Raw genomic sequence first — 139,123 nt, forward strand, 5'->3', positions numbered from 1 at the left:
CACAATTTAAATGTGGCGTGACACCAAATTCAGATAACATTTTTGACAGTTTCAACAGCACAAACCTAAACATTTGCGTCAGATTTGCCCAAAAAGCAGTTCAACAAGCACAGTAAACATTACTCTCCCCAACAAGACTTTCAAAATATTGTATTCATTATACTTTGGTAGCCATTTCTGTGATATTTCTCTTTGTTCAATCATAAATTAATTCAACATCTTAAGCTTATTTAGACAACAAACTGAAAAAATGCTTTTGGGCATATTGATGCAAATATTTGTGTAATTTAAACAAAAAACCACATGACATTTGATGCTTACAAGTCTAATATAAATGTGGTGTGAAATCAGATTTAAATGTGTTTGTGTGAATGCTCAGATTTCATGTAAGTTTATTAATTAATGTCCATAAGATGTTGCAATTATGACTAAACGAGGAGAAATATCGCAGATAATGGCTGCCACAGTACACCAGTAAACATTTATCTCCCCCACAAAGACTGTCTAAATATCATCTCGCAATTGAGTGTGGGAACGAGTAAAATTGTCAAATATTCAGCCCAGCTGCTCTATTCAGCTGCAGGTGAGGAAGGACCCTAGAGGTCAAGGTCCGGGGGGTGGGGGGGGGCGGTTGTATGGTCAGACGTCTCACTACACCCTGAAACAGATTTGATTAGCAAATAGGGGAACACACAGGATGTAAATGTGCATTTTACTGCAGACCTGGCAACCCTATGGAAGTCTTTGCTGTCTGGATCTATACAGCTTCTCTTTCTCTTCCCGTGCATCTCTGCTGTCATTGTTTCTTGTTCATCGGACTATAAGAAAATGTCTCTGCTTTGTAAAAAAACCTTTGCAGAATACATAGAGAAGAGTTTTTATAAAGCAGTGTTAAACAGGGGAACAAAGCCCAGTATGAGCCCCCCTTTATCAAGAGAGTGGTGTCATTGGGGACTGGACAATCTTCTCCACTGGTTCTGCCTGGTGTCTGTCTCTCATTCATCTGCTGGTCATGGTTATTTACAGCCCGCAGAAAACCTGATTGATACAAACAGTGATCCGGTGGCATGTATTTTAATGTCTTCTCGAAAAAACAGCTTGCGCTTACCATCATAATACAATTAGAATGCAGAATTATTACTGAAGTATTACTGAAGTTAAATTCTGTAAAATATAATATTATTAAACATACTAAGTTTTATTACATATTAGTAAAGATCAATTTTATTAAAATATTATTAAACCGTTTTATATTTACACACACAGACATATATATATATATATATAGAGAGAGAGAGAGTATGTGTGTGTATGTATATGTATGTATATATATATATATATATATATATATATATATATATATATATATATATATATATATATATATATATATATATATATAGTGTGTGTGATGTTATACAATATTTAACATATTAAAATATTATCAAATTTATTTGTATAGTTTTTATTTTTATCCATTTTTATTGATTAAATATAATATTATTAAAAATACTAAGTTTCATTACATATTTGTAAAGATCTATTTTATTCAAATATTATTAAACAGTATATATATAGTGTGTGTGTGTGTGTGTGTGTGTGTGTGTGTGTGTGTATATAATCGACGTGTGACAACACCGGTAATACCGGTATCACCATGGTTGGGGGTCGTTTGAGTTTTCCCTCTTTTTTAAATAGCCCGTAAGTGGCGTGCACGTTTTACTTTCACTTTTAAATTTGTGGCAATTCGGCATCAAGCAGTTGTTTGTTTTTAGTTTGTTTGAGTTTTCCCTCTTTCCCTCACTCCTTTGCTTAAATAGCTAATAAAAGCACCGTGCCCATTTTACTTTCACTTTTAAATTAGTGTGAAATTCGGCATCAATTGCTTGAATTCAATTCAAGCAACAATAAAATACAACTTAGAACATAGAACTTTTATTAACAAAATGAATAAAAATACACCATGCTAGCCTATATGCCTAATATAAAATAACAAATAACTTACACAAAGTTTAAATAGGTATACACAACTAAAAATAAGTAAAGAATCTTTCTCTGTTATGGCTCCTAAATTTTGGAACTCACTGCCCTTGTGTTTCCGGTCAATAACCACACTACATGAATTTAAGTCCAAACTCAAAATGTATCTGTTTAACCAATATTATCGGTCTTTACCTGTTTCTTCTTAAAATGTTATGGTTTAATGCTATACCGGATTGTTTGCTGTATTTGACTATCTGTATTATTACTATGGTTTGCAACTGCAAACGCATGTCCTGGACGTGGCAAATGTCTACTGTCCATCTATGTATGTACTGATTGCTTATATCCTAAATCCTAAAAGAAAGCCCTCAACTTCTCTCAATGATGCATAATTTCATTCTAAACAAGCATGCAAAATTTAAGAGAGATTGGGCAAAAAATAACACTAATAGTTATAAAGCTTAAAACACAGTGTTGTATGAGAAATTCCAATTTATAACCACTTGGCAACGGAAGACCACTAATAGGCTTATTAAACACTAAAACAGTACTGTTAATAGGTTTTCTTATGCAGATATTATAAAATCACTGTTATAACATTTAAAATCACTTTTAATTAAAGTTTAACATTTTGTTCATACAGATGTCAGTTTTTATAATTTTGCCATGTTATGATCACAGAGAAACCTGAAAATGACATATAAACTCAGAAGACTTGCAATAAGTTTTGTGTCACCTATCACTTGTTTCAAATATCTATATCTGCAACAAAATGTGTATGCGTGTATGTCTCTGTGTGTGTAAATATGCTTATAGAGTATTAATATACTAGTTTAATCATTTAATTTCAGTGTGTCTGAATGTGCGTTGTGTGTCTGTGAGCCTATTCTCCATTTTGGATGTTTAACTGTCAGCCATACATCCAGGTGTGACAAGAGCACCTTAAGTGCTTGAACCCCGGTAATTGCTGCTTGCAGCTATATTTATTATTATTATTATTATTATTAGCAAAACACCTTGCTGTAAAATAATGGAAAAAAAAATTAATAAATAAATACACATTTTGTATAAAATAAAAATGTGCAAATACGGTGGAACCAAATAAATGAGAAACGAATGTTTAAAAAAAACTTCCATTATCACTTAGATTAATGGCAGAAGTCAACAGGCTTTTCAAAATTCAAAATATTTTTAAAACAGGCGTTTTTACATTTAGTTTTGAAACTCTTCTGGCATCGTCTTGTCCGTCTCACCTCACTCTTCTTGTCAGTCAGCTCGACTCACTCTCCTCACGTGATAAATGAAATCTGATCGGTGATGTTCGGTGCTGCGTTCAGTTTTAATTGTAGTGTCTTCTAACTGAACTAAATGATTTTTATTACTATAAAAAAAATCTAAATGACGGTGAGGGACGGTGCCGTGGTGGGCAAGTAACGTAACCGGTGTTGCGGTTTAACACCGGTATCAATGCCAACACCGTCTATCACAGCAAGCCTAATATGTGTATATATATATATATATATATATATTGTGCGTAATGTTATACAATAATTAACATATAAAAATATTTAAATAATATAATTTATTTTTATACTTTTTATTTTTACCCATTTTTATAATTATTGTAATTATTTTTAATAAAAAATTAAATAACAGAAATATGATTGTTTAAATAAAATGATAAAAAATACAAACAGTTAAGGTTTAACGTGCTTAAAAATAAACATGCTAAATAATATCATATTTTAATAAAGTATTATTTTTTATGATAAGTAATTCTCTGATTCTTCTGGTATTAAGATGTAAAACTTTAATTTTTATTCATATATATTTATATTATTGATAAATCTGGAATATGGCATGCTAAAACAAAAATGATACTTTATTAAAATGTTATTTAACATTTAAAAATATTAGATATTTTATTACATTTTTTGTTATTTTACTGTTTACTAGTTTACTGTTTACTATTTACTGTTTTCAAAATATTTAAAAAAACTGTATAATAATATTTTAATAATTATAATAAAATTGATTTCTTTTTAATGATAGATATTTAAAATATTTACATTTTTAGTTTTGATTGTAACATGCCACATTAAGACATCAATAATAAATAATAACAAACATAATATTCATATTGTCTAGTGGCTAGTTCATGTGCTCTTGACACATTAATCTTTGGTGCTCATGTGGATGATGCAAGTTCAAGTCTGGCTAACTACATTTCTTGTCATCACTTCTTTTCCTCTCTCTTGACAGTATGTATCATTAGGCAAAAAATCCAAAACTAAATGAAAACGAATGCAGGTCATTTCAGATGCATGATACCAGGCTCCTCCTCTTCCCTGCAGAATGATGCAACTTTAACCAGTTATCAAGCTATGTTAACCTTTCTCATTCAATGCACTGGACATTTGCCAGTCTGAGCGTGTTTAGTGAGCATATGCTTCCCTCATTCCATACAGGGCCTCCTTCTGCGCCAGCTTTATTTCAAACGCCGCTCCTCATACGAGCTCGATTCATGACTGAGTGATGCAGAGTTAGTGTGCAGCCAACAGCTTGCCTCAAATAATAGGACCCATGAGCTGCAGCAGAAGTCCAGGGGGGTTAACCAGCGCTCTTCCCCTCACCCCTCACAGTCCTGGACAAATCTTAATGGGACATCAGACAGGACTGTCTGAATCGAGGACCAGACACCCCCTCCACAAAATCCCTGCCTGGGTCATAGGCGCATTCCCTGTGTATGGAGGGGCGTCCCAGACAAGCGATTCCTGCCCCCACCCAAATGCTGGGTACATCAGACCGTCTCCTGATGGCTTTGGTGCGACGTGTCCTCCCAACCGGTCCCATACACATACTAGCTTAGTGTCAAGCTAGCAGTTTGCTTACAGTCTGAGAATTCAAATCTATCACATTCATGCCTCTCGTCCGTTTCAGATACTAGCTAATGAACCCTTTATCTCTGTAGTATAAGATGAAAGCCATGGACATTTTTCTTTTTCTTTTCTTTTTTTCTTTTTTTAATTCAATGCCATAGTATTGTAAAATTGTTGTTTTTAAACTGTTTTGTGATGCCTTTTTTGTTGTACTTTATTTCTTTGTCTTTGTATAGCAATTATATAGATAGAACAGATATATATCAATTTATTCTTTATTTGAAGAGTTAATTTGCAAAAACGGATAACTCCGTTTTGAAAAATGTTAAAATATCATGTTTTCCAATTATCATCAATCAAACTGCAGTTGGGTTGTTTTGATTAAATAATGATAACTAAAAAAAAGAACTGCTAACTAACACAATAAACACAATAAAAACAAAACACAATAAAAAAACATGATTTATGAAAATTAAGTTATCTGTTTTTGCAAAAAAACACTTAATTTGTATTTTTTAATACAAAAATATAGTGGTGTTTATCTATATTTCTTTTATACATTTTATTTTATTTATACAAAAATATTTTGGCATATGTAGAGCTATATGAAATCGAAATAAAATATGTATATTAATAAATAAATATAGTGTATGTAGTGTGTATATATAATATAATAATAATAACTAATATATCATTTATATAATAAATATATAAATAAGTAGTATATACCACAACAATAAAATATACAACCTGCATGAGTCTTTGCTGCTTTTATTGGCAATATTTTTATTATTATTATTATTTATTATCTTGATAGTTTTGTCTGGTTTGAAATATGTCTTTCAATATTTCATCAGAAATATGATTACCGCAGGTATATTTGTATTCTGTACATATTGCATTTATGACATATTTGAGAAGGCTATATATATATATGTGTGTGTGTATGTGTGTATATGTTTAAACACACACACACACACACAGATTCAAATAAAATAAAATGATGACAGCCATAGTTGATTTCCATAACGCCATATCCGGCCGCCATGACTTTGTACCATGACCAAGCAGACTAGATGTTGCGCACTGATGATTAAGCAGGGTCAATCGTTGAGCTGTCTGCACCTCAATCCCCAGAGGTGATATTAAGCACCCTATACTGGAACCAACAAGCCCCCCACCCCCACAGCCCTGGGGTCAATCCCAGTGCCCAGACAGTCCTTCCCCTGACCCCTGTCTGGCTCTAGGCTCAGGGTCAAACATCACGGCTGATAAAGTCTGTTTCCCCACCCCTTCAACCTGCGTGCTGGTAAACACACTCGTGCTGTGGCGTGGCGGTGGGAGAGCAGCACACACACAGCGTCATCCCCGCACACGTGACGCTGAGCATCCCAGCATCTGATCGCTGTCAATCAATTCTCAAGCCCCTCCCCTCTCATCCGAGTCTGCGCTCAAGCCACACCTCGTTCAGACGCTGTATGGTGAACAGCTTGGCGATTTGCAAAAAGATGGCGATATGCTAAAAAAAAAAAATGATATAATAGTGAGGTACATTGTGTTTCTTAAATGTAATGAGTGAAACTGGTACTAATTCTGTCATTTTTGTCTTGTGTCTCCTCAGGTTTTGGACTAAATTTTGATGCCAGGATCACCACAGACCATCGAGAGGAGATTTTTTTTCCTTTAATTACTGTACATAACTGTTTTTCAGTAAGACTGTGTTGTTTTTGTTGAACCTCTTTTTTTGTCATCAAGTAAGTATTTTTGGACAATAAAGGTAAGTTCATTTTTTTTTAAAGACTTTTGAAATGTACAGGACAAAGGACCAGTTATTATAGATAGATATTTATATATAGATATACAGATATATATTCATATAGTTGGATATTCAGATATATAGATATTCATATAGATAGATAGATATTTATGTATAGATATTCAGATATATAGATGGATAGATATTCAGACAGATGGACATTCTTAAAGATAGATATTCAGATATACAGTATAGATACTCAGATGGTTAGATCTTTAGATAAAGACAGATGGATAGATATTTATATATAGATATACAGATAGATATTCATATAGATGGATAGATGTACAGAAGATGTTCATATAAATGGATAAATAATCAGATAGATGAGTTTATTTGCAAAAACAGATCAAAAATCTTGTTTTTTAATTACGTTATCATGTTTTTATTGTGTTTTATTGTGATAGTTAGCTGTATTTATTTAGTCAATTTTTACTTAATCAAAATAACCCAACTGCAGTTTGATTGAGATTAATTGGAAGGCACAATGAAACACATGATTTTTGAAAATTGAGTTATCTGTTTTTGCAAATGAACTCTTCATATTCAAATAGATGTATAGATATAGTCAGATTGATAGATATTTACATTGATAGATGTATTATAGATACTTACATTTGCTATGCTGTAAAATATTTCCTGCCTAACTGCCTTAAATTTAAGATATTAATGTTTAAATAAATCCTGCAAAAACTTGTCTTATCTGTGTGATTATTTTGTCTTTTCTTGGATCTCTTGACATTTGTTCATGAATAAGGTACAATTGGATGTCCTTTGAGTAGTGTTTCAAAGCATTAGAGACACAAATCCCATATTGATTTGTTGTAAGAATAATATTATAATATGTTTGATGAACTATTAACATAACATAATTGTCCAATAATGAAACGTAGCTCTTTTTAAATAGCTTAAACGCCCTGTGGTGATTTTGACCTGAACCCACCTAAAAGGTCACAATCTTTTTGATTGCATTTAAGAATTAAAATCTTACAATTTTGACATACTGTTGAATTGCTATTAAAAAAAAGAAATATATTTTTATATTGTATATATATTATTATATAAAGAAAATATTTTAAATTATTGATTTTAATTTTATTTCCCAGGAGTGTAATACAACCCTGTTACTGAATGATTGTGGTGTGACACCCAAAATTGTGAAATAACATGATTATTTCATATGGTGAATATCAAAAATTCTACATTTTCTACATTTGTTTACACTGTTACTCATTTTGGCACTTTTAAAGTTAAATTACCTTTATTTATATTTTTTATTTATTTATTTGCATTTTTAAATTTGTATTACTGCTTGAAAATGATCAAAAGATGTTTAAAAAACGATTTTGTAACAGGGTTGCAAAACTTGCAAACCTCATATAAAATTAATAGAAAGTAAACCACCTCATATAATATTTACTTTGACCTGACCAAGTTAACAATCAGCATTTTCGTAAGGTCACATGCCATCTATACCTCAAAAAAACAAAAAAAACAGTTGATTTTTAGGGGTTTCATTTGGAAACTTATTCGTCAAAAGAGCCTTTTGTCAGCTTTTCTCAACCTGAGTCAGAAACAGTGAGCTTTCGCTCAGCCAGAAAGTGTTCATTACCTGAGGAATCCAGTTCACTCAAACACACACACACACACACACACATCAGTCCTGCTTCCTATTGTTTTCCTTTAACTGTCAGCTCAAGCGCTGGTCCAGTGCGCTCCAGTGCACCTACTGAAATCTGCCCCTCGGTCACCCAGCCACACTGACCCGGGATCATGGCCAAGCCACCCTGGCCGTGACTCAGCCGCCGGGAGGCCAGACTTTGGCCTGAAAGAAAGCGAGAAGGAGAGATTATCCTATTCTGGGCCGGTCCGGCAGAGGGTACGGTGGTATTGACCAGGAGGGGCCACCCATGGAGCATCCATTGAGCCATGAGATGGCCTGATATACATGCTTACTGAGCATGGCAGATTCCCTTACTCTCAATGGGATAAACCCACACCGAACAAGCCTCTTTCGGAGAGATTAGGGTGGTAGCTCTTGTCCCCCTTGGTCACCCCTCCCTCGGCCATCCTCTGCCCAGAGACAGAGCTCAAACAGTCTTGACGAGCAGCTCCGGTAAAACAGTTCTTGGTGGTCTGCCAAGACGTTCATTGTCTTTGTCGGGAGAGGTGAGGAGGGAGTTTGGCTGTGAAGTCCTGCATCCTTTGGCTGTTGCGTCGTATTACATTTAGGCTTCTAAATGTTAAAAAATATAAATACGAAATTGTTTAGTCACCAAAATCTGTGTTAAAACAATAATCAATACAATCACTAAGGTATAACGATAGGAATTAAAAAAATGTAAGGTTTTGGTGTATTAAATTATTTGACAGATTTTGAGTTGAAAATGTCCTTTTAAATTTGTTGTAAATTGCCATTTCACTATGTTATGAATTTAGAAGTTGAAATAGTCGTCAGCAATTTCTCTAACAACTTTTCCAATAAGATTTTTAATTCACTAGATGTTGATATTTAATTAAACTATTTGTAATTATTACCATTCAATAAAATACAGCATTTTAGTTTTACTGTTTAGTTTAATAATAATAATAATTTCTTAATTTGTATTTATTAACATTTTAAAACTATTATAAAATGTTGATTTTTAAATATTCTTTTATTGACACATTCTTAATAAAACAACCCTTCACAAGATGAGAAAGACAAAAACACTTACACAAAACTCCTTTTACGTTTTTTGTTGTGAATTTTGCTGCTTCTTTCATCTTTGTGGTGGTTAAATAATGTTTATTCCTCTGAACAAACTGATCTGAAAAAGTATTTATATATTTAAAAAACATTTTTTATATACAAGAGTGTTTGAAATGTAGTCTGATGATTGTTTTCTACTAAGGAGATCAAAATAACTGAGGCAATGACAAATAAAAGGGTTTAAAAACAAATGAAAGAGTGATTGTCGATTCTGAGATAGTTGCATATAACTATCATATGGCCCATAAATCAAAACAAGTGATAAAATATGAATAATTACAGAAAATAACTCAAGCATAAAGGCCGAAAACATCAAATAATAAAAGTCATTATTTAAATCTAAAATAATTGTGATGATCTTAGGCTAGGCTATATATTTTGTGCACGTTTTGCCATTTTACTTTACTTTAAAATATAAAAACAGAAGCATTACATGAACACAAAAGCTAAGATTCCACAATTCATTTTCCTAATACATTTCGAGGCTAAATACTGTTGCATCTTGAGAAATGCCTCAGTTGTTCTCTCAAAACAAATAAATAAAGCAAGCAAAATCATGACCTTAAAAAAAAATGTCATCCCCACCAGATAGCATTATTGAAATTTCAGAACTAAGAAGCCCTTTGACTTGTCTGAAACAGCCTTGAGAGTGAAGGAGAGGGCGGGGGCGGGTCAGCAGGGGAGTGTGTTTGCGTGTGTCTGCGCGCCGGGACGGGGGAGGTTACTCTGTGAACTTGAAGAGCAGTTTGTCATGCTAACCATGCTGGAGCTATTGAATTCACACACAGGGAGCAGAACTTTCACAGGACCTCGTCTTTTTTAATGCAAAACCAGTCAGACCCCGCGCCCCCGGGGTTCATATACATACATGTCTCCGTATAGCCCTCTTCTCAATGCACTTGGGGACACATATTTATGTCAAACTCTACCTGGCTAGTTATAATATGTTTGGATACGCTTTAGTAACTCGTTTTAGTATTTACAAGTGGAGTAGCAGCACTATTGCTAGTTAATGTATAAATTAATTTCCTTTAAATAAGAAAAGGCCGCGTCATATATCGCGATTATTTGTTATTATTCATTATATATCGCGATTATTAAGTGTTTCACATCATTGACCAATCAGAAGTCAGGACCGACAAGAATGTGTTTTATGTTTTAGCTCCTAAATTATAACGATTTAATTATGTAGCCTACTATTGTTTAATCTATTTAATATGAAAGCCTGCAGTTGAACTTGAAAATATCAGATATTTTGGTATTTAAATGCCATGATTACATTTTAGGTTCAGGGAACGTTTTTATTAGCAGCAGTAATTTATAAGTAAACCCCTATTCTTGTTTTTAGCTTTTATTCCAGCCAGTATATTTGTGAATTTATTCTTTCTGTTGCTTGTTAATACATCAAATGGCGTGTTTGAATCAAACAGAGGTGCATTTTTCTGGAGTCTTGTAGTCTGTAATGCTGAAATTGTAGAGGAAGGGTCACTCTATTAGGAGCTTCAATTATGTGTCATTTATTGTTAAATCATAAGGGGGAGTCTAATAAGAGAATGCAGACCACCAACATTTGGAACAATGGTACGGAGAGCGCATCTGATTGGCTGAGAGGAAAGCCAGGCTGCACTCTATATTCTATTGGAAGAACCAATCACGGTTCATGCTTTGACCCTAAACGCTTTTACTGCACCACCCGCTAAGTAGCAAAATGCTCTTTCATATCAAATTAACAAGACTGTCGAAACGCGGGAAAGGCGAAAACAGGGGTAGATGAAGGTTAGCGGCTAAGTGTGAAATTAATTTTGAGATTCAGAAGAAGTGAAATGAGATTTTTCCCGCTGAAAATGACATTTGTTTTGTGTATGTTTTTGATTTTTCGTTTTTTTTTTTCCTGCCTTTTTTTTACAAGGCTATTCATGCCTTTCCATAATGTCGTGCGGGGCATTTTAATGTGGCGACAATTTATGGAAGGTTCTAGTGAGTGGATGCTTGTGGAGCTGCCAAAACTGCCATAATGGGCCGTCGCTCACAGTGCCGCATTTGTTTTAACCAGGAAGCCGTAAAGTGTGTTTTTTGACCGTTTTCTCTCTTTGTGCTTTCCTGAAGCTCAGCGTGACTTCTAAACGTCTCTCAGATTTTCCTTATTCAAACCTTCTGTAAATTATTCATGCGTCATTTAAATACATGCAAATCAGATTTCACCCCTCCCCGGTTCCCGGTCTGTGTTCTGTGGAAACGGCGGGACTGGCAAGAAAACAAGCAGCTTGGAAGTTCAGGACAGAAGTTTCTCATCTCCAGCTTCCACCCACTGAGCTGATTAATTAACAGGCCTCGGGAGAAGGTGATGTGGCACTATCACTCACAACTGAGGGGCACGAATAATTCAAGATAAACTTTACGATTCAACACACAATCTCACGATATCTGGAGGTGGCAGAATGTTAAAGAATAATAATAAATATTTTGGAGATTTTTTTTATTCTCTTTTTATAAATTTTGCTTTAATAAAATGATATTAATATTTTTAGGAAAACAATTAAAAAATATATATATTATTTTGATCTGATAAAAAAAAATTATAATCACATATTTAATATAAATTTAGATATTATTGTATACCCAATTTATATTTATAAGTAAATAAATGTATTTATATTTATTTATTTTTTGTTTGTGTAGTCAGCCTTGAAATCAAAAATCATCCTGATTTTATTTAGCCTAACATACATTGACCCTACAACAAACTTGAATGTTGAATACCAAACTCTATTATATAAACACACCGCTGGAATTTGTTACAATGTATTTCAGTTAAAAGGCACATACATTGTTCTGTCAAGGTCAAGTTCAGGCCAGAATAAAATCAGGGTTTTGACAACCCTTTAAATTACTTTATTATACTGCCACCTAGTGGCAATGGCTAAACTGATCATATAATGTTTCCTGTGAGTAGTAGAGTAGAGTAGGAATGAAAACGAGGCTTTGAGGGACAATGCGTCCAATGGATTGTACTGTTGTTTAACAACACACATCGAATATTCTGTCTGAAAACAGACTTTCAGAAGACAAGAACTCTATAAACTATTTTGAAAGTTGTGAGTTGTGAAAATTACGTGATCTAGGACTTTTATACTGTACGCCCTACGTGAAAAAAATACTATAGTAATTTATAGTAAATAATATTGTTTTTGAAGTCAAGTCAAGTCACCTTTATTTATATAGCACTTTTAACAATCTAAATTGTGTCAAAGCAACTGCACAATATCAAAAAAGGAAAATAGTGTGTCAATAATGTAAAATTAAAAGATTAAAAAAAGATTTTCAGTTAAAGGCATTTCATTATTGAATTCAGTGATGTCATCATCCACCTCAGTTCAGTTTAAATAGTGTCTTTGCAATCAGGTCGACGATATCGCAGGAAATGAAGTGTCCCCAACTAAGCAAGCCAGAGGCGACAGCGGCAAGGAACCAAAACTCCATCGGTGACAGAATGGAGAAAAAAAACCTTGGTAGAAACCAGGATCAGTCAGGAAGCCAGTTCTCCTCTGGCCAAACGAACCAGCAGTTCAATTCCAACTGCAGCAAAGTCAGATTGTAAGGGCTCAACTGGTTCCAGTGGTCTTTCCCGGTGGCTGTCTAAGTGGCGGGGTCCTCAGTGGGGATCTCTGGCGCTCATCTCGGTGTCCTGGTCTCCGCTGACGTTCAGGGCTGTAGAGGTCGTCTCTGGGTGCTGATCCACCATCTGATCTGGATACGGACTGGATCTGGTGACTGCAGTAACCATCTGGGCTGGATACGGACTGGATCGGGTGGCTACAGTGACTGGGGATATTTCAGAGTTTTGAGAACGCAGCAGATGTGGAGGACTATAATGTGATAAGAGCTCGCTCAAGTACTGAAGAGCTAAGCCATTCAGGGCTTTATAAGTAATTAACAAGATTTTAAAATCTATACGATGTTTGATGGGGAGCCAATGCAGTGTTGACAGAACCGGGCTAATATGGTTGTACTTCCTGGTTCTAATAAGGACTCTAGCTGCTGCATTTTGGACCAACTGTAATTTGTTGATCAAGCGTGCAGAACAACCACCCAATAAAGCATTACAATAGTCTAACCTTGAGGTCATAAACGCATGAATTAGTATTTCTGCATTTGACGTTGAGAGCATAGGTCGCAATTTAGATATGTTTTTGAGATGGAAAAATGCAGTTTTACAGATGCTAGAAACATGGCTTTCAAATGAAAGATTGCTATCAAACAGCACACCTAGGTTCCTAACTGAGAACGCAGCCGTCAAGTGTTAGATAGTGTTCTAGGTTATTACATGTGGGGTTTTTAGATCTGATAATTAACACCTCTGTTTTTTCAGAATTTAGCTGTAAGAAGTTACTCATCATTGTGATCAATATGATAGCTCTTCATTCACTGCTACGAACTGATGGAGTTCAGATAAGTATGCTAATGCACTTCCACTAATGCCAACAAAGTGTTCTAGTCTATTTAAAAGAATGTTGTGGTCAATAGTGTCGAACGCAGCACTAAGATCCAGTAGAACTAATAAAGAGATACAACCACGATCAGATGATAGAAGCAGGTCATTTGTAACTCTAATGAGAGCAGTCTCAGTACTATGATATGGTCTAAATCCTGACTGGAATTCCTCACAAATACTATTTTTCTCTAAGAAGGAATATAATTACGAGGATACTACCTTTTCTAGTATCTTTGACAGAAAAGGGAGATTTGAGATCGGTCTGTAATTAACTAAATCTTTGGGGTCAAGTTGTGTTTTTTGAACCATACTATAGTAAAGTGTATTATACTGTATATATTATAGTATTTACAACACTTTGTTAATGAATGCTACAGCATACTGTAGTATTAACTAGTGAACTGATAAACTGTAATAAATACTGTAGTATACTTTAGTTTTTACTACTGTAAACTGTAATGTATTGTAATATAATATATCCTATAGTTGTAGAAAAATGTACAGTATTGGGTAAAGTAATTTGTTAGGCTAGCCTATATTACTATAGTTGTTACCACTATAGAATTACCACAAAAAATTAATTCAAGTACACTGTGAAAAAAAAAAAGTTGAGCCAACTTAAAATTTTAATGCCACCAGCTTCAGCAGATTTTTGAGTTCTCTCAACTTGTTTTTGTAGGAGATTCTCAACTTTTTGTTGTATAAACTTAAAACAAGTTGAGAAAACTAAAAAATCTGCTGAAGCTGGTTGCTTTAAAATTTTAAGTTGGCTCAACTTTTTTTTTTTTACAGTGTACTTTACTATAGTATGGTTCAAAAACACTATAGTATTTACTATACATTACTATAGTATTTTTGACTGTAGTCTGTCCCTCACAGCCTCGTTTTCATCCGTGTTAAATTCACTATGGCGTCTAACCTGATTAAGGTTATTAGGCTACTTAACTGTTATATAGTAAGATCTAAGATTTAGTTATAAATTAGATGAACATTTTTACAACTATAATAATTTATTACAGTCTTTGCTGATCAATGTAAGGATAACTTAACCTTTGCTTCCCCCTAGTGGTGTGTAAGAAGAATAAAGTCTTTGATGTGTCTTCAATTTCCCCCTCTACAATTTATGACCAATTAAAGCACATACTATAAATAACTAAAGTAGGAATGGTGGTTGCACATTTTGCTTGTTTCCAATGGCATAATATATCTTACATTACACATTCCCCCCAAAAAAATCTGTTTTTAATTATTAGTAATAATTATTATGAACAGAAATACTGTATTATTTATTTGATTCATATTACAGTAATATAAATGATTGTAAAATAAATATATTTAATTATTTATTACTTCATTGTTTATTAATTGACTTGTTTGACGATTTGTTTCGTTTTATTAAAAGAGTCGTTTAGGCTAATATGTAAATCAAGCATTTAGGCATCCTTTAATAACTACCATCCCATTAAAACCGAACCTTTCAATTGACGTTTAAGATTATTATTATTATTATTAATGGTTTTACCTTTCACTTGAAAACTGCAATTAAGATTTTAACTAATCTCATCTCTCGTGTTACTTATGAAATTGCATGTTTAATCATAGTTACATTTTAATTTGATCTATATAGGCCTATTTATTTCTTAGAATACAGCAACGTTTGTATATTAATCAATATAAAGTGTTGCATATAGTATTGACTTTTCGTGTTTATTAACTGAATTATTGTTAATTAATTTTCTGAAATGTTATTTATATATCTTGCAATGCAACATATAATATATCCATTTATTGACATTAATATATTATAAAAATATGAGGTGTCATACCTCAAAACAACCAACAGATGCCACCAGATATCTAAACAAGCTATTCAAACCTGCTAGATTGACTGCATCATTGATCCTGGTTTGATTTTTATTATAACAATATTACATAATCTTATGTAGGCTGGGGAAATACATTAATTAAACGAGGAAAAATCATTTTGGATGTTGTCCTATTAAACCACATGTAAAAACAGTCTAAGACTTAGTTGAATTCCAAACCACAGCTGAAAGAATGACATGAAAGAGCTTGTAAAAACCCTTCTAAAATTTTCAAATGTATTTTTATACCCTATTTGTACATTTATACGTTTCTATCTTTTAAGTACCTAATACGCATTAAGTTTGCTCCCTATTTCCGTTTGCCGGTGTTCTGCTTCCGGTCTGTCTAAAATCATTTTTGACACATGCACACAGCGAACTTGACGTGTGAGAGTTTAACATGAGCTCAGGATCGACATGTGCTGTATCGGGTTGCCACAACAACTCAAAAAAACGGAAGAGTTTTCAAGAAAGTATCTGTGTAGAACATCAGAAACTCAGGAATGAATGTCCGTGCCCTGCGCCCTATGCCTTACACTGTATGCCGTCGAAAGAGGAGAGGAAACAGGCTTGGCTTGCGGCTTTGAAATTAAAAAATCCTCCGAAGAGAGTTTACGTGTGCTCGTTTCATTTCGTCGATAAAAAGCCCACAGAGCTGCATCCGGATCCCGAGCTCTACCTGGGTCATGACCGCACACTTCAAGGCAGACGGAAACAACTTCAGGAAGCTGACGGACTTGGTATGTTTCTAGAATCCTTTCTACATGACTTATGATGCAAAACATTATTTATAAGACATGAGAGCAACGAGTTGCGTAGTCGACTTGGTTTCTGTTACTTTTCTCAGCGCTGTTCAGGATGGACCAATCACAGTCGTTTGTGATTACAGAAAAAGTTATTAAAATGATTTTCTTGACATTTTTGCAGAAGGCTTACAATATCACTTCAGTTACTGTGTTTAAAAGATGATACTATTTAGTATACACATGTTCCCTATAAGAAGAAAGTTTGATTAAATTTGAATGAAGCGCAATGGAGATTTTATAATTGTGAGCCATAGAGCGCCCCCTGGTGGAATTTAAATTTTGTCCCGCAGTTTTGAAAGCGACATCAATAAAACAAGATAATAATATTTGGCAATTTATAAGATGAAGTCGGGTAAAAATGACCAGTTTATATTGGAGCGTTCTAGAATTTTTGAATTTTTAAATCACTGTACATTACTTTAAAACTTTTCTCACAGCTGTGCTGAAAATGTTGCAGCAGAATTGAGTTTGGTAAGTTGGGTCGAGATGCAAAACGTAAAATGAGTGTCTTGCCATGGTAATTGGTCATTTTAAATGACAATATGTATATTCATACGAAATATTTTATATTTATATATTATTATTTTTTTATAATATTATTATAATATTATAAAAAATATTATCATTTATATGTTTACTATTAAAATGTTGTTGTATGCATTTGTCAATTTGATTTAATTTCTGTATTTTCTTAAATGTGTGTGTATAGAGTATTTACAGAGTGTTAACTTTTAGTTTTAGTTACTTTTTCTTATTTGTAAGTCGCTTTGGATAAAAGCGTCTGCTAAATGACTAAAAGTAAAAGTAAATCAAATATTTTCAAAATGAGTTTTTTTTGGATAATGTAAAATGAATGTAAATTTTCTGCAAATGTTTTTTTTTTTTTTTACTTAAACTTTAAATTAAAATCCATAAAACGAAATTATGGTACAATTGACATTTAAGAGGTATTTTATTAAATGAATGATTTTTATGTGTGTGTGTGTGTGTGTGTGTGTTTTTTAAATAAAAATTTGTATGTAATAATTTATTTAAATATTTCTGCATTTTTCAATTATTTAATTAGTAATTTGGCACTCTTTAATTGAACTAATCCAATTATTTTAATCGCTCTCTTTGATTTTACAATTTTTTAGTCATTAACGTTTTTTTTGTTTTGTAATTTAATAGCCCATGAAATAAATTAACATTTTGTGTTGTCTGACCATTTTATCACAAAAAATAATATTGACTATGGTAACTAATGTATTTAGTCAGAAACTATGGTTACCATAGTAAATATTTGTGAAAAGAAAGCGTTAGGAGGATGCTGTTCATCAAGTGAATCTCCTCTTGATGTGGGCCAGTGCGCCAGTGCGCATGCGCGGTTCGGTGACTCGGGTCCATGTGAAGGCAGCGAGGATCTTTATTTGGCCACCGGAGCGGCAGCGGGCAGGGCAGATAGACAGAGAGGGATCCCCGCGATAGTTTTACACCAAAAATACTAGGGTAAATAACAACAACTAGACGCTTGGAGGGCCCTCAGAAGACCACTAAGCGTTTCATCTTCTCAGTAAGTTCCTACAAAGAGAGATTGAGTGATAACTGGACGTTTTCAGAGTGTTTTGACTTCACATTAGCTTTGCTAGCAACTGGACTGTTGAGTTAAACAGGATTTACAAACTTAACCATCCGTTTCATCAAATAAATTTGACAGATTCCATCTAACTCTTTCGATACCGATACAATGCGATGTAATAATTAACTTTAGAGAAGAAACTTGTCAATTGTTTTCAGTTTGAGGGGAAAAAAACTAGTCATTTAGCTCGCCTGCTAATTGGAGTTGATGAGTTAGTGAGCATTAGCTGATGTTAGCCGGGTAAGCTAACTAGTTTTGCTTCCTCAGCACTAAACTCACCAGGCTTTATTTATTTAAGAGTTGGTTTGTTGCCACTGAGCTTTACTAAGCTCAAACTCCTTTTTAAACACAAGAAGTTTGGAAATGTTGGATTTTATCTTTAGATCATCTGACAGGTAGTGTGTTTTATCATCATTGGATTGTATTGGAGTAATGCATAGAAATGTAAACAGTTTCAGGGTTGTGGGTAGTTAAATTGACCCATTTCGTCTTATATTCACCCAAATTCGTGGACACATTTATTTTAACCCTTGAACAGTCCAGTGAAACAAAATTATTTTTTTAAGTTTTATAAATTATGAAAATGTATTTTATACCTGCTCACAATTGTAACTAGTAGGAAACCAGAGTTGAAATTGCTCAGTTGGTCAGTAAGACCCAAGAAAGTTGAAAACAATAAAGCAAAACAAAACAAGTTTTAAGGCAATTTTACTTTCACTTTATTTCATTACATTTAACAATTTTACATTTTAATGTGAATCAATCAATCTTCAAAATGCATCTCTGGGTTTCCCCACTGATTACAGTTGTATGTGTTTACATCATAATAGTGTAATAATAGACGCTTTAAATATTATATGCACCAATTATGGTGGTGGTATCTTTATGACATGTTTTACATTCTTCCTTTTATGGACCTTTGACACGGACATAATTTTTCAGAGAGGACAAACTGGTCATGTGATATTTACACCAGCCATGTAAAAGTGTTGATCTGAAACCAAGACAGTCTGAACTTTCATTTACAGTGAACCCTGGATTTAGACATTTCAATGGGTTTAAAAGGGTTAACGATAAAGAGTTATTCTGCTAATTGTGGTCATAGGTTCCATCCCAGTAACAGTTAAAAATCTGGCATGGTTCTGTTACATTTGTGACTAGTAACATATAAGTCGTCAGTTCAGAGGTTGAGACCAAGAGCAGAGTTCAACGTTTCTCTAGTTTAGGCTAGTTGCCCTGCAGTTAATGCATATAATTGATCCAAAGTGACCGTAAAGACATTTATGATGTTACAAAGGATTTCTATTTCAAATAAATGCTATTTAACAAAGAATCCAGAAGATTTCCTCAAAAACGTTTCTTGAGCAGCAAATCAGCATATTAGAATGATTTCTGAAGGATCACGTAACACGAAAATTCAGATTTGCATCAGAAGAATAAATTGCAGTTTAAAAATATTAAAACGGTTGTTTTAAATTGTAACGATGTTTCACAATATTACTGTATTTTTGATCAAATGAATGCAGCCTTGAGCATAAACAACCACTTCAGTTGCACGAGTAACAAGTATGTTGTGTCGATTACCCAAGTAAGTGCGTAATTGTTTTGTAATTATGTTCTGTTCTGGTTCGTATTGCTCTAATGTTTGAACCCATTGAACGTCCACAAAGATGAATTTAGCATCTGTGTTGCTTATGAAATGCAAGGCGTTTCAATTCTGAGACTTTGGACTTAGTGTAAAATTGTAACTGACCGTCCACTGTTTGTCAGCTTTGATGATGCATGGTATCAGAAGCCTGCTGAAATACTTGAGCCGTTTCTCATGGTGGAGCAGAGGTGTAGTTCAAGGATGGTCTGCATGGGTGTGGTGGTGGTGGCTTAAGTTGTTTTGTCTGAAGGATGACTTTAGTGGCTTTTTGTAAATATATTGGGTGGGACCAACTTGGTGTCACGAGAAACCACCAAGTATAATCATAGTACATAATAAAACGCTTGCAAATGCTTGGATTTTGGTCCTACAAGCAAGAATATCCCAATATGTCATGTCAGTATGTGCCGGGTGTTGTCGAATCCTGGCGTACCATGTTGAGTGTCTATTAGGCAACCAGCTAAGCCACTTGGCACCTCTCAAGTGAGTCGTAACGGGCTTGTCTCTCCGAATCTCATGCCATGCCAAGGACAAGCCTGAAGACCAGCTGTGTTCTCCATAAGAGATTTGTTGAACAATAATAGTTTTGTAGCTAAGTATATTTAGCAGAAATGAGGGATAGGATTTTTAGAGATCTGTTCATCTGCACCTGAGAAACACACCAGAGCTGCTGTATTTGAGATGGTGGCCGGTGGTAAACAGGAAGGGCTGGAGACTGACACATGGCCACTGCAATCTAGCGAGATCTTTTTACTGTTCGATCTCAACTTCCTGATAACGTCAGATGAGGAAAGTCAGGGGAAGAATGCTGGAGACATATGGCTAGGCGTGTAAAATGAAGGGCACAGTGTTGGTTTTTTATTATTTTTTAAAAATTATTTTGAAAGACGCTTCTGTATTGGCTATAGACCAAAAGTACATGCCATTGTATTAGAGTACGAGCGTTTCACTTTCAGCTGACTGTCATTATCAGTAAGGTGTGGTTTTGTGTAGGGGTATCCTGCCAGATAATAAAATACTTATTGGTTTTCCTGGCTTCATAACTTAAAATGCTCCTATTATGGGTTATGAAAAGTTCATATTTTGGTTTTGGGAGTCCCTAACAACAGGCTGACATGCATGCAAGGTCAAAAAACACTTTCATTGTCTCATAATATGCATTTATTTTTTACCTTATTTGCTCAACGACTCCCAAACGATTCGTTCAACAATTAATTTTTCCAAACCCCTCCTTTGCGTGACGCTAATCTGTGGTGATTGGTCTCATTTTCATTTGATCTTGCCTGTAATGCCTCATAAAGCAGCGTTTGTGAACACAGTGCTGCTTTGTGTACAGCGTGACTGTGGAAAACGCTATATTTACCACTCCAAAAGCCTCACCTAGTGGCAAAAAATGACACTAAAAATGACTCGTTTCAATGATTCAGAGTTGACACTTTCTTTTGAGAGACAGTAACTTTATACACAGTGCACTTTCAGATTTAAAACTTTGAAGGATGTTTTCATTCACTTAGAGCTGCTGTTACACACTGCATGAAAGGTAACTTTCAAAAATGCATAAAAGGGGCACTTTAAATACTTATGAAATAGTAAATAGATCTGAATAGATTGTTTTGGTAATGTAGAAATTTAAAGTTTTGAATAGGCATAGTTTTGGATATGTAATATAATATTTAAATAATCTTATAAGTCCATATTTTGTTGTTGGGTTAGTGTGATTTATGCATTTTTAATCATTATTTGGAATAATTTATAATCATAATTTCCTGAAGCTCAATGTCTAAGCTTAATTTGTAGAATTTTTAACAATGTATTGGCTAAACATCTTCATTATGTTGCATTGTATATTATATTAAGCTCTAATTGTAATGTAATATACAATATACTGTTGTGTAATTCAAGGTGATGTGTAATTATTTCCATGTTATGGTGGGGGTTACTGACCAGTGACAGCGGTTTGGTCATGCAGAAATTAGGTTACCTTTAAAAAGAAAAGTTGAAAAAATCAATTTCTAAAACATCCTTCATTTAGTAGATTTAAAGGAATGGTTTACTCAAAAATTGTCAAATGTCAAATTGTCGTCTAAACCTGCATGAGTTTCTTTCTTCTGTTGAAAACAAAGATATTTAAAGAATGTTGGTTACCAAATAGTTAATTGTAGCCATTGACTTAGTATGAAAAAAAAAAGTTTTGTATGAACTATTCTTTAAATAGCAAAGACTAGTTAAAATTTTGTAACATTTAAACAATTTTTAAAACAAACTTTAATTCCCGACATGTAAGTGTAAATAGAAATATGAAGAAATTAAGTTTTTTCTCATTCTGTTCATGTAGTTTTATTATAGGCAAGATAAGTAGTAGTACGTGTGATACTAGTAAAACACTGGGACTATAAAATAAGGCCCCTCAATTTAAGTTCTTGAAGTTTAATTTGTAATTATGATAGGAGAAAAATGAAGTTATCTTGCGTAATAAACTGCATATTTATGCTTCAGTATCGTTGTTTTTTTTTACCATTACATTGAGTTATGTAGGAAGGTGGCTTGTGACGAACCAAGAAGCTAATTCTGTGCTTTTCTAGAGTTCCAGCAGTATTTTCCGCTGTGTGTCAAAGCTGGACTTTGCTGACGCGGCAACTCTGAAACTCTGTGTGCCGTAGTGACACGAATACACCGTTAAGGTATTCATCCAGGAGCAAAGACTTATGGGTCCTCGCACATCTCGGACACATTGGGGCTTATTTGTTTTTCCTGTATGTGCATTTTGCTCCAGTATAGAAGAAATATCTCTAACGATTGTGGTCCTAGATATGGCTCGGGTCTGTCTTTCAAAGTAAGTCTGGGTCTTATCGTCCGCCTTGTGCAAATATTAAATCTGACTGCTTGGAAAACTAATAGCACACCTCTCTTCAACAAGCCACGTGATTTGTGGTGCTGTACAATGATCGCCACAAATTAGTAAATTAATATGCTGTTGCGAAGTACAGAATCATGTCTGAGCGAATACGCTTCAGTATTTGATTAAAATGGCATGCAGAATCAGACAGATCCACTTGTTTCCCCCATTAGTTCTTGTAGATCTGGCTCTCGGGCCGACAGACCAGAGAGATTAACTGCAGAATCCGGCTGCCATTCAAAATAAGTGCTTCAATCTAAATTAAGTCCTCAGCCGATTAGTTAAGTTTGACAACGGGATTATGAAGGTGAACTGTCCGTATGCATTTGTTCATGCATACTGAATTTGTATCGATTGAATACCTCTTATAGACCTTAGATTGTTTGAATGGCTCTTGTTGGGTAGTTAAATGGTCAGGCATGTGATCTTTACAGCTTTTCCTAGAAGGTTTTACTATGTTTTAGCAAGCTAATTAAACCACGCAAAAATAATTAGGCTGCTTTGCATTCATTCAATGAAATCAAAATTAAAACTATTTACTTTGTTAGTGCACATTCCTAGTCTTGTGATAAACAATCCATGCAAGTTATAAAAAAAACTGTTTTGGTAATCTTTGCTTCCATTCTGAAATTGCATTTCTTATCTGATAATGTCAATTTTACAGTTTGGGCGGAGAATCATTAACCACTCCCCTCCAACCGATAGTTTACAGCGAGCGACCCTGTCCTCTATTTAATATTCCATTTCAGTTGGAAATACGTCACAACACCGAAGTAAAGTAGGTAGCGACTTTTGGTTCACATGGACTTTAAAGACGCAACTTTTTAAGGGGGATTTTTAGCATGCTAATTAAGGGGGCGTTTACACGACAATGCTTTCTATTAAAAACAGAAAACATTTTATGCGTTTTGGCTGTGCATTTACAAGACAATGGTGTTTTGGGTGCCTGAAAATGCACAATTTTGAAAACGTATTTGAAAGTGCAAGTTTTTAAAAAAATTGTCTCTGTAAACTGCAAAATAAAAAAAAAAAATGTAATGCTAATGCATATTACATATTTAGTCTATAGGTATGTGCACGGCCGCGTAGTGTTTCTATACAAAGTGGCATCACCAAATAACTGGCCTGGCTTGCAGAATACACCGTTTTAAGTCATTTGCGTTAGGCTTGCTGCGATAGACGTGTTGGCGGTGATACCGGTGTTATGCGGCAACACCGGTTACGTCACCTCACCGTCATTTTGAATTTTTTTTAATAGTAATAAAATTTATTTAGTTCAGTTTACAGAACATACACAACAATTAAAACTGAACGCGGCTGCTCAATGCAGCACCGAACGAACGACAGTCGCGCATCACAGATCAGATTTGATTTATCACCTGAGGAGAGTGAGTTGAGCTGACTGACAAGAAGAGTGAGATGAGACAGACAAGACGATGGCAGAAGTTTTTTTCTTTTTTTTTTAACATTCGTTTAATTTATTTGGTTCCACGGTATTTGCTGTTTTTTATTTTATTGAAACTGTAATTTTTTTTCCCATTATTTTACATCAAGGTGTATGCAGCCCGTGCCTCTGTTAATAAACTAATAAACGTTCTACGTTTATAATTAGGCTATTTGTTCCTCAGTCTTTACTGATTTTCAGTTTTGTATAGGGCTACCTATTTAAAATTTGTAAGTTATTTATTTTATATTAGGCATATAGCATAGTATGCCTAACGTGGGCGATTAAATTCGATTAACAAATCGAATTTTATTCGATTTGTTAATAAAAGTTATAGGCTATATTCAACAACAAAATACAACATAGGACATATTGATGCCGAATTGCTGCCAATTTAAAAGTGAAAGTAAAATGTGCACGGAGCTTTTACAAGCTATTTATAACCGAAGGAAAACTTAAACGACCCCCCCCCACCATGGTGATAATGAATCTGTGTGAATGGGGATAGTTTTGTGTTGTCGTCTTTATGCAAATATTTTCAAAACACAAAAAAGCTTAAATTTTTTTGTTGTCATGTAAACACCCTATTGGTGTGTGCACACAAAAAGCTAATTGAATTATTTGTGTGAGTAAATTGCATGCATGCAAAACCGCAAATTTTCATTTATCGTCTCAATCACGTCTTCTGCGCAAGTTACAGAAATTTCAACTAGAATGGAAAATTCGCATGACACGTTGTCACAAAAGAGAGAAACGTGACTTCTGAAATGGTTTTAGCATGCTAATTGACCCACAGCCCTAAAAATAAAAAAATACAAGTTGACCTCACTAATCAACAAGTTGTATGTGGTGACTGTCTCTAGTAATTACTGTAAAAGAAACGCTCTTTGGTGTTGCCCCAGAGCTGGTTATTCTTATCTACCAATTTGACTATAACTAATCTGAAAGCCAGTGTAGTATGTGTGTGCGTCAGTGTACATTTGCACTCTAGTCTGTTTGAGATCACAGTGGAGGATGGGTAGATGCGCGTGTATGCGTGCGTGCGTGTGTGTGTGTGTATGTGTGTGTGTGTGGAGAGGGGGTGGCTGCTCGCGACTGTTCTTACAGCACAAGTTATTCTTTGTGCCCACGTGAAAAGCAATCGGCTGTACTTTCTGTATCGTCCTGTTGCTAGGGGGCACACCAGGTGGATCTTCTGGCAGATTCAGGGTTAACGACGTCCATTTTGTTAGGTAACACCCTCGTGGCCTGATCTGTCTGTTGTGTTAAAATGGCAGGGCTTAACCCTTGAGATGCAGGACTGGAGCCTGCAGGGGCACCTTTGACTCAACCCTCTTGGCAGCTACTTCGTCATTGTTGGATGACAAGACGTGCTAGTTGTGAAAGATCCAGAGGAACATCTGTAGCACGTTAGACTCTGCAAACTTACCTGGAACTTTGTTTTTCAGTGCTTATCATCTGATTGGTTTCAGAAATGTGTTGGTGACGCAATCAGGAAGTCCTTCTGGACTGGACAAGCTCGGTTAAAATGACTCTACTGTCCTTCTCAGGAAACACTTAGACAACAGTCCAATGCAGTTTGACCTGTGTCTCGGTTCTCATCTCTGTTTGAGGTGACTTGTGTGAAATTAGTGGTTTTTGCTGACCTGAGTTATTGATATTACTTATACTTGGAGTTAAGGGCTTTTCAAAACCCCTACCTCAAAGTGTTAAACTTTGAATTATAACTCGTCCAGCAGAAAGTCATATACTTGGGTTCTTTTTTTACTTGGGCCTGTAAGTAACCACTTCGCAATGCATTGCAGCCGCTAGCATCATGGCGGTGATTTTGACACGTATAGGCACCAGATGTTAAGGGTTAGCAACAAATGGATTTGAATTTTTTGTTTTGTTTTTTTGCAAAGTTTGCAATAAACTGAGTAAACATTTAAGTCAATTCATTCAATTCAATTTGATGTTCAATTAAAAGTAATTTCATTAGGATTCAATAATGCTTTAAAGGATTCAATCAGGCTTTTTCTTGCTCAGTTGCTCGGCAACTTTTGACAACATTTTTAATGTCCCCCCAAACATTAAAAAGTACATTTTATAGAATTTATTAAACTTAAATTTCTAATTTTGTTGCCTATTTACAAAAAAATCCCATTTTAAATTTTTATATTATTATTATTCTAACAAAAATGTAAAATTTTATATGCATTTATATATTTTATATGTACGTCTATAATAAATAAATACACACACAATTTATAATTAAATTAAATTATAACTTAATAATTAAAATTTAAATGTTATACATGCACGCACATTTTTAATTGTTTTTTCTTTTAAAATGAAAATATGAATTTAATTAAATCTTTTCTTTAATGTAGAATTGTTTTACATTTTAAACTATATATTTTATAAATGTTGTTTGTTTTTACATATTTTTGTTAATTAAATTATTTTTTTCTTTACAAAGAAAATATATTTTTGGTTTAAATATAATTTTATATTTTTTCATTTGTAAAAAAAACAGTCCCATTTTAAATTTATAATTTTTTATTTATAAAAATTGTATCACACATTCCTGTTCAAACAAAATTTCCAATAATAGCTCAAAATTGTGGTTATTGTATTTAGACTGAAAACTTTAAACCATACATTTATACACAATTTTTCTTGAAATGAATAGCATACATTGGAAAAACATTACTGATTGGTTAATAATTTGCAACCCATTCTTATTGGTGCTATTACAATTCATTATTGCCATTTCTTCTCTTCAAATCTCATTTGTTGATCTGCTACATAATGTTACCTAACGGACAAGTTTAAAAAAAGTCCATAAGCAGAACTTGAAAATCAGATGTTCAGGTTTGCACTCAGTCAAGTGACTATCCCGTCTGTCCCGGGCCAGCGGGTCGTCCTTATTGTTGAGCAGCTGAATGTACTGATCCAGTTTGGGTTGTATTGCCACCATGCTGTGTTGTTGTACAGCTCTAGCGATGCCTCCTATTGTCTTGCTCAATCTGAGCCCTAAGGGCAGTCATTACATCAGACGACTCTTCTTCATCAGGCCCTGTGAGGATAGTCACCGCACTCCCAGCTCGCCACGGCGTGGCATGAACAGACATGTTTTTCACACAGCTGAGACAATCCAATACACCGCGTCTGTTAGCGCTTTAACGCATGCAGACGTCACCGAGATTTGAGTATTTTCGTAGTGGAATTGTTAGTAAACAAACAAATGTGCGACCTCTATGTTGCATGTGGTTTAAATGACATCACAATCTTAATCTGATTAGCAAAACCCAAACGCTGATGTAAATAATCCTCTGCAATATGTTTGTTATTCAAATATTAATCTTCTTGTTTTGCGTTACTCTGTGGTCCGTTTGAAGCTTTGAAATTGATATGAAAGTGTAGAAACAAGTTGATTCCTTTAAAAAGGGTTTGGGTTCATCGTATCACACACTGTTGAGGCATGAGTGGTGCACAGATCTTATGCTGTCCACTTCCCATGAGGCTTTGCAAGCCACGTGTCTTGCAGACAAGCATCCATTTCCTAACCAGAACAAGTGGCTTGTGTATGACTTAACTAGTCACTCAGTGTGAAAACATGGCAGTCCTGTTCTTAGTATGACATTAGCTGGTGATGCATTTCTTAGTTGGAGATGATTTGTGATAACTGAGTGTTAAATGTTGTTTATTATCATCAAGTACAGCGAAGACTCCTTTAAGATAATGACTTTCTGGTCGATGGAGATGTGGCTGACTGCATTTCTAACTGTCAGTATACATTGGTTTGGTGACCTACTTTCAAAAGCCCTGTCCAGTCAGTGTTCCTGTACATGGAGAATTATATCTCACCCCACTACAAGATGTCCAGAAGTTGATGTGAACATTAGAATTGTTTAGCCAACTATCTAGATAGCACAATTTAGATGTGATTTGTTTTAGAGGTGTGAATCGTTCAGATGACAGGAATTTGATTCAGAAGCTAACTGTGAATGATTAATTTTGATTTGACTAAAGGATAGTTCAGCTAAAAGTAAAAATTGTAATAATTTACTCAGTCCTAAGAGTTTTTTTATAAAGGTGAATGAGTTTTTTTCTTCAGTTGGACACAAAAGATATTTTCAAGAATGTTGGCAACCAAACAGTTGCTGGTACCTATTGACTTCCATAGTATTTTATTTAGGGGTGCTCCGATCAGGATTTTTGAGGTCGATCGCCAGTCACAGAAAGCAGTATCTGTCCATACGATCACCGATACCGATCATTTAAAGGCTTCTTTTTTATCATGTAGAATTACTGTGATTCTCCAATCAGGATTTTTAGACATTTATTTAGACATTTATTATTTTGAAAATGAATTCCCCTCTTAGGTGACTTGTGAGGGGGGATTTTATAATTTGAAGGGGTGGAGCCCCTTTTTTTCAAACATTTAAAAATATATATTTCTCACCTAATTGTTTGATCATGCACTGCATTTTTGTTTTGACGTGAAATTGTTACACAATATAGCCTACACACAGCACAAGCTTGATTTCATGAGCTGTAAGTGAGGTGGCCTTTTACACCAGGTTCACACTAGGGATGTGCGCTACGACTAATTTGACTGTCGTTTAAACTGAAGTTTTGTATCCGACTTGTCGACTAGTCTAAAAGCTAGAAATCACCCAAAAATGGCAAAAGAAAAAACTGTGCGTGTGTCTATATAACGGTATATATTTTTTCCATATCGCCTACCCCTACCCAACATAAACCAGTGCATAGCTTATTTATTCAGATCGGCTGGAGCAGTGCAGAAATGGAAAATCAATCAATAGACTGACAGAATTCTTCATTTTCATATAAAATTAGCCAACATATTAAAACGCATATAAAAACAAAAGTCAAAAACAATAGGAATGTTTATCAAGGAATAGCATTAAAACTGTACTTCATGTTGACTATATTGTCTAACAACAAAACCATGCTCGTTTTACTTAGACCATGCGCATTTGTTCAGTGAATTTAACATGTTAACGTGGTCTTGCGAAAAACAGGACTAGAGGAGATTTTGCACTTGAAAAAAAAAAAGAGCTCGGCAGGAACTGAAGTCACAGGCACGCAGAGAGATAACTACAAACAAGTAGACAGTTTCGAAAAGAGCCTGGAAATCCCACACCACCACCGAAGTGGGTCTTTGTGTAGAGGAATAGACGGCGCGGATGGGATCGCGGACCGCAGCGACGGGTTGTAGTGTGTGACATGATTGACATTTACTGGCTTTGGCTAGCCTCCAATCTAACGCATACATGCCTGTATTGAATATGATTACGCATCGCTCCAGTAGAGTTATTGTAAGCCAATCTGACATTACACAGTTTACACACAACTTTTCCATTTCCTTCTAATTAAAAAAAAGAATCCCACTCTTTGCTGGTTCTTCACGTGGTTATTTTGAGCTCGCTGCAACTGACATGAAGAAAACGCATGCGAGGTCTGAGGTAAAAATGTAGTTTCCATCCAGATACGCTTTTAAAAAATGTATGCATTTAAATATTTTGAGATATATTCTTTCAAAAGTTTTATTTTAACTTATTTAAAATGTTTTAAATGCTATGTTAAAATTATGGTAATTTGAATGATAAAATCATGGGGGGTTTTTTTCTTGTGTAATTGACAAGTGTTTTCAGTGTTTAATTCAGCGCGTGCAGCGGAAACGATCTCTGCACTTCTGCAGACACACCACTCCTGGAGCGCACTGCTGGACCGCAACCGCGTACTGTACACGCGATCCGTTAACATGAGCGCGGAAGAAGTACGCACTGCAAACGGAGTAATGTGAACCTGGCGTTATGTATGTGTGTTGCGAGTGTGCATGAGCGCAGTCTCTGGGAGAGCGCACGAGCCCTGAATGGTTTAAACTGTCTAGAATTAAAAAGAAATGCAATTTATAAACTTTAGTGATGATGCGACACAGCCTCTATCGTGCAAGTGACAATTCCTGTCAACTGTGCAGTTCGCTTATAGTGCAGACGCGATGATTTGAAGCCATTTGTGCATTTTTTTTTGAGGGGGAGAGAGAGAAAGAGAGCGTGCGCGGTGATTCACTCACGCTGTTTGTGAAATTATGTCTCTCAAAGTTTTCAAATTACTTCTAAGTTATTTAATGAAGAAATATGAATTGTACCTCCCCTTCAGCATTATAATTATTTTTGGTAGTAAGCTCTCCCGGCAGACGCGTCATCAGCTTGAGATCAGCCTTTTTAAGAGACCGCCGATCAAACATCCCAATTATCGGCCGATAGTGATCGGTAGCCGATCAATCGAAGCACCCCTAATTTTATTTGTTCCCATTTTGGTGAACTGTCCCTCTAAGGCTGTTACATTTGATTCAGTATTTTTTAAATGCTTTAATAGGATACTTTCACTAGTGTATCTTTCAAACTACTTTCTGACTGTTCATTCAACCAAAAAACAGTTACTTCAAAAATAAGTATATCAATTACCCCCTTTCAGAGCCAGTGCTATAGCCGGTTCTTAGTTGGTTTGACTGGCGAGCGCTTTAAGAACCGGTTGCTTTTCCACAGGCTAGAGAGCCAATACAGAGCCAGGTCTTGCGTCACAATACGTTTCATGTTTCGGTTCACTAGCGCAGCACAACAGGCTTGTTCGAGGTGCATCAGCACCACGCAGACCGATCGGCACACAACACACTAAAGCACCGCGAGAGCGATCCAAAAGCATAAAGAGTAGGGATGCATCGATCCGAGACTCGGTATCGGCTCCGATACAGTCATTTTCTGTGGATCGGGTATCGGTCAAACGAGACCGATCCAAATCCGATATTGTGCGTATACTGTTGTGTTATTGTTGACCCCCACGAAAGGCACAAAAACATTATGCACTATATTTCAAGTGTTCTGAAGCTGTTCCATAGTTTAATCTGAGGTGCAGATGAATATTTAAGTCTTTAAATTCAAGTTCAGGTCAACTGTCCTCTCCGCCACGGCTGTCTGTCATCCTCCATTCAGCAATCAAACTGTGTCGTGTTCGGTTACTACAGTCAAACTCTCTTCAAGAGCGCACAGTTACTGAGGTTTAAAACTGTTAAAAGACACCTACATCGGCATCCAAACACGGCGAATCAAACGTGTTCGCGTTTAGCTGCTATTTCAAATATGGCGGTCCAAAGTTTCTGTTCGTCTTGTTGGTCACGGTAACCCCGCCCCCAGCCCTTGACGCAAGCTGTTCTTCCTTCTAGCCCAGCAATGTTTTGGTGCTACTTACGAACCGCCTTTTCTGGTTCGGAGCTGGTGCTTTGGGTGTCGAAAAACAAAGAACCGGTTTGAAACTAGGCTCTGGCTCCGAACCAGCACTGGAACTGCCTTGGTGGAAAAGGGCTAAATGATAAAATGTAGTCAGCAGTCTTCAGAAATCATTCTAATTTGATGATTTGGTGTTCAAGTAAAAATCTTTTTATCAATGTTAAAAATAGTTGTTCTGCTGAATATTTGTGTGGAAACCATGATACCTTTTTTTTTTTTTTTCAGGGTTCTGATGATCAGAAAGTTCAAAAGAACAGCATTTATTAAAAATAGAAGTCTTTTGTAACCGAAATGTCTTTACTGTCACTTTTGATCAATTTAATGTAGTATCCAAGCTGAATAAAACTATCAATTGTCATAATGATTTTTTGCACACCAAGTCACCAATTAAACAATGATATCAATACAGTTGCTTGGAGAAAATACAGGTGACCTTTTTAGTGCAATTAAAACGTTTTAAGTGGCTGTTTATTCAAGTTTTACTCGAGAACACCATGGTATTGTGAGTAAATGTTATTTACTCGTGTGATCAATCATTTTTACTACAGATTTATTATGATTTAATTTAAGATTATTAAAAAATTATTGGTAACACGTTTAGTAACTTTGCAACTGCATGTCAACTAGCAGTCATTAGAGTATTAGTAGACTGTCTGGTTATTATCAGCTAACACTTTATTTTGATGGGTCTACAACATACTGACTGAGAAAAACGTATTCCAGTAATCTTTGTTTTATTTACAACTTTGAAAAACTTAGATTTGATGCTCTTCAGAATCCTGGAAATATTGGAAACTGTGGTTTCCAGATTTGGTAGAGCCTTAAATTCAAAATTTCCATGATTTATATATGTTTCTACAGTAAAATATTTCATTACCTTTAAGTTGTGAATGCAATCTCTAAAAATCCTTATCTGAGTATCACAAACTAAAAGGAAAGTGGATTAAACGGTGAATCACATGGATCAAAAGACACTGAAACTTTCTCTTCAGAATCGAGGTTCTCAAATCCTGCAATTTGCATAAGCCTTTTTGGATCTGCATGATCATATGCGCTACTATTGTCTAGTCATTTGGTTTATTGACTACCTTTTATTGTTGAGATCGCTGTGGCGGTTGTTATTTTGCAAGCAACAAAGGGGCGGACACTTCCTCCTCATCTCTGAAAGACTTGGAATGCATGTGTTTTGGAATGCGTATAGCCCTTCCCCCCACTGGCAAAACTCCTGTGTCTGTGTGGCCGCATTCGCTGCCAGTCAGTCTCTCAAGGGGTTAAAAACCTGCTTCAGTCTGTTGGCTGCGTCCACCGACCGGTTCAAACTGGTTTTCAGGGGAAATGCTTTATGTGTCCCATGGAATCTTGGGAAGGGTCATGTGGAGCCCCAGTGATGTCATGGCAGTTGAGAGCAGGCCTGGGTGTTGAGTCAGCTGTCTTGCTATCAGATGGCTGATATCATATGTAAGACAGGTAGGTCGGCACGTCTTGAATGTGCCTTGATGTATCCAAATGATGGATCTGCTTCCTGTAAGTGGCTGTTGGGGTTTGCATGCATGTTTTAAAGCTCACAGCCTGGCACAGTTCAGGCTTCTTGATTGTCTTTCCTGTTTGTGAGCTTTGCTTCTGTGGATTGTCTCTTATGAAATGTCAATCTGTGGCTTTAAATGTATCTTTCCTGTACAGGTGCATTCATCAAATACCTGTAGTTCTCAACCAGTGGGTCGTGACCCAAAAAAGGGGCACAGATCTGATCTGAAAGTACTGCAAGTGGAGTGAAACAGCTGGAGTTCTGTTATCACTAGAATATTGCACCGCTGGAAAAAGCTCTCAGCCAATCAGATTCGAGAACCAGAAAGAACTGTTATATATATGGCTATCTGCCTGAATATGCCTGACTCAGTGATATTGTTTTACAGGTGAGATGTCAGAAGACGCAGTGCGTCAGACGCGTAGTCAAAAGCGGGCGCTGGAGCGAGATGCCCCTGCTTCCGAGGCCGACTTGAAGAGGGTCAAGCTGGAGAGAGGAGAGCTTGGAGCTGTAGATGGACTGAAGACCAGAAGCGAACAGGCCAACAAGGTGGCTAACGTCCTGCAGGCCGGGGAGGTGAAGGCCACCATCAAGGTGGAAGTGCAGACCAGCGATGAGCCTGTCGACATGAGCACATCTAAGAGGTAGGTCACAGGCTGAACATAAACACATTTTTTTAAAATTTTTATTAAATGACTCAATTGTTGATCTTTGGTAGTAGTGACCTGCGAGCTGGAGAATTAGCGTGATCTTGGTCCTGCCGGTTTGCTTTTGTGTTTGTGTTGAGGGCACTTAACCTCACCTTGCTCCGCAGAGACTTTGTGCTAGTAGCTCGGAAAATAAAGCATCTGCTAAATGCAAAGTCAACAAGGTATCAAGTAGATGCAAAGGAGAAGTGCCTGAGCTCACTGTGGTGGTGCTTTTGCTTTGCTGGTTTTAAAAACTTGAGGCCACGATTAATTACCATGTGTACGGTTCGAGTTTAGCTTGGTGGTTTTAAAGAACAACACTGAAAAATAAAACAATTAATGTATTAAATCAGAAACCATGCAGGAACCAAAGCATGTTATACTAACTTTCAGATGAAGTTTAGTGATGCACAGATAAAGGATGTGTTTGAAGGATGTTTGCATCCACAAAAATCTACATTTAAAACAATTTAACAGTAGGGCTTAATTAAATAACATTAATTCATTAAGTACCATGAACTAAACAGTTTGGCACTGTCTATTAATCTAAATTAGTCATTTTATTTTATTTTTGTGAGTGTGAGAGAAATCTACAATTGCCAAGGCTGCAAATATTTGATAAATACAGTAAGAACAGTGCTATTGTGAAAAATTATTGCAACGGTTTTCTATTTAGATATATTTTAAAATATTATTTTTGAAGACTGGAATTGAGGACCGCAGCTTTAGTGTCACATGATCCTTCAGAAATCATTCTAATATGCTGATTTGTATATCAGTGTAATGCATGTATTATGGATAGCATATGTGTAATCTAAATAAATATATATAATTATTATATTTTAATTGTTTTAGTGTTCATTCATAATGCATGAAATGATGTTATTTTATGCAACTTTAATTTATTAGTATACAGAGTAATTAACTTTGTTAAATTAAGCTATACTGTAAAGTGTTAATATTATCATAATTGCACACAAACCTTTTTTTATTTTCTCTCCGTTCTCCACTATTGCCTCAATAGTAGTAGAAAAAAAACAAAATTAGATGTTTTGTTTATTTTTAATAAAACTTCCCATGGCATTTGTAATTTGGTTGCTAAGGCCTGAGCTGTTCTTAGTGGTTTATTGTCAGGTTGCTGGGGTGTTCTGGGTGGTTGCTTGTCACGTGATTCTTTTAATTTTGATGATTCTTTTTAAATCGATCTTGAAATACAAAAAACATTTTCAAATGGTGGTTATTTACCTTGACACTTAGTCTCAGAATGTTTGTTTGGATGTTAAACTCATTGCATGATAAACAGAAGCCAGTTCCTATTTGTTTGTGAGTACATGATTAATGTAAAAGACAAACAGAAGTCGTGATGAGACAGAGTGGAGCTCATGATAAAGAACAAAGGAGGTGGCCTGATGCCATGCGGGATGGGGGAGGGGCAGAAAGTTGAGTTGAAAGATGTCACACTCTACAAACACGACCGTCATATGCTCAACTTTTCCCAAAGACCAAACTCAAATATGCGCTTGCTCAGCATGCCAGTCTCCCCTCGAGTGGCACTCTGCCCTGCTTGGAAAAAAGAAGAAAGAAGTCCAAAGCGTTTTCCATCGCACCTGAACCCAGCCTGACTTTGCAAAACGAGGCCTATGTCACAAACTGGTTTGAGCCGGCCGTTGCCATGGTTTCCACACTGGCAGGAACAGTTAAAGAAAAGGGAGGGTGTGAGTCATGTGACCAGAGGGAAATTCTTGCATCATGTGATCTTGTTGATGCTGGTTAATACACAGGAAGTGATATAAAGTAAATTCTGATGAAGTTCTGGTTGTGCACGTCATGAGAACCTGCGTTTAGTGGTTAGTGATTCCTGTAAACTTGGGCATGCAGTGTTTCAACGGATGCATTTAATTGGCTGGTTTGCTTTTAAGGAAACTCAAGTGCTGCCCAGGGATATACGTGCTGTTTCTTCCTTCCCATTTACTTGAAAGGGCTGTGCTTCAGAAAATGTACCTCATTTCATATTCTGCTTGAAGTAAAGGATACCATAGTTGTTGGGTAATGAATAATACTTCCAAATGTGCCGTTTTTTTGTATACTACTTGAGGCAATCAGAATTATAAACACTTGGTACAAAGGAACTTCAACCATATCTGGGGACCAGAATGACTTGAAGACTTGGGAATAAACTCTTTAGACTCAGAAACCCTAGCAATGCCCTAACAACAGCCACTTTGCAATGCATGAACAACTGTTTTTGAGCACCCTAGCATCATGTTAGCAACTTTTTGTGCGATTTATTACTTCTTGCAACAATCTGAATTATGATTTTATCTTAAAGGAGGGATGGGCAATATGACCCAAATCTTATGACGATATGAGTGGTTTTATTTCATGATAACAATATATATCACAATATATATCGTTATATAGTTATTTTTGCTTTAAATTAAGCCTTTATTATATAAAAATTGATACCATAGAAACTTCATAATTCTTGTCACCAGTATCAATATCACAAAAAAAAAAAACTAGCCTAAATAAAAACAAAAACAAAAAAAAAACTCTAGCTCACTGAGGACAAGTAAACAGTGATTAAATAAGAATACGAAACTAATTATAAGCAATAGGACAAAAAACTACAGCAGAACAAATATATATGAAATGCTATATACATTGTATAAATTAATATAATGCATAAAATCACTATATTCTTCACTGTGTAAATTAAATGGTTATTTATTTAATTATTATTATTTCTTAAGTTACAAAAGTGATTTAGTCAAGAGCAGTGAGAGATAGACAACAGGAATTATTAGACTGCTGTCACTTTAAGAGCTGCTGGATCCAATAATCTGTTACACATTGAAACACATTGTTACGATTATTGAGAAAATTATTATTTTAATTTTTTTTGATAAAGATAATTAGATGATATTTTGCAGAGTGTTATTGTGCTGATATCTGACTACCGTGGACAGCTGCTGTTTTGATATTCTTCATATTCTGTGTGGTCAGTTCACATAGAATATGAATGATTAATTAATCTTTTCATTTAAGTTTAAATTGATTTTTACCTTTTAATAAAGCAATGGTTTTCTAAAAGTGTACATCTTTTGAGTCAAATTGTTACATTTCATCAGCCAATTAAGATAATACACATTTAGACTGTTACCAAACAAGGGGAAGTCGTGGCCTAATGGTTAGAGAGTCGGACTTGTAATCCAAAGGTTGCGGGTTCGAGTCTCGGGCCGGCAGGGATTGTAGGTGGGGGGAGTGAATGTCCAGTGCTCTCTCCACCCTCAATACCACGACTGAGGTGCCCTTGAGCAAGGCACCGAACCCCCAACTGCTCCCCGGGCGCTGCAGCATAAAATGGCTGCCCACTGCTCCGGGTGTGTGTTTGCGGTGTGTGTGTGTTCACTGCTGTGTGTGTGCACGTTGGATGGGTTAAATGCAGAGCACGAATTCCGAGTATGGGTCACCATACTTGGCTGAATGTCACTTCACTTCACAAATGAAACCAGCATCATCAAAATTAATCTTCGCAGAAGTTGCATCTGAAGTGGCATTTACATGCATTTACACACTATTTAATGCAGCTCAGAGGGACATGGAGTGCTTTAACCAGTTAGAAATGCATATTTGTTTGACATTTTAAACAAAACATTGAATACTTATATTTAAAATGATTTAAAAAATGAAAATAGACTTTAAATGTGATTAAAACCACCACTAGGTGGCAGAAAGTCACTGTTAATAAGTGTGTCATTGCGACTGAACCGAATCATTTAACGGTTGATTCATTCAGGAACGAAGCACTGTCATGTTGCTCAGAGACGCAAAACAGTGCCATAGCTGTTTGGAATTAATTTGGAATTATAAGTCTCTTAAATATTAACTTATTGATTTTATACAACAGTTCAATAAACAATATCACATTTGTAAGCATGCTTATTTTTGAAGAAAAAACGGCATGAAACGTAAATATATAAAATTTCTGCCCCATATCTTGAATTTTTCGATCATTCTTGATGCTTTTTAATAGACTGAATCATGCAGTGAAAGAACACACTCTAAATGCGCACGTGCACTGTTTCACCCGCTTCATCACCACGTAGGCTAATGTAAGCGTGCACTCTGTAGGTCAGCGATCGGCAAGTAAGTTTGGCATCGGGCCAAAAAACAATTTCACCACTAGATGGCAGGCCAGAACATAGTCAAAGGATAATTTAAGATATTAATTGATGAAAAATGCAACCAGAATTGCCTGTGACTGACTGTTACAGTATATTTTGTAACTGGTAGTGAGATGTTACTGTGTAAAATCCTGAGACAGTCATTAACAAATAGCCACATCTGTGTGGCGGTGTCCGATCAGAGTATGTGAGCGGAGTCGAGCGTCAACAATTTCCCCTCGGCGCTCCGAGCATTTAATAATCACTCTGCTCCTGCTCCACTCTGCACTCACTGATATCAGAAACACCTCTCGCGTCTAACGTATTTCAGTATGTTTGAAATATCACCGTTCTATGGAAGCCCGTTTCCGCCACTGAATTAAAAAAAAAAAAGGTTATTGCGACTTTTTATTTCACAATTCTGACTTTTTTTTCCCCACAGAATTGCGAGTTAAAGTCCAGTTTTGAGGTGGGAAAAGACTGATATGTTCTCAGAATTGTGAGTTTATATCTCAGAATTATAACTTTTTAACTTGCAAGTGAGAGTTCTGAGAAAAAAAAGTCAGCTGAAAATATTCAGAAGGAACAAATAAATTCCTTGAGAACTATAACTTCCCGCTCATGTCCACTGCAGTCATCATAGACTTCACATTCTTTCTGATTTGAGCGATCCTTTTCTATCTAGCTAGCTAAATATGTTTAACAAGTGAATTCTTGCTAAATATGCAGTTATATTACAGGTCATTGGCATGACTTACTCGTGGTGGAGCTCTTGGAACGAGTGAAAACCATGCTGCTCCTCGCTCCATTCAAAATCACACCGCTCCGCTCACATACTCTGATTGTGAGTAACTGCTGTCATGAAAGATCTATTTCAGAACCAGCCGCTATCTAAATAATCTGGCTACGGGCGTGGGCCAGATATTATTGCTTTGCGGGACACTTTTGGCCCACGGGCCACCTGTTGCCGACCATTACCGTAGGTGTTTTGTTTGGTTTTTGCAAAATACTTGGTATTGTCAAATTGCACATTGTTAAAACAGCAATTACGATATTATCGCAAACGATATATATCGCACACCCCTATTACATGTTTTCTTTCTCAGCTGTTTGCTTTCATTTTTAAGACCTAAATTACTGCGTTTACAAGGATGCTTGCAAAGACTGGAATTTTGACATACAAGTTTGTGTATTTAACCGTTCAGAATGTGGGCAGCCACGCCATCGTTTTCAAAAATCTGTGTTTTGGTCCGTTTACACTGAAATGCAACCCCAGAGTTTTCAAACCAAGACGGGGTCTGCAGCGTTTTCAAAAGTTTTCGACCTCGAAAACACCAGAGTAGTGTAAACGATGGGCGTAACCGTAGCAAAAGTTATGCATTTTAAAACAAAAAGGCACTAGTGTAAACAGAAACAGTAACACATATAACGAAATTAGTTTTCTTTCACTGCTGATTGCATTTCAACAGCGTAAAATAACTTGTTTTTAAACCACAATGCTTAAAAACCCGCGCAAACGATACGCTTTCGTGGCCACGTAGCATAGTGACGTCATGTGAGTGTAACCACGATAGAGACGATGGTCCAAAATATCTACCGGTTAATCTACTGATATAGCGCCCATCTCTACTTGGATTGAAATAATAAATACTATTGATTTTGGAATAAACTCTTTAGACTTAAACCAGTTTACCTCTTGAAGCAAGCTCGATTACAATTTTTAACTTTACTGGGCGATAAAACTTACAAAAAAAATGTATTGTAAGAATTGTAAGCACTTTAGCCGTTTCTATGGACCAGAGTGACTTTGGACACTTTTTAAACTTGAACCATGTTTATCTACTCAGAAAACCCTAGAAAGCACCTGGCAATGCCTTAACAACAACCTAGAACACCATTGCAGCACATTAACAACTATTTTGTTGTGTCAGCGGGCAAACATGAACTTGCATTGTCTTAAAAAATCTAGCTGCTACACTTGCTCCCAAGAAGCTAATTTCACTATTGATAAGTGTATTGCGATATTGCGTTTAGTATGTGACCCTTATCCTATAAGCAGCAAAAGGCCTCTAGCAGATTTCCCAGTAGCCCTCTCTAACACTCCCCTCATAAACCCACCAGCGGCCGGAGTAGGAGCATGAAAGCGGGTGTCTTCGTTGATATGCGAGCGACCCGTCTGCAGTGAAAGTTGAGGACTGAGTACACACAATAGCCTGGCCGCTAGCCATCCCATCCCCCTCATCCTCCGTCCCTCAGGAGGGGCCGTAGACCCATCTGGGTACAGCACTACTGTCCTTAAGAGACGTCAACACAACACCGCTCTCATATTTCTCTTGTTAGTTGCTGATTTGCATTTGGAGCCGCTTATGTATCTAAAAATGTTGCGTTTTCTTGTTATGAGACCTTCTGATACTACTTGTTTGAAGAGCAACTCCTTTAAGTGTTTGAGTACAAAATGTGCAATCAGCGGTCTTAGGACGACCTCTAGTGGGCAGTGCAGAAGATTCAGCATTAGGTGAGGAGCAATGGGCCATTAGTAGGGGTGGGTGATTACCTCGATTACGATTTTCACTTTTTTTTTTATTTTTGGCCTCATAGTTCATTAAAGGGTTGTAGTGTAAAAATACTCCACTATTAAATGTGGGATATTTTTTTCTAATGAAAGAGTGCATTTCTTTTCTTTTGTGATTTTAAAATAATTGAAGGAAATAAACTATTTATGGTTATTTGTTGAATATTTGAAATCAAAGCTTGCTTGAAATGAAGACGTCTTATGGAGAAAAGTCACATTTCAGTATTATTGTAAAAAGCAAGTTTCCTAAAAAAAGAAAATAACTTTTCAATTTTTGCAACAACAAAAAAAAAAAGAATATTGCCATGTCAAAAGTAGAAAATAACCAGCATCTCTTGCAAACAAAATACATTTTAAATATTGTCATGCAAAAAGAAAATTACTTGTATTTCTTGTAAATTAATATTATTTTAAATAATGTAATGTGAAAAGTAGAAAATAACTTGCATCTCCTGTAAACAAATGTTTTAAATAATGAATGTATGCAAATAGAACACTGCTGATTAAGAGAAAAAGTATGGCACCATCTCATTGATCTTGTCCTGTCACTCTATATGTGTATTTGTGTATTTACTCTAGGTTCTTTTACTGGCCGTTCACACAAAACACGTCTTTGTGTCTAAAACCGCGAGATGCAGTGCAGAATGCCTACTCCGTTGTGTTGTCAACCTGCTACTGGAAACAAAAGCTCGCAATGCTTGCCCCGCCTCCGGGGTCTTATGATTCATCTACTGTTTTGGAACTGACATTGATGATGGGTGTAAAAGTGTAAATTCGTCGTGCAAGACACTGCAAAAGACAACAGTCATATATAGTCTGTATAGCGCCGCCGACGTGGTTGTATGTTTTTAAGGGGAAAGTATTTATAGCATTAAAAAAACAAAATAACCAACATGGAAAATTACATCGGATAGAGGTTCGATTTCTTTGATTAATCGTCCAGCCCTAGCCATTAGTATGTAGTATAAACGGCATATTTTTTTATTTTATTTTTGTTTACGTGTAAACTATACAAGTATATACTATTGTAAATGTTAAACATTTAGCGCTGAACACTTCAATCAGTACAAAATATTGTTGCATGTTTAAATCAGCATGTTTTGTCCTGTAAGTTATGTCTTGGAAAATTCAATAATGAATAAAAAAAAAAGATACATACATGCATACATATACACGCACAACACACACACACACACACACACACACACACACACACACACACACACAGGTACATCTCAAAAAATGAGAATATCATGGAAAAGTTATTTTATTTTTTGTAAGTCAATTAAAAATATATTCTAGATTCATTGCACACAAACTGAAATATTTCAAGTGTTTTTTGTTTGTTTTTTGTTTTTATTCTGATGGTTATGATTTACAGCTTAGGAAAGTTAAAAATTTTAATTTAGCAAATTACCTACCTATTCGGTTATCCAGGTATTTCACTAATACAGAAAAATTCCCATACTGTACCTACAATATACTGCAGAAGTAATATGAGTAATATGCAATTCTTAATATTCGAGCATTTAAAGAGACAGTGTATCTTAATCGATGTGTTTTCAGCAATGTTTCCATTGCTCATGTTTTCTTTTGTGTGTCTTTCAGTGACATAAAAAAAGAGCGACCTCCGACGCCAGATGATGTCATTGTTCTGTCGGACAATGAGCCCTCTAGTCCTTGTATGAATGGAGTCGGCTACAGTTTTAAGAAGACTGATACTGACATGCTAATGGTAATGTGACTTCTCTGGACATTATAGCTACAGATCATTTGCACTTGATATAACAATGCATCAGATCTCCTGTTCACTTATTAACGTGACTGTTCTTGTCCATGTCATGTGCAGAAAAGCAGCCCGGCTGAACGTGAGCGTATCATCAAACAGCTGCAGGAAGAACTACGTCTTCAGGAGGCCAAACTCGTCCTGCTGAAGAAACTCAGACAGAGTCAGACCCAAAAAGACGTTGTGCAAAAGGTAAAAAACGTAACAGTCAGGTTGTCAGATGCAACAATAAAGATGCTTGAAGTTCAATCTGACCTGACACTGACTTCTTCTGTATTGCAGTCAACCAATTCTGTGGCTGCTCCGCCACCTCTCGTCAGGGGCAGCATCTCGTCCACTAAAGGACCCCTACAGGTCAGTGAAAATGTGTCAAACTATGCTAAACATTTCAAACAGTAGTACACTACAATGCACATGACCTAACAATGGTGCACGTTTAAATCAGAATGTGTCCAGTAGTGTGTCGTTATTAGAGATAATAAATAAAGAAACACAATATGATTATAAATTATGCTAATAATAATAAAAAAAAAAGAAAATATATTATTTTGATAGATAGATAGATAGATAGATAGATAGATAGATAGATAGATAGATAGATAGATAGCGAACAAATAAATTTAGCATTTTTAATCCAGTTTTGTGTGACAGCCTGTTATAAGCTAATAAAAAAAAGGTTATTATTATTATGTTTAATAATAATAATAATAATAATAATAATAATAGTAGAAGTAGTAGTAGTACTGGTACTACTACTGCTATTATTATTAGATTAAAATGTATAAAGAGAATATTTTGCATCTTTAATCCAGTTTTGTGTAATAGACTTTGGTCTTATGAACTTATAATTTATTATTATTAGTAGTATTATTATTGGTACTGCTGCTACTACTACTACGAGATAAAATAAATTGGTATTATAAACAAATAAAAACAAATAATGAAGAAATTTAAAATTTGTATCTATTATTATTATTATTATTATTATTATTATTATTATTATAGAAAATAACTAAATTGTTTGCAATTTTAATCTAATTAAAAATGTTGTATAAAACCCTTTAGTAAAATATAAAATCCTTTAGCGTTACATTATTTTATTACTACTATATTATTATTATTACTACTGCTACTATGAGATAAAATAAAGAAAATAATTGGCATTTTCTATTTAGTTTTGTGTGAAAACCCTTGGTAATATAATCAAATAAAAAAATTCAAATTAATAAAAACAATAATAATATTCAGTGTCAGTGCTGTTGAGTCAATTGCATGCTCCTGCAATGGTCTCAACGTGTTTCTAAAAGTTGAACTGTGAAGAGCTATTAAGACTTAAATACATGTTTTGTTTTCAGGTCTCCAACCGAAACTCAGGGACAGTCATTCCTCCTCCTCTGGTTCGAGGTGGAGCGCAGATCTCCAAGCATGGCTCCCATAATACCATAGTCATGCCAACCTTAGTCAGAGGCTCCCAGGTATGCACTACTGTGGCTTGATGACCCGTAACATTTTTTTTACTTTTTATACAAATTGTTTTTCTCTGACGTTTCTGTGTTATAGCCCATTGCTGTGACCCCGCAGCAGATTGCGAACCTACGGCAGCAGCAACAACACTCGGGTTCTGGTCCTCCTCCTCTGCTGCTGGGCGCACGCACCTCCGTACCCACCGTACAGGTGCAGGGCCAGAGGATCATTCAGCAGGGCCTGATCCGTGTAGCTAATGCAAACGTCCTGGTCTCACAGGTCACTGTCATTTACTTGTTATATACCATGTTCTTTATATATATTTTACTTATACTCACCTAAAGGATTATTAGGAACACCTGTTCAATTTCTCATTAATGCAATTATCTAATCAACCAATCACATGGCAGTTGCTTCAATGCATTTAGGGGTGTGGTCCTGGTCAAGACAATCTCCTGAACTCCAAACTGAATGTCAGAATGGGAAAAAAAGGTGATTTAAGCAATTTTGAGCGTGGCATGGTTGTTGGTGCCAGACGGGCCGGTCTGAGTATTTCACAATCTGCTCAGTTACTGGGATTTTCACGCACAACCATTTCTAGGGTTTACAAAGAATGGTGTGAAAAGGGAAAAACATCCAGTATGCGGCAGTCCTGTGGGCGAAAATGCCTTGTTGATGCTAGAGGTCAGAGGAGAATGGGCCGACTGATTCAAGCTGATAGAAGAGCAACTTTGACTGAAATAACCACTCGTTACAACCGAGGTATGCAGCAAAGCATTTGTGAAGCCACAACACGCACAACCTTGAGGCGGATGGGCTACAACAGCAGAAGACCCCACCGGGTACCACTCATCTCCACTACAAATAGGAAAAAGAGGCTACAATTTGCACGAGCTCACCAAAATTGGATGGTTGAAGACTGGAAAAATGTTGCCTGGTCTGATGAGTCTCGATTTCTGTTGAGACATTCAGATGGTAGAGTCAGAATTTGGCGTAAACAGAATGAGAACATGGATCCATCATGCCTTGTTACCACTGTGCAGGCTGGTGGTGGTGGTGTAATGGTGTGGGGGATGTTTTCTTGGCACACTTTAGGCCCCTTAGTGCCAATTGGGCATCGTTTAAATGCCACGGCCTACCTGAGCATTGTTTCTGACCATGTCCATCCCTTTATGACCACCATGTACCCATCCTCTGATGGCTACTTCCAGCAGGATAATGCACCATGTCACAAAGCTCGAATCATTTCAAATTGGTTTTTGAACATGACAATGAGTTCACTTTACTAAAATGGCCCCCACAGTCACCAGATCTCAACCCAATAGAGCATCTTTGGGATGTGGTGGAACGGGAGCTTCGTGCCCTGGATGTGCATCCCACAAATCTCCATCAACTGCAAGATGCTATCCTATCAATATGGGCCAACATTTGTAAAGAATGCTTTCAGCACCTTGTTGAATCAATGCCACGTAGAATTAAGGCAGTTCTGAAGGCGAAAGGGGGTCAAACACAGTATTAGTATGGTGTTCCTAATAATCCTTTAGGTGAGTGTGTGTGTATATGTATATGGGTATATATAAATATACATGCATGCATGCATGCATGCATGCATGCATGCATGCATACACACACACACACACACACACATATATATAGCAATATTAGTTGATGCAGTAAAAGTATTTATAAAGCTGAGTGTTTAAAAATAATATAGTATAAATATAGTATTTAAAACATATATATATATATATATATATATAATAGGATTTTTTTTATAATGTAGTTATACAATTAAAGCTACTGTAACTTTTAAAGTTATAAGTAAACAAATGCATATTAAAATACATTATTGTAAATTGTATAACTTGTTATACATGTCATAATATTTTAAATTGTATTAATAATACTTAATATTTATAAGTAGTTATACACTTTGATATTATTCTATTTATTGTATTAGTTACTTTTTTAATCACTTTATCTTATATTATTAGGTGTGTAAGCTATGAATCAGACAATCTTAAATTGTCAACCCTGTTGCTATCATAACTACCGATTATTAAAATTTTGTTAAATTTTTGTTCTCATTTTGTTAAACAAATCGTGACTCGAATTGTGAGTTGAGTGAATCATTACATCCCTACATATTATCATATTTGTGTTTGTCTTACTGATAAATAGAAGCTGTTATGAACTCACATGATGTTTTTCCTTGTCCAGGCCTCTTCCACTGGTTTGAAGAGCTCTCAGTCTGGTCTGGGCAGCAGCTCCTCTGTCAGCGCCAATGAGTCTCCTGCCAGCCGACATGCTGCCGCCAAGCTTGCGTTACGGAAACAGCTGGAGAAAACCCTTCTTGACATACCGCCACCTAAACCTCCAGCACCAGAGCTCAATTTCCTGCCCTCTGCAGCTAATAATGAATTCATTTACCTGGTGGGGCTGGAAATGGTGGTCCAGAACCTGCTAGATACACTTGCTAAAAGTGGGTACACCCTAATAGTGTGTATTTATGAAATAATACAATTTACAATGCTAACGTTAATTGCTGTCTTTCCAGGTAAGCAGCCGCAGACAGAGTCTGCATCTACCCCGGCACCCAAGGAGCCATTCACTTGCGCCCAGTGCCAGACGGACTTCACCTCTCGCTGGAGGCAGGAGAAGAGCAGTGGCTCCATCCTCTGTGAGCAGTGCATGAGCTCCAAACAGAAGAAGGTCCTGAAGGCTGAGCACACCAGCCGCCTGAAGGCTGCCTTCGTCAAAGCCTTGCAGCAGGAGCAGGAGATAGAGCAGCGCATCCTGCAGCAGGCCGCCTCACCCAAGACCACCACCTCATCATCTTCCTCCTCATCCTCGCCGGTGATTAAATCCGATCACGTGCTTGTGTCACCACAGTATAAGCAGGTGAGCACATCGCTGACCCAGCAGACCAACAGGGGGACGTCGGTCGGTCGATACCACACCACCACCATCAAGCAGGTAATGAACACTCCTGTCTTGGTTGCTTTTGTCCTAAACATGGTGTTTTCTGACTTAAGCATGTTTTTCTCCTCAGACTCCAGGCCAGCTGTCCCGTAGCGTACAGCAGGCAGTGAGTTCGGGTGCACGCGGGGTGAGCCACAGCTTCTCCACTTCCTCCCAGCTCCAGAACGCTGTCACGGCCGCCATGCTGGTCAGCAGGCCAGGTAAGCATGTCGTGAGGGCAGGGGAAAAGGGCACCAGCAGCAGAAACCCCACCACCAATACCTGGAGGAAACAGAACAGCGGCACCGCAGGTAGATGAAATATCAAACTGTCAATCCTGTTACTTTGCAACCTTGTTTTTAAAGTCACAGTTAATTTAGCTTGAAATGTAGAGTAGGCTATTAACACTTCTGATCTTTTAGAAATGTACTTGGTAAATCTTTCAAAATCGTTAACCACTTTACATTCTCCCCCGACAGGTGTCACCATGGCTTATGTCAACCCCAGTCTGTCTGTGCACAGGACAACATCTCCGGTGGACCGTCAGCGAGAGTACCTCTTGGACATGATCCCTTCCCGCTCCATTTCCCAAACGGCAAACACATGGAAATAATGCCCTGATTAAATCACTCTCAAATTTCTCAGAATTATAATCCTGTCTTTTTGGACATTCGGTCGGTTATCAGTATCAGACAACCAGCCATCAAGCAATAATAAAAATAAAAAATGTATTATATTTTCTCTCTGTTTCTCTGTTCTGAGACCCTTAGTTGCACAGTCTAAGGTTAGACCCCATATACCAACAAGCATCCTAGAGGAGAACTGTACCGTGATCAAGGAGACCAAGGACCTTTTCTACAGGCCTTTGTATCTATCTACTGAATCCCTCCATTACCCAATGGGCTTTAGTGATCTAATACACATCACCCAATACTCCCAATTCACGGCCCTCCAGGTGGAGTAATTTCTCCATTACGTGAAACTAAAACCTCTGTATGACGTTTCCAGAGGCTCGTGGACACTTTTTTTCCACAGGAAGTGGGACCACAGAGATTTTGCGTGATGCCAGGGATTGTTTTACGACCTTTTTGTGGACCATCTACACAGCTTCAGCTACGTTTCCCGACCCACAGCATCTCTTGAACAGATATGGGAGTGTATGTTTGTGTATTTGATGTCAATACATTGCTTTTTTTGTTTTTCACTGTGGACTCATTCCACCCTTTTCGAGACTTTTTTAAAGGCTAGAAGTTTAAGGAATTGTTATACTGTTGAGGTGGTTATACATCTGCTGGTGTAGTGTGTATTTTTGAATACTTTGGGTTGTTTCTTTTTTTCTTTGTAAGCTTATAAAAGACATTTATCCAAGAATTGTGCATCAGGGATGGTTACAGAGATGAACGTAACTAACAAAAAGCAGCAGCCGCAACAGGACTACTACTAGACCTTCATGTTTGAGCGATATGTTTATCAGATGAGCCTGACGGTAGCTTTTTTTTTGCAGAAACAATTTGTTACGCTTTTAGTTACCGTTGTGATGGGCTCACCCATAGGCTTTCTTGTAACGGCATCTAGGTAATATTTGGATGTTGTGTTATTTATAAATGTCACTTTAGATGAAGGATATCCCATTAGCTCCTTCCCAAATAGTTTCAAAGCCTTGTGAATTTAAGATTGGACTTTATTTAGGAAGTTTAAATGCAAATTTTGTATCTATTGCGCAGTTCATTCATGTCCTGTCTACCATTTTAGATCCTGTTTGAAGTTGTGCTGCTTAAGTCACGGCTTAATCTTTCCTTAAAGGAAATGTTTGGGTTGAAAGCATTACTGCTTATTGAATGTAGCACGCAATCTTAGCTAAATTGAGTCCTACCTGTTTGGTGGTGGTCATGTTATTTTTACCATCTCTTATTTTCCTTTCATCTGATATGATTTGCTAGCTGTACGCTTGGTATTTTAGCTAAACAGTTATGTATGTTATATACGACAGCTCGGGTCCTTTGTCATCGCAGTCCATGAACACATCGAGTCAGTTCTGCTTCAGTCGATTTGTTTTCCCTTTTCTCAAGATGATCCGTTCAGTGATCTTGAATGCCTGTGGAGCGTTTCGGACACAGAGCCCCCCCGTTTCTGACTGCTGTTCTGACTACTGCCTGCTGCTGACAACTAACACCATTCCATTTCCCCCTGAGATGCTGCCGTCATTTATTGTGGAGCATCTCTTTTAAGAATTGTAAAAAAAAAAAAAAAATTTGTTTCTGCTCTATCAGTTAATTATAATAAAAACTAATTTTAACCTGTTTCGTCTAGTGTGTGGGTGTATTTTGAGTTTGAATGTTTGTTTTTGTTTATTTTTTTCAAACTGGGATCTAATTTGAATGAATTTAATAAACTATGGAGTGTGAAATGGCCTTTGGTCAGGGTGGACAACATGTTAATTTGATATGAATGAAAATGAGGATGTGAGGGATATAGAAATAAGTTTTTAATGAACAAAATAAAAATCGCAATATTCTCATGTTGTTCCAAATCTGATTGAAATTCATTTTTAATATTGATGCAGCTGTAGCCATACAAATTCATAGTGACCAATAAGGTCCAAGATCCAAAGATGCCATGAAAGTCATCTAATGTCATGTTATAAAGAAAAAAGTTTTCAAAAGTATAATATGGGTTTGGAACAACATGAGTGTATTTTCCGTTAAAATTATCTATGGCTCTCAAGTTTTTTTCCCCATTTGAAGTCTCCACAAGTTCAAATAATTTTTATTAACAGAATCGAGAAATGTTAATATTAAAATAACGTACTACGATATTTGTTTGTATTTTCAGCATTAGAATGAAGATGTATATATAGTATTTTAAGTGAAAGTTTCTATAAAAAAATAGAATGAAATTACATTTTAACTGGTAACTATTAAGTACATGTATACAATATATTGAAATAAAAATGCAAAATAAGTTGCAATTTTTTATACATCTTAATTGCTGCAGATTACATTGCTGCAGATTACATTGCTCTTCGACCACCTTGCTCTGTAGAGAGCTGTATTATCATGGGCCATTACAAAGACCCACATCGGTCAACCACTACTTTGAGTAATTTATTTGATAGTTTCTCCATTAATCTATTGCTATTCTGCCTTAGACTGCTCTCCCAAAACTGATCATTTTTCTCAGTCGTGGCTGGGATTCAAATATTAGGATAATCCAAACTCTCCCAGCTGAATGGATTTGTAACACTTGTGTTTCATTGCATTTGCACACTTTGTTTTATTAGCTTGTGTGCTTTAGCTTTTTCCATTCTGCATCCACGGATGTTCTGCCACCTGCTGAATGGTTGGACGTGTGGAAGGATTGAACTGGAGCAGAGTACGGATGAAGACCTGGCATGGTTCCTGAACACCAGTGTCATCTGAAAAAACCAAAGACTTTCGTTGAAGACGGTGAAGTCGCCTCAAGTTGGTATCATCATATGGCATCGATCCAGTCACCATGACGTACAGAATCACCCCAAGGCTCCATATATCATACTTCTTTGGGTCATACGGCATTCCCATGATGACTTCTGGTGGAGTGTAGGCTGCAGAACCACAGAAGGTCTCGCTGAGCTCTGAAGGGTCTTGAACAGAGCGGGCAAAACCGAAGTCTGTGATCTTAACTTGTTCTTCGGTTGTCAGCAGTATGTTTTCACACTTTAGGTCCCGATGGATGATGTCCATCTGGTGGAGGTAGTTGATGGCACTGACCATCTGAGAGAACAGGTTTTTGCTTTGGTCCTCTGAGATGCGTTTAACTTCATGTATCTTCTGAAGGAGATCTTTTGCTGCAGCTTCCATCACAATACAAAGTCGTTTGCCAGCCACCTCAATTAACTCGTGCATTTGCACAATGTGCTCGTGATTCACTCGTCTCAGAATTGCCAGTTCCCTTGGGAGAAACTTCTGGACAAAATCCTTAGGGGCGTTTACGCGGTCCACAATTTTGATGGCCACGTTACAGTGGTGCTTGTGCGAAGTGGCGAGCTTGACTTGGGAAAAACTGCCTTCACCAATCTCAGCTATGAACTTGTAGCCCATGCCTTTCAAAACATTATTAACAGACATTGTTTGAAATCTCAAAGGAGTTTACAACAGCTGCATGAATACTTAAGCTTGGATCACGTTCCTCACCCTTGCTGCAAAGTATTTTGAAAGAGGCATTTGAATTCTACCACATTCTGAGAGATATCAGCATTCTAAATTATGATGTCATAATAGAACATAGTCCAGGGACAACTTATGGACACGTAGCCTACTAAGAAGAAACAGTCAGCCCTCTGGTTTTTTATTTGTACCCCATTAAATCCACATTAATGCCTAATTTAGCATTTTGATAATTTAAAGAAGACCTGATTGTTGAGAATTTATTGTAGAAGTAAAAGGTGCTTAAACTAGCTTTTGTCAGTTGTTGTAAAACTGTCAAACATGCAATCGCTTTTTCTGACTCGCCCTTTCCACAAAAAAATAAAAAGATGGAAATATGGATAGCAGTTGCACCCTCAGAGAGAGAGAGAGAGAGAGAGAGAGAGAGAGTAATATATGGCTCTGACTTCCCAATATCTCAATATTGTTATTTTTAACTGCGACTTTTTTTTCTCTCACATTTTGAGTCTTTTTCTTATTGAATATTATTTAAAAATTAGCGTTTTTATTTTTCATTCTGAGGCGGGAAACTAGGCCTCCTCACATCGTTCGCGCCATAAATGTAGTTCAATACTTCGATTCTACAACCTCATTTTATTGATGTGCAAAGAGAGACCAGTGTTGAATATTCGAGATATACCTGTATGTCTTCTTGGGAACACACTTAATTATTTCACGGAAACTTCCGTAATCTACTAACCACCAAGATGAGCAGAAATACATCTTGTCGAGCATTTAACGTGTTATTTTGACGTCCTACATCAGGTTCATGGCCGGTGAGTGCTGGAATGGTTCAATAATTTATTTCTAATTGCATCTCCACAAATGCCTCTCATTAGTTTTTGATGAACTGGAGCTCAATTATATCCCTAACGTTTCAATAGGAAACGTTATGCCTGCAATGACACAATATGACCTCTAAACGGCAGTGTGGCGCTAAACTGTAGTCATCTCCATTAATCCAGTTTTTATTGGAACACTTATATTATTTAAATTATTTTAAGCATTGCTGATTGCTCATTTTAAATGCAAATGAGCAAATTCGTGCATGTTTATAATAGGAGTAAGTACTTTAACATGTTGCACTGTTTGCTTTATATGCAAGCAGCATCACAATTTATTTCTTTATTATCTTTATTGTTCTCTAAAATCATTTTAAATGGTCAGACATTGAATATCAATACCTCACTGCATGAATATATGCATGACCAGTAGTATTACATTAATAATGTACCAAAGCAACACTGTGATGAATAAGCGTTTGAACTGAAAGACATATTCACACTCTTGTACTGAGGATGCTACATCTGACAGGGATGCGGTTCATGCTTGACTGAGCTCTCCAGCATCAGGGGTGCTCAGCCAATCAGACGGCGCTCCCGGTGTCTCCCTGCCTCTTAATTGGCTGACACTTCCAGCAAGAGTAGCTGATCTACGCGTGGAGCCTGGGTTTATCAGCCAGTAGACAGAAGCAGGACACACAGTGAGAAAAGAAAGAGCAATAAGAGGGTGACTATTGCTAGAGATAAGCGCGGCTGAATCAATCAAGATGAACCACAGCTCCAACGAGAAAGAGCCTGAGACCATAGAGCCACTGCGTTATCTCAGGTAATCTCTTTTTTTCATAATGTGACTAAATTGGACATACAGAACCTTTTAAGACAGGTTTGTGCTTAAATGCATCTTAATAGGGATCCCAGTAAGGGGGAGTAATATTTCCACAATCCTTTTAGTCTAACTTTTACGTAAATGTGATTTGTGACACAGAAGGATGGCTGTAATATCCCTGGCTGTCTAAAGAAAATGCAACTAACTTAATTTCCTCCCAGCTTTCCTGTTTACAAAAATAAGACACATTGATTATGATCAACGTGCTTTAATAACCTGGAAATGTGGCTTTGTAAGCAAACAGGTGGAAGGAACGGTCTACTTCAGCTCTCTCTGCAGCAGTTTGTTGGTGATTTAGGCATGTCAACAAAGGTGATGTGACATTTTAGCGGCTCGACGTTGTGATGGCAACATCATGGCCAGCGATTTGCTCTTTAAACAAGCGGGAGGTCACCTGTTTCCTGAGCTGAGTGAAATATGGCATGTTAGAATTGCTTTCTAAAGCATTATCAGTAAATAAAAGTGTCCGTTTAATCTAACATCTGACAAATTGCCTCATATTCCTTGTGAGGTTTAGCTATAGCAGATGCAGCCGGAGAATATATTTAAAAAATGACACAGAACAAATGGTGTTTTGATCAGAAGCCCGAGCGGCACAAGGTTTGCTTTCTATACTGGGCTTTCCTGGCAGGCCCTTGAAGCTCTTCACACCAGCCCACGGCGTTTAAAACACGGTGATCGGCAAGAGACGAGGCAAATTATACACTTTAAGGGAGGATGGAATAATAGGATTTAAGGATTTGAGGTTTAACGGCGTTGATTCAGGGGAGATTAATGTTATACTGTAACTTAAAACCCTCATAACTAATAAGGGTTTTGCGTGGAAACCACATAGTGTGAATGCAAACAATTGGCTTTTCTATTATTATTTTTTTTAAACATTGATTTGTGAATTCGTACTGTGTATCTTGGGATTTGTACATGTTAATGGCCCCTGTGTCCTTTTATTGACATCAGGTATCGATGCCGAAACCAAGATGGACAACATTGGGTTAGAAAAATTGGATTTTAGAATCGCAGGGGTCTTTCTTCATCGACAGCCATTCAAAGCTAACATTTTAATGAAATATTTTTGCAAGCTGTTTCAAAGCAGATTTCTTGTGAATGAGCAAGGCTTCTAAATCATCAGCTGTAAATAACTAAAAGAATAACAAAGTGCAATAAATGGTAAAACTGTCAAGTTTGCAACGTCAAGCAGCAAAACAGACTGTTTTGTACAGCTAAGACAACTGGAAGCCTCACACATTCAAGTTAAAGATGTCTTGCATTAAAAATAAAGTGGATAAAACGCTAATGTTTTTGGCATTACATCTAAGGATAGTCACTAGTCAAGGGCTAGCATGCACCACTGACATGACATTATTTCCTGTTTCAAAATGGTAAGTCATATGGCAGATGATTGGCTCAAAAATAGGACAGATTTCAAACCATCTACTTCAGAGGGTTCCTGCATTAACCTGACACCTCTCATTCGGATAAAAAGAAATGTTAACAGCTAGTTTTTCTCACGTATATTTTATGTTAAATTGGTTGTTTCTTCTTTATTCAGAATTGCATGCCTTTTCGACCCAACAGTTGCAACACATGAAGAAAAAAGTCGCTGGATAGGAGTTACCAGGTGTTATTATGGTGTGGAAGTTCTACCAGATTGCGCATTCATCCTGTTGTTGTTCTCCACAGTCGTATGCAGCTCTGTTTCGTTTCTGCTGGGCGTTGGGGTTTATTTATAGGACAAGACTCCAAATGCAATAACAGAGCAGCCTGCATGATTTGTGGTTTGTTACCAGGCAATGTATTACTTCTAATGGTGGTACCCATTAAAGTTAGATTATGGAGGTGAAATCTCAATTTACTCAGCTTGTCAGGAATGCAACAGAGGTGTGTGCGCTTTTGCTAGGTGTTGCAGGGTTGTGATACAGGTGCGATTGGCTGAATATCTAATATTTGCTGACCCTTTTCGGTCCTCATGTATTGATGTCTAATGATCAATCAATTAACAAGATCACAGAGGTGTCCACTGTCATTGTTCTCAGCTGGTCAAGCAAAATACTGTCATACACACCATCTGTCTCTTCAGCTTTGATGCCAGAAATTGTCTGATGTGCCATGAATCCAGATCTATCAAATGTGATCCAGCTAGACTCAACGTGAGCACAATTATTCAAAGTAACCACTGGGCCACGACTCAGGCCAGAGACAAAGAGCTAACAATTTTCTTAAATGTAGTAAATGGATAATTGATAACTCAAATTGAAAGTGTTTATAACCTCTGTGAGTCTGGTTGAAGCTATAGAATTTGGAATAACATAGCATACTTTATAATAAAAAATGCGAGAAATAGTAATATTAGTATGATAGTATACCGTTGTAGTATACACATTATATGTTGTTAAAGTATTTTTAATTAAAGGGGACCTATTATGCAAAAATCACTTTTATAAGCTTTTATAAGTTTGAACAGTTGTGTGGCCGCAGTGTGTGAAAACAACCAGCCCTGTAATGTTAAAAATCCACCAACTCATTTTTTTTAATAAAACCAATAAATCATAAACAGTCTCTCCAAACGAGTTGTTTCAGATTCTCCCTCTGTTCACGTCACAGAGAGGAAAAAGTCCCGCCCATTTGTGACACTCTCTAAATCGTAAAATGAATGGATGTGATTATGATCATTTGATAAAATGAAGAGAGAGCGCCGTAGTTACGCACGGGATCATTATACTTTGTGGGCTGTTTCATATTCTGTCACGGAGACCGCTGAATGCGCCTTTTTAAATGGTTTCATGGTGCTCGCTGTTTTATTTTAAAACATCGTCGCAATGTTTGCAATTGACATTATCGGGATTTAAAGTAAAATTATCCCAAACGCAAGTACGGCGCGTGGGGCTGTGACGTGAGGTCAGTGATCAGTTTCCAAAACCACTGGCGTTGCAACAGCATTACACACTGTTACCCGTTTGAAACATTTTAATGCGAGTATTATGACACAAGTGAGGTACAAAGCTTTGTTAATAAGATAAATAATTGGTTAGCAGGCAAATGTTAGATCGCGACCATGCTTTTGGATTCATGCCGTTCGAGCGCATACATTTAAATCAAGCCATACGGTTTTGTGTTCTGTTTTGCCAGATGGTCACGAATTTAATATTATTTATTGTTTCTTTTCCCAAATCTTCACTGTCTCACCCTCTACATTCGCAGGTTTATTTTATTGTTGTTTTATAGTTGTTTTAATCGCATCTCTTACTGTGGTAAACGTGGGGGGAAATTAAAGATTTCGTGGCCATGAATTAAGAATTCGTTACTATGACTTAAATTGCTCCCGCATTTAAATTAATGGGTTTTGTAGGGAACAAATTAATGAAACCTGGACAGTGGCCACAAATTAATGTCGTAGGAACAAATTAACAAGTTGTATGAATGAATAGCCAATAGTATCTCTCCTGCTCGCGTGCGCGCAGCCCTGTCAAAGCGAAGTGCCCGATATTCAACAACTATCTAGGGAAATTATAATTGAACATGACTTAAAATAACTTTTGTATTGTATCTGTTTTAATGTACTTTTAAAGTTTGGATCACATTAAAAGCCTATAGTTTGTACATTAGTAAATTATTTTTGTGTAAGATCCCGCCCCTTCACCGTCACTCACAGACGTTTGCACGTGTTTTCCCATGAGCCACACGCACCCCGAAATGAAACTGCTTAATCGACCATCAATAGCTCTTATAGATTACATGGCTTATCGACAATTAATCGATCGTCGATTAATCGTTGACATCCCTAATACCAATGCTTCGTGCACGAACGTCAACTCCAGACAAAGTAAATATCACGCTTTTGTTTTCCAAATTGCCTTTCTGAAAGAGCTTCTTAAGGCTTATTGCTAAAGCTATCAATGACTATGTTTATATGGACATCAATAATCCGATTTTAATACGATTAAGACAATACTCTGATTAAGAGTCTACCATGTAAACAGAGATTTTTGATTACCTTAATCCGGCTAAAGTCATAATCGAAGTAAACAATGCGAATTAAGACATGTGGAGTATTCCTATTTTAGTCACATTATTGAAGTGCAATATAGACATGTACACACATTAATCACATAATTTCGCCGCATTTTGCGACAGGATACACACACGGCAGTGGTCAACCGTTTGACAGCAAATAAAAGAGTTTCAACACCGCCGTCATCTGTATGCACGTACAAATAATTAACTGCACTTGTAGCTTTCATAAAATTAGAAATGAAACAAAATTGTATATGGCATCATCACGAAGACAAACTATATGTTTAAATTGAATTCTGGGTTGGACATCGGATGGCATTGCGTGTGGATGTAATAATGCATGCCATTAATCGATCTATGTACTATAACATGTAAAACGGGAACATGAAAGGATTATTCTAAAAGCAACTCATGCAAACACCTTAATCATAATATTATCTTATTCAGAATAAGGTCAATTATTAGATCACTGATGTCCAGAATGATTGCGAATAGGAAGTTTGTAATAGCATGAGAGCAGCTATGTTGTTATTTTTAGCCCGCCGTGCTCCCCATCTGTGTAATTCATAAACTAAAATATTATGCACAGTATAATCAGATGACTGACTTTGAAACCGAGTAAGTTTTCTGTAAAGATAACAGGCTTGTATTAATAGTGGAATGTTTATTTGCAAAAGCTAGCACTGTCTGCTAATGCGGAGCCTCAAGAGCTCTTGAAGCTCCGCCCTCTTCTCTGGGAGCAACAGCTCACTCGCATTTAAAGCAACATACTCAAATTCAGAGCGTTTTGGCTCACACCCTAAAAGTGGCAATTTTAACAAGCTATAAAAATGTATCTATGGGATATTTTGAGCTAAAACTTAACATACACACTCTGGGGACATCATAGACTTATTTTACATCTTGTAAAAAGGGGCATAATAGGTCCCCTTTAAATAATACTCTATATGAGAAACTAAAACTGCCAGCAGGTGGCGATAAATGTCTTAATGAGGAAGTCATTGAGTCATTCATTTATTCGATTAGTTCAAAATTAATTAATTGGCTCTATTTAGGAAAGGGTCATTGAATCATTGGTTCACCCGATTTATTCAAAGCACATGAATTCATTCATAAACGAAACACAGCAAGTGTTTTGCTCGCAGACGCACAAGGCACTGTTTTATTGTGGCTTTATCCACTTTATTTTTCAACGCAGAAGTAAGCCGTTTTCTGTGAATGTGCGAGACTTCCAGTTCATTAGCCACTGTAGGGAAATATTAATAAGAATAACAAAGTGCAGTAAACGGTAAAACTGTTTGCACTACAAACCAGTGTGCTCAATTAAAAAAATACTTTAACATAATATGGTGAGATACATTAGTTTGCAATATCAAGCAGCGAAACGAGCTGTTTTTTACAGCTAAAAATAGCTTGAATTGGCCAATTTACAAATGGCCAAAAAGGTGGATATTGGCAAAACTGCGCCAAAACAGAAAAGATTGTGTTTAAAATATGACACAATATTAACTTCTTATTTATTGAACTGTTGTGTAAATTGGTGTCACATTTGCACTCGTGCTATTTGGGACAAAAAGCACGTGGGTGATATTACACTCGTTGCCTATGTGATACCATATCATTTGGTATAAATATAAGACAAAAAAATTTTTTTTGCTCCAATATTGGGCAATGCGGTTTTTTTTCCGCAAACAAATACGAACCTGCGTTTAACGGTCGCTTAGTTTCCATTTCTACTGGATAGCCCCGCCCACACTGAGCCTTGACGTAGATTAAATGACGAACAGAGAATTTTAATTTTACGCTCCCAACAACCATCAACTTCTCTCCGCACAAAGTAAGTTGACACAGAAATGGCTAGTCAGTTGAATGGCGTTGCGCTTCGTACGTGGTGCGAAGGACTTAGTGATGTCACCCGAAAAGGATAGTCGTTTCAGAACTGGGCAAGTTATTAAGATTGAAAACAAATCTTGTTTTTCTGTCAAATAATGTACAGTGGATCGTCCACAATAAGACCAGATGTATTATGAAACTAAATTCAGTCTATTTTGATTTCAAGTTCACTATAGTTCAAGATAAAATGATTCATAAATGCGAATAGCTCTAAGAGCAGAGTTAAATACATCAATTTCTTGATTATTAAGACACTGAAAGAGCAAAGTGGCAGATAAAGTGCTTGTTATTCTCCTTTGGGAGCAGGATTTTAATGTTCGTTTTTTATTTCAACCCCTTTGCTTATCCATCCGAGAGGTAGTTCACCTGAGTCAGCTCATTAAGAGCCTCATTTACTGAGCTATAAAGAGGATGGATAGAAGTATACATCACAGGCAAAATAACTGGGTACAGAAAAACACAACCACTTCAGTTTTACTAATTTTGACTAGCCGCTTTCACAGTTTGTTGGTGAAATCAAAGTTCTATTATAGATCATAGCTTATTATATGTTAATCAGGCCCAGATCTCTTCATATCACATAAATTTAGTGGTAAAGACTGGTTGATTTTTTCTCATCTGAGTATTCTTCAGTCAAGGCGTTGAATGAGACTGACGGTATTTCTATTTCTCCCTTTAACGCATATAATGAGTTTCATCACTGCTTGCAGTTGAGGCTGTGAAGGGGGAGGCTGTTGGATAAGATTGACAGTGTTTAGTTTTTCTCCCCCTGATGTGTTTAATGAGTGTCTTCACTGCCAAGCTGCTTTGTAATGAAGTGCCTCTATTTCTGATAGACAAGGTGAGATGTTGGAGATGGAGGAGGTGGGTTTGTTTATGAGGAAAGCACCTTTGCCCATGCAGTCTTGTGATCCTGGGAAATGGAGCTTGACTGAGATGTCCTTGAGTCACTGTCCTCCATTTCTGTCCTTTACTTCTCTGCTTTATTTAGAAAATTGTTTCATTTTTGCTTCGTAAACATTCAGAGATCTTGCAAGAATGCCCTACATTTCATTGATCTCATTAAATGTCATGTTTTACTCATAAATACGCCAGATTACAGAAGCGAAGTGTGTTTAGACAGGAATTTCATGTTAAGACCTTTTCCTTTGTGCTTTTTCTCCTGAAAACTAGCCCACATTCCAGCAGGAATAAGAGAGCTAGAAGGGGGGTATGGGTAATTTTGGGAGTCGAGAGGTAATCACGCAGGAAACGCATCAGGTATGTGATGTATAATCGGTGAGGCGTGACACTTGGATTACAGCATGTAGTGGGGAATCATCAACTGTTAAAAGAATCGATAGGAGCTGTTTTCACGAGCACATGGTACAATTTCCATTAGCGGAGAACAGCTGCGAGTCAGGAACTGATATATGGCCAAGTCACCATAGAAACAGTGGGACTGCAACATATTCCTATGAAGTCAACATACATTTTTGACAGCATGGCAGGTTCTGCGAGAATGAGGGATGAGAAAGGAACAGTTGACCAGTCACGAACTGAGGGAATGTGAATATGTGCTTGAGCTCTATTAATTATATGTTGAATTTCGTCAGATATAACGAAGTCCCGCAGCCTCATCCAGATTAAACATCCGGACTGTTCTGCTCCAGACCGTTCTTTGTAAAGTCTGACGGATGTGGATGGCCAACATTTTAGCTGTTTTCTTCCGCCATGCTTGTCTCAAATTGTCCCTTTTTGTTTTGCCAGAGACAGTGTAATTGGGTTCACCATCTCGCTCGGTTGGGCTTATTACAAAGCCATTATGCTCTGGCAAAAGCTGACAGTCTAGAAACCCGAAGTTATAATTTGGCCCATGTCCTCCTCTGCTCTCCAAACATACTTGGTTTATTGCTCGCAAATGTTGTTTTTGTTGTAATTCTTAGTCTACATTTACTACGTTATCTAATTTAAGAAATTCAGCTGTGGGTCATTCTCAGGATAAGGTGCTGTTTGCTGGTATGAAAATTTCAGGATTTTGGAAGACCATATGCACAATTTTATTAACCTTAAAGGGATAGTTCACCCACAAATGAAAGTTCTGTCATTAATTACATACCCTCAAGACCTTCGTTCATCTTCAGAACACAAATTAAGATATTTTTGATGAAATCCGACCCTCCATAGGCAGCTAGGGAACTACCACAGGCAAGGCACAGAAAGGTAGTAAGGACATCGTTAAAATAGTCCATTTGACATCAGTGGTTTGTAATTTTATGAAACTACGAGAACACTTTTTGTGCGCAAAGAAAACAGAAACGATAATCAATTAATTAATTAATGACAGAATTGTAATATTTGGGTGAACTATCCCTTTAATTTAAACCAGCGTATAGGTGATTTGGTTAAAAAAAATGTTGTTATGCTGGTTGAAAGTCTCTTCACGTCCCGATAGCAAACACTTATATCACTTATATCGCATATCTCCTACAGCTACAGCTGGACAAAAGTAATGGCGGACTGCTGCTTCTCACTCAGGGCTGTCTATGATAATAGGGTAGAGGCTGTGTCACAAATGGGCGGGTATTTTTCCCTACTATGACATGTAGGTAGGGAGAAATCTGGAATCGCTTGTTCTGAGAGACTGTTAATGATTTATTGGGATTATAAAAAAAAATTGATGGATTTTGGGATTTTCAACATTATAGGCTAGTTGTTTTCACACTGCGGCCACACAATTGTGTTCAAACGCCTTATAAAAGTGATTTTTGCATAATAGGTCCCCTTTAAGGGACAAAATACATTAGTCAGCTTTACATTTTTAAATCTAGTGACCTGCTAGTGTCAGTTGCATTTCCATTTCCATATCTATGTGATAGTAAAATGTCCATTGTTTGCACACTTCAGAATCTTACCGGATGTAGGACTAGGTAATCCAAAATCTTTTTTTCCTACGGTTTTATGAATGCTGTGAATTGGGATGTTTGTTCGATAAATGTTTGTCCGATAAATGGCAGACAGGGGAGTGTCAAGTCAGTATTTAGTCATTATTTTTTTTATTTTTGAAGTCACATAATCGCTTTTGTCACTTCAGAGAAAACAAAGTACCTGTTGCCTTTTTTGGTATGTCTTAAGTAATTCCTCTGTTTACCTCCATTAATTCTGCCTCTAGGGTTTCTGAGAACAGACAATTCCCATTACAACTCTGAATATATGGACAAATTATGTTGAATTTACCATTGAAAACAGTTAATCTGTGAAAAGATGAGAAGTGCTGTTGGGTTAACACATGTCTGCTTGTCTTATGTCAGAACAAAAAGGCTCTTAGAGGAGAAATCAGTGACCTTTACCAAGCATTTAAAGCCCATCATCTACATTTTTTAAATGTGAATCAGCCAAAGGCAGCTTGCTGTCTTGTGATCTGAATGACCGTGACTGAGGGTGAAAGGAGACCTGTTCTCGAGGCCGTTAGTGGTCTGCTGATTAGCGCTCTTGCTAATCACAGTCAACAATCAACATGTGGCGGCCTTCGGCAGCCCTGGTGTTGGAAGGAATATATTTATTTGACCCTGATGGAGGTCTAGAAACAGATGTCATTGATCTATTCATCACCGCTGGCCACCACACAGAAGCATTTAACGTAGCAATTTGGTTGTAGTAAAGAACACTAAAAAGGAAAAATTTATGTGCTGAAACCACATTTCAGAAACATTGTAGAGCTAATTTTAAAAGGTCAATATAACAAATTTATACTACAGAAACCAGACTGAACTGTGGGTACAGTAATTATCAAGGAAAAATACATTTTGTCTAACAACAAAAGTTGCTGCCTTGGAATTTTAAGTACAATCAATTTAGCTGTTTAAGTCAATTCAACTTAAATTACATTGAACCTTGTACAACTTATAAAATAAAGTAAAAAATTGCTTAGCTTATTTTGATGAGTTAAAGGCAGGGTAGGTGATTTGGTTCAAAAACATTTTTGTTATGCTGATTGAAAGTCTCTTCACATCCCGATAGCAATCAACAATTAAGTGGTCTAAATGTATTTATATGTATTTGTCTGTGGACCATAAATGTTCGTCCAATCAAAATGTTCGGTCCGAACATTACGATAGGCTGTCTTGCCTGCCTGTTAAGTATGTATTTGCATACCTCTGAACACCCTGTTTGCGCAGACATGATATGTCATCAGCGCGTTCCAGCGAGAATGAAATGCGCTATTATTGTAATATTATGTACTTTGTACTGTAATGTTTTCTCACCGGTGAATGAGAGATGAGGTAATCTGACAGAGTTGCATTCAATCCTCTATATAAACACTGTCTCTCATCTTGTCGCAGGTTACTCTCTGGTCTGCCTGTGCGCGTTCATGTGTTTTGGAGGAGGCGTGGCTATGCAAAGTGATAATGCAGGGAGGGTGTGGAACTTGCTTGCTATCGCTAGCCTTTCTGAAATCGCCTACCCTACCTTTAAAGTAATGCAAAAACACATGTTGTCATAACTTATTGGTCATATCAATTTTCTTTTTTATGTAAAAATGAACAAAGCTGAAAAAAAAAGAAAAAAGAGACGTTTTTATTGGTAGTGTTATTATATTAAACTATATGTCTATAGTAATGAGGTCCATAGATTGTTTTTACTGTCTACAACATTGTGAAAATCTGTCATATTAATCCGTTAGGAGAATAGCATAATTTAAAAAAAAGTGTTTTTACAACGTAGTTGTACTAGCTGACCAAGCTGACTAAAATCAGCAACATGCACAACTAGAACTGGAAGGTGCCTGCGATAGTAGTAATACCCATTGCTGTTTGCATTAATTACGGCAGGTTTGGGCAGAAAAATCTTGGCGTCTGGCTTGCTTGTGCTCTCCCACACAACACACATTTTCCGTAACGACTCTCCTCAGTGATGTTCCAGCAAAGACAGAACACAAGGAACATAGCAGGGATTTGCCAGCTCCGGCAGCCATTTTTAACTCATCTCTGTGTGTGTAAAAATTCCAGTTTTAGGGAAAATGGACTCATTGTCCTTGTATGAGCCAGCAGCTACATCTTGTTCTCTCTTTATTAGAGGCCTCTGAAACCCCCCCAGCAATAAACAAGGTTGGCAGCATCACATAAATATCTCATAAAAGTGACAAAATGCCTCACTCCACGACCTTTGGGATATTACTCTTTAGTTTCGCTAGAATGAACAAACTGTTATTCTTGTTTATTGCTTGGCACAGTTTAATGAGACACTAAAGTGACTTCCAAATGTATTCAAGACTGTGAAGAACATCATCTTTCCATGAAATGTACTTCTCGTGGTTTCATACTTACATTTTTTGGCTTTATTTGATAATTCAATTTGATATTTTGTAATAATGTTAAATAGGGCACCTGAATGAATAATAATGTCCTCTTGCTTTCCCACCTCCTTCTTTCTTTTATTAATTCATTGTCAGTCTCCCACTGATATTATCGTTCCTCGGTTTTAGTTATCCTTTCTAATCTGTCTGGAAGATTTTGCTTTTCTGTCTGTAGGATTTGATTTTCTCTTCAATTATGCTTGTTTTTTTTCCTATTCCCGTCCTAGTTAGAGGTGTTGTTAATTATTTTTTAAATCACCATTCCTCACTGCAAAGTATATCAGTGCAGCTCTCTGTTAATTTGAAATGCTGCAATTTAAAATCTCCTGGGCAGGTCTGGAAATAAGGGTGCCAGTCTTAAATATCCAAACTGTTTCTATAAAGTATGGATCTGGCATTAGGTTTCACAAGACAAAGATGAGATTGGATCATGTTTCTTTTGATCAGTCTTAATGCAAGATGTCAATATATTAGTGATTAGCAGTGTTATTTTAGAATTATAGGGCCCTATGATTTCCGGAAAATGCGGATGGAATTGCGGAATCCAGTTATAAAAATGGAATTTACTGTGTGGAATATCACTGAATTTGCCAAAATTTGGATGGATATATAAAAAGTAGGTCAGTACAGTTAAATCAAAACATGTAATGGACTAGTGTGAATATTAGGCTACAAATATATTATTTAAATATGAATTATGTATGTTCAGCATCCTCTCAATATATGAACACATGAACACGATCTCTGAGAGTCACTTCATGAGCATTTTACTGTTTATTTTGAGAAAATCTATCATCATATCATAAAGCCTACAAACTGAAACTTCAAGGTCTTCAGAGCAACCCGTCAAAATAAAAGTTTGGTTTAACTTGAAGAAACTGTGACAAGAAATATGTTGCTTAATGTAATAAGTGTACTACTACTACTAATAAAATTATTATTAAAACATAATTTTTTGATGAATATTTACCAAAATTTATTTAGTAGGAAAATGTAAATATACAGTATTTCTGATTTAAAAAAAATAAAAATTAATTAGAGATGCTTTTGATTATTACAATTAAAAGAAAGTATTAAAATCCTGAAAATCCAGAAACATTCAAACGGAAAAAGTTATTTTGGGAAAAAAATAAAACGGATATCATAGGGCCCTAGTATTATTTATATACTATTATGGTATTTATAAATATGTTGAATCAGCCTTTATTTTTATATATTTTTTGTTTTTACTTTAGTTCAAGTTTTAGTAATTTTAAGTGCTTTTGTCATTTTTATTAGTTTTTGTTTTTCTAAACATATAGATTTCTTTTTTTCTGTTCTAGTCTTAGTATTTTTACATCTTTTTGTGTTACCCATACAGGAATAATAATAATAATAATGACAAAAACAAATTATATAAATTTTTAATTTTTAGATAAAAAAAATAATTTTTACAATTTTAATTAATTATTATAAAGTATATTTTAAATTGTATTTAGTTACATTTTATCACTGAAATGATGTAATATTACTATAATATATGAGAGTGTTGTTGATAGTTCTCAACATGACTTATTTTCAGTATAAATTGTGATTCTCAGAGCATCCAGATGAGGACATGGACCCCTGCCTTCATGTTCTGGCATAGTCACAATGTAGTTTATGGATGTCCTGGGCAAAAGGAAGAGGAGAGAACAAGGATAGGCCCCCTGAGAGAGAATCTCAGAGGATGCACTTTCATTGGCTCGTGTTGACAGGCCGGGTCAGGACAGGAGCGACGCTATTGGTCAGGATGATTGAAACAATTCTTTATCCATATTCCAGTAAGTAACACCTCAAGAGAGACACTTTAACAGGTTAGGAGACACTTTGTCAGTGCATAAAACAGACACAGGCAGTTTATTTACAAGTCTGTCTTGTAAAATATTTAAATAAATCCTCAAAAACATGTCCAGGTCATATTTTTCCTCAAACTCAATTTAAGGGCCATATAGGACTTTTTGTCACATGGCCCCTTTTTTATTGGCACTATGACATTATTATCTATTATAAAATATAATATTATGACATGATATATAATTCATATATGATAAATAATTTTCTATTGCAGAGTGGTATTTGTTGGAGTTTATGATAATTATGTTTTATTATTTTAAAAATATTACAGTGGAACAAATTCTCTAATTAGGGGAAAAGATTTAATTGTCTTGAAAATAATGTCCCAATGCAAAAAAAAAAGTAATTATGCAAAAAAGAGTTGATTTTCTTCAATTCATTTTCTCATTTTTTTCTTTTTCATTTTGGGGTGAAATGTGAGCTGGACATGTTTTCGTGACACTCATATTAGATCTTTTGCATCGTAAAGACACATTTGTTGTTTAAGCAAGCCATGCAAGAGCATATTAGCATCACTGTATAAATAGCAATGGCAGATTGGGGTCAGTTACAATACATTGGCTTGCTTAGCTTGTCATGAATGTGCGATTTCCTTGAGGGAACACTTGAGGTCTGTGCGAAAACGCAGAAGTTGCCCCTGCTGTCCTTTCATTTAAGTTCTACATTCTATTCAGACCACTGTGTTCCAGTTCATTTTTCGAAAAATAAAACCAGTGAACATCCCCTGAGAATATGGAAGGCAGCATCCTAATGAAGATATACTGCATATTTCTTTTGGCTGAACTTGTGCAGCTTCTCTCCCAGGAAAATAACTTAGCAATGTGATGTAAGACACTCTCATGTGTCTCAATAATACTTACGAGATTGCGAAAATAGTATGATATTGTGCAACTTCACTTTTTAAACACACTTTTTTGGCTCATGTTTATGTTGTATGTTTTAGTATGAACTGCTTTTTCAAATAGTATGAAAGTTTTTTTGCATGATTTCTTACAATTTTGCCATCTCTTGTGAATTATGACTTCTCTAAGAGCAAGTCAGTCTAACTTGTGGGGGAAAAAATAGGTTAGGTATAGATTTGAGTTGTGTGTTTTTTCATCCTTTTTTTTGTGTGATTTCTTACGATTTTGCCTTCTCATACAAATTATGATTTCTAAAGAGACTAAATAAATCTTTGGTTCGATTTAGTTTGTATGTTTTAGTTGGACATTTTTTTTTTTCATACAATTTTGCCATCTCATATAAATTATGACTTTTCATGAGATGAGAAGTTACAAAAAAAAAAAATGTTTTATTTACTTTTAAGTTTAAAAATATATATATTTTTTTAAGATTTCACAATCTTGTTCGATTTATGACTTCTCATGGTTAGGTTTAAGTTTGGGTTGGACGTATTAGTCATACTTATTACCTAAGCTTTCATAAGATTTCATACAAATTGCGACTTTTCATTACACTAACAAATGTTTTTGGTTAGATTTAAGTTTAAGGTTGTATGTTTTAGGCATAGCCTATATTTTTTTCTCATATAATTTCACCATCTCATACAAATTAAGACTTCTAATAAGACTTATTAGTTATCAAATGCTCATTGCTTCAGAATCTTAATACTCACATGCTCTGTTCTAGAACGCTGCAATCACCGAAAAGCAGATTTAATTCATATTCTTAGCATATTTGTCATTAGATTACATTCCAAAATGCTAAAAGATAACACCCTAACCTTAAGTTGTACTGATTCCACAATTAATTAATAACATCCTGCGTTACTCCAGATGGCTGTCACAGTTGTTTTATTGCCTTAAATTAGCCTGTTAAATTACACTTCAAAAATAATCACAGGGCATTTTATTCAACCATATCTATGGCTAAACACATCTGTTACTAACGCTGCATATTCACTTCCTTCATTTGCTGTGGAACTCCAGTTTAGCCATGCGGCGGTTTTAATTGGGCCTGAAGGACTGTACCTGCGTTCCTATTTTCAGTCTCTCTCTTCCCTTCATCCTTCAATCTGTCTGCGGGCACCGTCAGTTCGGCGACCTGACTTGCTCCGTTACCATGGTTTCCTTCACTTGCACAGTCTCCTGTGGTCCTCTCGCTATATCTAGTTGGGCACGGTTACTTGAGAAACTGCCAACTGGCAGAGGTCATAATTACATAAGCACATGACCGTCGAAAAAGTTCCACTTTGATGTAATGCTCCTGAAGGGAACTAATGGATTTAAGCCATGAATTGTGGTTGCTAATCACATTTCGTGGTCTCTCCATCTTTGGCAAGCCAAACTGCTGCTCAGTATTTCATTGTCTGGTCTGCTTGAACTAAGCGGCCTGTGTTAAAACGCAACATCTCTCGATGGAACTTTCATTATCATTCAAGATCGTATTTTACAGCGGGTGTTTGAGTAGAGCTTCCAAATGAAGTTCTCCTGAAGTCACTCCCCGGTGCCAAATGCAGTCCATCAAAATCAAGCCTCCGTGTCACCAAAAAACGCTGCCATGGTGACGGGCAGCCGTCCCAGAGCTGACTGGCTGCCGAACAGGCCCGTTCATGAAGAGGTCCATGCGCTGCACGCTCTCCACCAGATTCCCAGAGCTCCAAAAATGGAACGGTTGATTTATTATTGTCATTTTGGAAGGGAAGTCGAGCCGCCTCAGCAATGGGTTTCAAAATTGAGTTAACAAGCCCATCCAAAGTGTTGTGGAGATGAGTTTATGGGTCAGCGGTAGGACTTGAGATGATGATTATGACCTGTTTATCGATTTTTCCCAGAGAAATGGCCGAAACGTGATCCTTTCTAAGGCATTAAAGTAGCTCCTTGCTTTCATGCTTTCAAAAAACAATTTGAGCTCTGATGTAGCCTGCTGTTGTTTACCGGTTCATCTGGCCAGATGAAAGTCATTGTGCAGTGAGCTGGCCAGCTGGGTCGAGGCCTGATACCATTTTCAGGTGTGCCTGGTCTTCTGGATCCCTTACACCCCAGCGGACAGTTGAAATGCATAATGAGGGAGGACTTATGGGTCAATGATTTGGTCTTGGACCAAAGGGGAGGTAAGCATTTGATTATGCAGTAGTGGGGAGGATGATACCTACAATATGGATGTCATTACATTACTGGCAAGAACTTATTTATCATAATTCTCCTGCATTATGGAACATTAGTCCTGTAATTGCTGTCAAATCATTGTCGCTTTGGCCTTCCTGTCACCAAGCACCGCTGCCATAAATCCAGCACTGTGGATCTTAATCTCTGAAAACATTCTTTCCGATGCACCAGGCCAAGATGACGACGCCCTACTAAACCTGCTGTAACCATCTGCTCTTCTTGATCATTGATATGAATGAAGAGCTTCTTGAAGAGCATTGTCAGTTTTAATAGTATTTAAAATTTTAGTCATAGTTTTTGTCTTTTGACAAAAATACCCTTATAATTCAGTCAATATGTATTAACATTTAACATAATGTGACAATTTAATGTGGAAAGCTCCTAAAATAACATTATGATTACACTATTGTAATGTCAACACATATTTGTGGTTAATTCTTATGAATTTGTATGATGTCCTTGTACGTTTTCGTACGATCTGTTTTCGATCCACTGACAGTTAAATTTAGAGGTGGACCTTCATGCTTTTTTTCAAAAAATTATACATTACGTAAATAAAAGTGTAGTAATTCATACGAAATTGCCACCAAGTAAAATAGTTACATTTTATCATGAGAATGGGTTTGTAAAGCTTCTTAATGCAAATGCTACTCTAATGTTCTTCATGCTTTTGTTTTTTGTTTGAATTTGAATTTAATTATTTGTGTGAGTAGATTACAAGCAAAGTCAATGTAAAGACGCGAATAGATGCAAATTCACATTGGGATAAAAATTTGAAGTTGAAAATTTTCAACTCAGGCGGGAAATTCGCATGAGATGTTGTCCAAATCACACTGTGCGACATGGATCTAATAAACTTGGGTACGACATGTATGCAGACTGTACGATGATGGCACCTGGTGACTCGTAGGCTACGACGCAAGTTACTATTAAAGAATAAAACATCATTAGGATGCGATAGTGTTAAACAAAAAGAGCACGACGAAGCACAGTTTGGCAGATGCACTTTTAATGTTTGCTGAAAAAGAGGAAGCTGTGAAAGAGGAAGTTAAAAGAGCTTGAGGTAAGCAGTTTTAAATTTTAGCGCCATGTCGCGTTGATTAATATGCCATTTCGTGGGTCGTAGCAGTAAACACACTGTGATATGATCATGCTGAATTTCTGACACTGTCATAAAATGATCGCAAGCTATCTTTGGCTGTCTTTGATCCTCTCTCACTGTGCAACACATGTCCACCAATTAGGAGCCATGATCACAGAAATCGTTGCACGATTCCAATCTTTCATCTGGGACAGCCGAAAATGGTGCAAATGGTGAAAATGGTAGTGTAGAAGGCTTTAGATAACTGCTCCAACCATCAAACACACCTGAACAAGCTCATCAAGGCCTTCAGGATTTCTAGAAACTTCCAAGCAGTTGTGTTGGTTGGAGCTAAACTCTGAGCACTGGTTTAGACAGACAATTCTGGATTGCAACGATGTATTGCACAACAGTGATTGTAAAAATATGTATTTTAGGAATGGAAGGAATGTTTTGAGTTTTGATCATTCGGCTAGGTTCATACAGCTAGTTTTCTCTGGCCTTTGGGCTGGTTTTGTTACTCAGATCTGGCAATTCTGCACTGAGCCGTTATCTTTGCAGCCAACGCAGCTTATAGAGGTTCCTTCAGGGCAATGAGTTGGCAAAATGGTGATTTATCTTTTCTATTATACAGTCTGTTGTATTTTTTGCACTATTTGTACTTAGCAGTTAAGGCCTGGAAATGTGTTTGGAAAGGTTAGGGTGGGTATAAGGGCAGAGATGAATAGAGGAAGTGGGTCTGAAATACGGTGTGTTTATGATGAGTGGATAAATGGAAGGCAGCATGGAAAGATGTGAAGAGCAGACCGCATGTTCCGGCATTTGTTTACCACTTTATTACATAGTTCGTCGAACATGGATAGGCTCAGGAAAGACATACCTCTTTGGATGTTAACAGAAGACACTTTAAATGTTCTCTGTCATCATAAAATGACACTTCCTTGCTCGATTAATGTCAAACGCAGGCTAATCTTAGACTAAGAGTGTCACGTTTGATGCATATTTCATCTCCTCTCTAAACATATGTCAGGCAAGCCAGGCTCCTCGCTGCCAAGAACTGTGAAGTTGTTCCAGAATGCTGTTGTCAGCTTCATCCCACTGTTCTTTGGCTTTGAAATTACCTTTGGAAAGCAACGTGTCCGCTGACTCAGACACAATTACACTAGGTGTCATCACCGCTCACCATATCTGCTCTTTTCAGCTAACCTTTTCCTTTTCTCTACATCTACCTCACTGTTCTCTCCACTTTTGTGACACCTTTTGATTAAAATTGTACTTTTGATTCATCGCCCTCACATGGCAGAAGTTTTAAACATCTCCAAGGACAATTTTGTTTTGTTTTTCTCATTACTTCCAAATCATTTGTGATATTCCAGATTTGATTGGGGTGGTCCAGCATTAGTCTGGTTCGAATAGGGCCACCCTGTCCCTTATGTGGACATTGCCCTAGAGAGAGCTGTCCGCTGGTCCCTGCTGACCATTCCTCCACTCCAATGCCTCAGACTGGCTTTTATGTCATTAATGAGCAGGAAGTCGAGACACTCATTAGGGAAGAATCAGCAAGGGCTTGAGCGTCACCCCTTTTAGAAGTTTTTAATTGCTTTAAGAGTAACACGAGAGTTCAGCTCCTGGATCTTCAACATCATTAGATGTTGTTTTTTCTTTTTCCATGAATCATTCAAAACAGTTGAAACTTTCTGCAACCTCTGTACTTGTTGACTGGGATTACAGTCTTGAGATTGCTAGTCTTTTATAATTGTGATGGCAGATGCTGTCGGTCACTTTTAGATGTCAAAACAATCAGGGCTGTCGTCGTTAACTAAAATGAAAATAAATGTTAACTGAAATACAGCTAGATTTTACATTTCATACATGCATATACACTCACCTAAAGGATTATTAGGAACACCTGTTCAATTTCTCATTAATGCAATTATCTAATCAACCAATCACATGGCAGTTGCTTCAATGCATTTAGGGGTGTGGTCCTGGTCAAGACAATCTCCTGAACTCCAAACTGAATGTCAGAATGGGAAAGAAAGGTGATTTAAGCAATTTTGAGCGTGGCATGGTTGTTTGTGCCAGACGGGCCGGTCTGAGTATTTCACAATCTGCTCAGTTACTGGGATTTTCACGCACAACCATTTCTAGGGTTTACAAAGAATGGTGTGAAAAGGGAAAAACATCCAGTATGCGGCAGTCCTGTGGGCGAAAATGCCTTGTTGATGCTAGAGGTCAGAGGAGAATGGGCCGACTGATTCAAGCTGATAGAAGAGCAACTTTGACTGAAATAACCACTCGTTACAACCGAGGTATGCAGCAAAGCATTTGTGAAGCCACAACATGCACAACCTTGAGGCGGATGGGCTACAACAGCAGAAGACCCCACCGGGTACCACTCATCTCCACTACAAATAGGAAAAAGAGGCTACAATTTGCACGAGCTCACTAAAATTGGACGGTTGAAGACTGGAAAAATGTTGCCTGGTCTGATGAGTCTCGATTTCTGTTGAGACATTCAGATGGTAGAGTCAGAATTTGGCGTAAACAGAATGAGAACATGGATCCATCATGCCTTGTTACCACTGTGCAGGCTGGTGGTGGTGGTGTAATGGTGTGGGGGATGTTTTCTTGGCACACTTTAGGCCCCTTAGTGCCAATTGGGCATCGTTTAAATGCCACGGCCTACCTGAGCATTGTTTCTGACCATGTCCATCCCTTTATGACCACCATGTACCCATCCTCTGATGGCTACTTCCAGCAGGATAATGCACCATGTCACAAAGCTCGAATCATTTCAAATTGGTTTCTTGAACATGACAATGAGTTCACTGTACTAAAATGGCCCCCACAGTCACCAGATCTCAACCCAATAGAGCATCTTTGGGATGTGGTGGAACGGGAGCTTCGTGCCCTGGATGTGCATCCCACAAATCTCCATCAACTGCAAGATGCTATCCTATCAATATGGGCCAACATTTCTAAAGAATGCTTTCAGCACCTTATTGAATCAATGCCACGTAGAATTAAGGCAGTTCTGAAGGCGAAAGGGGGTCAAACACAGTATTAGTATGGTGTTCCTAATAATCCTTTAGGTGAGTGTATATATATATATATATATATATATATATATATATATATAGATAGACATATACATATTTAATTTTTTAATAATTATGCGTAAAATAATACAAAAATGTACATGCATAAAATAATTTTATGCGTGTGTATATAATTCTACATTTTAACAATAAAATAATGAATGTAACATGGTAGGTTTCATGTATGATTTATTAGTTTTATAAAAAAAATAAAAATAAATGGAAATGCCTCCACAATTGTAGAGTGACACATCATTTTTCTATTTTTTCAAATGTTTCATTAAATTGCAAGCAAATGCTCATAGCAGCGTTCACACCAGGGCACATATCCATCATCTGTCATTAAAGGGTTCATGCAACACTGTGTGAAAATGATTTTGTACCGAATAACTTAACAGATGTCAGCCGTGCCGAAAAGGCTATCCACCCCCCTCTATAACCCCTCTGTCTATCACATTATTGGGAGCCCGGAGGGGCCGTACACTAAGTTTGGTGGTTATGCAAATAGCAGTGTACTCTCCTGTTTTCCATAGTCATTACTTTTCTTTTATATCATTTTCACCCACTCATTTCCTTTGTTAAATTGGTCCTCACTGAGAACATTGGGTTGTAAACCGGATTCTTCTCAAAAGCGGCTTGTCCCCTAAAACAAGCCCACTGATTAAAATGAGATAGGTGGTTATTTAGTTGTCGTGGTGTGCTGAGGTAATTACAGTGGTTGAAAATGAAGAAAAAGAGGGAAAATGTTACCAAAAGGATATTGAGAAGTATCCCTCATTTTAAGCTATGCTTAACACAAACATCCATGTATCCTCTTGCAAACAGGCACAACCATTTCAACACTCCTGCGTGTTGAGCAAGCTAGCGGACCGAAGGTAAACAACCTCATTAGCCAAGTTGTAATTACAGATGATCAGCACAATTCGCGACTCACAGACAGCACGGCTCCTCGTGGGGAAATTAGGAAGACTCTCGGGGCGGGTGCCCGGGCTGATACTGTTGTTCATTTGACTGTGCATTCATGTGTGTATTTGCGGTAAGGGTGATCAACAACAATTAGTCTTAGCCCTATGGAATAGCAATGCTGCGGGAGATGCTAACGCAAACCTGTTGTCATTATCAGAGCCTCTGGTACAAATCAGATTTACACTGTAAAAAAAAAAATCAAGGTTCTTTATTTGCATTGATGGTTGGATTTGCATTGAAGAACCTTTAAGGTCCATGGAACCTTTCCATTGTACATAAGGTTCTTTATAGTGGAAAAAGGTTCTTAAGTTGTTCTTCACACTGAGGAAAAAATGGTTATTTTAAGAACTGTTCACTGAAAGTTTCTTTGGGTAACCAAAAATGGCTCTTCTGTGGGATTGTTGTGAAACCCCCCATTTGTACACTCTTAAAAATAAAGGTTCTTTATTGGAATCAGTGGTTCATCCATGGAACCTTTCTATTCCACAAAAGTTTCTTTTGATTTTTAAAATGTTCTTCACACTAAAAAAGTGTTCTTTTAAAGTGCCTCATTATGGATTTTTGAAAATGACCTTTCATGCAGTGTGGGGTTTCGAAAAATGAATCGTTGAGCGAATGTTTGGGAGTTGATGAGCAAGTAAGGTATAAATAAATGCATATTATGAGACAATGAAAGTGTTTTTTGACCTTGCATGCATGTCAACCTGTTGTTGGGGACTCTCAAAACCAAAATATGAACCTTTCATTACCCCTTTCATTAACCTTTCATTTCCAAAAATGGTTTCCAAAAGCTTTTCATTGTACAAAAGGTTCTTTATAGTGGAAAATATTCTTTAGATTAGATTATTAAAAATGCTATTCAAATTTTAAGAGCAATTTATTGAAAACTTCTTCAGGGAACCAAAAATGGTTCTTATATGGAAACAAATAAATTTTTAAGGCTGTAGACGCTTTCCATTACATAAAAGATTATTTAGTTTTCTTTTTTTTTTCACACTTAGAAAAATATTAAGAACTGTTTACTGAAAGATTCTTTGGGGAGCCAAAGAAAAAATGGTCCTTCTATGGCATCACTGCAAAAACCCCTTTTGAAGCTGTTATTTCTAAGACTGTTTATGAGCTGATATATGTTGTGACCTAATAATGTAATGCAATTTGGACTGGTGGGTGATCAGGATGCTGGACGAACACTCTGAGCCACGCTGTCCCCTGGTGGTGAGATTTGAAGCCTAACTAAAGACTCAGGGATGCATTGAAATTGTTTTAATGCTTGAGAGATATTAAGTGAAGTAAGATTTCTTTGCAGGCCAAAAACAGTTTCTACATACTGAAAACATTACAAGGTTGAGGCTTGAGATTTCTGGGCTTTATCTTGTCCCTGGAACCTTTCGGAGAACTTTGGGAATATATGGTTGTCAGGACTTCCCTGAATAGGTCGATGGGAACGGAAATATCAAAAGCGCTAGACTCGGCTGAACTTTACAAATATCACTGTGTCACAGTACGCCAGGAAATCTCCCCCTGCAAACTCGGCTTGACGGCTGTGGAGCTCTATTGGAGACGGTAAATGCCAGAAAGCTGGAGTACCCCATGTTGAGGGTTACGGCAATGATCAGAGCTGAGTAAACTCTTAGTGACCTGTTGACCAATGGCAAAAATATGACTGATGAAGTACAGACTTGAGATCTTCATCTATCTATTTATCTATCATATAATATATGAAATATAAATATGGACTTTATTGTTTCTATTATTTAAAATTTTCCCAAAATATCAAAAACATACAGTCCTTGCAGACAACAAGCTCATATTTTTTTGTTAGTAAACTCATTAGTTTTTCTGAAGCGAGAGTGAGAACTAGATAGTGACAGAAAATTGCTTTGCATTGAAATGGAAAATGCCGCATGCAACCAGGGAACTTCATGCATACAGTTGAGAGAACTCAATAATGTATAATCATTTTCATAAATGGTTCTTTGTTATGTTACTCTGGTGCCTAAAGCAATAAAAGACAACAAACACAATAAAAGCAAACCTGTTGTCTTGGAAACTTACTGGAAAAATGCCTGAGGTGGAAATACAACAATAAATCAACAAGTTGCATAAGACAGAAAGGGGTCTAAACACATTATAGTATTGTACTATACTATATTTATACTATATTATAGCACTATTATAGTATTTATTAATATTGTGACTTTAATTTGTATATTTTCCGTTTTCGTTTAAATTGTAGTTTTATTCATATTATTATTATGTTCTTTTGTAATGTTTACATATTTTAGTTTATTAATAATGAACAGGTTTTACAGCATTTATTAGCCTAACCAATATACTGTGTTGTTTATTTACTGTGTTAATTTATGTTCATTCACAATATATTAATGTTAGGGCTAGAATTGTAATTTAGCATTAGCATCCTGACAGCAGTTCTGTGTACTTCCAGCAGGAGGCTCTGATGTTACGACCACAGGAACCAGATGAGTCCTTAGTTTGCACAATCTGACTCTGGCCGGAGGAGAATGGCACTATTTCGACAAACTATTTCCCCGTCTAAATACTGTAAAGCTGATATAAAGCCACCCAGCTTTATATCAAGCCGATGTAAAGCTGCTTTGACACAATTTGCATTGTTAAAAGTGCTGTACAAATAATATTGACTTGACTTGACGACCATACAGTCAGTTATTGAAAGGCTCCCCGTGTTTGAGTCGTGAAGTAAAGGCCTGTATTGTACAATTACGTTGTGCTCCCTGTAGCCCACATTAAACTCCCAGTAACATAAGCTCTGAGTGTGGCTAAACAGGCATTAGGCAGCGAGACACCATGCCTGGAATGGATGGCATGTCTAATACAATGTGCTCAGAATACACACATAAATGTCAGGTGCTGTATTGCAGTCCTTGGTTTCCATGTAATCAAACCCACACAGTTTCTACCTTGGCACTTGTTAGCATTCATGCCGGAACAGAAAGCATGATTTATTTATTGTCCCAACTCGTAAGCTAATACCATGCATGTCATGAGCTCTGTGTCAATGCGTTTTGTCTCTTTGTCTGTCTTTTATAGTAAAACAGAAGTGGCAACCGTTGAGACGGAGCTCCTGAGGGACTATCGCTTTGGACAACAGCAGCTGATTGAAATATGGGGCCATGCTTGCGCTATTGCCATCACAAAGGTTTGTTTGACAAGTGAACACGAATTACACTATTGTGAAGTGGCAGTTAACATATCTAAATCCTGAATCTAATCCTGTACACAAAAATCGCTGTGATTTACACAACTCTGCATTTACCGCTCCCAGCGTCTGTCGGCATTTGCCGAACTTCAACCAGTCCTCTTAAGAGACAAGGCCCTGCTGCATTTGATGATGAAAACAGCAGGAAATCTTTGATCTTGCTGTTTCTGTAGAGGGTTTGACTGCTCTGGGGGTTTTCTCATGAAAAGGGGTTAAAGAATGATCCAGAATAGCAATGATCCAGAATGGCACTTTCACTTCAAAACAGACAACGAAAAAAGATTTTGTATCTGTCTGTTAAACATAAAGTCATAAATGTCAGATATGCAGTCACAATTACAAGACAAATTCACAATTATGAAGAACAAACTGATGTTGTGAGATTAAAAGTTGCAGTTAGGTAATATAGTTACAATTTTTGACATATAAATGTGCAATTATGAGAAATAGTCACAATTACAAGAAATATTGCAATTATAAGTTGCAAAACATTGTAATTATGAAATAGTTGCAGTTTTGAGTAAAAAGTTGCAATTGTGAAATATTAAATCACATTGTGAGATACTGTATAAAACCACAATCTCTGAGATATAAATTTGCAATTATGAGAAATAGTCACAATTATAAGATTTGTCACAATAAGCTACAAAAAGTCGTAATTATGACAAACAGTTGCAAATCTATAAAAAAGCCTAAACTGTAAAATACGAAGTAACCTCATGGGATATAAAGTTACAATTACTAAAATATCGAAATTTGCAATTTCAAGAAATGTCGCAAAAAAAGTGACAATTATGTAAAATAGTTGCAGTTCTGAGGAAAAAAGTCATAATTGTGAAATATGAAGTCAAACTGCGAGATATAAATGTGCAATTACAAGAAATGTCATAATTAAGTTTCAAAAAGTCATAATTATGTTGCAGTTCTGAGAAAAAGGACGCACTTGTGAAATATGAAGTCACTTTGTGAGGTGTATTCAGTTTCTAAGATATAAATTTGTGATGAGAAATTTATTGTAAGACATACAATAGCAATTATTAAATTTTTTATTATTTATTTATTTTTAGTCTAAGGCAGTATATCTAAGTATACAAAACGGGGATTTAGCTTTTTTTGAGGGGTCATGTTATATCTTGCCTTGAGCACTAAAATCAGCACCAGTCGGGTTCATTCAACTCCAAATTGCACTTTGACTTCTTAAAAATCCCTTGTGACAAATCCAATGCACCGTCATTGAAGATGTTGAAAGTCTTTCGTCTGTGGCCAGCCTGCAGTCGGGCGGTCTCGGGCCTTACGTCTCAGGGCAGCCTGAGGGTTGTGATAGAGCCAGGCCAACTCAAACCAGACTACTGCGGTCACCATTCCATCTGGATTCAGTCAGGCTGACAGGCAGCGCAGGGCTCCTCTTGACCTACCTGAGAGTCGGTTAAAGCCCCAAATTGTTTCCTGATTTGGCTTGTGTGAATTTTCAACCCTTGTTAAGAAGCATTTTACAAACTGAACCTTCCGCCCCTCCAAGGCTCCCGGTCACCAGCAGCTGCCACAGCTAGCTTCAACAAAACTTCCTGTGCTGTGACCTCTGTGAGGTCGCCATAAATTGTAGCTAAAGAAAACATGCCCGCCGGTAGCTCTGAGACAAGCATTACATCAGATCACTTGTGTGTGTGAGGGGTGGGGGGGACAAAATCTTGGTTGGATTTTACCACATTGTGATTTCACAAGCAAACTATCCACCGCAGTGGATGCCAAGATCAACGTCATCCGTCTACATCGGGGGGATAAGTGCTTTGGTGTTGAACTACATCAAGGCTGATGTCTGTGATCATTCCCTGCTTTAGATATCAGGAAGTTATTTTTATCACCGTGGCTCGTGAAACGTTCTTTGTGTTTTGAGTGAAAAATGCAGACTGACGTTACCTCTCATACAACACTGTCTGTGATCTCTCTGTATTTTATCTCTGTATTTTCCCATGACTACATGATAAAAAAAAGAAAAAAATTGAATAAAATTTAAAATGCTAAATGTTTTCTTTCAAGTGTAGAATTAGGTGCTCTAACCAAGTATGACTGACAAGCAGGCTGTGATTTCTGCAGCACTTCACCAGTTATTATAGTTTTGAACTTTTAATTTAGTTTATATTTCTTTTTTATTCATAATTAATATTTTTAGTTTTGTCCGTTTTTTTAGTTAGTTTTCACTCTATTGATTTTAGTTTTATTTCAATATTAGTTTTAGTTTGTTTATGTTTTGTTTTGAGAATTTTTCTACATTTTAATTTGAGCATTTTAGGACCGCCAAAGTTAATGTGTTTTGTTTAGAACTTGTATCATTTAAAAATCATTGCATTTTGAGAATAATAAAAAAAAGACTGATTTTTATTATAAAGATTTTTTTTCTAATTGAACAGTTCTCTGGGTCCGATTTATAGTTCTGCTTTTTGAATTTACTTTTGATTTTGATTTTATTTTTAATTTGTCTGTTTAGTTTAGTTGTCAGTATTTGTTGTTATTGTTATTTTTTGTATGTATTGTATGTGCATAGAATTGTATGTAGTTTTAGTATTTTAGGGCTGTCAGTTAATAACTGGTATCATTTAATTTTTTTTCCAGTTATACAGTTTTTATTTTAATTCATTTTATTTTATTACATGTTTTCATTCAGTTTTCTTCAACAACAGTAACACTTTGCCACTCTGAGGAGCCCCGCCCACTGTGAAATCTCATTACTTCAAAATCCTGCTCGACATCAAATACGCAACAGTTTCACATTGAGTAAATGTAGACAGAACAAATAACACTGTTTCTGGTTCGGACATGTTGTGTGTTGGAAAGCATCATTTAGTTTATCTTTAGTTTGTCCTCTTATGACATTTCTTTGTACTTTGATTCTGCTGCCTTAAATTCACATTCTGCATCCTGTTTGCAAATTCCTCCATTTAATTTGAATTTAAAAGGCATTCTCAATTCAATTCTAAATTAAACACAGGTCTGGTGTTAATGTGTGTCAGGTTGAGGGTAAAAAGTGCAAGAGCAATTAGTCAAGACCCTCTCAAGAGAGCTCATTTGCTGGAAGCATGGAAGAAAAATCTAGGGGTTCAGTGGCTCCGAACAGGAGCAGATCAGAGCGGCAGTCTCCAGAGTCCTGGCAGGAGTTGACACAACGGAGGATTCCAGCACAGCTGCAGCAGACCTGTAAAAGAAATGAACAATGCAACCACTGGCTACGGCTCTCAGGAACACTCCATTCCATGTCATTTTCCAGAGAAGAAGAAATGGACAGAACATAGACAAAATATGTTATTTCATACAGCTTCATGTGAATTGATTGTCAGTATCACAAGGTTGAACTTTTAGCAATTATTCTGGACATACCATTTACCGTGAACATGATTTTGAGCACTAGCATGGGCCTCAATCCATGAAATTTTGAGAAACTAATAACCCAGCCAGCAACCAGGTGTTTATCAAGAATACATCTGCATAACACCACGAGTGGTATCTTTCTGAAGTCATTTGTTTTGTTTATCATTATCAATAGCAGATTATGTTAACTGGTTTTATGGTGCATTCTGGGAACTTCTTGGTAGTGAATGTTGTAGTGCACTTGATTTTGACAATGGGACAGCTCTAGAAAGAGTTTCCTGCTCAGTATACTAGTACCAGGGAGCGTATTGAGACACACGTATTGAGAGTTTATTTCTCTGTAGCTACAACCGTGTCTAGCGGCGCAATACAACTACAGTGCAACTATTAGCAGTGTTGCAAAAGTAACTTAAGTGACCAAGAAAAACATTTGACAGGAATTTTGTTACAATACTTTTTGTAAAAAATACAAAAAGATTCTGTTTAGGGTTGTGCAAATCAGATAATCGTTTACGTTGCACTTTGTAAAGTCAACAGGAAATCTTAATTGAGACTATTTACTTTCTTAATACACTTTCCTGGTATTACTGTGTATGATTCATTGCACATTATTCAAAGGAAATAAAAATGTGACTTTTTAAACGTTTAGTCGTTTTACTAGTAACCGACTGTTTACAAGGATACTCGCAAAGACAGGCATTTTGAAGTAATTTTGTGTATATTTGTCCATTCAAGAGTTGGACTTTGTTTATCAAAACATAACAACTTGCTCCGCCCCGAAACAAGTTTTTTTTCTGATGACATCATCAAGCCCTCTTAGATTTAGCCCCTCCCCTCTGGTCACATAGAAGCCACTTTTCAAAATCCAATTTTAACCATTTTGAAAAACAGCTTAGCTACAGTCACGCATCTGAAAATGTAGTTAACAGTTTTGCTACCTTTAGTTAGTTACTCCCAAACACTGCCCATTATAATCAACTTAATTGACACGCTCTCTTTTGGCCAATAGGAAAATTCCCTACTCGGATTCCCTTTAAAATGACAACAGATGGAGACAGACGTTAATTTTCCACACTCAGACACGCATTCAACTCTTGTTCACCCGGTGCTGCGACTAAGACAACCAGCGATGATAATGTAATCTAAACTTCATCAGCTCACTAATGGAACATCCATGTCTGCTGATAATTTCTCTCCAAAGTGCCATTAGCTTCATTAGCGTCTGGCTTCCTCTCTTTCTCGATGAATATAACATGCACATTACCTTAACTGTTGTTTTTACTTCATTCATCTGTTCATAACGTCATCTTTATGGCAAGATACTCGTCAGGTGCACGAGTAACAAATATCCTTCCAACTTGACTGCAAAGACTTTAAAACATAAAATACTTAAATCTTCAATTCGAGCATATGTGTAGATGACTATAAGACATTTATGAGAGAGTAAACACTTGCTCTGTGGTTCTATCAAAACATAGTTGTTTGTTTATATTTCAAAACCAGCCAGGCATAGCAACAGCTCAACCAATGGCGTGCATTTGGGGCATGGCTATTTCTGTTTGGCTGACCAATAGCAGATGGAAACCTATTTGAAAACAATTCAGTTCTGTTTAGTAACAGAAATTACAGGCCTCAGCAAGACTTAGTTTTGTGAGTGTGTACACGCTTCGGAAAATCTGAGCAGCACTGGTCCAGTTTAGAAACTTGTCAGAAAGTGTGTTATTTTAAGGCTGCATCCTGTGGCAATGTCTCCACAGCTCTTTACTATTGTTGCAACTGTTGCTGGGTTATTCTGATGAACATTACCTCTGCAAATGCAGATATGACTGAATTGAGATGTCTCCCTCCCTGTTGAAATGTCTCTCTTTCCCTCTGTCTCTTTCCAGGCTTTTCCTTTGAGCTCCCTGAGTAAAAAGCAGCCCACCCTGCTGGTTGTTTGTGGTCCTGAGCAGAATGGCTCCATTGGTCTGGTGTGTGCCCGGCATCTGCGCATGTTTGTAAGTATAGAGCACTGTGCCAAAGGGCACGGAGAAAGAATGGATACCAATAGGGTGCTGTGTTGTTGTTTAAATTCAACATGAAATCATAACTGAGCCGATTTACTTTCTTAATGCACTTTCCTGGTATTATTGTGTACGATTCATTGCTTATTCAGGGCTCAATGCTAAGATTTTTTTTCTACTTGTCAGTCGGACCAGTGGTATAGATTTTTACTTTAGTTTATAATTGTTCATCAAAACATAAGAGCTTGCTTGGCGTCTGAAACAAGTTTTTATTCTGATGACATTATCAAGTCCTCTTACTTTTCAGCCCCTCCCCTCCTGTCATATAGAAACCACTTTTCAAAATCTAATTTAATAAATAAAATCAAGCCCTGCCCTTAATGTTTGCTATTGAATATACTGTTTCAGCCAGAAATACGACACACAAGTAAAATGGGTGTGCGAATGCTTTTTATGTTGACTTTTTATTTTTTTATTTATTTATTTTTAATTAGAAACGAACAGATATAAACTCAGAATTCTAAATTTTTCTCACAATTCCAAGTTTACCTCTCAAAATTCTGAAATTATATCTCACAATTCTGACTTTTTCATCTGAATTCTGAGTTTATTTTTTTCCCTTGCAGTTGCAGGTTTATATCTCATTTTAGATATAACATAGACATTTATTTTATTTTATATCTTGCAATTCTAAGTTTGTATCACAATTTTGAGTTTATATGTCCGAAAAATGTTCAAATTGCTTCATAAAAAGTCACAATTACCTAATTTTTTTATTCTTTGGGGGAAAGGGCTATTTGTTTATTGGCTAAGAGACAAAATGTTAGATGTTATATACAACTGCCTAGGGGTTAGGGAATATACTCCAACACTTCATTTGGCATTCAAATTCTGCTTACAACATTTCCAATTCCTGATTTAAGCAGTGAAAAAAGAAAACATTAAAAAATGATCCATCATGCTCTTCTGTGATGCTAGATTTATGGAGCATCAGTATTCGTCTAATAAACGTACACTCTGTTAAAGTTATCCTTCTTTTCATTCTGATGGAGTGACGTTTGGCCAGTCCAGATTTGGCCAGTTTACAATATGAGATTCTTGGACGAATGGAACGAATAAAAAAAAACTTGAAGGGAAAAAAAAAACGAACAATAGATGGTCATCACATGATGGCAGCTGTTTTATACATTCCCACCGTACATCTGCATGGATTCTTGTGTCCGTACCAACATTATGTAAGAAATACATTAAGTTTAACTGCAGGATTGTAATGAACTTACCTGGCAACTTATCCAGACTGTATGGACTTTATCCTGTATCCCGAGCAAACGAGGTGTACAAAACCATCAATTTTAGTCCACATTAATCACTTCTAATGTTCTTCTGAAATTAAATTATGAGGTAATTATGTTTTGTGATTTATGAACTAAAAAATCCCCCTGCATATCCACAGGAGGACAAAATATTACTTTAAAAAACAGAAAGCTTTTATGGACACTAAGCATGAACTGTCTGGTTCATGTATGGCAACACATTTTCATATCTGTTTTTCACAACTAAAGGACATTTAAAAAAAAAAAAAGTATTAATCATCTACCTCATCTCTCTTTAATGTAGGAATATGAGCCCACCATTTTCTATCCCAAGCGTTCTCCTCAGAGTTTGCACCAAGACTTCACCGTTCAGTGCGAGAAAATGGACATCCCTTTCCTGTCCTATCTCCCGACAGAGGTAGGTGTCAATCTTGAATAATGAAGCTCAGCCCATCGGCAGAGAGATGTCAATGTGATGCTCACTCTTCTGGACATCTGTCAATCCTAATCAAATCCTGCCTGACCCCACAACCAGGTCCAGCTGTTAAATGATGCCTACAATCTGGTGATCGACGCCATCCTGGGACCAGAAACCAACCACAAGGAGGTTAAAGAGCCCCACGCTGGGATGCTGGTGACTCTCAAACAGGTCAAAATACCCATCATTAGTGTGGACGTGCCCTCAGGTATTTGCTCATTAAACACACAACCTGATGTTTTATAGGGATTTTGCCCATGGCATTCTTTAGTGTGCAGTACCACAATGAAAAAAGACGTTACATTCAGTAAATACAGTAGGTACTTGCTAGAAAAAGAAAACATGTTTCATGAAAAAGGTCTCAATCTGTTCAGAGGAAGGTTTTGGTTATTTTTGCCAGACTCAGCTTATCAAGACAAAAGCATTAGCTTTAGCATTCTTCGACACGCTCAAAAAAAGTTCTAACACACCAACCGAAACAAATCTGAAGCGCCTGTTTTTACACACTGAACATCATTTGTGTAATTCTTCACAGCTAAGCATGCATCTTAAAAATACTGGGTTAAATACAACCCAGTGCTGGGTAAATATTGGACAGAACACATGTTGGGTTGTTTTTAATCAATAGTTGGGTTAAATGTTTAACCCAACCCTCTGGGCAGTAACCCAACCGCTGGGTCTAAACAACCCAATCGCTGGGTTCGTGCATATTTTACCCAGCGCTGGCTGGGTTGTATTTAACCCAGCATTTTTTAGAGTGTAGATAAATGTTAAAAACAAAAGATTGTTGATAAATTTTTTGTATGCTAAATAGTCGTCAAATTGAGAAGTGCAGGACTAATAGCTATTTAATTATGTAGAATAAGTTAAACCGAATACTAGATAAACTTAAAAAATTAAAAGAGTGTTGATACATTTTTGTAAGCATGCAAAATAGTTGGCATATTATTGAAAAATTGGTTACTAACACCTCCAAGAAGTTTCAACTGATGAAATCTGATTTATGCAGCCAATTTTTCTGATAAATGAGCTGACCAGAGACCTTAATGTGCAAATGTGTTACAGTGGACCTGACGTGTTTGCAAAACAGACAAATGATCAAACTAAAGAAAACTCACAGCCGTTATGTCATCGGGAGACCATATTTGAAAATTGCATCTGATGGCTGACACACTGTAATTTTTGTGCCCTCTTTCCACATGACAGTAATGTGATGAATGATCTCTAAAAGCCAGTTTTCCACATCTTATCTGGAAGAATATAGAAACATTGCTATATTTCAGTTAATAACCAGTGGCTTGTGATGGTGAGAAAGGATTCACTCTTTCTATCTCTCTTTCCTGAAGGTTGGGATATTGACGAACCAGTCAATGATGGGATAAATCCAGAAGTTCTCATTTCTCTGACAGCTCCCAAAAAGTGCGCAACGGGTTTCTCGGGAAAGCACTTTCTGGCGGGACGATTCCTGCCCTATGACATTCAGAAAAAATATGAACTTAATCTGCCAGAATTCCCCGGCACGGAATGTGTTATAGAACTGTAGCCATTTATACAGACTTGTATTTTGAATAACAAATATGTTTTCCCCTTTTGTATTTTATAGATTGTTCTGTGGCATTCAGTTACTGACAAATATGACTAGATAGTTTGGATAGTTAAGGTGAGTTTCTGTGGAAGCTTGTTTCTGTTACAGAATGAAAAAATTCAAAAGGTAATTGCTAATGAATCTCACTTTTGTCTTGAAATTCTGAGTATATATCTCACTATCCGGCTGTACAAACTCGCAATTCTGAAAAAAAAAAAGAAAGATTTCTCGCACTTTAGAGTTTCCATCACGCAATTCTGACTCTTTTTCTCAGAATTCTGAGATTCTTTTTTTGCTACGCAATTTAAAAATACTAAATTATAATTTTGCGACTTTTTATCTCACAATTCTGACTTCGTTCTTGCAATTATGAATTGTGACTTTTCTTAGAATCGTTATAAACTCACAATTCTGTTTTTAGATCTCGCAATTCTCACTTTTTTTCTCAGAATTACAAGAAAAAAAGTCATAATTGCCTTTTTAATTTTTTTAATCTTGTGGCAGAAAGGAGCAATCAATCCTAAGAGATGGGTTTAGAATGACTACATTTTGCTCATTTTTGACATTTACAGTATATCGAACTCTTGAGTTCTCAAAATCGTTTTGTTTAACACATAAGTCTTTTTAATGTTAGATAAATTCAAGTGCATTACCCTGATAGTGCCTCCAGTCTAATGTGCACAACACTACAAACCCAACGCATTTCTGCTGGAATTTCACTCCAATTACAAATTTATTTGTCTGTACTTTATTGGAAAGGTTGTATAGTATAATAATAATAATCCCAGGATGACAAACATGTGTAAATCATTTTGTTTTTACTATACAGATACATCTAAAAAAAAAAATGAATATCATGAAAAAGTTAATTTTGTTCTTGTAACTTATTACAAAAAGTGAAACTTTCATATATTTTAGATTCATTACATGTAAAGTAAAACATTTCAAAAGTTTTTTTTTTTAATTTTGATGATTAGAGCTTACAGTTCATGAAAGTCAAAAATCAGTATCTCAAAATATTAGAATATTTATATTTGAGTTTCAATAAATGACCATCCCTACAGTATAAATTCCAGGTATATCTTGTTCTTTGAAACCACAATAATGGGGAAGACTGCTGACTTGGCAATGATCCAGAAGACGAACATTGACGCCCTCCACAAAGAGGGTAAGTCACAGAGGGTCATTACTGAAAGGTTTGGCTGTTTACACAGTGCTGTATCAAAACATATTAAATGCAAAGTTGACTGGAAGGAAGAATTTGGGTAGGAAAAGGTGCACAAGTAACAGGGATGACTGCAAGCTTGAGAATACTGTCAAGCAAAGCTGATTCAAACACTTGAGAGAGCTTCACAAGGAGTGGACTGAAACTGGAGTCAGTGCATCAAGAGTCACCACGCTCAGACAAGCCATTTCTGAACCAGAGACAACATCAGAAGCATCTTACCTGGGCTGTGGAGAAAAATAACTGGACTGTTGCTCAGTGGTCCAAAGTGGATCCTCTTTTCAGATGAAAGTAAATTTGACATTTCATTTGGAAATCAAGGTCCCAGAGTCTGGAGGAAGAGTGGAGAGGCACAGAATCCATGTTGCTTGAAGTCCAGTGTGAAGTTTCCACAGTCAGTGATGATTTGGGCTGCCATGTCATCTGCTGGTGTTGGTCCACTGTGTTTTCTGAAGTCCACAGTCAACGCAGCCATCTACCAGGAAATTTTAGAGCACTTCATGCTTCCTTCTGCTGACAAGCTTTATGGAGATGCTGATTTCATTTTCCAGCAGGACTTGGCACCTGTCCACACGCCAAAGGTACCAAAAGCTGGTTCAATGACCATGGTGTTACTGTGCTTGATTGGCCAGCAAACTCGCCTGACCTGAACCCCATTGAGAATCTATGGGATATTGTCAAGAGGAAAATGAGAGACACCAGACCCAACAATACAGATGGCCTGAAGGCCGCTATCAAAGCAACCTGGGCTTCCATTACACCTGAGCAGTGCCACAGGCTGATTGCCTCCATGCCACGCCACATTGATGCAGTAATTCATGCAAAAGGAGGCCCAACCAAGTATTGAGTGCATAGAAATGAACATGCTTTTCAGAAGCCTGACATTTCTGTTTAAAATATCCTTTTTTGATTGATTTTATGTAATATTAAAATTTTCTGAGACACTGAATTTTGGGTTTTCATTATCTGTAAGCCATAATCATCAAAATGTCAAGAAATAAAGGCTTGAAATATTTCACTCTATGTGTAATGAATCTATATAATATATGGGTTTCACTTTCTGAAATGAGTGACAAAAAATATTGACCTTTTTCATGATATTCTAATTTTTTGAGATGTACCTGTACATTGCTCAATGTACATTTGTTTTATTAGTTCTTATAGGTTGAATGAATAAATTATCTATGTAAAAACCGAGTTATTCATTTAGATGTCAAAGTCGGGTCTTTAAAGAAATGTTGGATGTTGAAAACCCACGGATGTTATTATTTAGCCAAACCTTGGAAAATGTGCTCCATTAGCCAATATTTAGGAACAAGAGGTAGCTACGATATTCTTTAGACCATAAAGTATATTATTTCTTCCCAGAGATTTATTCCAAAGTCAAGAAAAGGTGTGGGTGATATGAAGGAATGTTTCTGTCTAAAGCAACAAGAGTTACAGTATGTGGACAGGAATACCGAAGCAGTGTAATGATTCATCACTAATGCATTATAGGCCATTTTAGGACATTGTGTAAACTCGGATATATTCATCAAAAGGTGGACATGAACTCATCCGGAGATCATATTTCTTAGTCAGCCAATAAACATTTTACATTTCTGTCCACCGAACTGAAGGCCAAAAAGTATGTTTATTGTCTTTAAACACGCATAGAGAGCTCCACAAAGGTAACCGGCAAAAGAAGTCATATGCACTCAATATGGTGACAAAGGAAAATCTGAAAATCTGTTTAGACTGCGAACGAATTGGGGAAATATTTTGGTCTGTGCTTTTCTTTGCAAATTTGGCTGTTTATTCTGTTTTGATACCTCAATTCCCTGTAATCTACAATCTTTCTGACTTCTGATACTGATTTTTGTCAGACCCATTTAGTGAAATATTTGCAGTGCTTCTCGAAGCTTTCAAAACAGCTGTGTAAAAATGACTCGAAATGTTGGACGACACCATGGATTGGCAAGAGAACGCATCTCCCGTCATGGATGTGCTGGTCATGCATGATCCTAGACAGTGGAACAGGACTGTACATGTAGCATGCATGGGAATATTTACAAATGGTTAAACACAATTACGTTTGGTCATGAACCATGAGTTAGACTTCAAAGTTTGGACTGTAACAGTAAGCTTTTAATGTGGCACTCTGGTTTAAAAGCTATATTTCACTACTTAATGAAACAGTTGAAAATGACATTAAAATGGGATTTGTTGGAAAAAGAAATTTAGCATTACACCACTTGCTCACCAGTGGATCCTCTGCAGTGAATGGGTGCCGTCAGAATGAGGGTCCAAACAGCTGATAAAAACATCACAATAATCCACATGTGATCCACACTCAAAAAAAAAAGTTGTTGAATGAACTTAAAAAAATTATGGTAAACTTTTCCACGAAATTTAATTACATTTTTCCAACAAAATCTAATTTGTTTGAAATTATTTGCTGTAATCTCGTTGTATAAACTTAAATTCCTTCAGTGAAGACTACAAATTTTTTTTTTTGTCATTCCTACTAAAAAATAATTCATTGAATGAACTCAATTTAATTAAGGGCAGGATTTCCATCCAATAAATATGTGTAGCCCCAACTCATAAAAAACTAATTCATGCCATGAAATGTTACTGAGTCGGGCCAACTCAATATGATCACATATAGTTTAAATGAAAGTGATACACTGATGAAGTTTAATTGTAATCAGGCAGAGATCCTTCTACACGAATAAATTATTGCTGAATTTATTTAATTTTAGGCATTATCCAACTTGCTAGGCATAGCAAAACATGGTATTGGTACAGCTGTGGTATGCCCATAGTTGTTTTCTAAAAATTTAAACAACTTTACTTCATATGAGCATTAGCAGGTCCTCAACCCAAGGACATGCTCTACACTTTACCATAATGGTAACCCCCCAAAAACACTAACATACCAGAAACTCTTTTAAATACAAACATAAAAGAGCATTAAACATTAACAAGTCTCACAATGTTATCATCTTAATAAAAATGCCTGAAATAACATTTTATTTCAAGATTTACTCTCCTTATCCAGCCGTGCAAAGCATGATGGGAAGGGGAAATCCACTTCCTAGTTACAAAAGTAAAATAATTTATGTTCCTTCAAATTGAAAATATTGAGTTGAGTCAAAACGCAACTGTTTCAAGTCAGTTTAGCACAATGCAATTGTATAAATGGGAAACCTAACATAATTGTGTTAAATGAAAATTATTTTTTTAAATAAACTGAACAGTGTTGGAAAATAATTTTTTTGAGTGCACACGACTCTAGTGAAGCGAAAAGCTGAGTGTGTAAGAAACAAATCCATCAACGAGTTTTAAATTAAAATGATTGTTTCTGGCCAAAATATCCATAATTCATAATAACGCTTCCTCCAGCAAAAAAGTCCATCCCCTGTTGTCCTCTCACATCAAAACATCACCAACATATTTGTTTTGAACAGTTTTTTTTCTCATAAATGGTGCTTGATCTGTGCATATTTCTCTCCTGATTCATATTATGGATCAGTTTCTGTGACAGTCATAAATTTTAAACCTTTTGGCTGTTTACAACTCCCTTTGTACGCAACTGGTGTTTCACATTACAGTAATTTTACTGTCTGTTGAGTCGTGTTAGACAAACATTCCTGCAATGCTCGACATAGCTGCATGTGAGTAAAATAAGAAAAATCCATTGTGAAATAAACAGATTTTTAAAAATTAAATTCATCTGCTGTCAATCACAATAACATCTTCATTTGTGGCTGAAATTAAGTAACTGGCCAGAACATAATAAAACACACAATGTCCTTCTCAAACAACCAGTAATCCAGATTATCTTGATTAAAAACACAAACATAACATTTTTCTGATGCAACATTCACCTTTCTTCTACATCTGTGTGTTCTTTTTTTGTGTGTTGGAATGATATAAGAACACAGATGTTAACGCAATAGCCAATGGCGAGCAGGAGGGGGCTGGTCTGGACCACTCTCCACTCCATCCTGTCGTTTAAAACTCTGTGAAGTTCACGAAACTATCAGACTTGATTTTGAAGGAACGGGGGAATCAAATTAATTGGTCAAGCCACTCAAGAACTTGACAAACTTTTTTTGGTGTCTGTCTTTAATTTATTTTTTGTTACCAACAGCTGCCCATCAGTGGCTGTGGCACTATGTGGGACTTCACAGTCGTGAATTTGGTGCTGTCTGCCGTCTTTGTTGTGTCTCTGGCACAAGGTAATGTAATATAAATAATCTCATAATTGTCTTAATTAAAACATGTAAGGATGTTATCCATTATGTAACAGTTTGGTACAGCTGTCAGCAAGCAAGACTTAGGGGAAAAAACAGTGAGCTTGTTTGTTTGTGAGAGCTTTATCAACTTACATGGCTGGAGTGATGTTTAGTAAATCAGTTTTTGCATACAGAACTGCTTCTGTTTGCCTCACTGCTATTAATAGACACTTTGAAAGTAAAGTTTTACTAATTAGGCTATGTAAATTCAAAAAGATGAAGGTGATGAATGTGAATTTGAACTAACTAGCATCTGCTTCAGCTGTTATTTATTACAGTAAACAACTGCACTACAGTGGTTGGGCATGAAAACAGAAGTGGAAATATTGTCATTTATGAAATTTCCTTTCAAAAGTCTTGTGAATGTGTCACGAAGCACCATTATTTTAAACTTAATGCAAACTAATTCTGATTCCTCCCAAACGTCTTCGTACTGGAAAAGCAAAGTATAGCCTATGACTGTTGAGGAATACATTATTTGAATGACTGACTGTCATGAATACTGGGAAACTGCCCACCAACCTAGACTGAAATTTGGAGCAGCACCATTTCATCCGCCTCTTTTCCATTCACTGTCACTCCATCTCGTCTCCGGTCCACCTCAACCTCTCCACGGAATGTATTACCTGTTTCCCAACACGCGTAGACAGCCGACACGAAAAATAGCGCCTACATTGCTGAGCTCTAAGTCAAGCCTTTTAAAAACCTTAAAACTTAGAATTCGGTTTTAAATAACCAGATGTCGCTCAGTCATCCGGTAATGAGCTGCAAGCCCGCGCGTCCGTGCCAGCTTCACCCAGGGCATGGCGAAGCCATTTTCAACGCTCCAAAGTAAATATTGCCACTCTCTAATCTGCTCCATTCAAACGATTTATTCTCCAGATGTTTCACTTCGCTCTGAAGTTCAGCTGCCCGGTACATCGATCTCTGTTGCTTTGATGTGAAAAAGAGGGTGGAAAGAGGGATCAAAGGTAATGTGCGAGAGGTTACGCGTCTCAATTTCGCTCTTTTCCGTGAGTGTCCGCTAACTTTATATTAAAAAAACAAACCTCTCTGACTAAATTCTGATTGGACGCACTGAATTTCGGGGGAAATGGTTGTTTATACAATTATAAATAATAATAAACGTAGCAATTTATTGAACATTAGTGTCCTTTGTCGTTGTGCTGTCGCCGCACTTTTATATGGGCTAAATATATATAAATTTATCAAATGTAGTAGGCTACTCGATTCTTGGTTCCCATGATTTTATTCCACTTTACAACCCGTATAGAGGTAAAGTCACAGCAGGAAAAGGTTAATTAGTTCAAATATATAAACATATGTTTACTCTAGCTGCAATACATGTAAGACTTGTTTTCAAATGTACTAGTATATTAATTAACAAAAATACTAGTTTATTTTGTGGTGTAAACAATCTAAAACAAGATTCAAAAACAAGATTTAATTAATAATATTTTATCTAGTTTTATATTGTTTTAAGAATTTTTAGGTAGAAATCAATTTGAAAAAAAGGACTAATAATGTCTTTTTAAATAGAAAACTACTCTTCTCCAGGGTATTAGTGTATTCTACATTAAAACCGACGCTTAAGATCAACTTTCTGGATGAAATGGTTCAAAGACAAGGAAAACCAATCCAGATCATTTTAAACACACACAAATCTGGCTGGGGTTTCATTATGCAGTGACAATGAAGCAGTTCAGTTTAGAATAATGGAGCACAGATGCATCCCACTTCAGAGTCTATGGAACAGTCGTTGTTTCCTAATCTTCTTCTCAACCCAATCAGACAGAGCTCACCATCTTCCATTCGAGCACACCTCAGCCAGGACATGTGCCAGATGCACAAAACTACTTCCACATGTTTGCCGACGCAGGATAAACACACAGACAAAACCAGTTTGGAGCTCTCATTTGCATTCATTAAAACACGATGGGATGTGGAATGCAATTTCAAGACCACTGCCTGGGCACACTGCCTTCTTAAATGAAATGCCTCTGATTTCAAACAAATCCCTGCTTGTTACCAACCTCGTATACTGCAATAAAGCCATCACAGTATTTTCGCACTCGCCTTAATACATACGAGTATGTTAGCACTATAGCGCTTTGTCAAAGGGATTACATAAGATGCCAAAATGATTTACCTTTCCTTTTCGGATAAACAAGGGAAAAACTTTCAGAAAGATGTATGCCAGCTACATTTTGGCATGTTTTTGTGTCTAAGCTCTTTTATACAGACAGCAAAGACCGAAAAATGATTCCCGTATAAGAAGCATGTGCACTAACCAGTCTGCTGTAGCTTTGACGTAGCTCTTTTATTAAAACTCAACCGTCACATCTATTTTGATTAGCTTCTGGCTTGGGTAGCAATGCTCCAAATGCACATTAAAAAAGGGGAATGTCTTATTAAAAGGCCACAGACTGTTTGCGTGAATGGATTAATTGTCTGAGTATGGCTATTGGACACTGTGCAGACTTTATGAGGTGACGAGAGAAGTCCTAAAAGGGTAATGATACTGCACTTTATATTGTGGGGCAAAACCCTTGGCAATAAGATAGGTACAAAATAATCACAGCATTGCTGTACCAAGTTTAAATTACCCTTTTGTTTGAGAGCCATCTCCCACAATAAACTTGGCATGAGAGGTTTGTTATGGGAGGGCAGGGTGTCATTCTATGTTGGGAGTACACTGATATATAGATAGGTGTATATTTTTAGATGTTGTTAACTTATAGTTTCCACTTCAAAGTAAATTCTTTTTAAACACCTGATCCTAATAATGCCCTGTTACTGGGTGCGGATATTACAAGGTTCCACTGAGGTCATGGACACATTTCTTCTATCTTGGAATAAAGCAGACTAAAGTATGTGATGTGGATATTGCTAATTATATTGGAGGCCTTAATAGGCGATATAAAGTTTTATTGTTCAAGATTATAGAACACTTTGGGAAACCTATAAAGCCATAGGTTATGCAAGTAGATGAATGCTGATGTTTGGTATACAAACTCAACGTCATGTGTTGTTGCGACCTGGCAAAACTCACCACCTAACATGAGGCAGTTTCAGGCATTAGCGAATAATGTCATTCTTGTCACCAAGAATGATAACTATATTAACATCCACACCAATGGACGATAATGTTCTGTTTATTATAAGCGCACACTGCAGTTATATTGCGTCTCTTTAAATTCTATAGACCTTTTTCCTGAGTAAACGATGAGCGCCGCCATTAAGAATTCTAACTTCCGATTGGATGCTCTTCTGTTCTGGTCTCCATAGAAACCCATTCAAATAGTGCCCATCTGTTTTTAATGTAGGTAACATCGGCAGCTTTGTGTCATCTACACACTCATTAAACTTTGAGGAGTAAATCGCTGACAAATGATGGTCATTGCGACACTGTAAAATGATGGTGCTATGGAGCCGTGTGCTTTTTAAAAGCATTTTAATAGGTTTAACATTAGATTATCACCTCGGAATATAAAGTAATTTGACTAGAAACACTGGAGACCAGAAATGCAAAGCATCCTTCCAGTTAAGAGCCAGGCGTGACTTCCTCGTTTAGGAAAAACGTCTATAGCTTTTAAAAGTTGAGTGGATTCTGATTGGCGGTCAATGATGTTTTGTTTCATCATCTGAAACAAACTGTTCTGAAAGTGATTCCATTTATACTGTTCTCTGTGTTGTTGTCGTTATAGCTGTGGTATGGATTTCCCTATTCTCATTGAATTAGAACAAATTAGTTATGGATATTATAATAGTTATTGTCCTTGGTATGACTCTAGCTAGCTACCTGAATAATAAGTATATGTCGCTAACAACTAAAGTAAACGTTATTGACCCCTTGAGTACGGAGGTTGTGCAAACATCTACAATGGCGCCACGCGCCTTACTTCTAATTTTCCAGTTAAAACATCTACAAAATCTTTAAAAAAATTATTTTAAGAAGTCAAAAAAGACTAAATAAAAATTTGTGTCCTCATTTGTGTTGTTCCATAGTCTTTCTGGCTTTATTCTTGGCACAGTAGTGATGAATTGCAAGTAAAATGCAAAGGTCTACACTTAATGATCTTCAGGTATAAATTAACATCTAAAGGCTTTATTTTTTTATCGAAAGGGGGAAATGGCGAAACTTCATGACCAGGAAAAGCGTAGTGACACAGTAACCAATAACTAAGTATGCTTTTTAGATCTCATATTCTGCGATCTATACTTTGGGAATGACACTTTTTCAGGTGAACCTGCAAGGTAAATCAATCCAGTATAGGAGAGGGATATAATAACAGTAATGGTGGCTTGGAGTAAGTCCTGCAGAGCTTCTATGGTGACTGACACGTCTGCCGCAGATAAGCGCTTCAGTGTGTGAGCTGCGAGTAGTGCCAGTAACAATTCACTGTCAAGACACTGTGCTGTTCCTACTTGAGGATGTTAGGCTTGGCAACATTTGTGGGACACGTCACCTTTGGAAAAAAAATTATGACATTGGTGAATGAATCCCTCGGTCTGTGATTTCCTTATCACAGCACACTATAAGCAAGTTCTGGAAAGTGGTTCAGGGATTCGCCTTATGCAGGCAGGACAGTTCGCACGAAGCACCGGAGGCCCACTGTCCTCCGCCTGGGATGTGGGAGTGCATCTTCTGGTAATGTCTCATCTAGAAAGCATGAGACGCCATGTGTTTGTTCCCATTACTCTATATTCTCCTTTGGGGCCCTGGCTAGTAAGTGTCTCCAGATTAGTTTGACAATTGATGTAGGGGATCAGGCCATCATGCAAGCTCCACATCCATATGTGTGCAGCATCTCCTGATGTGACCAGACGGAACGGAAACAGATACAGTGAAGAAATGGACCAAATGTGTCCTCCTCAGGCCAATCATGAGATCAGATATCAGGTGCTAACTCAAAACTGGTTGGACATGGTTCAGAAGGGTCGTAGATGCCAATGGATGCTGAGCCGATAAAAGTAGGCCACTTGGACTCTGGTGGCACCAATGCACAAAAAAATCAGTACTTAAATATTGAATGTCTTTTGCACACATTCCATTTACTGCAAAGCCAAGCAGGATTTTCCGATCACATTCACAGACGTGTCTGCAACCTAAGGAACGTGCAAGGAATAAGATGTTCTGATCTATTACATTGCAAATTATATTGCACTGTAATAGATCAAACAAATTTCATGTCCAACTTTTTAAGACCAAATTTAGTTAGTCCCTGAGGAGGTCAGTGTTTCTTCAAGATTTAGTTGCAGCCAACGTTTCATTGGTAGCACCTTTGTTGAGTGCGCTGTAATAAAGTTTGCGTTCCCACAGGACCCATCTGGGACAGCTCACATCTTCGGAGGTTAAACAAAACAGACAGGAACAGAAAGCTGGCTTACAACAGCCTCGTGGAGCCACAGACCACAGGTAGTTATGGATATTTTAACATGCTCTCTTTATGCAATCAACTAATTTGTGGTGTCCTGCTTGATCCAAACTGCATTGTGGATCTCGGTGTTGCTAAAAAATGTGATGTAATGATTTCTGGAGTCATCTGTCTTCATTAAATGTGAGCTTTAATGATGAAGACATATAGCCACTGCAATGCAGAAACAATAAGACATTGACTCATGGATGTGTAAATGAGTTTACATGTTCTTAATTAGAGCAAGAGAATAAGTTGTCTCTTAGACAATGTAGGCAGCTCTCTTTGCCTTAAAGTAATTCTATTCATATCTCCTGTGGGATTGCTAAACATAAAGCAACAAGCACTTTTTTGAGACACAGATTGTATTCTGTTGATGTGATGCAAAAAGCTGGAGTAATCTTTTGGAGTAAACCCAGCAAAATGGGCAGAAATTTTTATGTAATCTGGAAACTCTTTTTCTTAATCTTTGGGTCACTAGGAAGAACATTCTGTTCTTGTAAAACATCTTACTCTGATCTTTGTTTTGTGCAACCCAGGCGTAACTGAGTGGACATCCTGGTTCAATATCGACCATCCAGGAGGAAACGGCGACTACGAGAGATTAGAAGCCATCCGCTTCTACTACCGAGAAAGGGTCTGCTCACGACCTGTAGCCATCGAGGCCCGTACCACGGACTGGGTTGCAGCTGCGGATACGGGGGAGGTGGTCCATTCCAGTCTGGAGAAGGGCTTCTGGTGTATCAATAAGGAGCAGCCATTTGGTCGCAGCTGTTCCAACTACCATGTGCGATTCCAGTGTCCACCAGGTACAATTAGTCAAGAGACAATCCATCAAAGTACAGAAGTGTATTCCATATGGAGGCATATGCATTTTAACATATGAGTGTGCAACTTTGTTTTGTTTCTTAAGTCCACTCGTACTGGACCGACTGGAGTGAATGGACGCCTTGCTCTGCCACCGCCTGTAACGATGTCGGCATCCAAGTCCGTCAGAGAAAATGCATGAGCACGCAACCTCTTCCACTACTTCTTTCGCCTGTCTGCGTGGGACCTCACATAGAACGGAGAGAGTGTTCAACCCCACCATGTGAAGGTAAATAAAGAAAGAAATATGAATTTGGATACAATATTTACATTCTACTGATATAATATGCATTTCTTAGTCATCATTGGCAGGATTCACTAGCGCCTCTCCTAAAACTACTTATATCAACCAGAGATGGTAAATCTAGTTTAGCTGATCTCCAAATCTGGCCTAGATAGTGTTAAGGTGGTTTAGCTTAGGATGGTTAAAAAATGTTCAGCAACAAAACTTGTAGATTTGTACAGAGCAGTGAGGTGTCAAAAGCACACTGTGTGTCCTTTATATCAGATGTGTCCAAATATTTGTTTTGCCACATTTCAGAATTTCCTAAATCATTTTGACACTTAAACTCAGAAATGAGGCTTATTTTCCACTCATGGATCTCAAGAGCAATCACATCCTGCTGACATTTACATGACACATGTGGTGCCCAATTAGCTGGCTATACCCAAACATGTTTCTGTGTGTACAGAGCTTTGTTGTCTTTGATCATAAAATCAATGTAATCACACTGGTAAAGATGTCAGAATGCAGTCTGACATTTCCATTCACACACATATACAATATTTAAATAGTAAAATAATAATGCTGCCAGTTATGCCTCGCATCAAGTTCAAGACACTGTGATGCTGGCATATAGAACAGCCACAGACTCAGCACCCGCCTACTTCCACTCACTTTTACGAATCTATATTCCCACCAGAAGTCTGAGATCCACTAGTGAAAGACGCCTTGTGGTGCCATCACAGAGAGGCACAAAATCACATTCCAGAACATTTTCATTCACCGTTCCTGGCTGGTGGAATGATCATCCAACCTCTATCCAGAATGCTGATTCCCTGACAATTTTCAAGCGACAGCTGAAAACTCACCTCTTTGTCACTATCTGACTTCATCCTAAAAAAAATTACAAAATTTGTTTTTCTCTTTTCTTTAATCTTGCCTTGTCTAGCTTGTACTTATTGAACAATGCTTGGAACTTAGTATTACGAGCACGTCCTGTGACTATTTTCCTCTTTAAGATTAATCGCTTGATGCACCCCAATTGTAAATCGCTTTGGATAAAAGCGTCTGCTAAGCGAAAAAATGTAAGTGTAAAATAACATAATTAAAGAGAATTGTTTTTTCATTTGTAGTATCTTCTTTTTTTTTTTTTTTTCTTTTTTTTTTTACAGTTTCTGAAAACTTGCCACCATGATTGTTAATTAACCACTTATTTTCCCCCAAATCTTGACTAAACAGCTGTGTGGAGCCAATGGGGATCATGGAGTGCTTGCTCAGTGACCTGTGGGAAGGGCCACAGAACAAAACGTAGGACATGTCATAGATCTTCTACTAAGATTCAGTGTACAGGACGACCTGTGGAGGTCCAAAAATGTGGAAATCCATGTCCAGGTATTGTGTATTACAAAACGCACAATATCTGAAAACCCATGGATTTTTTTGCTACACTGAAATCAAAACACCCGTTTTATTTTTACAGTGGCATGCAAACGTGTCTGTCCTGGGGGACGTCCCAGTAAGGACTGTAGCTACTGTATCTGTGATGGACAAACACTACATGGGGAGGTATTCAGTGTTACAGGTGTCCCTGTGCCAAACGCCACAGTGGCTCTGGCTAGCCAAGCCAAGGTTGTCCGTGCCCACACTGATGCCAAGGGTCAGTTCAAGATTGATGGACTGTGCACCAGCCCACAGACCAGAGTGGTTATAAGAAAGGATAAATTTGCACCCGTTACTCTCCCTGTTTCCAACAATAGCACTGATGAACTCTGGGTACGGGCCATCTTGCGATCCTCAGGTAAAGAAAAGAAGAAACCTTTTGATATGGATGATACCACACTGATATTTTCATGCACTGTTGCATTGTTGGTTTCTCCATTTTATCTCTTACAGAAAAGCCATATATTGAGAAGCACCCAGAAGACAAAGTGCGTTATGAGGGACAACGTGCAACCCTTTGCTGTAGAGCAACAGGATCACCAAAACCTGACAAATATTACTGGTAAAAAGCAATAAAGTTTCTTCATAGGTTTTCTGACAAATGCTGTTAATCTTATAGTTACATAAAAATGTATTTGTTTGATCCAAAGGTACCACAATGGAACCTTACTGAATCGCACAATATACAAGTATGATGAAGATTTGATATTGCGGGACCTGAAACCAGAGCAGTCAGGGCATTATCACTGCAAAGCAACTAGTCTGACAGGCAGCATAAAGTCTACTTCAGCCGTCCTCACTGTTTTAGGTAAGTGCAAAACCATTTTACCGGTCAACAGGGAACATTATAGTTTTTTTGCAAAATGTCCCTAAAGAAGAAAAATAACCCCAATAAATATTGTGGTCTCCAATGAAATATTAAAGTCTGTAATGTCTAGTGACATGTGCGGTACAATATTTTATTATGTTTAAGTTGGTAAAAATTACCACTTTCTAAACAAGGAATGACTGGCAAGAAGTCGTGGTGGGCAGACTAAAATCCTTAAATCCCTCCCGCTTTCCATATTAAAATGAAATCCAAGCTTGTCAATAAATCCTGTTTTTTCATCCTCAGACAAGTATGCATTTCCACATTTGCACACATAACTACACATTGTGAAAATTCCCATGATGCTTGTTATCCAAGATATAGATTGTCAGAAATAGTCTGCCGAAACGTGTGCTAAAGCAATCAGCCCTAGACTTTGTCTGAGGGATCTCTTTGCTTCTTAATCATTTTGGCATACGAAAAGTGCTTTGCTGAATGAAACACTAACACCTGTCACAGCAGGGTTCCTAATGGAGGATGATTAATGTGTTTTGTATTCACTCTTGCATTTAAACAACAGCTACAGGAGAAAAGTTTTCCATAAATTAAATTTCATCAAATAAGATTACATGGTTGCTCTCTCCAATAAGTGTCATTTTAAAGGAAACACAGTGCTCTTATGAATAAATGAGCAGCATTTACAGAAGAGTGGTAATGTGACAATAATGACTGCAGTCATTAATATGGTGAAACAATGAGATCATACATTTTAATCAGAACCAATACTTTGGCAAGTCATCAGACTTCCTTTTCAGGCTTCCGAGTTCAGTGACCCAGTTTTATTTGTTCACAGTGATCTGGGGAAATATATATTTCTAAATCCTTTTTACTTCTAAGCATCTTCATAATATAAAAAGATAAATACAGAATTTTTATAATTTTCCTTTTCTTTGTTTCAAGTATAAATCTATGAAAAAGCATAAAAAAGCCAGTGGGATAAAATAAATAAAAATTTTCTCTGAAATTAATTTTTCTTCTGAAGTAAATCGAATGTTTTACTGAAAATCAAGAACATTATTTTTGCAATGTATATAAATATTATGCATTCTTTGAAAATGTAGCACACTGATCTCACATTTTGTATTTCACAGCTAAAGGCACACCAGCATGCAACTCAACGCCTGACACTCACCTGATCAAATTGCCATTAGACTGCAAGCAGCCTGGAACAGACTCCAAGTTTTACAATCCAGGTCGCTGTCCACACAACAAATGCCCTGGATCGCTGGACTTTGACATGCGTTGCAGGGATGGATCTGGCTTCTGCTGTGGGGTCAAACAAATGGATGCTAGAGAGATCAACTGTGGCCGTTACACCCTACCTATCAAGGTTGTTCGTGAGTGTGGCTGCCAAACTTGTGTGGAGCCCAAAATTCTTGTACGAGGCAGGGTGGTGTCAGCAGACAATGATGAACCCCTGCGCTTTGGACATATTTACATAGGGAAGGAACGGATAGGTACCACAGGATATCAGGGTGGGTTCACAATCCAGGTGTCTCCAGATACACAGCGTCTTGTTGTAAACTTTGTGGACCCTTCTCAGAAGTTTATTGACACAATCAAGGTTTTTATCTTCGACAAGAGAGGAGGTTCTGTCTATCATGACGTAAAAGTGATGAGGAAGCAGGAACCTGTTGATATAAATGCTGCAGAAAGCAATACCATTTACCTAGGTGAAATGAAAGATGAGGACCCCATCGGTCAACTGGTCATACCTCCAAACTCTTTCCACAAAAACACAGGGGAAGTGTACGAAGGGACTGTTAAGGCCAGTGTCACATTCCTTGACCCACGCAACATTACCATGGCTGCTGCCGCTCCTGGTGATCTCAACTTTGTAGACAATGAAGGAGACATGCTACCTCTCAGGACATATGGAATGTTTTCAGTAGATTTCCGAGATGGAGCAAACCAGGAGGTTCTAGGAGCCGGCGCAGTCCAGGTTCTCCTTGATACGGAGCATGTAAAAATGCAGGAGCACATCCCTGCTATGAAACTCTGGTCCCTCAATCCCGATACAGGCATTTGGGAGGAGGAGAGTAACTTTCAACCCACACAAACTACTATTGCTGGCAGCGGGAGGAACAAACGAGAGGAGCGCACCTTCCTGATAGGGAATATGGAAATCAGGGAGCGTAGGTTGTTTAATCTCGATGTACCTGAGAATCGCCGGTGCTATGTCAAAGTGAGGGCATATATGAACGAAAAGTTCCTGCCCAACGAGCAACTAGAAGGAGTGGTAATAAACTTGATAAACCTGGAGCCTAAGCCTGGCTACTCGTCAAATCCGAGGGCTTGGGGACGTTTTGATAGTGTGATAACAGGACCAAACGGTGCTTGTCTTCCAGCTTTCTGTGATACTCAGAGGCCTGACGCATACACGGCTTACGTCACAGCTATAATGGGAGGTGAGGAGCTGGAAGCAGCCCCCTCAATGCCAAAAATGAACCCAAACATTATTGGTGTGTCTCAGCCGTACTTAGGGAAGTTAGATTACCAGCGCTCCGATCATGAGGATCCAGCACTTAAGAAAACAGCTTTCCGAATCAACCTAGCCAAACCAAACCCTAACAATTTTGATGAAACGAACGGACCAATCTATCCTTATCAGAGTTTAATTGCATGTGAAAATGCACCTGTTGATGCCAACCACTTTCGTTTCTTCCGTGTCGAAAAAGATAAATATGAGTACAATGTGGTACCCTTTGAGGAGAGTGACCTCACATCTTGGACTGGAGACTATCTTTCCTGGTGGCCAAATCCACAAGAGTTCAGGGCTTGCTACATCAAAGTTAAGATTCATGGAGCTACAGAAATCATGGTAAGGTCAAGAAACCTGGGTGGCACTCATCCTCAGACAAGAGGTCAGTTGTATGGCATTAGAGACATTCGTAGTACCCGCGACTTACACCATCCTAACACCTCTGCTGCTTGTCTTGAGTTCAAATGCAGCGGGATGCTCTTTGATCAAGCTATTGTAGACAGGTCAATAATTTCTATCCTCCCACAAGGTAACTGCCGTCGTGTAGGCATCAATGGTCTCCTGCAAGAGTATCTGATAAAGCATCCTCCTGTTCTTCAGAACAATGTGTCTCATGCATTCAATATGTTAGCTCCTGTTGATCCACTTGGACACAATTATGGAATATACACCGTCACCGACCAGAACCCACGGGTTGCCAAAGAGATTGCCATTGGCCGCTGCTTTGATGGAACTTCAGATGGTTTTTCCAGGGAGATGAAGTCAGATTCTGGAGTGGCACTGACGTTCAGCTGCCCTAAAAGAACTGTGAATCGTGAGAGCTTATTCCAACGCTTGCAAACAAATCCTGGCCTAACACTAACACAGATGGCACGGGAGATGAGGGAGTCCCAGGGACTGCAAGTCAGAAGAGGGTCAACCCAAATGGTGGCCTACCCTTTTGGCCAACAAGGCAGCAGCCAGAACCGCAGAGCCACGAACACTAACAGAAGGAGACCAGCTACAAGGACACAACCGAGACAGTAGATCTTTCTTTAGGTGAGTTCTCAGAGTGCACTTTAAAACAAATCATTTCAAGATGTTGATGAAAATCAAGTGTATGTTTTCCATCCTCATGCAGGTCTTTTCATTTGAAGAGAGTGAAGAAAAAAGACTCAAAAAACCTGCTATGGAAATCCCAAACTTGGCCAGCCGGGTGATATTGGATGCTCTGTTCTAATGGAGCAAAATCCTCACCTGATTTATCCGAACACATTTAAACTCTTTCTACTTGTGTATGGAAACCTGTCCTCTCATACTTCCTCAAAGTTTACTTCATTGTTTAAGACATTTATTTTTAGTGATTAGACAAAATACTCTACAAGGCCCATACAGACTGATGTCATTTATTTATTTCCAAAGTCAAAACTTGCTTATGTGTAGCGTCCTACTTTTAGATCTGTAATTATTCATTCATTTTCTCTAATTGATCAGTGTCTTCCATTGATGATAGGCTAAATAGGTGAGACAAGTCTGTATGGGTTGAGGTCAAGTGTGACAGCTGCTAATCCTTTCATCAACCACATATTCTACTCTGTTGGATGCAATGAACAAGACCCGAGGCACAAAAGATGCTCGTTCTATCTCGCCTCCTTTTCCACGTCACCATTCCAGTTGTGATTTGGCTAACTATTGGTCTGACCAAAGCATGACTGACCCCTGCCAAGAATAGCATCCCTTAACAGAATGGATCGCCAAGGTAGACTAAACAAACCTGTGGTGAGACAAAGAATAATATAATGGCCCTAGCTTCAAACACAAATGAATGTTAATTTTTTTTTAAAATGCCCTCTTCATCTTTTTGACCATATGGCTGGCCAAATCAAAATTTATTTTGATATGAAATCCAACTAATACAGTATCTCAGTGTATGATGTCTAGATCTTAGAGTAAACTAATTGTATTTTGTTTCTTGTTTCTGTTTGTCTCCTAAAGTGCAATATTGTGTTCCAATAATGACTTGAGAGTCCTGACAAAACATCCTATGTTATGAGCCAATCAACCATAGGTCTGTTAAAATGTTGGGCTATTCCCTTAGTAATTGCATATCTGAATTTCAAATTACATAGCACCTGTTTTTTGTTTTTTAAAACCTAATCCTAATGAATTTGATTTTGCTAATCTGATTCAACCTTCTCTCATATAGCCAGCTGACAATGCAACATAAATGCAGTTGCAGTATTTTAACTCCATCCTAAAGTAAAAAAAAAATCCAATTGTGTGATTTCAACAATTAATGGACCATAAAGAACCATGTGGACCTGCATAAACTGGACATTTGTATCTTTTGAGGTTTATTTTGTAGGCAGCATTGCAAATAGGATTTCATTATGGTAATTCTGATGTGATTTGTCTAATCCCTTATGCTTTCAGTATTCGATATCGGTTCAAAGCAGAAAGTTAATTGAGTTTAGGGATTACAGTGCATGCTTTAATAGGTAATGGTGCAAACGTTTATTTTTTCTGTGTATCCAAAGATGTACAGCTGGCCCAGTGCAGGTAGAACATAAACAATATTAAAATAATATTCTAAAATCAAATCTTCAAAGAAACAAAAATATACCTAAAAAAGTAAAAATTTTGATTAGTTGGAAAAATCAAGTCTGAATAAAAATGAGATGAACTGAATAAATTCTTTAGGAAATAATCCAATAGAGACATATGATATTGTGGCACATTTTTTCTAAAATTGCAGTTGAACAGAAAGTTGCTGAGTCTCATAACAGACTAACTGTAATCAGTCATTAAAATCTGAGATTTTTCAAAAACATTGCAATATTTAAAAAGTATGTCAAAATGTGCCATTAACGGGACAATTTTTACAGTCATGGCCGAGTAGTAAGGAAACAAGATATGTAACGATAAAACACATTGCTTTAGGCCAGGTACACATAAAATGATTGAAAACCATTATTTTCTATCCAAGACAGTCTCACCTGTAAGTGACGTAAAGTCGTACATTTGTAACTTGAATAACTTTAAACTTCTGTAATTTTGTAATATATACAATTCCTTTGGTCTTTTAGCATATCTATACTGTACATTTCTGTTTCAGAGGAAAGATGGAGTTGGATATTGGATGAATATGGTGCTAAAAAATTTGTTGGCCTCCAGTTAGCTTTCAAAAGTGTTTGTCCTCGCTTCAACTGTCTGGCTGGTCTCAGGGAGACTACAACTTTTCCAGGAATATACTCTGGCAAAATGTGCATTGATAACTCTACCACTACACTACAAAGTGAGTTGAACAGTTGCCTTTGCGGTCTCAAAAATCTCTTTTTATGCTTGCTTCACAAACATGTTACATAAAACAAATCCTGAAAATATATGCAAATCATATTGTAACTTATATTGCATGAAATTTCCCATCTTGCAATCTCAAAAGCCAGTTTTATGTGTAAATTGTGGATTAAAATGTCTGTCAATTTTACCAGAATGTAAATAAAGATCTCTTGTAAACATGTTCTGTTGACATTCCTTTATTCCATTCAACTTAAAAAAGATATACACAAAAATATAAACAGAAATCATAAGCAGGCACACAACACAGGCTTTATCACACATTAACCATTTAAAACAACTGTTAATAAAATTTTAAAGACCATTATTAAAGATATTTAGCATTTTTTACGGGTTGTCATTACAAAACTACTGTCCATGTTGTCAAAGCCAATGTTTAAGCATTGCATAGCTTTAACCACCTTTTTTGCATTAACTTACATTTTATAAAGGTATAGGATAATCTCACAAATACTGATGGTGATTAAATGGAAAGATTGTTCGAAATAAGAATGTATTTATTTATTTACTTGGAAAGATATCATGAAATCATAAGATTAAGTGGGTCGACCAAGTAATTAATGAAATTCTCAAAAGTCCCTTAATTTTTTCCCTGTGGTGAAAGTCATTTCTACCTGACACTCAAGAGGGCTGGATATCGGAAGGTATAATTATGGAAAGTAACAACCGCAAACATTTATTACAGCCCTAGAGAGAAACACATTAACATCTCTGGAGTGCTAACAATTATGAATCTAAAACTATGACTAATTAAGCCACTGAAATGTACAGCTGACTAAATAAACTGTCCCCATTTTCCCTGAGTTCAATCAATCTTGCATATAAATTTAGCCAACTTACATTTTAAGATATTCATAACAGTTTAAATAAATCATAAAATATATAATCTAAATGTCAGAACACAATGTTCATTTTAGTGTCATTGGAAGTAATTTGCGTACAACATTAAAAAACTATTTATATTTGATTCGTAGTGTATATATACAAATTGTCACAAATGTTAACAACTGCTCCATTGGGAACAGGAAAGTGTATTCAACTAAAATTCTGCATCTTTTTCAAATATTACGAGATCCAAGCAGATGTTTTAGTTCGAGGGAACAAAACATTGCCATAACCAAGAACGTCAGTTCTCCTTGACCTGGCCGAAAGGTTGTAACGAGAGCTCACTTGCGTGCTTGACGTACACATTGCCGTCCTCCGATTTCACTTCATAAACTTGTTGCTAAAAAAGAAAAGAGAAAACTTTACATTTTGACAAACAAATAAAACTAAGCACGTCTGCAATGCATTGGATTCTATTTCTGCTTGGACAGCTGTAAAAGCCTACAGCTAGGAAGGAACTTTGATATACGAGCATGGTGGATGTTAACCGGTGGTGGGAATAGAGTGTAATTACTGAACATTTCAAGGTGTCGAGCCCCCCAGGATGACTGTCGTAATTATGGATTGTTTTACAGAGTCTTTGCCTTGTATTGATTGGCTCAAGCTTGCTGTCACGTCCAACTGCCCTATTATTTATATTTGCAGCATGAGAGAACACATTTCATCTGCTTATTAAAAAAGCAGGCGTTTGGCTAAATTGAAACGTGCCGAAATGAGGGCAGTTTAATTCTTAGGAACGAGACTTTCCAAATGTCTGTCTGTTTGGCAGCACCTACTTCTGTACGATTCTGGTGATGTGCAGTCCATTACCGCGTGAGATAATGTTTGGTGCCATACTGAGTTAAAGTGACGGCACAACAAATGTGGTTTTAATACGAAAATACAAGTGTTTTTCAGGGACACTGAATCACTGGCTAACTTAACTTGTTCATCTGGCTGCCTACTGCCCCTTTACTGCTGAGTAATGAAATTTAGTGTATACATTTAACTTTTAGGAGGAACATTCAGGCATCTCACTGATTAAAGAGAATACTACTTTTATTAGAGGTTCATGTAAGATGATAACAGAAAGCAAGATAGATCTTCTATCAAAATATAATCATGTCTTTAGTCTGATTTAACTTAAATTCAATACCAAGTAGGTTTATTCAACTGCATTAGTTGTATAATGTCAGTTACCACATAAAATTATTTTGATTCATCCCTTAATTAAAAAAAAACGATGTGAACAGTGCCAGCATATGGCGGGTTTAAAGGGCTAAATGTGAATCTCATATGATTTTTAAAGCACTTAATTATTCCTTTAAAAAGCTAGAAACTTTTCATTTTTACAGTTGGACTACTGCTCCATTGGGAAAAAAACGTCTTGGCCCAGTTATTTATCAGCAATGTAATATCTGTGTGTGTTGAACAGAGGTGTGTTGGCTTAAATATTAGGTATTTTGAAGACCTTTTCTGCCTTTGTTTTCATAATTGGATATAAATGTATAAATGTAGAAGACAAGTTTATGTGCTTCTTATTAAATAGAACAAATTACCCATGTAACTCCTTGGTTTCCTTGTATGGGAGGTTTCATGAAAGTTTGGACAAGATGACGAAGTGATTCCTTCATATTCATGTTAACATGTAGAATATTTTAGCAATATTTTTGGCTAAAAACCACAAAGTGTATGCTTTAAAGTAATGGTTATTGCCTGGTCCAATGTACTCCCATATGCCACAAATGTTGTCAGTGAGCTTAACGTGTACTGAACTTGGAATATTCCTTTAATGAGCTAAAATGTCAAACGAAAAGTGTCTCACCTGTAAACCTGTGTTTGATTTCCCCATTTTGAGATTGAAGTCATAGTCATGCCAAGGACAGAAAACCTGAAGAACACCATCAGCCTCCTCAATATCTCCATCACACAGTGGACCTCCTGAAAATCAAAGCATTTAAACACTTAAACATATTCTACTTGTCTGACAGAGAGTTTAAAATCTTACAAAAATGTACCTTTAACCATATCAAAACAAAAAAGGCATCAGTTTCATATCACAACACTATGACTACTACAAAACTCTGGTAGCTTCTTATTTGCAGCCACTGTGATCAATAATAACATAACCTTGTGAATATTAACCATGGTTTTGTTATAATAATAGTGTAGCATGTTTTTTTTGGTGGACAGATACCATTTGTGTAACCACAGTTTTACTACAAATACCATGGTTCATTTGTATTTACTATGGTTTTAGTATTTTGGTTTTATTTGTTGTAAAACCATGTTTATTTTTCATGAGGGAATACTAATCAACATTATTATCATCTTCATCATCAAACAAAAATAAGATCACATACTGAAACGAGGTTTTACAGTAGCCAACAAACCGCGTTGAATTAATTTAAATGACATTTAGGCGGTAACTACGGTTGCCATGGTGATAAAGAAAGGGCGCGTAGAGAAGAGGCAAAACAACGATTTCTGTCGCTGTTTGTAGCTCTCTGTTAGCTAAATTCGCCGTTTTAACGCTTCAAGAATCGGTACAAGCAAACAAAATGTGAAATAATTCGTTGTCATGCCCGAATGAGCGTCCATCGCGAAGAATTCATCGTTCACATGAAACAGGCAAACATCCGCGTCGCATCCATCAGACGAATACATCAGTCTGCATTGTTTCTTGGACAGCTCCGACACAGGGCCTATTAGCCTCCAGGAAACACTCGCATCTTCTGGAGAAGTCATAGAGGTGCGTTAAACCAGGGCATTAACTTTACTGTATTTCTTGTTTTATCTAAACGCAATCAATTTCGCCTCACTGACGGTCGCTGCTCTCAAAGGTTGTCGCTTCCTGGAGGCTGTATAGCACTTTGTTGCTGAAGGGGGGTCTCCAAAGAAGACTGGAAAATGACCATATCATAATTTCTAGACATTTCTATGCAAATATTGATATTCACTTTGGATTTGAAACGTTTCAACTCAGCAGTGTAACTCGGAAAAGGTGTGTTGAGATCATGCAGACTGATTATAAAAAATAAGGTGCTTACTCAGTTCTGGTAGTACTTAAAATATCGAGGATAGGAAATTAAAGCAAGCCAACAATGACTGGTTTATTACAATAAACATAACTCAAAATCAAAGAATATAGCTCTCAGTGATTACAGCGCATCAAACAAAAAAGAAGAAAAACAGATCAAGCTATTTCACAATGTCCTCCTTGCTATTTCACAAAGCAATGATGTCCACCTTTGTGTCACGCAATCAGCTTGTCTTAATCAATTTTTTGTCTGTATTATTTATAATCAGCATAACTTATTAAATCAGATTAGTTCCATAAGCATAATCAGACATGCACAAAGAAAAATAGTAGCCTACATTTTGCATCACTTTAGACCACAATGAATCTTTGTTCTACTGAATAAAGACTTTATTCGTGCTGATAAAGTGCAGGTTGCATTTACGTTAATACAAGTTGCTTGCTGGATGCGATGTGACTGAACATCTGGTCGAGCACTATGGAAAAAGGGGCAAGGCCAGTGTCCAAAAAGCTTTGTACTGTCACTCCATGCACTAATCTTTAATAGTGAGTGAGCTGAATAGACCTGCTTAAATGAGAGAACCATTCTGAACCCATGCTAAGACAGCTTCACACAACACAGCGTGAGCATTAAATGTAGGCTAACAGGCTCTCTGGTCAATTACATCCAAGCTCTAGACAAACACTCAAAGCCTATTTATCATTAAATGCACTTTAAGATTCTCGTTCCCCTCAAATGAAGAATTTTCAAAACCCAGTTGAGCCAGGCTGTGAGTGGTACTTTTTTATCTGCTAATGTTTTATCAGCTATTTTTTCAGTCTTATTATGTTTACATTTATTCATTTTAGCTGATTATGTAAATTATATATTCAAATTTATTTGATTTAATTTAAATAAATTCAAGTAGAATGTGGACATTGTCCTCTTCATGAACTACAGAAACGTTTTTATTAACTGAATTGTACAAAAATCTGTTATCTGGGTAGAAATATGCAATTAAGTAGCTGAAATTGTCCGCACAATGGAAACATGCAATCAGATCAAAAAAGGTCTATCAAAAATATATTTTATTTTTCATTTGCAAAAGTGACAAAAGTGCAGGGTGTCTTAAAAACAGACCAAGAGCAGACTTTCAGCCCATTCTTTTCTTTAGGAGCAAGATTTATTTTTGTAGATTTTTGATATTTTGGTATTTTTGATAGACCTTTTTTTGGTCTGATTGCATGAGTTCAGTGTGCAGACAATTTCAGCTACCTGGTTTTTGTTTTACGCACCTGAGAAGAGCTTCTTGGCTTTTCTTTTTTGAGCGCATTTCTACTAGAAATATGCTATTTAAATATATTGGAATTATCTAATTGGTGGCTACTTTCAAAAATGATTGGTCCTGAATTTACATATTGTATAAAAAAAAAAAACTAACTATATTATTTTGTCACCAGTAATTAAAGGAATAGTTCACTCAAAAAATAAAAAAATGTACTGCAAATGCACTCAACCTGGGGCCATTCCAGATCTAGATGAGTTTTTTTTGTTTTTTCATCTAAACAGATTTGTAGAAATTTAGCGTTACATCATTTGTTCACCAGTGTATCTTCTGCAGTGAAAGGGTGCCGTCAGAATGAGAGTCTAAACAGCTGATAAAAACATCACAATAATCCACAAGTAATCCATACGACTCCAGTCCATCAATTAATGTCTTGTGAAAAGCTGCATGTTTGTAATAAACAAATCCATCATTAAGACATTCATAACTTCAAACCATTGCTTCCAGCTAAAACATGAGCCCTTCAGTGAAAAAGGCGTCTTGTCTGAATCAAGAGAGAAATATACACAGATCAAGCACCGTTTAAGCAAAAACAATACAAAACAGTTCTAAACAAATATGTTGGTGGATTTTAATGCGAGAGAACAACAGGGATGGCCTTTTCACTTCTTTATTATGGACTCATATTTTGGCCTGAAGCAACAGTTTAAAGTTCAAACAATGATGGATTTGTTTCTTACAAACACACAACTTTTAACTTTACAAGATGTATTAAGAATTTCATCTTTAACCTAAAAAGTTGAAAAGAACATCATGTCCATATCCATTTGTCAACTATTGCGAAAGCTCAAAACAATGCCGTTTACTGCATTAAATGAGAATTTTTCTGATTGTATTTAGCACAATTATTTGTTGCCCAGAATTTCCATTGTTTGAGAGAAACCAGACAGGGGACTTGCACCAGCCTTCTGGCACGCAAGCAAACTCAGTACGAGTAGAGTTTTCCGTGCTTGGTACAGTTTCACACACAGTGACTCATTCTGTGCCCGCACCACTTCAAGAACCCCAATCACTATAATTCTGTGTGAGATAATTGTTTTTTTTTTGGCATGTTGCTCGAAATATTCTCCCATATTGTTTAGTTACAGAGTGAGCTATATCTAAAAAAAATATAGGTTTGCACAAGCTCAAAATGAAACTGCAACATGATGTCATTTGTCAAACGAATGTTCCGAGCACAGCTTACTGTCAGTCTTAATATTTCAGTCATATAAACCTGTTGGCTTCCATTTAAATAGAAACAAGTTCAAACTCATTCACAGTCAAAAATGACATCATCCTTCATAAAGGTCATCTCTGAATATGCACGTAGCCCATGCGGTCTGTGTTTATTAATACTTTCCTCCACTTAGAAATCAACAATGTAAAAAATTCTATTTTTTACTTTCATGCAATGATATTTACACACTGGCGGCCAAAAGTTTTAAAATGTTTTCAAAAGAAGTCTCATCAACGCTGCATTTATTTGTTTAAATATACAGTAAAAACAGTAATATTGCTAAACATTACTATTTATACTATATATTTTCTATTTGAATGTATTTTAAAATGACCCCCCCCCCCACTCCAGTTTTCAGTATCACATGATTTTTTAGAAATTATTCTAATATGTTGATTTGATGTATATATCAATAATACTAATACATTAATTAGTAATTATAAATAATATTAATATGCTGGATCCTACCTATTGTGACCTAATTTACCCTGTTTTTTTTGTGTTTTTTACAGCAGTTATATTAAATACAAATACCTCTGCAGTGAGATTTCTTTAATTGCTGATTCTGGAAACAATATGTCAGCTTCTCTTTTTCAAAAGTTCACCATTGCATGCTTTGTTACAATTACATTATTTTATGAGGACTGTGATTATGGTGTCATAGAACTGACATCATGCCAAGGCACAAGTCTGGCAGTTAAAAATGAACACAGTGTTTTTTAGATGCCTTAAAGCTGATGATATAGCAACAGACAGACAAAATGACTTTTGCACAGAAAAGCTCATGAGTAACTTGCCGCAGGCAAGTTGGCCTTATTGAAAATGCTCCTAATGACACAATACGGCAGCTCAGGCAAAACTTACTCAAGCTGTGCAGGATTCAATGATGCAAAATTTGGTTGTTCCTCAGCATCTTTACCCTCAAAAGTCTCCTAATGTTCTAGCTCAGCCTGGACACTGTGATCTCCGAAAAATGTGGTTTTCATTTATGTAAGACCTGCTGAAAGCTTCTATTACATCAACAAAAAAATCAGTCAACAGCATGATTTGTTTTCCGCCAAAATTTCTCATTTGCAATTAGTGTGGCAGTCCAGCGGGTAAGATTGATTGAAATCTGCACAAATTATTCCCTAAAACACCTGTCTGGTGTTTAAAAAGGTTAAGGTCCCCCTTATCCCTGAGGCACTGGAGAATTATAGTGATATCCATTCTCCCTCTCTGCCATTACTTTTCTTATCCAGACAAGACTGAGATGCAAGGGGAATTCCACAGGAAACAAAGCCCAACTTTGAACTTTGCGAGAAACAAAAGGCGTTCCTTGGCGAGCCAGCTGATTAGGGTTCAACCTGGGTACGTTTGTATGTTGTCCAGAAGTTGAAATGGAAGACTTTTAAGTGTCACCTCTCAATAGCCTTCTTGCTTAGTGGGTTTTGGATGCAACGTTCCTCGCAGAGACTTTGCAGAGGGTTTGTTGGTCTGATCCTCAGGCCGATACATCTTTCTTTTGGAGAGCTCTTGTGGTTAACATAACAGTTGTCATGAGACTACTGAACCTTGGAACCCGTACTGCATGAAACAGTATTTTTCTTTCCAAAATACATTCCAAATATATGCTAAATATATGTTGTAAACAGCGAAGAATATATCTTCAATTTCCAATATAAGCATACTGAAAATATATATGAAATGAATGGACAAAAAAATATATAAGGAAATATAATTTTAACTATTCATATACATATATTTTAGAGTCTATATTAGCATAATTTATCTACTTTGTGTATTTTTGGAACATTAAATATTATATAAAAATATGTAATATATAAATATAAAAAGCCCATTTCCACCACAGGACTATAAAATAATACTGACTTTTTATCTCACAATTCTGACTTTATTTCTTGTAATTTTGAGTTAACCTCTCAATTCTGGCTTTTTTCTCAGAACTTCAGAGTTTGTACTGTATGTCGCAATTCTGACTTTCTTTCTCATAATAATGAGTTTATAACAGAATTTAGATTTTATATGCTGGAGTTCTGAGTTTACATATCACAATTTAGACGGACTCTTTGAGACCTGTGAGTTTATTATACACAATTTTGACCTTATTTTTCACAGTTTTGAGTTTATATCTCAATTTAAAATGGACAATTTCACAATTCTGACTTTATTGTTTAGAATACAAAACTGTATTTCTCTCCATTTCGAGTTTGTATCTCATAATTTGAGTTTACATTTCGCCATTCAGGCTATTTTTTCATATTTACATCTTGCAGTTACATTGTTAACTCAAAACTGTGAGATATACACTCTGAACTGCGAGAAACAGCATCAGAATTTGAGTTTACAGTGACTTTTCCTTGCAAATTCCAAGTTTATATCTCACAATTCAAATGTTAACTCAGAATTGAGATTTACACTAAGAATGACGAGAAATAACATCAGAATTGTGAGGTCTCAGATACCTTTTTTCATGCCAGAATGTGTTTCCACACAAACCAGTACGTTCTGGGTGTTAAAATGTGCCAACTTTTTGTACCCCATCAAGCATGAATGATGGGGCACAGCTGCTAGTGCCTGCTGGGCTGTAGTCGGGATATATCGACCGGACCCTGGAGAAAGGAGGAAGTGTGGATGTTGATAAATGTCCTTAAGGGAGATGATGAACGCAAGCGTGGAGGATATTCATTCTCAGGCCTCCACTGACCTCTGCGTCTGCTGAAATGATCAGTGCATCCCTGACCCATCATGTCTTCACTCATAATTATATCCAGATACAGTGCTTGTTTGTCTGGAAGAGGCTGTTATCAGAGCAGGACACATTCAGCAGATGAAAGAGGAATAAACACACAAGCCCTCGAGCCTTGTACGTATTCCCAAAGGTGGCCAGTCTCGTTTCAACCAAAATCTTTCATCTTGGCATACATGATTCACGATTGTTATTCTGGTTTATGCGTGAAAATCTCGGCGATCAGCCCGAGCGCAATCATCTCTCTTTGTGGTAGCATTTGAAAAGCTTACATGAATGAAATCACAACACAAATATGTAAGGCTATAGCAAAAAAAAAAAAAAGGTTGGTTTTTGGTTAATCAGCTAATGCTGCCAAGATTTGGCTGGTTGGTCCTGTTAGCCTCTGCTGGCAGATGCCGTAACTACACCACCATGGCACTAAGAGAATCTTTTCTCTGCTCATAGCCATCCAAATATAAAAAATTGAAGATTTTGTTGAGCTCTTGGTCATTTATTAAAGGTTTGAGGAAGTATGTATCATAGAGAGAATTCTGGCATTATGTGACAACTTTTATAGCACTGTCAACTGCATTTGTTTTTTAATATAGTTTAATTTATTTAATTTCTAAATTATTTGTTGAACACTGTATATTTAATTTAACCTAATGTAATTTTATTTTATTTTACACACCATTGAGTTTTCTGTGTAACTTGTATGAGGATTATAGGTTTGGGTTTATATATATATAAAAAAAAAAGTTAAACTATTTTATGTTATCATATTAACGTTTCAAGAAAATTAGGTAATGTATCAAATTGAATAATAAATAATTACATTGAATTTGATTTAAAATTATTTTTGCACACTATTTTATATTGTAATTTCTACAAATCTATTGGTTTTTATCTGTATAAAATCTAATATTTTATGTTTTCATATTAACGTTTCAGTACAGTGAGGTACTTCGGTAAATTGAAAAATTATTTATTTAATTTCTAAATGATTTATTGCACAGATCATTTTATTTTTAATGTACAAAGTAATAGGGTTTTAATGTAAAACATAAGGATTATGTTAGATTCAGTTTGCAAATAATATTACATTTTTTGTTGTATAAATAGGGTACTTCAACAAAATAAATAACTAGTAATTTAATTTAATTTCTAAAAGTTTTATATCACACTTTATTTTATTTAAATATTTAAATGTATTTACAAATCATTTGTTTTTTATGTGTGCAACTTGATTATTTAAGGTTGGGTTTTGTAAAGAAATAAATATTTTATGTTTTCATATTAACATTTCAATGCAAAAGCAAAGCAAATAATTAATAATTACATTTAATTTCTAAATTATTAACTGCACACTTTTTTGATTCTAATTTATTCTCTCACTATATTTAGTATTTTTGTTCTGCTGTATAAACTAAATTTTCCCCAAGGTATTAATAAATTACTTTTCTATCCTACTTCATGTTCTAATAATCCCATAGTCCCATCTCGTCCCGCGCACAAATGAGGTACACTCCTAAACACTTCCCATTTTAAATGGTGAGTAAAACTGCCTGTGTTGTTGCTCTCTGTTCTGGCTCTTGCACAAAATAAACTCGAACGAACAGCCTTGTGTCAATCAGAATAATCTTCCATTGTGACATAACATGCTTTGCACTTAATTGAGATTGACAGGACATTAGCCTCAAAAGTTTATTTTACTTCTTCATTTGATTCCAGGGGTCTTGCTAAGCTCATTTTTCTCAGGCCTTTGACAGATGTCAAAACAAGTCTTTCTCTGGTTTGTCATTTTTTTCCACTGCCTCAGTTAATTTTAAACCTGCATGCTGCCACAGATCATCGCAGTGAACCCTAGAGACATGTGGAGAACAATGTGCTCGGCCTATCTGGATCTCACGCGCTTTAAGGGGTCTAAAAGAGGTGCGTTGTAAACCAGCTCATGATGAAGGGAATGACAAATGCTTCTACTGACTCTCAGAGGTGGATAAATGACAGATAGTTCCTCTCACCCGAATAGCAGTTTGTCTCTGTTGGGGGTAAAAAGCAAAGCCGCCGTGACCATTTTTATAACATGCCCTGAAAAATATTGGAACCGCTTTCCAGACAGTTACACCCTGTTAAATTCCTAAATAGCATTAACATACGTATGGTTTTATGCAATTCATCATTTTTGAATGAGGCACGGATTTCTTACTTGTCTTGCCCAAGTTTTACTAGTTAGCAAGGTCCTGTTAATCCCTGCTGGTACATGTTGTAACTACACCATCTGCCTGCAAAAATCATTCTTTTCTATTGATGGCCTGTAAAAAGTATCTGTGCATTTTGATATATATATATATATGTTTTGTCAGGATATATATATCCCAAATTGTACTGAATCAAATAAACGTGTACATTTTGCACACGTGTTTTCTATACAATTTAACTTCCTCCATAGTTTTTTGAATGCAGCTGTGTTTTCTACCCAGCACGTTTCCTTTGTATTATCAGCATCATCATTACAGGATATGCTGATAAGAAAGCATCTGAGGTTGCTGATGAGTTGTGATCGAGCACGATAGTTTTTCCCCTTGAAAAGAGCATTTCGAAACCTTTTGATCAAATGACTGATGTTGATCCACATAATATGCTGACTAAACCAAAATGTGAATACACCATAGACACACTGGTTCCTGTTTTAACATAGAATATTTTATAATTTCATTATTCCGTAGATTAAATTAAGACATGACTGTAATGATCTGTATGAAAACAGGTCAGGGTTTGTTTGGTTGCTGACGTTATCTCAGACTTTGACTTTGAATTGACTTTGAATAACAAAACAACAAATTTAAGTTTTATGAGCTTCATTCATTTAGTAAATCATCCATCCATTCATATAATTAACAAAAATATTAGTTTAACATTTTTTATTTATTTTTCTATTTTCGTCCTTCATACACTGAAAAAAAGCAAGAAGTTAAATTTACTTAAGTTTAAGTTTTTGCACGCATATTTTTAAAGTAAAATTTAAATATGGAATTAAGTAAAGTCTAACTAAGTTATATAAAATTAGCAAAGGAAATAAGTAAATTTAACGTGGCCAGGTAGTTTGATGAGTAATTTCTACTTAATTATTTTAAGTTTACCCTGCAATACATTTCACTCATTTAAACTTTACTCAAACAACATAGCACAGGAAAAAAATGCCTATAAAGCATGTAGTTAATTTACAATCATGTATGTAAGCAAGTAGACTGCTCATTATTCATTTTAAGGAAATATGTTGACTCACTACAGTTATTAATTGAATGAACACAGAGACCTGAATACTTGGCACATGATACACAATGACGGTGACAATCAGTGAATAGTGTTTGAGTATGAATGGGTCATTTTGAGTAAAAAATGAATCCATATGTCACAAAACATCAAGTTACTTAACCTAACAACAAAAGCAACCATAAAACACTGTAAATACATCTTGAAAACAGCAAAAAAATAATAAAGTATTTAATTTAACATTAATTATTCATGCCCAAATGCATAGTTGTAGTAGTATCATGACGTTGATACTTACTTAATCTTTGTAAAAATAAACAATTCCAAGTAAATATAAGTTCTAACTTTAACGTTAAATAAATAACTTTCAATTCTACAAGCTTAAATTGAGTACTAATATTGAATTTTTTTTTATTCTTGCCTGAACTAAATTATTTAATGTAGAAATTACATAGTATTTACTTCACCACAAAATCATTTTTATCAGTGTAGAGACTTCTTACAGGATTCCATCATGTTAGTTTAAGCTGAACCTTTGAGCTTTTTCGCAAATTTCTTTACGAACATTTACAATACCAGCATCATCGTCATCAAACCCTTGTGCAGTGACTGAATATATCACACTAAAAGCGAATAAAACCCATTATAATAAATGCAACCATAATGTGCTAAAAAAAAACAGAAATATTCTTCCTTTATGCTTTCTGTATATAGAAGACAACTTTGTCAAAACAATCCCCATTCATGCAAGTAGGGATAACTGCAGGCTTGAGCAATGGGCGTGGCGAAAGGTTAGGGCGTGCCAAAAGGTAGGGGCGTGGAGAAAGGCCTTAATGATTGGTCGACAAAGCTGTCTGTCAGGGTGTGGGGGTAGGGTTAGGGGTAGATTTTGTTGTACTGATTCACCTTTCGGAACACCTCATTTCAGCACGCCCATTGCTCCAGGCTGCAGCTACCTGTAACGCCACACCAGCAGAGGGAGCTCTTGCCCTAGTACAGACTGTTACTGCTCCCTCTGCTTCTATGGTTACTTCCTGTTTGGCGGCCATATAAAGAGGGCCATGCCAAACAGGCCTTTGCGAAGTCTTGTTTCCCTGTGTTTGGACATTACTGAGCGTTTTCATTGCCTTGTTTTTGCCTTGCCTGTGTTTCGGACTCTGGATTGTTTTTCTGGTTTTTGATTGTTTGCCGCCTGCCTTGACCATTGCCTGTGTTTTTGTCTACTCTCTTGCCTTGCCCTGGATATTATTGTTTGCTGGTGATCGACCCTGCCTGCCTTGACCACGATCTGTATAATAAAGCTTGCGTTTGGATCTTATCCCTGTTGTCACGCTCCAGTCCTCATTACAGAAGACTTCGCCTACCACAGATCCAGCAGCTTTACCATCAACCATGAATCCTGAGGATTGTCTCGTGCGCCTCCGTCAAGGTGAGCTGCCCATTGAAGATTATGTGGCTAAGTTTTGTGAACTTTCCTACCAGACAGACTTTAAGGAAAGCTTCTTGAAAGACATTTTTCGGTTTGGACTAAGTAAAGAAATATCAAACTTAATGCCACGAAATACCCATCACTGGACTCTTACTCGTTATATTGATTTTGCTTTGTGTTTGAGTGGCTCTGCACTTACTGTGGGGACTGCTGATGAGGAACCCGGCTACCCTCCGGCATCCTCCACACCAGAGTATTCGAACGTCATGTCTGGAATTATTCACGTCACGTCAGAGTCTACACAGCCTGCTCATGTCATTCCTGCCAAGCCAAGGCGAACTCACGTCAAACCTAAGTCTACTCATGTCATGCTTTCCAAGCCACAGTCTGCTCACGTCAGGCCTGCCAAGTCACACTCTGTTCATGTCATGCCTACCAAGCCACAGTCTGCTTTCTTCACGTCTGCTAAGCCACAGCCTGCAAATGTTGCGTCTGTCAAGCCAGGACTTACTCACGTCACCTCTGTCAAGGCAAATCCTGCTAACATCATGCCTACTAACCCGAAATCTCCCAACATCACGCCTGCCACGCCCCAGCTTGCTAATGTCATGTCTGGTACACCAGGACCTACTCGCGTCATGCCAGTTAAGTCACAGTTCACTCCTGTCATGTTAAACGCGTCACTGTCTGATTACATATCTACCAACCCAGAGTCTGATGATGTCATGTCTGCTACCCCAGGGCCTGCTCACGTTATGCTGGCTACTCAGGAGATTCTCCATAACATGGCCGCTATTCAAGAGCTCCATCGTAAGATAGCTGCTACACAAGAGTCTCTTGGGAAAATGGCCGCAGTTTTAGAGCCTGCTCGCGTCATGCCTGCCCAGCCAGAGCCTGCTCGCGTCATGCCTGCCCAGCCAGAGCCTGCTCGCGTCATGCCTGCCCAGCCAGAGCCTGCTCGCGTCATGCCTGCCCAGCCAGAGCCTGCTCGCGTCATGCCTGCCCAGCCAGAGCCTGCTCGCGTCACGCCTGCCCAGCCAGAGCCTACTCGCGTCACGCCTGCCCAGCCAGAGCCTGCTCGCGTCATGCCTGCTCACGGCATGCCTGCCCAGCCAGAGTCTACAGGGCCTACTCCCATCACGCCGGAATACCTGGCCAAGATGGCCACCATGCCTGTGCCTCGCCATGTCACGGCTGTCAATCCAAAAACTGTGTACAAAATGGCAGCCATACAAGAGTCACATCACATCTCAGACGATTTTCCACAGTCTTATCAAGTCACAGCTGATGTTAAAGAACCAAGTCAAGTCATAACTGCTACCAACAAGCCAAGCCAAGCCACAGCTGATCATCACGAATCAAGCCAAGCCACAGCTGATCATCACGAGTCAAGCCAAGCCACAATTGATCATCACGAGGCAAGCAAAGCCACAGTTGATCCTCGCGAGTCCAGCCAAGGCACAGCTCCTCAGCCAGAGTCTCTTCACGCCTCAGCTCCTCAGCCAGAGTCTCTTCACGCCTCAGCTCCTCAGCCAGAGTCTCTTCACGCCTCAGCTCCTCAGCCAGAGTCTCTTCACGCCTCAGCTCCTCAGCCAGAGTCTCTTCACGCCTCAGCTCCTCAGCCAGAGTCTCTTCACGCCTCAGCTCCTCAGCCAGAGTCTCTTCACGCCTCAGCTCCTCAGCCAGAGTCTCTTCACGCCTCAGCTCCTCAGCCAGAGTCTCTTCACGCCTCCGCCGAACTGACAAAGGCTGTTACCACAGATTCTAGGTCAGTCCTTCGAGTTCTGATATCCAGTGTGATGGACCCACCACTGATGTCGGTGCGAGAAGCAGGCATTCCCAAGGTCTCAACTCTGGATGTTACCGAGACTGTTCCCCTGACCTCAGTGCTTCCCGTTATGGCGGTCGCCATTCTGAGTGTGTGGGCTGCACACTGTGCTCCTGAGGCCTCTCCGGTCCACAAGCCTGTTCCAGTGCCACCAGAGGTGGCGGCTTCGGCTGCAGAACCTCCCGAAGTGGTGGTACCTACACCCGTATCCCGAGACTCCACTTCTCAAGTCACAGCCAGGAGTGCCAATCCCGATCCCCGAGAATCCAGTTCTCCAGTCACGGCCAGGAGTGCTGATCCAGATCCCCGAGAATCCTGTTCTCCAGTCACGGCCAGGAGTGCCGTTCCTGATCCTCAAGTGTCCGCGCTGCAAGAGCGCCCACAAGTGCCCGCTCTTCCAGAGCGCCCTCAAGTGTCCGCTCCTCCTGAACTCACGGTCTACCCTGTCACGGCCACGGAGGCTGTTCCTGAACTCATTGTCTGCCCCGTCACGGCCACGGAGACCGTTCCTGAACTCGCTGTCTGCCCCGTCACGGCCACGGAGACCGTTCCTGAACTCACTGTCTGCCCTGTCACGGTCATGGAGGCCATTCCCGAACTCACTGTCTACCCTGCCACGGAGGCCGTTTCTGAACTCACTGTCTGCCCTGTCACGGCCATGGAGATCGTTCCTGAGCTCTCGCCCTGTCCTGTCACGGCTAAAGAGGCCGTCTGTGAGCTCACGCCCTGTCCTGTCACGGCCAAGGAGGCCGTCTGTGAATCCTTGTCCTGCCCAGTCACGGCTATGGAGGCCGTCTGTGAATCCACGTCCTGCCCAGTCACGGCTATGGAAGCTGCCTTTGAATCCTTGTCCTGTCCTGCCACGGCCATTGAGACCGTCTACGAACTCTCGACCTGCCCTGTCACGGCCCCTGGGACCATGGGGACTCTCTCTGTGTTGTCTGTCTCTGTTCTCCCTGTGGTGTCTGTCTCTGTTCTCCCTAGATCCCTGATCCTGCCATGGCTTCCTGACCAGTCCGCTCTACCGTGGAGATACTCTACCCAGTCTACGCCACACTGGTGGGCTCCGGCTCCGTTTACTCCGCCGTGGTGGTCAGCTGTCTGGCTCTGGGGGTCTCCTGCTCCGCCCAGGTGGGCTCTGGTCCCGTCCTGCCCTGCAACAAGGACTCTCCCAGTGTTGTCTGTCTCTGCTCTCTCTGTGTTGTCTGTCCTTGTTCTCCCCAGATCCCAGTCTCTGTCATGGGTTCCTGCTCGAGTCTGGTGGTTGTCTGCCCCGCCGTGGTGGTCTTATGCTCTGGTCTGGTGGTCCTCTGCTCCGCCGTGGCGGTCCTCTGCTCCGGTCTGGTCATCTGCTCCGCCATGGTGGTCTTCTGCTCAACCCTGGTGGGCTCTGACCCCGTCTGATCCGCCCTGCTGGGATTTGGTCCCGTCTGCTTCGCCCTGGTGGGCTCCAGTCCCATCGTCTCCACCATGGCTTCCTACCCTACCAGCTCTGCTATGGCTTAACCTGTCGACTCCACCATGGACACATGCTCCACTGTACTACAGTTTGCCTTTGCTCCATGATCCAGGTCCTCCATTGCTCCATGATCCAGGTCCACTCCCTCTGCATGGACCTGGCCCTCCGTCCCACCCCCTGGTCTACTTCATTCCCACCACCCTCCTGGACTGTTTATTTTTGAGCGCCAGGAGTCGCTCCTTGAGGGGGGGATTCTGTAACGCCACACCAGCAGAGGGAGCTCTTGCCCTAGTACAGACTGTTACTGCTCCCTCTGCTTCTATGGTTACTTCCTGTTTGGCGGCCATATAAAGAGGGCCATGCCAAACAGGCCTTTGCGAAGTCTTGTTTCCCTGTGTTTGGACATTACTGAGCGTTTTCATTGCCTTGTTTTTGCCTTGCCTGTGTTTCGGACTCTGGATTGTTTTTCTGGTTTTTGATTGTTTGCCGCCTGCCTTGACCATTGCCTGTGTTTTTGTCTACTCTCTTGCCTTGCCCTGGATATTATTGTTTGCTGGTGATCGACCCTGCCTGCCTTGACCACGATCTGTATAATAAAGCTTGCGTTTGGATCTTATCCCTGTTGTCACGCTCCAGTCCTCATTACACTACCCCCGTCTCATGCGGATCCACGAAAATGTCTTAAAATGCTGTATTACGCATACCAGGCCAGTAGTTGGCGATGTCACTTTATAAAGCAACACTATGCAAACAAATAATACGCACGCGCATGACAGCGCCGCTTTCACAAATTAGCATTTTTGTAGTTTACACTGGGGCGATAATGGTGACGGTTTGTGTTTTTTAGGCCCCAAAAATGCCGTTCTTGTGAATGGCCAAAATGCATGAAAAGTTTTCTGTTTTTAGTTGAAAACAGTGTTGTGTAAATTTGATAAAGCATCTTTTATATATATTTTGGCCTTCTTTCGACATTTTTGTCGAGTAAAAACTGCTTTTGGAAGACGCTTTCCCAAGTGAAAATTTTAAACTCTACATTCACACTACAAACTTTTTGCGTTTGTTGTGTGAATGACGAAGATGAAGGTATTTGAAAACAATGAAGCATGTTTAGTCATGCATCTATATTTATACTGGTGTGCCTGTTATGTGCTGTTCACTTACAGTGTTGCTAAAGATGTTAAATATGTTACTTTGCAAAATGTTCATACTTTGGGAAAGCACATAAAAAATGCTAGTGTGGATGGAGATTATTTTAAAACAAAAACGTTGTTTTCGAACGTATCTGGATTAATAGATGTAGCCTAAAACTGAATGCCCTGCATTGCTCACAAAGCGCCGAATGTAATCAGACGCCCTGCTCTATATCTGGTTAACAAACATCTGGCACTCTGTAACTTTGCTGTGATGCGTCCAGTGTAGACAGCCTCAGGACGTTTTGGCGCGTCGTGTGTTGACAGTGTGAATCTAATACCATTGTCCCCAATCAACATGGGAATGAAAACCGTGTGAGACACAGTAATTCCAAACATCTGTGGTATGAATCATTAAATGACAACACGAGGTACAGTTTCGTAGTAAAAATGAGAAAATAAAACAATAACACCAATGATACATACCACTCCTCAGTAACAGGCCATTTCGGGTTATGCAAAATGCTTTATAGTCCTGAGGCAACAAGTCTCTTAAGTGCAGTATAAATGAATGGTTTCTCCACTGTCCTTCCATTGGGACAAGAGTTGTTATTTTGGTCAAAGGTTTGGGTGCTCTGGACAGAAAGTTATGAACAAGAAGTAACCCGCTGAAATCGAATACAGAAGCACTTACATATGGTGACGGCTTGTCGGACCGATGTCTAGCCTCAACATTGTTACACTGAATTAAGCTTCCATAAACAATACGTGACCATGCCATTTTTCAAATTGAAACATTGCTTTTCATTTTAAGTGTAGAGTAATATTAAAAGCATTACATTCACAGACAGTTCCTTACCAAAGTGACCTGCAGGCTAAAGACTAAAATCAGTTCCAAGTTAAATACAATGTAATCTCAACAGAATCTGTGAATGCTGTCGATTACCACACGCAGAGTAAAATTAAGTCTTTTTTTGCTTTGTCATCGTCCAAATGGACAATCGCTCTTGAAAGTAGCATGTAAGTCAATTGTTCATTTTTTTTTTTTTTTTACAAGGATCATCCCAAGTATCGGTCAATGCTTTGAAAAGAGGTGATTTGTTAAAAACACATCGTCGTCACGCACTGCATTTCAAAGTCTAGGTTGTGTGATTTGATTGATGCATTATGAAGTGAAACATAAGAGCATGTTTTTGTCCATCGTAACAATAACAAGGTTAAGGGAAGTGATCGGGAGATTTCTGCTGAGGAACTGAAGCACATAGCGTTCTTCCCATCAGCAGACTCTTTCAGGACTGTCCACTGAAGGCCTCAGTCTGTTTTCTCCATCCGCTCCTTCTAATGACCAACGCAGACTGTCTGCTTTGCCTGACCCCTCCCTCCGCCCCCAACAATACCATGAACCATTCTTCTTTGTTTTGCTCGTTTTATTCCCAAATATCTGCTCTTCCTCTCCAAATACCCAGAATACCTGTTCCTTGGATTTCCCACGTAAAAGACTCCATTAAGAAAAATAAATATGGTTTTGTTTGTTTCAAACGAGAACATACTTGTGGGAAACTGAAGTTCATATTAAAATAAAAAAGGTATTTTGAGTATTTTTTTTAGGCACTTAAGATGAGACAATAACATTCTCTGATAAAATATATTTTGTTAAAATATATATTTACAACATAAGAATGAAAATAAACAAGTTTTCTAAACATAACACTTCAGTATAGGTGTCACACACTGGATGAAGAGGCACACGAGGATGAGTAAGGTAAGAGCTTCTTTATTTCACAAACAGAAGGCAACATCAAAAGGTAAGTGCAAAACTCAAAGTTCAATGAAGCTCAATAAACTGAGGAAATAAACAGTTCTTATCTTCCCCTTATAGGAGGATCAATGGATGGAAGACATCTACGGAGTCACAGGGATCCAGCAGGTGAGTGACGAGGCAGACAGAGAGCTTGTAACCTTGAGGCCAGACAATGAGGGTATGGATTGAGTGAAGTCTTATATGGAGCTTGATTAGTGGCAACAGGTGAGGATTCCCTGATGGAGGTCAAGTGTGAGTGATTATTGATGGAGTGCAGTTCGACTGGTGACGGTGACAATAGGAAACAATTCTCACTATTAACTAGTTGCTTATTAGCATGCATATTACTAGCATATTGACTGTTTATTAGTACTTGTAAAGTACATATTCTACATGACCATATTCTACATTCTTGTACCCAATACCTAAACTTAAAAACTACCTTACTAACTATTAATAAGCAGTAATTAGTAGTTTATTGAAGCAGAAGTCGTAGTTAATAGCTAGTCAACAGTGAGAACTGGACCTTGAAATAAAGTGTGACCCTAAACATCTCTAAAACACTAAAGATTATAAGACAAGACTTAAAGTGGCAGTACAAAGTATTTTAAAACCTCTGGACTCTTTACCACACTTAAAAATGTCTAAATGTCATTCCAACAGGATACAAAACAAAGGATCAAATTAAGTGCCAAACATTTAAATAAAGATGAGCTTTTCTCAGAACTAACTTGCTCTAACGTTTGACAACCAGAAAATATCCTGATATTTTGATAAGCTTTCAATATATGGCTTGATATTGTGTTATATAATGCATGAAATCCATTTTTAGTGTGGCTAAAGTGTCCAAATGCTTTTGGGGCCGATACAAACTCTTACAAATAAAGGTTTAAAAAAAATTTAATATAATAATAATTCTTTAATAAAATTAAAAATTTGAATTTATAATGGAAACCTTTTCCACTATAAAGAACTTTTGTGCAATGGAAATGTTCCACCATGGTTGTAAAAAGGTCTTTATGGAACCATCAAAACCAATAAAGAACCTTTATGTTTAGAGTGTATTAGATTTATAATTAGAGCAAGAAAAATGCCAATCTACTTAAAAAATAAACTTAATTTGAAATATATTGTCTAACGTCTCATTTTCTTAATTTTATTTCTCAAGTAAATCTATTTTGTTTCAAATATTTTAAATATTTATTACTGACAAATAAGGCTTATCTTATTCCGTTATCTGCCTTTACTGTATGAAGGTTACAGGAAATGCTGGTTTGGGACAGGGTTTGCACAACTACGCAAAAACATTATGTTATCAAACTGAATTTAACCGAAGCAGTTTTGACATTATTAGCTTGTCTCATCCACCAATTCCCAGCATTTGAACATATATTAGGATATGTGTCATTTGATGTGCTTGAGTCATATGTTACTGTATGCTGTCTTTACAGCAGCCTTGGCTTAACTAGCGACAGCTTTATCCTCCATACAAATAAATCCTTTACCGATCACATTCTTTTGGTCCAGACGACATCTGGACAAACAATTACCCTCCTGGTCCGAGCAATGATGAAAGAACTGTCTAAAAATATCGGCTTACATTACCAAATAATTGCCAGCAACTCCTTGCAGACTTTCTAAAAATACAACGGTTGATTCTCACGCCTCCAGTTACAAGCTCATGCCCACAGTCAGTCTGGTTAATAGAGAAGTGATTCAAATAAACCCTACGATAAATCCAGGCCCTATCTCCACTTTTTTCTCCATAGTCTGGCTCATAATTATCCAATGCTTCACAACTATACACAAAAAGGGGGAAACTACAAATTACAAAGGTAAACTCAAAAGAGAACTCATTTTAGGCTGCTGTATGTCTGTTGCAGGAATGAATGCGAGTTGCACATTGCCTTTGAACTTTGAGCCATTATCTTGTGGTTTCAAGATGAGTGTGTTTCATCTCCGTGTCTATCACATTAAGCTGAAACATAAGTGCAATGCTTGAAGGTTTGGCAGGTTGTCTCTTATCTCATCTCTCTCATAGCTCCGTGCTTCTAATCCACCCACACCTTCTAGAAAAACATCTGCGGGAAGATGAGGGGATGTTTTTTTGAGATTTTTGCATTCCCTTAGTTGAATGTGTACGTCTCGGCACAGAGGTTAGGGCTTGTGGTGGAGACTTTGAGTCTTGCTAATTCAATTGGCTTTGGGATTATGATTTAGAATTGTTTTGCAATATGTCATTCTGGTCATCATTTGATTGATTTTTAAAACGAAGGCCTTCTTTGATGCGGGCAGACACCATATGTTTTATGGATCAAATTCGGAAGAGTAGAACATCCAAATGTTCAGCATAATTTATACCTCTCCGCTCTAACATGTCGTTGATCTCTGTTCGTGGTCTCGAGGGCTTTCTAGAAAAGCTTCATTTTGGCAAAGCCAGGAGTTTCTTTTATTGAGCATCATTATTTCCAGTGAATGTAACACTCGTCTTTGCCTTACGCACTGTCAGGTTTCGCATGCAGGTCATGAAGTTCTACATGCTCACAGTTAGATTAGATCAGTGCCAGCTCTGTTAGTTTCAATTGAAGCAAGCAGTGGAACAGATGCCGGTCAAACTTTTGTAAAGGTGCAGACTTTTCTGCAAATTTTCACAGATGAAATAGGAATCTAAGCAATCTGGAATTTCACTAATTTGCCGTGTTTGGTTTAAAATTGACTTCTGTCTGTTCTTGACTTCATACATCCCTACGCTATTTATATTTGATAGATGTGAAATTTCACTGAAATTCCTGTTACAGTGTAAGTATATATTTAAGTCCTGAGTAATATTGATTAACTACATGTAAATATGGTTAGGATTAGGATTAGGGTTTGGCCTAGGGTTACTTGCATGTAATTATGCATAATTTATTCTTATTTTAATTACATGTAACGTGTAATAAGGACATCTTAAAGTGTTACCAAATTTAGCTAATTTGACTATGCAAGTCTATATAGTCTACCTGGGGTCCAAAATTATTATTATTTTGTCCCACCTGTCAATGTCATGTGAAGTCAGTAACCCAACCTCATGATAAAATATAACTATTTTGTAAGAATTTTTACTATTTAAATTAATAATGAAGGTCCACCCCTAAACCTAACCACTAACCATCACTGGGGCATAAGCTGATTTGTGTGTGTGTGTGTGTGTGAAAATATATGAATGAGGTTACAAATTCATAAGAATATGTCACCAGTTCGCAAAAAAAAAAAAAAAAAAAATAGTTATGACTCACCATGAAAGTGTGTTGGAATTGAGAAAATTTACCAGCCATAAAAAAGTATTTTATAATAATGCAGTATTTTTATTCAAATATATATATATATATATTTGCCCTTAGCACAATATAATTATTTTTCGTTCCTCATATTTTTATTAAAAAAAAAAAAAAAAACTCCATATAGGCCTATGTATCACCACAAGGTTACTTATAAGATACTTACAGTATAGGCTTCCCTGAAAAAATTATATAAGTACATTTTTCCAGTGAGGAAAGTCACAATTTACATTCGCTCACATGACTTAGGCAGCAAGGATCAGACTATCATTCTTACAGTTGGACTTCTTTAAAGTTCCTACCAGCCAATTGGTGAGTAACTCACAAAAGCCAGTTTTTACTCCATTTGGTGCTTGCGACTGTTAATTTTGGATCTGGTGTACGAGTACCAGTTTGAAAAACCAGATGAAGCAGGTTCTCTGTTTACAGCACCATTATTAAAGACATGAGATCATGCACAGTTGCACATTCGATCCTTGCCAGAGCTAATAAAAATGCACTTGAAGTACTCATTTTGTAACATCAGACCTTCAACCGCAGTTTGTGATGGATGTCTTATCGCTCTGAGAGGAAGAGAGAGAGACAGATCGGTGAATAAGAGAAAGTGTGTCATGGTCCAGAGGAAAGTAATAAAACTGTACAAAACATAAAAAATCGTCCCCGTGTGCTTTGGCTGATAGTGCGGCCCACATATTGCTTCATCTCTGTAATATTTTCTGAATGCATCCCAGGTATCGCTGAGAAACCTATTCAAAAAGAAAATCTTATTTTCTGGTTTGGTATGTATGACTGAACTGGCAGGCGGAGTGCCGGATAAACTTAATAGCTCTGTTCCACAACCTGAGCTCCCTCGCTGCCTACTGCCTCATAAGTAATGGAACCTCATAAGTGAGTGATTTGAAATGCTCTACATGTGCAGGATGTCTGTACATCATACAAGATAGCACTCAACACGTATAGCTGATGGGAGACTTGTCTTGGAAAAAAATGTCAATTTTTAGTTATTTTGCACTATTTTTAATACTGAATGAATAAGTATAATTAAAATCAATGTTTCTCTTGGAATTTGTTTTTCCTGAGCCACAATGCATTCTGGGATTGCCTTCTCTATGAAGGACATGCAATACTGCTTCATTAATTTCTTTAGGAAGTTGCGTAATAAAGAGGCTTTTGGAATAGCTTTTATACTGGGATGATCTAGAAGATGATTATTTTCATGAAATGGCTGATAACTGTAAATGGAAGATATTAAAACTGTTTTGAATAAATGAGTTAAAAAATAAACCAATAGAAACTAAAAATAATTGTATATATATATATATATATATATATATATATATATTCAATCAAACTAATATGAATAAATAAATAAATAATATTTTTGCTGTAATATTATATATAATAAAACAAACATTAAATGATATTTTTAATATATTATCTCAATTATATTTAAGTGTTATTAAATTATCAGTGTTTTAATAGTTAACTGTAACTGAGTGTTAGATGCAAAAAAAATATTTTTAAGGATATTTAAAGGATATTTGACCATGCACAATAAATTGTATTATTTTGATATATTTTAGATATATTTTGTAATAAATGTTAAATTATATTTTTTAGATATTATCTAAATTATAACTAACAGTGTTATTAATTTATTTGTTTTAATAGTTAACTTTAAGTGAGCGTTAGAAATAGAGAAATGACCATGCACAATAAATGCAGATAAAATAAAAAATTATGTAAAATGGTACCAATACATTGTTCATCCCTTGTCGTGAGTGTACATATAATGGCTTAGCGCATGAAAGCAGTGCATTAGCATTTGAAACAAAGCCAATAAGATATACTTTTTTGCAATGGTGTTGGCTTTATTTGTGGTAGCTCTGGTGATATTCACGGCACAGTTTACCACAGCACTTATGCAAATTACAGTCACCCTGAACCACAAGTCAAGGGCACGCAGTGTTCATGAAAAACTCTGTAATCCTGAAAAGGCACCTAATTGGCTGTCTGAACATGTGAAAAGGGATATCAAACTCTGGTCAAACCAAAGGTCATGTGTGCTGGATGAATGTAGGGTTGACTAGTATCAGCACACTTTGGGTATGTAGCAAACTCCAAAATACTTCTGCTTTGTGTCAGACGTACATTGGCTTTTAGATTTAAAAATAAATGCTCATCTGTTTTATCCACAATCAAATTACCAGATATAATTTTGTTGGCAGGGAGCGTATTCCCATGTTGCATATCCATCTCGTGAGAACTACACGAGAGTCTACACGCACAGAAACAGCAGGCGATATTTGAGACAGGATGAGGGTTTAGGCAAAAATTCATTTTAATTTGGATTCTTTTAAAGTAAAAGAGCCAAAATGAATGCACGCAAGTCCAAGTTAGCATTTGAGAAAACAAGTTCAAATGAACTGGCTTCTTCTTATGAGGAAGCATACATACGGAAACGTCAATCTAGCGACATTCATCCTGCACAACCAAAACATTCACCCATTTATTCAAGTTGCCTCATTTCATAAGATTTCATCTATGGTTGATTGTTTAATGCAAAATGAACCGTCATCATACTCACTGTTATTTAGCTTAAAACCCGCATTCTTTTTTTGTCTTCTGTGCTCCTTAAAGAACAGTGATACTTAGGCTACTGTCAGGCTCCAAAAGTTACAAAAACATAATAAAATGTGTGCCACATATAGACTTCTAAAATAGTGTTCATTTTGTCAGCCATTTTTAATCTAGTCTTAAGGTCCTTGCACACTGAGTCCGAAACTTTTCGTATGCGTTTTTCGGTTTTTTTCGTATTCGTCATCCTTTCCTATCAAAATATTTGCTACGGATGGGAAAACGCAGAGAATCAGAATCTGATTTTTCTGATCATCCGTCAGTGCTTCCACGATGAAGAGCGAGCACGTGTACACGGTTGCCAGATTGCAAAATATAAATGTATATAAATGTATCCTTTTAGCAGAGAAGCTCTGATTTGCGAATTTGAACACTAGAGCTCAAGCTAACTCAAACTTGATGATATTTGGCAACAACACACATGAAAGCTTGTGTAGTAGAGGCGTGTACAGCATTCAACGAAAAAAAAACTAATTTTGGTATAGTTTTTATTTTTTAAAACACATTTTAGTATCTTCTTTTATCATCAACGGTATTGCATGTTGGTATAGTCACAGTTGTCGTTTATTGACCTTATTGTCATGTCATCATAGTCTCGTTTTAGTCATGAGAAAAAAGCTCACCAAGAAATATTCTTTATCATACTCTTTGTTAAAGAAATTAACACTATTTTAAAACCATATGATAGCTTTGTGTAAGGAACATAGTGAAATTTAAGCAGTTGTCAATGATAATAGCATAAATTTAACTGTTTTTCTCATACTAACTAGCAATACAGTGCACAAGTCATATAGGCTATGTTGCTGTCTTTTAAAACTGCCTTGGCTCATCTCTCAAAATAAAGGCCTCTGTTTTGTTCTATGACAGAAGCTCGTGAGTAATGATGTAAAGGTACATATAAACTTGCAGGATAAATCAACTTACAAAGTCCTTTTGGGGAAGCAGCAAAATGTGGATTTAGTGCTCAGACAAATAGATTTTTAACCATGTCTGAAACCCATTGTCAGTGCTCGTCTTGCCTTAATTCCTGTCTCCTTTGGACTCAACCGGGACAGAGAGGCATACAAAGGGTCAAAGACAGGTCTTGTAAATCAAAAGACTTACTCAAAACCACATACTCACACATATTCAATGTGGCACGTAACAATGCGGGTGGAGGCTTTATCTGGTGATCTTCTGAGAACTGCAAAATAAACTTGACAAATCCTCTGTGTGCGTAGATGATGCCATGAGCGAAAATACTGATTAGAGCTGAAAGCGATGCAAGATAACAAGGCGAACATATATGAAGTTAGGAACAACATTTATCAACTGAGATCACTCAAATCTACAAGATGTGGGTGATTTAGTGTATTACACAAACGCAATCCAAGATCCTGACCTCGCAGTGTGTCACATGCTACCTTCTTCTTTGGGAGCACACTGTTGTTATTTCCTTTTATTCCAAATAATCATGATTTGCGTAGTGATTGATGGGCTTTTTACAACTCTCGTTTCATTCCCTGCTTCTGTCATGACGTCTAATTGCTTAACCATCCCATAGTCAACCCCCTGGTCCTAATAAAGCTGACAGTCTGCCGGTAAACGTTCTTTTGGACACCCCCCTTCTGCTTGGCCTCTCCAAACCTCTTCCTGTAATACCCATTACTGTTCACGACCCAGTCTTCTGCGTGCAACCCACTCCCCACCATCCCTCTCTCTCAGAAACCTTGGTTGCGCTTCATTCACAATAATTATAATAACGTCTTGTGGTTCAGGTATGAGAAGAACATACCTCAGTCTAGACGTAGGAAGTTTCTTAATGGGCATTCCTGTGCTACTGCTTGGCGTACTTGCATGGCTAAAGCAAGCATATAGCATTACAACCTTTAGGAACTATGTGACCGCATCGCTAATATCCGAATATTCAAAACAGCATTTTTGTCGAATGTGCATTTTACTACATCCATCAAAGACGTGTAACGAAAACCATGAAAATGGATTTCCTGTTTTAGAGGACTCTACAAGGAGCTACAAAAACTCTGGCCCAATGAACTCTGCAGCTGAACAATTATTTTTAAACAAGCATGCTTGAAGGATGATCACGCATATGCTGCCAACCCACTAGCACAGTTTTGTGCTGAACATATTGTTGTTTGAATATTTATTTGCACAGGTAAATGTCCTTGAGTTTATGTAACTTCACTTTGTTGTTCCATTTTATCACAGTGGTTAAATTACAAGCTTTGAATTCAATGTGGCGACTTGATGCATAAAATATGATTGTGAAGATTCTCAGTTTTCCAGGTCGTAGTCAAATTTTCTGGTGGATTATTCTGCTAAATGTATTTTTCAAGATGTTTTAACTTTTATCTGAGTGGCCTCGTCAGTTGTAGACCGATGGAAAAGACTCCCCAACATATGGCTCACAAGTCATTAACTGTTGGAGTTGGTGCAGATTACGTTTGTGAAATGGGTTTGGGCTTCTGTTATATTCTACTATTGGCTAGAACACAAATTAGCAGCTAAGATCTTTAAATAAAAAAAACAAGCAATATTGGGGCTTTTCAAACCACCAGAACAACACTCTTAAAAATAAAGGTGCTTCACAGTGCCATAGAAGAAGCTTCTTTGTTTAAATGGTTCCATAAGAAACTTTAACATCGTAAAGGTAACTGAGTGTAACTGAGCTGTCTACAATGAGCATCCTTTGGCATGTCACTTGTCTTCTTCTGCTGTGTTCCTGCACCCAAGGTATTCATATCCAGTCTACTTAAGTAATTACAACAGGCTGCTTCTCAGAATATGCTTCTTCTGAATAGTTCCATAGGACTAAAGTCTTTTTTAGGTTTCTCCATGCAGGATGGCATCGTTAAAGTCTCCGTTTCACACAGTCGACCCTACATGGTCTACATTCGTGACAAGGTATCAAAACAAGCATGTGGTGTTTTTTTTTTTGGTAAAGAAAGGATTTTGTGATGACTGCGGGCGGCCCACTGCATACAAAGGTAAGTGAAATTATCATATTCTATACTTTTATCACAAAGGTTATACTGACTTAGTGCAGGTACTTAAAAATTGGGGAAAAAGGTACATTTTGACATCCAAAGTGGCCATTTCATTTTTTTTTATATAAATATATAAATATTATGAGTAATTATGTGAATCTCTCCTCTATGTTATCTGTAATGTGTATTTTTTTCATCTTTAGTCATCTTATGGTCTATTTGGGGGTTGAGGACCAACCGTTTACCGGACGGTGTAGAGGTAGAGCCCTTTCCACATCCAAGATTCAATATGAGGAGAACAGGCCATGACATCATGCTTCTGAAGGTGACAGAAAAAACAACAACCTTTTTTTTAATAAGAAATGGTTGACATTTCCAGAATATACTTTTGCTATATGGGGGTGGGGGGGATTTTTTGATCCCCTGCTGATTTTGTACATTTGCCCACTGAAAAGGAAATGATCAGTTTATAATTTTAGTTGTAGGTTTATTTGAACAGTAAGAGACAGAATAACAACAACAACAAAAAATCCAGAAAAACGCATTTCAAAAAAAGTTATAAATTGATTTGCATTTTAATGAGTGAAATAAGTATTTGATCCCCTGTCAATCAGCAAGATTTCTGGCTCCCAGGTGTCTTTTATACAGGTAACGAGCTCTCTTAAAGTTAGGGCTCCTAATCTCAGCTTGTTACCTGTATAAAAGACACCTGTCCACAGAAGCAATCAATCAATCAGATTCCAAACTTTCCACCATGGCCAAGACCAAAGAGCTGTCCAAAGATGTCAGGAACAAGATTGTAGACCTCCACAAGGCTGGAATGGGCTACAAGACTATAGCCAAGCAGCTTGGTGAGAAGGTGACAACAGTTGGTGTGATTATTTGCAACTGTCAATCACCCTCGGACTGGGGCTCCTTGTGGAGTTTCAATGATCATGAGAACGGTGAGGAAACAGCTTAGAACTTCCGTACGAATGAGACCAAAAAGAAAAAAAAAAAAATGACGCAGGCAGTGACGATTTTCTCCAGCCAATCAGTGATCAGCAGGGTTTACACGTCACATTTTAGTAACCGTATGGCTCGCTTGGAACCTCGGCCGAGGTGGTACTAAAAAGGTACCAGGTGCTGTACCCAGTGGAAAACCCCACAAAAGTGAGCTGTACTGAACCGTGCCGTGCCATGCCGTACCATGCAGTAGAAAAGCGCCTCAATAAAATAATTGGTAACACACTACGCCGTGAAGGACTGAAATCCTGCAGCGCCCACAAGGTCCCCCTGCTCAAGAAAGCTCATGTACAGGCCTGTCTGAAGTTTGCCAATGATTCAGATGAGAACTGGATGAAAATGGGACAAAATCCCTCCTGAGATGAATGCAAACCTGGTGGCCAACTACAAGAAACGTCTGACCTCTGTGATTGTCAACAATGGTTTTACCACCAAGTCACTAAGGTCTCTTTTATACAGGTAACAAACTGAGATTAGGAGCACTCCCTTTAAGAGAGCTCGTTACCTGTATAAAAGACACCTGGGAGCCAGAAATTCTGCTGATTGATAGGGGATCAAATACTTATTTCACTCATTAAAATGCAAATCAATTTATATCTTTTTTGAGATGTATTTTTCTGGATTTTTTTGTTGTTATTCTGTCTCTCACTGTTCAAATAAACCTACCATTAAAATTACAGATTGATTATTTCTTTGTCAGTAGGCAAACGTACGAAATCAGCAGGGGATCAAATAATCCCCCCCCCCCCCCACTGTAAATTATTCACTTGTAATGAACGCATTATCCTTTTTTTTTTCTTAAAGAAAGAAATTTAGAGGTTATTAGCAAGATCTTTGCGTCTTCTCTTTCAGCTCAAAACCCCAGCAACTTTGAACAAAACTGTGAATACTATCGCTTTGTCAAAACCTGAGAATGAAAAAATCTCAAAGGACTGCATGGTCATGGGTTGGGCCTGGCAAGAATACCATGACAAGTCTCCATCAAATGTGCTCAAAGAAGCGATAGACTCTGAAAACTGTGGCACGGCTTGATACTCTGTGCACTGAGGGATCAACTGGACCAGCACAGGTATTTCAAGTTGCACCACTCACAGTTTATCTTTGATGTATCAGTGTCAGTGCATTGCGATGTACTAATAATCAAAAATAATCCACAGGGAGACTCAGGGGGGTCTTCTTGTTTGTCGAGGTGTTTGCACAAGAAATTGTGTCATTTTTCCAAAAACAAGGCAAATGCAAACTTCAAAACTTCAGTGTACACTCATATTTCCCACTACTTGTCATAGATTCATGACAACATGAAACCACCTACTCAGCAGCAATATGAAACATGGAAGGGCAAGCTGGATAAACTCATGCAAGTTCAATGCAAGTTCTGTTATTTATGTTTGGGTTTAGTTAATGTGTGAGTTTAAAGTAAAGTCTCATGCGCAACCCTGTCACACAAGTCTAATAAGAATGTCACTTTCTGTGGCTAAAATCTTCTTGCAGTAGCTGGCCACAAAGTGCACTGTATCAATGCTGGAACTCACCTGGGGAAAAAAAAACTATGCTAAAAAATTTGCAATGCAAAGTACTGGACAAAATATCGTAGAGAAAATGTATGGAATTCACAAGATTTTAAAATGAATACATTTCTACAGACTCAAAAATATAGCACAATCAAACTTGAATCTAGACAACAGATTGATTGCTCTAAAAAAGGTCTTAGAAAGATGTGAATGCTAAATAAGCACACTGAGGATAAAAACCATGCATCTAGCTACACAAAAGGTCTCAATTTACCAAATATTCCATCATGCATAACAGAACATCTGGCCATTAACCACATCAAACCAATAGTAAGTGATTTGATTCTAAATGTAAATGCATGCCTCTCATGTTTGCAATGAAAATTAAGTAATTTCATCAAAGGTTAGCTCGCTCCTTTACTTTTTAAATGCAACATGTCCCCCGTCAGTTTGAAAAATAAAATAAAATATTTTCCAAAATAAGATGCTACATAAACACTTCTTGACTAAACAATGATTAATCAACCATCTTTGAAAGAGGGGCTGTTACAACTCAGTTTCACTCCAACTGACACCTGTAATCTCCACCTCTTCTAGGAATCCAACAATTTTGAAAAGCAACATGAAGAGGTTAAATGTCAGAGTGTCTCTACCACCACAAGATATGAAGACACTTAAACAAGTCGTGAGCAACAAGGAAACACAGAGAACATTTGGAGGTTCAGTGTACTCCGACGACTTCCACAGTCTCTAGATCTTGTAAGAGTACCTTTGGGATGTGGAGAAAGGGCAGATTGACATCATTAATGTGCAGCTAATAAATCTGCAGCAATTGTATCATGCTACCAGTGTGCTCCCAAAGAAGAAGCATGATACAATTGCTGCAGATTTATTAGCTGCACATTAATGATGTCAATCAGCAGAGACTAGACTTTCTAAAAAATATATTTCCAGCCCCTCACTAAATCTATGGCAGAAAGAAATCAGGTTGTTCTCGGGACAAAGGTGTTTGTAAAAGTTGTACCCGATCAAGTGGCAGCTACAGTTGTTGCCAAAATTTTACATACAACTTGCAGTATCTGCAAAATGTTAATTATTTTACCAAAATAAGAGGAATCGTAAAAATTGCATGCTATTTTTTATTTAGTACTGATCACATAAAATTAGATAAAATTAAATAAAAATAGATATTTCACATAAAATATGTTTCCATATGATAGACCACAAGATAAAATAAATAATGTATAAAAATGACCTCATACAAATGTTTACATACACTTGATTCTTAATACTGTGTTGTTATCTGGATGATTTACAGCTGTTTAAATTTTTTCTCAGAAGAATACTTATTCTCACAGATTCTTTTGTATTCCAGGATCTTTTGCATATTTGAACCAGTAATGACTGTATTATTTTGAGATCCATCTTTCCACACTGAGGACAACTGAGGGACTCATACTCAACTATTACAAAAAGTTCAAGCGCTCAATGATGCTCCAGAAGGAAACACGATACATTAATATCCTGGAGGTGAAAACTTTTTGAATTTGAAGATCGGG

The 139,123-nt window shown here is 37.2% G+C and overlaps 5 protein-coding genes across 6 annotated transcripts; 3 read left to right on the forward strand and 2 right to left on the reverse strand.

The window, feature by feature from the left end:
• The first annotated feature begins 16,129 nt into the window (after positions 1–16,129).
• Positions 16,130–48,964, forward strand: LOC306867485 (transcriptional repressor p66-alpha-like). 2 transcript variants are annotated; one of them, XM_079413154.1, is made up of 11 exons: positions 16,130–16,527; positions 33,414–33,669; positions 42,061–42,187; positions 42,302–42,430; positions 42,521–42,592; positions 43,594–43,713; positions 43,799–43,981; positions 45,923–46,184; positions 46,260–46,678; positions 46,755–46,974; positions 47,143–48,964. In XM_079413154.1, exons 1-11 carry the CDS (start codon positions 16,188–16,190, stop codon positions 47,274–47,276), a joined length of 2,262 nt encoding a protein of 753 aa, XP_079269280.1. In that variant the 5' UTR covers positions 16,130–16,187; the 3' UTR covers positions 47,277–48,964. The 2 variants fall into 2 exon arrangements, with proteins under 2 accessions (XP_079269280.1, XP_079269281.1); XM_079413155.1 differs by lacking the exon at positions 16,130–16,527 and adding an exon at positions 17,938–18,145.
• Positions 48,965–49,953: 989 nt separating this feature from the next.
• Positions 49,954–50,769, reverse strand: LOC306867270 (testis-specific serine/threonine-protein kinase 6-like; the record flags this gene model as incomplete). The annotated part of the gene is made up of 1 exon (XM_079412870.1): positions 49,954–50,769. One exon carries the CDS (start codon positions 50,767–50,769, stop codon positions 49,954–49,956), a length of 816 nt encoding a protein of 271 aa, XP_079268996.1.
• A 1,522-nt stretch (positions 50,770–52,291) lies between these two features.
• Positions 52,292–88,277, forward strand: LOC306867643 (yjeF N-terminal domain-containing 3). The gene is made up of 6 exons (XM_079413428.1): positions 52,292–52,455; positions 76,954–77,062; positions 82,372–82,482; positions 84,106–84,219; positions 84,337–84,487; positions 85,626–88,277. Exons 1-6 carry the CDS (start codon positions 52,397–52,399, stop codon positions 85,820–85,822), a joined length of 741 nt encoding a protein of 246 aa, XP_079269554.1. The 5' UTR covers positions 52,292–52,396; the 3' UTR covers positions 85,823–88,277.
• A 2,841-nt stretch (positions 88,278–91,118) lies between these two features.
• LOC306867642 (cartilage intermediate layer protein 1-like) lies at positions 91,119–106,161 on the forward strand. Its single transcript, XM_079413427.1, has 10 exons — positions 91,119–91,315; positions 96,696–96,791; positions 97,329–97,598; positions 97,703–97,885; positions 99,119–99,271; positions 99,360–99,677; positions 99,773–99,881; positions 99,970–100,127; positions 101,279–103,707; positions 103,790–106,161. Exons 1-9 carry the CDS (start codon positions 91,252–91,254, stop codon positions 103,693–103,695), a joined length of 3,768 nt encoding a protein of 1,255 aa, XP_079269553.1. The 5' UTR covers positions 91,119–91,251; the 3' UTR covers positions 103,696–103,707; positions 103,790–106,161.
• A 970-nt stretch (positions 106,162–107,131) lies between these two features.
• On the reverse strand, positions 107,132–109,617 carry LOC306867271 (Rieske domain-containing protein-like; the record flags this gene model as incomplete). The annotated part of the gene is made up of 3 exons (XM_079412871.1): positions 107,132–107,230; positions 108,695–108,810; positions 109,455–109,617. The coding sequence occupies 3 exons, from the start codon at positions 109,615–109,617 to the stop codon at positions 107,132–107,134; spliced, it is 378 nt and encodes a 125-aa protein (XP_079268997.1).
• Positions 109,618–139,123: the final 29,506 nt, after the last annotated feature.

The sequence above is a fragment of the Barbus barbus genome (assembly GCF_936440315.1).
Source record: "Barbus barbus genome assembly, chromosome: 49".
Lineage (NCBI taxonomy): Eukaryota > Metazoa > Chordata > Actinopteri > Cypriniformes > Cyprinidae > Barbus > Barbus barbus.

Bases quoted from the DNA above. Each gene is read 5' to 3' on its own strand.
- LOC306867485 (XM_079413154.1), top strand. From the start codon at position 16,188: ATGAGCTCAGGATCGACATGTGCTGTATCGGGTTGCCACAACAACTCA. The intron at 43,982-45,922 runs GTCACTGTCATT...TTCCTTGTCCAG, and splicing joins CAAACGTCCTGGTCTCACAG to GCCTCTTCCACTGGTTTGAA. The intron at 46,185-46,259 runs GTGGGTACACCC...CTGTCTTTCCAG, and splicing joins GCTAGATACACTTGCTAAAA to GTAAGCAGCCGCAGACAGAG.
- LOC306867643 (XM_079413428.1), top strand. From the start codon at position 52,397: ATGAACCACAGCTCCAACGAGAAAGAGCCTGAGACCATAGAGCCACTG. The intron at 52,456-76,953 runs GTAATCTCTTTT...TGTCTTTTATAG, and splicing joins GAGCCACTGCGTTATCTCAG to TAAAACAGAAGTGGCAACCG. The intron at 84,220-84,336 runs GTAGGTGTCAAT...CCCCACAACCAG, and splicing joins TGTCCTATCTCCCGACAGAG to GTCCAGCTGTTAAATGATGC.
- LOC306867642 (XM_079413427.1), top strand. From the start codon at position 91,252: ATGTGGGACTTCACAGTCGTGAATTTGGTGCTGTCTGCCGTCTTTGTT. The intron at 96,792-97,328 runs GTAGTTATGGAT...TGTGCAACCCAG, and splicing joins CGTGGAGCCACAGACCACAG to GCGTAACTGAGTGGACATCC. The intron at 97,599-97,702 runs GTACAATTAGTC...TTGTTTCTTAAG, and splicing joins GCGATTCCAGTGTCCACCAG to TCCACTCGTACTGGACCGAC.